This window comes from Mus caroli, unplaced genomic scaffold (genome assembly GCF_978045245.1).
Source record: "Mus caroli unplaced genomic scaffold, Mus_caroli_1 scaffold_11, whole genome shotgun sequence".
In the NCBI taxonomy this organism is placed as follows: Eukaryota; Metazoa; Chordata; class Mammalia; order Rodentia; family Muridae; genus Mus; species Mus caroli.
Window position 1 is genome coordinate 32,313,430 of NW_028227266.1, and position 142,899 is coordinate 32,456,328.

At 44.2% G+C, this 142,899-nt stretch overlaps 5 protein-coding genes across 11 annotated transcripts in view; 2 read left to right on the forward strand and 3 right to left on the reverse strand.

Annotated features, from left to right (window-relative positions):
• Positions 1-698, reverse strand: part of Tirap (TIR domain containing adaptor protein) — a 16,937-nt gene extending 16,239 nt beyond the window's left edge. For 2 of the 3 annotated variants that reach the window (XM_021172492.3, XM_021172491.3), the window contains exons 1-2: positions 624-698; positions 1-99 (exon numbers count right to left, since the gene is read on the reverse strand). The exon at positions 1-99 is cut by the window's left edge. The gene's annotated coding sequence lies outside the window, so the exon portion shown is untranslated. The remainder of the gene's footprint in view (positions 100-623) is intronic. The other variant, XM_085844515.1, reaches the window with a different exon arrangement.
• Positions 699-4,558: 3,860 nt separating this feature from the next.
• Positions 4,559-11,599, reverse strand: Foxred1 (FAD dependent oxidoreductase domain containing 1). 2 transcript variants are annotated; one of them, XM_021171971.2, is made up of 11 exons: positions 11,415-11,599; positions 10,554-10,774; positions 10,092-10,205; positions 9,713-9,831; positions 8,577-8,671; positions 7,996-8,097; positions 6,752-6,828; positions 6,389-6,549; positions 5,941-6,070; positions 5,645-5,749; positions 4,560-5,462 (listed from the first exon to the last, which is right to left on the reverse strand). In XM_021171971.2, the coding sequence occupies exons 1-11, from the start codon at positions 11,497-11,499 to the stop codon at positions 5,208-5,210; spliced, it is 1,464 nt and encodes a 487-aa protein (XP_021027630.1). In that variant the 5' UTR covers positions 11,500-11,599; the 3' UTR covers positions 4,560-5,207. The 2 variants fall into 2 exon arrangements, with proteins under 2 accessions (XP_085700643.1, XP_021027630.1); XM_085844517.1 differs by lacking the exons at positions 10,092-10,205; positions 10,554-10,774; positions 11,415-11,599 and having other exon boundaries at positions 4,559-5,462; positions 8,577-8,667.
• A 152-nt stretch (positions 11,600-11,751) lies between these two features.
• Positions 11,752-17,645, forward strand: Srpra (SRP receptor subunit alpha). Its single transcript, XM_021171372.3, has 14 exons — positions 11,752-12,010; positions 12,600-12,683; positions 12,957-13,120; positions 13,327-13,487; positions 13,738-13,894; positions 14,015-14,168; positions 14,379-14,467; positions 14,569-14,687; positions 14,815-14,901; positions 15,188-15,360; positions 15,446-15,659; positions 16,104-16,267; positions 16,352-16,450; positions 16,572-17,645. The coding sequence occupies exons 1-14, from the start codon at positions 11,894-11,896 to the stop codon at positions 16,698-16,700; spliced, it is 1,911 nt and encodes a 636-aa protein (XP_021027031.1). The 5' UTR covers positions 11,752-11,893; the 3' UTR covers positions 16,701-17,645.
• Positions 17,646-17,875: 230 nt separating this feature from the next.
• On the reverse strand, positions 17,876-71,216 carry Siral1 (SIR2 antiphage like 1). Of its 4 annotated transcripts, none has more exons than XM_021171374.3 (8): positions 71,150-71,216; positions 47,170-47,262; positions 41,804-42,056; positions 27,551-27,778; positions 23,965-24,093; positions 22,014-22,299; positions 18,552-18,608; positions 17,878-18,379 (listed from the first exon to the last, which is right to left on the reverse strand). In XM_021171374.3, exons 2-8 carry the CDS (start codon positions 47,253-47,255, stop codon positions 18,366-18,368), a joined length of 1,053 nt encoding a protein of 350 aa, XP_021027033.2. In that variant the 5' UTR covers positions 47,256-47,262; positions 71,150-71,216; the 3' UTR covers positions 17,878-18,365. The 4 variants fall into 4 exon arrangements, with proteins under 4 accessions (XP_029337449.2, XP_021027033.2, XP_021027032.2 ...); XM_021171373.2 differs by having other exon boundaries at positions 18,552-18,611; XM_085844518.1 differs by lacking the exon at positions 71,150-71,216 and adding an exon at positions 70,439-70,511 and having other exon boundaries at positions 18,552-18,611.
• Positions 71,217-71,305: 89 nt separating this feature from the next.
• Rpusd4 (RNA pseudouridine synthase D4) lies at positions 71,306-79,288 on the forward strand. Its single transcript, XM_021172396.3, has 7 exons — positions 71,306-71,505; positions 71,829-71,994; positions 73,395-73,596; positions 75,997-76,090; positions 76,165-76,309; positions 77,245-77,342; positions 78,389-79,288. Exons 1-7 carry the CDS (start codon positions 71,317-71,319, stop codon positions 78,626-78,628), a joined length of 1,134 nt encoding a protein of 377 aa, XP_021028055.1. The 5' UTR covers positions 71,306-71,316; the 3' UTR covers positions 78,629-79,288.
• The last annotated feature ends 63,611 nt before the right edge of the window (positions 79,289-142,899 follow it).

Consider the following 142,899-nt stretch of genomic DNA (forward strand, 5'->3'; position numbering starts at 1 on the left):
GTTCTGGATGCAGGTTACACAAGAAAGCCTGTGAGAAGTGACTTGGTGGGACTCGGGATCTGTGTTTCAGTATGTTGGTTGATTATTGTTTCTTAAAGTCTGAAAACAAAGCAAGGCTTCCTCTGAGTCATTCCTGGGTAGAACTCCCTACTTCCTTCTCTAGTTGCACTTCTCGGGTTTCTGGTTTACCTGCCAGCCAGGGTTGGACCTAAGGACCGAACTGTTCCTCCTCTCCTAGTCCCTCTGGTACTTGGCACTGTAGTAATCCCTGGTGCATGCCCATTAAATGACCGTGATAGCAACGCCCAGTGGGTTCTTAACTTTAAATAAAGTGACACTCATGCAGAACTTTACCACAAAGTCAAGCCCAGAGGGGCCAGGTTATGACAGGGCAGAGACTTCAGGGAGCCAGGGAGAGCCACTAGATGTGGCCGGGCTGCTTGAAGCCCAGCCGGCCTAACAGCTCCATGCTGGCATCGGTGGCACAGAAAGGTGGCGGCTTTCGGGGGGGAGTGCTGGACCCCAGATTGGAAGGGGCGGGGCAGGGGAGCGTTGTCCCGGGGAAAGGGCTGACTCGGCAGGACCCGTCCGCCCACCGCCCCGCGTCCCCGCCGCCCGCTCACCTACGCGGCTCCGCGCTGCGGGTTGCAGACTCGTCCGGGAAGTGCCCGCGCCCCGGCTTCCGGAAGCTCCTCGGTCACGGCCCTCCCGCCCGCACCAGCCACTCTCCTGCCCACACCCACCGGCCGGACCCTAGGGGGCGCTCGCCAGTCCGCGTCGTTCAGGATTCCCAGCTGCCTGGTCACGACCCGAGGCTGAACCCAGACACCCGAGCTCCCTGAGGCTACCGTGAAGCCCTGAGCCCCGGTTTGTCTTGTGTGAGGGCAAAGGAACGAGGAGAAAACTCCAGAAAGGGAGGTGCAGACCTTACCTTCTTTCGCACGGTTGGGGAAAATGAGGCTTTCATCCCCTAAGTAAGGTAGGTTAAATGGACAAAGAAGCCGGCTAGCCCCTGGGAGGTCCATACTTTTATTGGGAGATGGGTCCCATTAAGGTTGCAGCCCACAGGCTGGAATCAGTCTGGCCAAAAGTGCTTGCCTTCAGGGCAGGGATTTCCTAGTGGCATTTCAACTGCATTTCCAAGGGTACCAAAATAACCGCAAAAAAGGGTGGCTGGGCAAAGTGTTGGCAAGCCCTGATGAAATACTTAAGTCCTCTGCTTCCACTTCTTAGAGTTCTTGCTGTGAGCTTTGTGAAACGCCAAGGGAATATTGTTATTAAAATACCAACCTAAAACCAACTCACATGAAATACTGCAGGTGGCAGGAGTAGAATGGGCTGGTGTAAGGCCTTACTAGCCCACTCTTGATTTCTTTTTCTCTCCAACCTGTAACTTGTTCTGAGGGAGGCAGTTGGTGCCGTGGCGCTGTTCATGAATGATCTTTCTAGGTTTACTCATCAAAATTACATTCTCTGGATGCTGGTGTTGTGAGAGATGAATATTCATAAGAATTCCTGGAAAGCAACTGTGTCTGCAAAGGCTGACTTACTGATTAGAACTGCAGTGAGTTGGAGAGATAGGAATATTGCCTGTCCAGAGGCTCAGCTAGCTCTAAACCACACGGATCGGCCAGCCATGCCTTGAGCAGATCCCTAGCTGCCCAACCCGAAAGCTATCATCAGATAACACCTGAGTCCTACAGCAAAGGTCTCCCCCACCCCGGTCTTGCTGTACTGCCTCTGCGATGTGCCCACCAATGTATTTTAAACTTGGCTTGATTTATGACTTTGTTCTGTAACAATTTAAAACTTTGTGAAGCTCCTTCCACACTGGAACATGCAGTTTAGGGTAACCTAAATCTATATTCCTGGGATGTGGTCACTCAGGTATGGCTCAAGAAAAAAAAAAAAAAACATTTCTTATTTAGTTAGGGATAAAAGCTTTTGGGAAAGAGCTGTCTCACACCCACCCTCCACCCGGACCCCCAGCAGCTGGACACCCAGCAGTTGCTCACACTTGGTGGATGGCTCCGTGGCGAGGACATCTCTGCTTCTCCCTTTGGCCTCTGCCCAGCTGTGCTTGTGAAAACTGCCTCTCTTCCAGCCAGGCTCATTTCTGCATCCTGTAAGGAAGGATTTCCTCCCCAGTAGCCTAGGCTAGCTTCAAACTTGTAATTAAAATGACTGAATTTTTTTTTTTTTCATCTTCCTGCCTCTAAGTTCTGGGATTAAAGGCTTGGGCCACTCTACCTGGCGAAGAAACTGAGGCTGGAGTAGCTGCCCACCCGGAGGACCTGAGTTGATGCCCAGCACCCATATCCAGTGGCTCACAGTTGTATGTAACTCCAGCTTGAGGGAAAGACTCCCTTGTCATCTGCCCCCACCCCCAGCATACACGCACAAATGAAATAAAGATTTTAAACATTATTATTATTGCATGTGTGTAGGTCAGAGGGCAGCTTTTGGGAGTTGGTTCTCTTCTACCTTGTTGAGGAGGTAGGATATCTCTTGTCTCCACCATCCTATATACTCCAGGCTGGCTGGCTCTTGAGGTTCCAGGCAATTCCCCTGTCTCTACTTTCCTGACATATTGAACCCTGGGATCGCACACATATGCAACCATATCATGCATTTTAACTTGGGTTCTGGGGATTGAAACTAAGCTGTCAGGCCTAAATGGCATCTTGAGCCATCTGCCCTACCTCTCATTGCAGTATAAACCCCCTGGGGCCAGGAAGGATCTTTAGGGTCCAGCAGGAATGCTTCGATGGGCAGAGTATAGGACAAAGTGTGGGGTTGCTAGATTTGGGGACAAAGATGAGGGCTTGGCCCAGCCCCTCATATAGTTGAAAGGGCAAAGCAGATGCAATCACATGTCCATAAAGGCTTTCTCATGAGACAAGATTAAAACCCTGTGGTAGTAGAGGTTTCCTTAAGCGTTGATTGCAACATCTATTTCTTTGAACCCTTAGACTGATGCTGTGCTGAAATCACTATGGGGCACTCTGAATGTTGGTGGGTTACATGGACTGATCAATGGAAGAGAGCCACTACAGGACGAATTCAGGCTTCTTAGCAGTGGGGGGAGGGGGGCGGGGAGGAGCCTCTGTGGGACTGAAACCCACAGCTGCCTTGAAGCTCTTTTTACTGTTATATAAAAGGCACCTTTAGCAAGTCAATTTCTGCATACCAAAACTTCTTATCTGATTTAGGGGCTATCTTGCTATCTTGAAAGAACTAACACCTAAGCAATTCTCAGCCATGGGAAACATACTGATTTTCCAGACCTATCTCCTGACTAAGATATGCAAAATCTCTAAGAAACCTTCAAAGGAATAACCCCATATAAATCTCAGATAACAATCGCTGACAAAAGGGGGAGTTTTCTTTTGCTTACTGCCTAATTTCTGTCTCTCTTCAAGCCACACTCAGGCTTTATACTCCCAGCTGTCCCCTCCCCTATATGGTGTCTACCTCTTTTACTTTTTATTTACTCCAAAGGACTTCGGAAGGAGCCATTTTCCTAGGAAGCTCTACTCTGGTTCCCTCTCTTCTGTAACTTCTCTCTCTGTGCCTTAGATTGCATTCCCTGGTCACCACTGACCTGCTAGGTGCGAAGCCCAGCTGTCATGTGACATTTCATTCTAGTGCCTACTTCTTGTCTTCATGATTCCATTTAACTGCATTTTCTCCTGCCTCATGGGCAGGAGACTTTCTGCAGTCATCTGCTCTCTCTAAATGTCAGTGGGTACCCCAGCTTTCCTGTGTTGTCCTTAATGCTTTGCTTTCCTTTGTTGATGCTGTTGTCACCTGTCTACACTCAGACTGCCCACCCTATTAGTCCAATCACCCCTCACACCTCCCACAGGCACTTTTCTTTCAGTTTGTCCCACACCAGACCACTCATTTTGCTGTTCTTCCCTCTGTCATTTTGGTAAGAAGCATGGTACCTGTTTGACTGTTAAGCCAGAAACTTGGGAAACACTGACTCTATTTCATGTTCATTGTCACATTGCTCCACGGGTTTCCCACCATGACTGTTATCTGTTAAGTAGACTAAACAGCCTTTGTCTACAGCCTGCTTTCTGCTTTGCTATCTGACTCTGTTCTCTTCAAGGGGACCAGTGACTCATCCCAGCTCCTCTCTGTTGGTGCTGAGGATCACATCCAGGGCCATCTACTCGCTAAGCAAGCACTCTACCACTGGGCTACACCCTAGCCAGACAGATTTTTTTAAAAGGAAAATCCGATCATGTTGCTTCCATATTTAAAAATCTGCTGGGTTTCTGCCAAGATGAAATCCAAGCTTCTCAGTGTGGCTCTTCAGATCCTGGCTCCTTCTTTCTCCAAAGCTCCATGATCCACTCAGAAAGCCACTCTGAATCCTGCTATAGACTGAATGTGGTAGTCAGAAGCTGGAGGTTTATAGAACCTAACTAGAACCATTTCTTTCCCTAGAACCACTGTTCCTGTAACAGGATAGTAGCTTGCAAACAAGATGCCTCCCACAGAGGATCTAAGAAACACTCTCAAGAGGCTGCCTTTTATTTTTTTGAAAGATTTATTTATTTTATATATGTGAGTACATTGCCACTGTCTTCAGACAGAGTAGAAGAGGGCATCAGATCCCATTACAGATGGTTGGTTGTGAGCCACCATGTGGTTGCTAGGAACTCAACTCAGGACCTCTGGAAGAGCAGTCAGTGCTCTTAACCATCTCTCCAGCCCCCAAAGCTGCCTTTTTAATGGTACAATACTTCAAAAGCTTCTACCATGAGAAGAAAAGTAGGAAGAACATAAGGCCAGATTAAAGAACAGGTTAATAGACAAGTCAATAAATTTGGGCCAGGTTATCCTAGAATGCTCTGTGCCTTGGCTCTGGTCAGATTTCTCTGCATCAGCACCAGGAAGGAGGCCAGTCCTGGGCATCATGCCTGGGATGCCAGCTGAACTGTTTAGGTAGTGAATCAGCCTAGGCTACCATCAGTCCTAGGGACCGGTCCCACTTCATCACTTTCCACTGGTCTGGGTCTTTGTGCCTATGCTCATTCCATGTCCAGAGACACTGGGGAAGAGGCCTGGTTTAAAGGATGGTGAACAAAGGGATGGATCTCTGGCACAGTGCTGGGGAGACTCAGGCAGTGACCAAAGCCAGCGTGAGACAGAGTGATGCCTGGGCTGGTGAGGCCCAGAGAGAGTTTTCATGCTCAGAGGATATTGTACTCCTGTAACTTCTCTCCTAAGTAAAAGCGGGTAAAGAGGAAGGGGCTCATGTCGATGGTCTTAAAGTGACCCTCTAGCATGATTTCTGCCACAGCGCGACCGATGCCAGGTGCATGCTGAATCCCACGACCACTGAAGCCCGTAGCAAAGTACATGTTGACAACTAGTGGGTGGGGGCCCACCACGCCATTCTGGTCAAAAGTATTGTAGTCATAATAGCCAGCCCAGGCACTCTGTACCTGCAGGTGAAAAGATGCTGAGGTTCTTGGTAAAGCAACGGACGTGCTCAACCCACAACCTTGCTCAGGATCATCTGCTAAAGGGCCCATGTGATGGGATAGATCCAGTAGGTTTCTTAGCAATTGTTAGTTAGAGGGAACACAACAGGTCAAAACAGAAACAATTATTCCCCTTTAGTTACCTCCAGAGTCTTAAAAGATGGCACCCTCTGGACCAAATGAGGCCACACTTTGTTCTGGAAGAAGTCATGGTCCACTTTCAGATTTGTTGGGTCTGGTTCTTCCTCCTAAGTAAGAGGTAGAGACAAGGTTTCTATATTGCTTGGAGTATGAGGGCAAGCCAAGAGCTGATTCCTATAATCAATCCCTTCAGTGGATTCCAATTCTAACATGAAGGAGAGCAAAGCCTCCCCACCACTTCCCAATGGCTTGCCTCTTTAATGGCATCTTGTTTATGTCTCCTTGAAACTTCATTTACCTCAGTAGGACTACAGCCACCTAGGTAGTTGCTGCCCAATCCTTCCCGTCGGAAATAGACTCCACTAATGTCTGCAACCAACGGTGTCTCCAGACCTGGTCCCTGTGGGCAGTGCCATAAGTGCACATACCTGTCATGATCAGGTGAGTTATGACATTGCAGGAATAACACTCACCAACCCTTTGCCCAGACCACACTTGCACACACACAAATACATCCTAAACTTTTTTTTTTTTTTTTTTTTTTTTTGGTTTTTCGAGACAGGGTTTCTCTGTGTAGCCCTGGCTGTCCTGGAACTCACTTTGTAGACCAGGCTGGCCTCGAACTCAGAGATCCGCCTGCCTCTGCCTCCCGAGTGCTGGGATTAAAGGCGTGCGCCACCACGCCCGGCCATCCTAAACTTTTGTAACAGTTCTTTTTCATCCTTAGCTGTCCTGACGGTAGCTACCTTTTCCTTGGCTCCACAGGTAGCTTGGTGCCCTGGAGGGTGCCAGGAAGTCCCTTCCCAATACCAGCCAGCTCTGCAATTTTCCCAGACCAGGCTCCTGCAGCATTGATCACTACAGCACATTCCACTGGCTGATACTCCAGGCTCTTGTCCATTTTTACCTGTAGGAACCAGAGGGTAAGAGGAAGGAAGCTGGGCTGTGTGTGAGGGGAATAAGGGCACACAATGGATCCTGACAGGTTTATTTCCCTTTAAGCCCAACTTTTATCAGTGCTGGAAGCAGGTAGAAGACCGACATCTGAGTAGATTATCTCCCTTCTTGCCCTCCACTTTATAAAAAGCACAATACAACTTGGGATTTACATGGACATTGTTGATCCTTCTCAAGACTACGTGCTCCCCAGTTGGGGTCTTCATTGGGGTAGATGAAGTGATGAAACCTGCAGGGAAGAAATTAAAAATTAAGCCCTTCAGGAAGGGTTAGCTCAGGGATAGAGTATATACCTAGTATGCATGAGACCCTAGGTTCTAGCTCTCGTGTTCCAATCAACATATACGGATGGGCCATTTGGGGCAGAGCAGAAGGCTATGAGTGAGCTGGACTTCCTCCCATGTTTCCCCCCTCAGGAGACTCTCCCTGTGTCTGTCTGATGTCTCCCGAGCAGCTGCAGAACACGTTTTCCTGGATAAACATAGACACAAAGATAAACACAAAGACACAAAATGGTGCTTTGATTGAGAATGCCCCTGTAAGCTCATATTTGCATGCTTAGTCCCCAACTGATGAACTGTTTGGGAAGGATTTGGAGGTGTGTCCTTGTGGGAGGAGGTGTGTCACTGTGAATAGGTCTTGAGGTTTTAAAAGCCCATACTAGGCCCAGTGTCTGTCTATCTTTCTCTCTGCCTGCTGCCTGTGGATCAGGATGTAGTTCAGAGATACTTCTTTTGCATCATTTCTGCTGCCACCATGCTCCCCGCCATGATGATAATGATGGATTGATCTTCTGAAGCTCTGAGCATCCCCTAGCTAAAATCTTTCTTTTATAAGAGTTGCCTTGGTCATGGGATCTCTTCAAAGCAATAGAACAGTAATGAACACACACAGACACACACTGCCCTTGAGGGAAATAGGGGGTCATTCTGGTTTCTTTTGAGAAAGGGTCTCATGTAACACAGACTAGTCTCAGACCTCCTATGTAGTAGAGAGTAACCCTCAACTTATTATGTTCCTGCCTGTACCTGCAGAGTTCTGGGATTACAGGCATGCAGCACGGTGCCCAGTTTATGGGGCATAACCTAGGGGCATGGGTCTTAGGGTTTCATGCATGCTAGGCAAGCACTCTCCTGGCTCCGCAACCACCACTGCTCATTCAAGGAAAGAAAATGGGAAGGATGAGTGCTTTTCCATGGACACTCAAGAGACATCAAGAAACCCAAATAAACTTGGCTACCCAGGAGGCAGTGTAGTGAGAAGAAAGCTGAACTGCTTAGCAGAAGATGGCCTCTCACACTAACCCTAGGTGAGCCTGTGAGCAGAAAGGTAGAGCCTGGGCTAGGCCTTGTCCTAGGTGTAAGACATAGCAGAGGGAATGAGACTTTGGACTCACGTGTCACTTCTCCCTGGCAGAAAAAGACTCCCATTGACTGGACCTTTCGACGAAGACCCTGGAGCAAAGACCAGGCATCAAACCAACCTTCATCCTCCAATCCTGACATAAGGAAAAAAAAAACTCATGAAGCCCTGGTACCCTCCTTTTCCCACTGTATGCCCCCCCCCCCCCGCCACGGCCCCCACACTTCTTTTTTTTTTTGGTTTTTTGAGACAGGGTTTCTCTGTGTAGCCCTGGCTGTCCTGGCGCTCACTTTGTAGACCAGGCTGGCCTCGAACTCAGAAATCCACCTGCCTCTGCCTCCCGAGTGCTGGGATTAAAGGCGTGCGCCACCACGCCTGGCTTCCCCACACTTCTTTAGGGCTTTAGAAGCAGGGAAAGTCATCTTGACCAACTCTACTAGAGTGCAGTCATACTGAAGGTCAGAGAAGCAGCACGGTTTGGGGCAGACCCTGTTACTCAGGAGGAAAGTGGCCCTCCTTCAGTATGGAGATGGCACACTGAGACTTCCAACCCAAGGAGCCTTCAATCTCTATCTTCAGGGAGAGAAAGACATGTGCTTTGATGGTGAGCCTCACCATAAGACGCCAGAGCTACGCCCTCTACGTTTATCCAGGGAAACTTGGTCTGCAGCTGCTCAGGAGACATCAGACAGACTTTGGCTCCTTCCTGTCTAAGAGAAATGTGTGCATCTCAGTTAATGTGTTAGGGAGAATATTCTGAGGGGAGAAACATGGACCCTGGCTCCAGGAGAGGACGGCCAGTTCACTCAGTTCTGTCTGTCCCAAATGCCCCATTTCTCTTGACTGCTGGGTGTGAAGACCCATTTTTCCTTTTCTACATTCCTCTCTCCCTTCAGTACTCTCAACTCCTTGCCCTGACCTATTCTATCTCCTTTCATAAGATGGTGGGGAACCACGTACCACTGCCTCCTGTAAAACACTTTCTTCCCTGCTGCCTAGCACAACCTTGTCCCTCAGAATGAGTGTCTCCTCTAGAACACTAACTGGCCAGGGAATCAAAGTGCCAAGAAACACTCCTATGAGCCAGTGTCTAGTTTAAACTGAGGCACAATGCTTACTAGATCTTGTCCCAGTTTCCCCACATGTAAAATGGGATGTTCTGATTAATTAATGAGTTAGCATCCGCAGACATTTATCTGGTTTCACTAGTGAGATTCACAGCATATCAGAAGAGAGCCTGTGCATACCATATCACAAAGATGCCCAACCCTTAACTGAAGCTCAATGTGCTAAGGCCAACCTGCTGCCTACTTTTATTTGTGGACCACACTCAATTATGTCTATGTTTTGTCTGTGGCTACTTTTGTGCTATAATGGCAAAGCAGAAAAGTTGAAATAGAGACAAAATGACAAGCAAAACCTAAAATATTTACTGTCTGGCCCTTTATATAATTTGCTGATCCCTAAATTAGGATTCTTGTTATAAGCACAGTACCCTTGCCACTCCCTAGAGATTCTGGTTTGCTAGGTTTGGGAGTATCTTACATGGGTGCTAAGTGTCCACGACTGGGCGATAGCCCTCGTCATGGGGTCTTGAAGGTTTAAATAGGCCCATTTTTCCTGATAATAAGAGCTACTAATGAGGAGATTCTTATGACATGACCTTCAGCTTCCCCATTTCTAACTTGGTATAGGAGCTCAGTGAAGTATGTGAAGCCAAGAAGCAGCTCAGGGCAGTGCTGGGCACCCACCTTTGCATTTTCACATTGTTTTCCAAGGTGGCAGCATCCTTTTCTGAAGCTAGCAAGAGACAGCCTGAAGGGTTGAACTGAAGTTCCACAGGAGGAGCATCCACCACAGCCAGGTACTCCTGTGTGCAAAGAAAAAGAGCTGCTCTCCAAGGAGGCTGACAAAAGGGAGCCTCCCTGGCCTCACCACAGCTCCAGGAGCAGTGGCCCAGATCAAGACAAACCCTTCTCTAGGCACCAACACTGGAAGACAGTCAAGGATCCCAATACCTTGTTGCCTCAAACACACTACTTCTCCTTGGTTCCCCTTACCAGCTAGGCTACTGATCTCTGGGCTAAAGAAAGGGCTCCCACCCCAGCCTTCAAATCTTACTGTACATACATTTATGTTCCGGAGAAAGTTGATTGAAAAGAGTGAGAGTTGGACATTCTCAGGCACAGAAAACTGCTGCCAAATCCCGCCCACAGAAGGCCCTGTGGAGGAAGCCCGTGAATACTGTGAAAAGAAAAACCGAGGTAGACGGTCATGATGTAATATATAGTGGAATCCTGCAATGGAAGCTGTCAGTTATACATTTAAATGCAAAGGGGAATCATTTTTCAAGGAGCAAGTATGGGTAAATGTTCTGGAGCACGTGTAATCCGAGCACTTGGTAGGCACAGAATGGAAGATGCTGAGTTCAGGGCCAGCTTCAGCCATATATTGAAACCCCATCTCCAAAGAGATTAAACAACAGTAACAACGTCCCTTCCCCTTCCCCAACAAAACAATGTTATTGCTGCGGGTCTTTTTTGAGGGAGGAAGAACCTCAATAAGATGACTGCCCTTACTCCCTGACCTCACCGTGTGGTCTTGCTCCACCACCAGCACCCGAATGGCACCTTTTCTACTCTCCAGCTTCTTCAGCCAAAAGGCCACAGACAGACCAAGAATCCCACCTCCAATGATGACCACATCCGCCTGTTCTGGGGGCAGGTGGCTGGTGTCATACAGCACTTCATATTTCTTTCCAGGCAGGATGGAATCAATCTTCTTCTTAAAGTCAGACACCTTTGCATCCCAGTCTGCAGGACAATTACAGTTAGATGACTTATGTTCTTTTCTGCGTGGTTGGGGGTTGGAGGATGGGTACAGGAAAAGGCGGGCTGAAATCGGCATTTGGGTTGGCACACCTCCAATGTCATCCTTTCTCATAAGCTCACCTCATATGCAGCAGTATTGTTACCACTTTGTTGTTTGGTCTTTGTCCCACCAGGCCCCAATTATCATGGATCTTCTCTAACACTGGAAGATTCAACTTCCTAAAATTCTGTTTCCCCATCAAGCGAGGTGTGACTCACATTATTTAGCTCTTGCAGATCTCTCTCCCTCCTGAACCCCAGTCTCAGATATCACAGGCCCAGGGAACACGAGTCCCTAGTATACTTCATACTGCACAGCCTTCTAAAGCCGGGCACCTCTGTAATGGTTTCTTATCCTTATCCATTATCGCCAGCAAGCTTCCATTTATATGGCATTGTCCACTGGGAAGTGCCTCCTTGAGAGCCATACACTTGCCTCGGCTCTTTGACCTTTAGCAGGCAAGCCTACCCCTTCCCCTAGCTAACTCTCTGTCCCGCCAGCACGAGGCAGGGGGTCGAACCTTGAAGGTCATATCTATGGAGGGTTTGGGCTCCCCAGAACCACTGCTGCCCTCAGCTTTACCCGGAATAAAGCCTCCTTTGCGTGTTCGTAGCCCCCGGTATGGGAGGCCCGGGCCTAAGCCAAGACGCAGCGCTCTGCGAAACATGGCATTAGTGCCCGGCTCTTTTCAGCTTGAGGTGCCTGCCCCTCAAGCCGACTCTGTCCTTCCAGTCATCGGTCCGCGCCACGGGGAATAGATACGAACGCGCCGATTAGCCGGTAGTGCTCTTCAGGCTCCACCCCTCCACGCTATAGGGGAGCTAGTGCCTCGGGAGTCCCGCCCCTGTGTGCTATTGGTCAGTCTGGCGTCTACGTCATCACGTGCGCCCTGAGCGGGGAAGGGGCGGGACCACGGAGGCTCGTAGCGGAAGTGCGGCTGAACCGGTTTCCGGAGGCTGCTGGTGTGACGTGTCCCGCGCTTGGCGCAGCAGGAAGCGGCGGCGGACGCGGCCCGAGTTCCCGGCGCCGGTCTCGGCCTCAAGTCGTATCCCGCTTCCGTCATGCTTGACTTCTTCACCATCTTCTCGAAGGGCGGGCTTGTGCTCTGGTGTTTCCAGGGCGTGAGCGACTCGTGCACCGGGCCCGTGAATGCGTTGATTCGTTCCGTACTGCTGCAGGTACCACCCCCGCGGGGCAGAACTCCGGGCTGTCGTCCCTCAGACCCAGACTGTGGTCCCCCTTCCAGTAGTAACTCCATGCTTTCCGTTCTGATCTCCTCAAACTGGTCGCTTACCGGCCACCCAGGATCGACTTCCTTGCCTGGATCACAGCATCCCGAAACTTTGCGACGCCCCCCACACCTCCCGTTTCCGGGGCTCTAGCCATGTTCTGGCGTCCTAATGGACTTGAGCTCCCTCTCCACTCATCCGAGCAGCGTGCTTTTCTGCTGTTTTGACGTTGGGTGAAACTGTGAATGCGAGAACACCTTTCAGGAACACTAAATGGTTCACAGCTGCTAGAAGATCTGATTGTTTATATATGACTGTTTACTTCCTGGCTCTCAAGTGTCCTGTCTCCTGTCCCAGCTTTACCCCTTGTCCTTACTTGGTGTCTGTCTATCTGTCTCTCTTTTTCTGAGGGGATGCTAGAAATGTCACAGTACTCCCTTGTTGAGGGCAGGATTATATCTGGTTATTTCCCAAACATAGTCCAAAGTCTGGTTTTGCTGTGGATATAGCCTGACTGCTGAAACGCTCTTTTTTCCAGGAACGGGGCGGCAACAACTCTTTCACTCATGAGGCTCTCACACTCAAGTATAAACTGGACAACCAGTTTGAGCTGGTGTTTGTGGTAAGTGGGGGTATGTTAGAATGACAAGTTATGTTTTCAACAGCATCCCCACTGATGAACCTAATTAATTGTGGGTATTGTGTATGTAATAAAGTAATAGAAAAAATTAGGAATGTGGAGGGGAGAAAGCAAGGGACTTCTGGGTAAGATGGAAAGCTTGGCTGTCTCTTGGGGCAGGAAACCTATCTCTGGAGGCTTGGGTTGAGTTGGCTTCCTTCCATTCTGGGCTGGCATGTAAGGAGATCTATTGGCTCTGTCTCCTTCCATAAACAGGTTGGCTTTCAGAAGATCCTCACGCTGACCTATGTAGACAAGTTGATAGATGATGTGCACCGACTGTTCCGGGATAAGTATCGCACAGAGATCCAACAACAGAGTGCTTTAAGTCTATTGAATGGCACGTTTGATTTCCAAAATGACTTCCTGCGGCTCCTTCGGTGAGAGGCTTTCCCGTTCAAAGGGAAAATTTTCATGATTTAAGAGTGCCTGCCTGTCGGTGGCACATCAATATTAACCTGGGTTCAAAACAGTCACATTTTGTAGCTTGTTTCTTATAGTCCTTTTGATATGTGGGATCTTTTTCTTAAGTCAGAGTTGTCCTCTTATATGGGTAGAAAGACCAACTAGGCTCTTTTCTCTTTAGTGAAGCAGAGGAGAGCAGTAAGATCCGTGCTCCCACTACCATGAAGAAATTTGAAGATTCTGAAAAAGCTAAGAAACCTGTGAGGTCCATGATTGAAACACGGGGGGAAAAGACCAAGGAAAAAGCAAAAAACAACAAAAAAAAGGGGGCCAAAAAGGAAGGTGTGTTTGAGTTTCCTGACCCTACTAGGGCATACAAGATGTTAGCATAGAATTATCAAGCTCTGTGGTACTCTTTGACATTGCTAGCCTCCTTTAACTTAATGCTCAGCACCCTATCATCCCCTTGAGGCATTGTAGTCTCCAAGGTGTTTGGTCCAAGTTTGCTCTTTCGGGTTTGGAAGAACTTTGGTTATTACCTGGGTGGTTGGGATTTATGTTTCTTTTCCTCCAGTGAGGTTTCTTTTAACAGGTTCTGATGGCACTTTGGCTACCAGCAAAACAGCCCCTGCAGAAAAGTCAGGCCTCTCAGTGGGACCTGAGAACGGAGAACTTTCCAAAGAGGAGCTGATCCGTAGGAAGAGGGAGGAGTTCATTCAGAAGCATGGGAAGGGTCTGGACAAATCCAGGTCAGCATTGTTCCCCAGTCTCTGGGGACTGTTACCCAGCTGTGCTGGGGGCAGGGGACTCTCCTCTCATCTTCTTTCCTACTTTTCTCCTATAAGTTTTTCTTATGTGATCCTTTGCAGTAAATCTTCAAAGTCAGATACTCCAAAGGAGAAGGGCAAAAAAGCACCCCGGGTGTGGGAACTAGGTGGCTGTGCTAACAAGGAAGTCTTGGATTACAGTACTCCCACCACCAATGGAACTCCAGAGGCAGCCCTTTCTGAAGATATCAACTTGGTAAGATGCATAAAGGTCAGAGTGAAGATCACCATTGGCCAGAAATTGAGAAGGAAACAGTTGGAGGGTATATCTGGATTTGAGAGAGGAATGAACTATATGTGGGTTTTTCTAAGGTTTCAAATACTGTTGCCAGGGTATATCCTGGGCTCTTCCCCTCAGCTGTTAGTGTTCTTGATCACACCTCTTTTCTTTGCCTGTGTTCTCTAGATTCGAGGAACTGGGCCTGGGGGACAGCTTCAAGATCTGGATTGCAGCAGCTCAGATGATGAAGGGGCCACTCAAAATACCAAGCCTAGGTAGAAGGATTTCAGGTGGGAGGTGGTGTGGATGCAGAATTGATGATCCATACCTCCTGCCTGCTGGCCTTATGCATACTTGTGACCTTCTGTAATTGTAGTGCTACCAAGGGAACTCTGGGTGGCATGTTTGGGATGCTGAAGGGTCTGGTGGGTTCCAAGAGCTTGAGTCGAGAAGACATGGAATCTGTGCTAGACAAGATGCGTGATCATCTCATTGGTGAGTCTGGAGGACTGGCTTGACTGACAATGACATAGTTCATTAGGAATAGAACCATTTTCTAAGCTGTGCTCTTGAGACCTGATCATTGTTAACACGGAACTCACAGCTGTCCATCTCTTCTCAGCTAAGAATGTGGCTGCTGATATTGCTGTCCAGCTCTGTGAATCTGTTGCCAACAAGTTAGAAGGGAAAGTGATGGGGACATTTAGCAGTAAGTATCTCCACATGTCACAAAGTGCTCATGCATTTCAGAGGTGATACAGTCAGACAGCTTTGGTATGTGCCTTTTAGCAAACATCTTTAAATTTCCAAACCTCTATGATAGAACAGCCTTTAGGACTTAACAGGACAGTTAATTGAGATAATAAAGTAATAGAGCAGTGTGACTTGAATTCTGGGGGAAAACCTAGTATGGTCTGAATTCCATTAGTTCAGAAAGATGTTGGGTATCAAGTATATTTGATTTTATGATTGAATCCATCCACCTCCCTTTTAAGCTGTGACTTCAACAGTCAAGCAAGCTCTACAAGAATCTCTAGTACAGATCCTACAGCCACAGCGTCGTGTAGACATGCTCCGGGATATCATGGATGCCCAACGTCGCCAGCGCCCTTATGTTGTTACCTTCTGTGGTGTTAATGGAGTAGGGAAGTCTACCAATCTTGCCAAGGTCAGCTCAGTTCCACAGCCTGCTTTTCCACCCTGTGCTTTAGAATCCTGGGTCTAGGTGACAGTTTTCTTTAACTTTTTTGCAGATTTCCTTTTGGCTTTTAGAGAATGGCTTTAGTGTCCTCATTGCTGCCTGTGATACATTTCGGGCTGGGGCTGTTGAGCAGCTTCGTACACACACCCGGCGCCTGACTGCCCTCCATCCCCCCGAGAAGCATGGTGGCCGTACGATGGTGCAGTTGTTTGAAAAAGGCTATGGCAAGGACGCTGCTGGCATTGCCATGGAAGCCATTGCCTATGGTACAGTGTGGGGACCAAGGGGCTTGTTGTGTCCTTGTCCGGGGAATTTGCACAGACTAAGGCTATTACTAGAGAAGTCAGGGTAAATTACTTGTATGGGTGGTTTTGGGTAGTAATGTGTGTAGTTAAAGGAAAGCTGGTGTATCCTAACTGTAAACCTGAATGTGGTCTTTTTCCTACTTCTCTCCTTTCCCTGAATGGTTTTGGTGGTGGCCAAGAATAGGACAGGTTTTTCCTTATGTTACCTTGTAACCAAATCCAGAGTCTGGGCAAGTAAACAGGATAGGCTTTTCAAATAACCCACACTTGGACATCTTAGGAAGCTGGCAGTGAGCATGAGTGACAGTTGGGTGACTTTTCACATAGCCAGTATAGGAAATCTTGAGAAGTTGGTAGTGTGAGTGAGAGTTCCATGCTTGGAGTTGACTGTTTTTCTCTTTCTAGCACGTAACCAAGGCTTTGATGTGGTGCTGGTAGACACTGCTGGCCGCATGCAAGACAATGCCCCTCTGATGACTGCCCTGGCCAAACTCATTACTGTCAATACACCTGACTTGGTGCTGTTTGTAGGGGAGGCCTTAGTAGGCAACGAAGCTGTGGATCAACTGGTGAGAGGGTTTGGGCCCAGTTCCCTTTACAACTTAAACCTTGGCAAATTAGGTGGGTTCTTATGTTACCTTTTCACTTTCTAGGTCAAGTTCAACAGAGCCTTGGCTGACCATTCTATGGCTCAGACACCTCGGCTCATTGATGGCATTGTTCTTACCAAATTTGACACCATTGATGACAAGGTAAAAATGGATGACTGAATGAGACTGGGAAGGAGGAATGGCTGTCTTTAAAGGAAATGGAGGCGTTGAGTGAAAACAGGGCTTGAGTTGATTGATTGGCCATCCATTTTCTCTTCTTCAGGTGGGAGCTGCTATCTCTATGACATACATCACAAGCAAACCCATCGTCTTTGTGGGTACTGGCCAGACCTACTGTGACCTACGCAGTCTCAATGCCAAGGCTGTGGTGGCTGCCCTCATGAAGGCTTAATGTGGCTCTTGCCTAATACCAAATCGCCGCTTGCCCCAAGTCCCTATTCCTATATCAAGAATGTGCTTTAGAGTATGTGAGCAACTTGTCTTCAGTGTAGTACAAAGGCAGAGTGAGGGGAGCTTTGGAGACTTGCAGCTCCTTCTAACCCAATCCTTTGTTCAGCCCTACCTCCTTCTGCAAGGAGGGCCTAATCATGTTATAATCACTGCCCAATGACCCTCCCTCTTCCTACTCAGGCATCCCCTTCACTCTGCCTACAGACTCCATATCATAGCTTTGACCAATGGTTGGAAAACCCAACACCTGGAGTGTTGCTAGTGTGATCACAGAGCCATGGTGAGATAAGGAGCAGTTTGAGGTCCCAGCTCTAATGGCTTACTTCCAGAGCCAGCTCTGGATCTTAATGGCATCTATCTAGAAGAATACAACAGCTTCTGGGTCCCTAGTGTCAGGATGACAGCCACCTCACTGTGGCAGTGATGGTGGCCCATTCTTAATTGCTGCTAATTATAAATCTGGTGATGAACTCCACACCTGATTTTTGCCCCAAAGCATCAGTTAGGCCTTGTTACAAATGAGTGAAAGGCGAGTGCCCACTTCTCAGAAACAAGGGAGCAGGGTTGCCTTCCAACCTGTCCCTGCTCCCAGAATCTAGATGGAAGCTTTGCATGTTTACCTTCCTGGGAGAGAACCAGTTGTTAGAGGGATTATTGTTGTCCCATACCCCACCCAACCCTCAGCCTCCTGAGCAGGTCCTGGCTTTTCCTCATTCTCTTCTACAGTGCCTGGTAGACAAGTGCTACGTTGAAGAACACAAACCTCTTGTTAAGACTTGTCCTGTAGTTTGGTATTACAGATGTGCTACTAGTGCAATAAGGTGAAGGCTGTCTGCCCAGAGAAATACATAATTTATATAAGAAAATAAATTTCATAAAGAAATTGCCTCTTAGGTTCCTATTATTTTATACAGGATATAAAATTAGGATGGTAACTCATACTAGCTATATAGTTCTTGGGCTTCTTTTTGGCAAGGGCATGATAGGAACTAGTAGTGCTCTAAGGAATTGGGTAAGTGCCTGTGCTGAGAAGGATCACCACCCTATGATGAAAATAGAAGAATGCCAGTTTTTAACAGTAACTCTTCAAAGTAGAGCCAGAGCCCTGGCAAGTAAATGAACAAGCTTTTAATACAGCTCAGTTATGTAAAATACTGTACACTGTAAAAGATCTAGAAAACTAGAGCTTCAAGTCATGTTTTAAAAAAGCCATAAGCTCAATTGAAAAACCAAGTGGAGTACAAAACTGCAACAAGAGCCCACTGACTCCATGACTTCTTGCTCCTCAAGTCCTGCAGAGCTGCAGCCATAGCCAGGAGTCATCACATTGGTCTGCTGTGTAGACAAGCCTGTCCAGTCTTGGGGTAGGTAGGAGCTGCACTGGGTCCTGATGTCATTGGGTGTTAAAATGGACCAGGCAGCAGAGTGTCGAGAAACAGCCAGCATGAAGGGAAGGTGCAACACTGCCACCCCTATCCTACCCCAAGCTTCAACTTCTGGGTATTGGTACTTCCTGGGAGCTGTGTTGAGTTCTTGCAAGTTTGCTTGTTAACATATCCACAGGAAGGCCCCACAGCATGGTCTAATGGTGATTGCTCCAGCTTGCTCAAGTACTACAGCCTATGGAGAAACAAAAGACAATAAAGTTCCATAGAGCAAGTCTAGACATCTGAAGCTGCAGGTGTTTAAATCACTCAGTCCTAACTTTTCAGAAAGAGCAGATTCAAAGAATCTCAAGACAGGAGAGGCAAATTATAATTCCCTATAACTGACAGAATAGGAAATAATATACCTCTTATTTCACCATGTGCCGCAGATGAACCATTTAGCTGACCTTCTCTTGCCATCCCTGCTAAAAACAGAATATTGGTATAGACATTAGATGAAGCTGCAACTTTTTCAAAAAACGTCAATGCACAGGTCAACTTTTGGGTGTTTGTTTTCTCCACTATGTGGATTGCAGAAATAGAATTCAGGTCGTCAAACTTGGCAGCAAATGCCTTTACCCATAACTATCTTGGCAGTCCCTGGGAAAGCTAAAACTATTAATGGCAGAAATGAAAACTAAGGGGAGCTCAGGGCACAGCTAAAGAGACATTTAGGAATGATACAAGATGAGGTTAAGAATAACCAGACAGTCATATAAAACAGGGACATTAGATTCCTTATTGCACTAAAGTTGGTTTTTGTTTGAATGGATCTCACTATGTTGCCATGTTAGGTTACAGTTCCAGACCCTCTAAAGCTCTAGCCTTCCTGGAAGTTGGATGTCTAGCAAGACTGCTTGTTAAAACAACAACAACAACAAAATCCTTGTTTCAACTTTTTAGAGTAATTTTTTTATGTATATGACTATGTTTGCATATGTTTCTGTACAATGTACATGGCTGGTGCCCGAGGGAGGCCAGAAGAAGGTGTCAGAATTCCTGGAACTGGAGTTATAGACAGTTGTGAACCACCATATGGATGTTGGAATTTGAACATAGGTCCTCCGGAACATTCAGTGCTTTTACCAAATTAGCTGTCTCTCGAGCCCCTAAAACATTTTACATACAAAACATGGCTGCTTACTCTATTCCCAACAGGTTCACACATACAGCTAATTTGAACTAAAAATTACATCTCCATTTCACTAGCTGTATTTCATGTAGTCAATATGTATGTACTTAATAAATGCAAAGCAGGGCGTGGTGCTGCATGTCTATAAACTTAGGTCTTAGAGGAGTAAGGATTATGAAAGATGAGTTCAAGTCCAGTCTGGATTACAGAGCTATTTTCAGGAAAATATAGAGTACAGAGTAAAACCCCGTGTTTTTGTTTTCTAAAAAGGTACACAAGACTAACCTTTGTTTATTACCCAAAAAAAGTACTGGTTAAATCAGTTATTACTTCCTGGTATAGTAATACCATATGGAAAACCCTTGATTTAAAAGTAGAATGGCTTGACTGGCAACTGTGGACAGCCACTCTAGAGAGCCTGTTAGCTATAGCTATCTGTACCATTCCACAACCTTCAAGATGTTAACCTAAAGTTGAGTACAGCAGAAGATACTGTTGTCCAGATTTTGTTTTATTATAGCATCTTTCTGGTAGAGGATCTCAGTGTGGATTGATTGTGTAGCCCTTGAGTGTGTGTCCCTAGTTTAAAAAATAATCAGAGCTCATGCAACAGAAAAATCCAACCTAGTCAATGTTGCAAACATCAGCCTAGGTATATTATGCTGAGGGACACCAGAAAAATTGTCCTCAAGAAAAAGATGGCAGATGATCTCATGAAAGAGACAAGCTTGAAGTGTGGCTTTTTTAAGTTTTGAAGAGAAGTGGGAAACCTTCAATGTTTGGTTACAGTGACAGCATAATAAACTACATCTCCTACTTGTAGCCCAGAATTCTCAACAAACCTGCTTTAGCCTCCAAAATCCTGGGATTGCAGGGGATGAGCCACCACAGTGATAATGATGGCTTTAAAAAAATCTTATTCCAGCCGGGCATGGTGGTACACGCCTTTAATCCCAGCACTCAGGAGGCAGAGGCAGGCGGATTTCTGAGTTCAAGGCCAGCCTGGTCTATAAAGTGAGTTCCAGGACAGCCAGAACTACACAGAGAAACCCTGTCTCGAAAAACAACAACAACAACAACAAAAAATCTTATTCCATCGAAGCATTGCTCTGACAGAACTTTAAAGAAATTTTTACTACGTTAGGATTCTACTTGGAGTCATCTGATTCAGAAAAGAAATCTGAGACTAGATTTAAGGACATTACATACTAGATTACCTGTATTTTGTGTTGTCTAAGAAACATTCAAATTGATAATAAAAATATTAAATGTTTGAAGGAGGGCTAGAGAGATGGCTCAGTAGTTAAGAGCACTGGTTCTTCAGAGGACCTGTGCTTAATCCCTAGTCCACATAGAAGCTCACACCTGCCTGAAGAGTCCAGTTCCAGGACTTTTGATACCTTCACACACCAATGACTATAAAATAATAAATTATATATAAAAAAGCTTGAAGCAGGTGAGGCATAGTGGGAATATGTTTGTAGTTGCTAGAATTGTACAGTTGAGACAGGAGGATTCAAAGTGTGAGGCCAACCTGGACTACATAGTAACTCAAAGCCTGCACTCAGGAGGCAGAGGCAGGTAGATCTCTGAGGACAACCTGGTCTACACAGCAAGTTCTAGGCCAACAAAGCTACCTAGTGAATCTCTGTATCAAACAAAACAAGCAAAAAAAACCCCCATCTTCCTACCCCCCCCCCAACCCAACAAAACTATGGTTCTTTAACAAGAGTATATAGCAAGAATATGTCTATAGAATTGGATTGGAGAGTCAGAATGACTAAATCCCAGGCTCCCCCACCTCCACCAAGCTGGGATCTTGCTATGGTGTCCAGCCTGGCCTTGACCTTTTGATCCTTTAGCCCCAAAGACTGCTAAGGGCTGAGATTATACCATGAGGTATGTACCACCATGGTTGGTTACACTTGATATCTTAAACAGCATGTGCAAAACACATTACTTTAGGAAAAGTTTCTGGTTGGGGATTTAGCTCAGTGGTAGAGCACTTGCATAGCAAGTGGAAGGCCCTGGGTTTGGTCCTCAGCTCTGAAAAAAAAGGGAAAAGTTTCTTATGGGATAAATTATAGCAGTAGAATTTCTGAAACAAGGTTTTAAAATTTTTTGATATATTCTTGAATATTTCATGATAAACTTAGCCAAGGCTGAATGGTCATCTATCTACATTTTGAAATCTAAATTTTAATTGCATCTCACTTGAACTAAGCATCTTCAAAAATGTGTGTCTGTGAAGATGTGAGCCTCCTGATGTGGTTGCTGGAACTGAACTTGGGTCCCCTGGAAGAACAGCAAGTGCTTTTAACAACAAACCATCTCTCTACAGCCCTTCAGTGACTTTTTTTAAATTGTGTGTGTGATGCATGTCTGATTGTGTGTGTGATGTGTGTGTGAGTGTGGGGCATGCATGTGCCACAGCACATGTATGGCAGTCAAAGGACCACTTTAGGACTACTTTCCAATGTAGGTTAAGAGACTGAATTCAGGTAGCCAGGCTTAATTTTAAGATGCAAGTGCTGAGGAAAGTTGACCTGAAGAATCCTTCCATGTTTTTCTTTCCCCATTATTAAAATGGCACTCTCATCCCTTCCCAAACTGGTCATACACTATACATTCCCCATCTTGGTAGTGTTTTTATTTATCACAAACAAAGGGTCATTGCTCTTTGGCCTTCCCTTACCTGATCTGCCTCTTGTGGAGATCTCACATGTCAGTCGCTTGAAATATTCTGGAAGATCAGCATAGTCATTTCCATAGGAGATGACCTTTATCCCCTTGTCCAGCATGTTTTCTCGAAGCTTCTTGAATTCATCTACATCTCCTCTCCGAACCAACATGAAATGTTCTAGGTCAGATTTATGCTTGACAGCCTCTAGGAACAGGGCCTGGAAAGTGGTGTCGTCCACTGTCCAGCCACAACCCAAGAAAAGAAATGACTTGTTTTCATAGAGTTTCTGAATCTCTCTCTTCAAGAAAAAGAGAACAACATGTTAATGACTCAGAAGACAGACACATGATATGGCTTAAGCAAAAGTCAACAGTTTGTCATTTAGCATACTGCAGAAACCCACCGATCAAGATTTAAGAGGGAAATCATTACAAGGTTTTATTTCCTAGTTATGACAATATGATGTCTGGTCTAAGATTGTACTTTTTAGCTGATATTCTTCTGATATGTATGGTGTACGTATATAAGTGTCCATACCATAACATAGAATGCATGTGGAAATCAAAGGACAACTATAAAGTCATTCCTCTCCTTCCCACCTTTACATGGATTCCAGGGACAGACTGCAAGGCTTGCACAAGTGCTTACCCACTGAGCCATCTGTCTGGTCCTTCTGTAGGTCTTCTAAACAGTTTCACCCCTTTGGCACTGGTATTTCAGGTTTAATTTTTTGTAAGATTTATGTTCTTGGGTAATTCGTCTTTGATGTATCTTACCTCTTTTCCACTTCCTGAACAAAATTTGCTAATTTTAAATCTTTTTTTTGAGTATGTATGTGTATATACATGTTACATATGTGGAGGCGAGAATTTGATGTTGGAATTTTTTTTTTTTCTATTGCTCTCCACTTTATATACGGAGGCAGATCTCTTACTTGGACCCTGACTTGTAGATTCATCTAGCCTGACTAGACAGCTGATCTGGAGGATCTCCTCCCGCCTCCACCTTCCAAGTGTTGGGATTACACTGTCCTTGGTATTCATATCACTGCTAGGGCTACAACTATCTCCTCAACATTGTGTGGCAAGTGCTGCACCCACTGAGCAATCTTGCCAGTCCTCGAACTTGTTCTTGATTGGCCTTAAAACAGAACCACTGAGCATCAGGAAAACAATTCTGTCATTAGCTATGGTTAAAGGAATTCTGATGACTAAAGTACCACTGTGCATACATTTGTATCTGTGCATAGAGTGTACACACACACACATGCGCGCACGTGCGCTGAAACATAAATGATTTTCCTCAGTATCAATGATGATCATAGTTAAAAAAGGATAAAGCCCTTATATTTCAGAAAGCATCACACTTCCTGGTCTTTCTCTGGCCCTGGCTTGTAAATACTCCATGTGACCCTGTCCTGAAAACCTCTAGCACCGAGCTGGAACAAAGAAGTGTTTCTGGTTTAAACATGTACATGTATGTGAACAAGTCCAAAACTTGAAACCCAAAGATCAGCAAACCCAAAGAAGAAAATCTCCATTTTGTCATCCTAATCAAATTGTTTTCCAAATTTTCCAAGTATACTCAGGTGTGAGTAGGTAAAGGGTCTTTTTTATAATCTATGATTTAACATTTTAAAAAAGCTGCCTAAATTATTTTGGGCATAGACTTATTAAGAAGCCCAATGATGAAGGAGACTAATGCATTCTTGATATGTGAAGGTAATGACAAAGAGGGAGTGCCATCTGCTGCTGGTTTACTAAGTACAGATAAGTAAATACCAATCCTATGATCTGACACCTAAAGGTTCTTCATTCCCCAGGATGGTATGAACATCCAAGAGACCAGGAAGTAAGGTCTGACTCTCTAGTTGTTTTGAAAAGTAAATATCCTGTTAATACCTAGAATTGACTTTAAAATGTCTTCAGGAGCAACTTCCAGAGCCAAGCCCAGTACTACTTACCATAACTTCAGTGTTCCTGAGCACATTCTGATATCCAGCTGGGTGGAGGACAATGCCACTAGGATTGGTGTAGACCCCATGGATGTGTAGCACACTTAGCTTCCGCTTCTCCTGAGCCCACTCCAGGACCTGCACAATTCATACACAGCTTGACCAGGGTGGCAATTGCTTCAAAGTCACAGTGTGTAAGAGGCTGCCTGAGGACTGGAATTTTTTATTTTTAAAGATCTATTTATTATTATATGTAAGTACACTGTAGCTGTCTTCAGACATTCCAGAAGAGGGCGTCAGATCTCATTTCGGATGGTTGTGAGCCACCATGTGGTTGCTGGTATTTGAACTCAGGACTTTCGGAAGAGCAGTCAGTGATCTTAACCGCTGGGCCATCTCACCAGCCCTAGACTTTTGACATAACTTCAGCCATGGGATAAGAATTTGAAAACCTGGTGTGTCCAATTTCTATGTTATGACTGTCAGGAATGATGGCAGCAAATCTAGTGACTTCTCTTTGAAAGTTATTATCAGAAACTAGAATCTTACATTATTTGAAGAACGATAGTTTCCACTGGTAATGGTCCAAGCCCTGGTACAACCCTCCTCCCTCTTCCTTTTTCTCTTCTCCAACCCCCAGAGGATCTTTCTATCGAAGTCCCAGCTGTCCTGGAACTCTTATGTAGACCAGGCTGGTCTCAAATGCAGAGATCCACCTGCCTCTGCCTCCTGAGTGCTGGGATTAAAACTGTGTACCACTATGCACAGCTGTTTACATTCTGTTTTTGCTCATTATTTAATCCAGGCTGGCCTTCAACTTTAAATCTTCTCACCTGAGATTACAGCAATGCACCACCACAACTGGCTCAATCCCCAATCTGTAGTTGTACTGGCTGGTTTTGTGTGTCAACTTGATAAAAGCTGGAGTTATCACAGAGAAAGGAGCCTTCAAGTTGGGGAAGTGCCTCCATGAGAGATCCAGCTGTGGGGCATTTTCTCAATTAGTGATCAAGGAGGGAGGGCCATCCCTGGGCTGGTAGCCTTGGTTCTATAAGAGAGCAAGCTGAGCAAGCCAGTAAGTAACATCTCTCCATGGCCTCTGCATCAGCTCTTGCTTCCTGACCTGCTTGAGTTCCAGTCCTGACTTTCTTTGGTGATGAACAGCAGTGTGGAAGTGTAAGCTGAATAAAGTCTTTCTTCCCCAACTTGCTTCTTGGTCATGATGTTTTGTGCAGGAATAAAAACCCTAAGACAAATTGGTACCAGTATAGCGAGGTATTCCTGTGACAACCTGACCATGTTTGGGGGAGGACTATGGAAGGACTTTAGAACTTTGAGCTACAAGAGTCATTAGGATGTTAAGAGCTCTGTGGGATGTTCTGTAGGAGCTTGGAAGATAATATTGAAAACAGTGCAGAAGATGGAGGCCTGGCTTGTGCAATTTCAGAGGGAAGATTAAAGACTCCTGGCTATTATTTGATTGTGAAGATTCTGTGGTTTTGGTTAGCTGAGGCTGAAAAATCAGCTATGATTAACAAGATACCAGAAATACTAAAGTGAAACCTTTGCATTACTGGGACTATTGATGCTGGTTAGCTGGAGCTAAGAAATTAGGGGTGGAAACCCTGTCTCCACCAAAAACAAACAAACAAACAAACAAAAACAAAACAAAAAACAAAAAACCAACAACCCAAAAAACCAAAAAAAAAGAAAAAAAAATTAGTGGTGATTAAGAAGAGACCTGAATCATTGAGGTGAAATCTTCTAGGAAATATTTTCTGAGAGCACAGAGGCTGTGTTCAAGAGATAGCCAAGGTCGTACCTCGTGCTACATCAGGACTTGGTAATGTGTAAGAGTCACCCAGGTGGTACTGGTTTTGAAGGCATTAAAGCAGTCATGAAGAGCAGCTGAGGCTTGGCACTGTGAGAGGCCAGGGAAGGCCATTGGTGAAGGTGCAGCCTCAGTTGCAATGGCTGGCCCAGGACTAACGGGGTCATGCAAAGGAGTTGAGGCTTGGCACCATGATGAGAGCCATTGGTGAAGCCTAGTTGCAGCGGAAGACAGCAGTGTTTAAGATGCCAGCCAGTACCATGAGATGACCACCAAGAACAACAGCAGCAGTGGAGTACAGGCAGCTGGAGCCTAGAAGACAAAGTGTGTGCTACAAAAGGGCAGATCTGGAGAAGCCCTTCGAGGAGCACAGAAGATTGACTGTGGTTCCCAGACATTAGAGTTTGATTTTCCTTTCAATTGTGACTATGCCCTGATATTTTTCCCTCTTGAAGAAAGTATTTTAGTGGAGCCTACAGTTAAGAGACTTTGAATTTATAAAGACTTTGAGTTTTAAAAGATACTGGATATTTTAAAGGGACTGAAACTTTAATATGTAAGAATTTGTAAAGACTGTAGATTTTTAAAGTTATTTAGATCTTGGGGATGAATAAAAAGGTAAGGGTTGAGGCTTACTAGTGATGTATTTGTGTGTCAAGTTGACAAGGGCTCAATTGTACTGGCTGGTTTTGTGTGTCAACTTGACACAAGTTGGATTATCACAGAGAAAGACGCCTCCCTGAGGCAATGCCTCCATGAGATCCAGCTGTAAGGCATTTTCTCAGTGATCAAGAATGGGAGGATTTCTCTGTTCTTAGTCTCACTGGCTTGGAACTCCCAAAGATTGCTTAGATAACTGACTTGCAAGCCCAGGAACCTTGTGCTTGTAAGGCACACAACTTTACCAACTATCTTAGGGTTTCACTGCTGTGAACAGACACCATGACCAAGGCAACTCTTAGAAGATTTAATTGGGGCTGGCTTACAGGTTCAGAGATTCAGTCAGTTATTATTGAGGTAGGAACATGGCAATGTCCAGGTAGGCATAGTGCAGGAGGATTTGAGAGTTCATCTTTTGCCAGGAGAAAACTGGCTCTCCTGTGGTTAGGAAGAGGATCTATTGCCCACCCCCACAGTGTCACACTTCCTCCAACAAGGCCATACTTCATAATAGTGCCACTCCCTGTGTCAAGCATATACTAACTGAACCACTGCTCTAGTCTTTTAATTAACTAATCCCACCCTATGATCAGAAAAAACTGTCAATATTCATAACTAAAAATCTTTGTATTTTATTGTATACCGATTTTACCTCAAAACACAACTAACCCCAAAAGTACAAGCAGGGAAGAGCAGTTTCTTTCTTACTATTCTAACTAGAAATATCTGCCATAGGCTTATGGTTTAAATGTGGCCCTCAACTCATGATGCACTTTTGTGGGGTGGGGCCTTGCCAGTAAAAATAGACCACTAGGGGAGAGATTTATGATGTTATAACCTGGTCTTGATTATGGTCTACTTTGTAGCTCCCATCACAAAAGGGAGCCTCTTCACTGTGCTTTTACTGTCAGGCCCAAAATTCCATGAAATAGCTCAAATAAGCCTTTCCTCCTTTAGGTTGTTTCTGTTGGGTATTTTGGTCATAGCAATGTGAAGAGTAACTAAAAGCACCCCTGCTACATAAATACTAACATAACGACCAGGAGGCAGCTTTTCTGAGGAAGATGCAGTCCACTACCCTGAAGTTACTGATTAACATTTTACCTTTTTCTCATCAGTAAGGTCAAGGGATTCAAGCTGTTTTCCCTGGTCAGCTGCATAGAGTTCTAGGAGATTATCAAAATTTGTAGTTAATACTAGGGCTCCATTTTCCATCAGATGGAGAACAGACTGAAGGAGCTGTTTTCCAGAATCTTCCATCTTTGATTCCAGGTCATCAAATACTTCATATAAACAGTCTTTGAAAAATGTGGATCGAACATTACTGGTACGCTGTAGGTGTGGAAGATTTGAAAGACAAACAAACCCAATTCAAATTGCTTTGTTAACTTGTTTCGGTTGCAGAATTACACATTTTGAATACTTTATACTTAAAACATCATCACTCTCACTGTAATAAAGTAGGATGGCACATGCCAAATGCAATGCTTAGCAAACAGTAAGTGATCAATGCTACACATCAGATGCACATCAGCACAAGCCCATTAAACAGGCAGTTTAGAACTGGAGAAAGGGTCTTGTTGTGGATTCCTGGCTGGCCTAGAATTCACTTTGTAGGCCAAGCTGGCCTCACTCTCTCAGCCATCTTCCTGTCTATGCCTCCCAAGTGCTAAGATTACATGTGCTGTCGTGCCTGCTTCTAATTTGTCATTTTATAAAAAGAAGCAAGTGGACAACAGATCATGACTAAAGGATGAAGACAGAAAGCAAAGTAACAATTACCCTCAAATTAGGTAAGTCTGTAGGGCATTTTCTTGATTAATGACTGATGTGGGAGGGCCCAGGGCCCACCCCATATTGGGGGTTAGAGGCAGTGATACTCAAGGCAAGCCTGGTCTTCTACAGCCAAGACTACACAGAGAGACTGTCTCAAAACAAAACAACAAAAAACCCGAAAACAAAACAAAAAACTAAATAAACGGAGGAAAGAAAGAAAGAAGGAAGTAAAATCAGGCTGATAAAGCCATGAGAAGCTAACCAGAAAGCAGCACTTCTCCATGCCTCTGCCTCAGTTCCTGCCCCAACTCACAGGGACAATGGATTGTAAGCTAAAATAAACCCCTTTCCTCCCCAAGTTACTTTTGCATGTGGTGTTTTAATCACAACAACAGAAAACCTAACAAAGACAGAGGGAAAATAGGGAATGTAGGGGAACAATATGCAGTCCATGCTAGCTTGAACTCATTATATAGTTGCCTGACACTGGTCTCAAACTCATGATCCTCTGGCTTTAGCCCCAAGTGCTAGGTTACAGGCACTTGAACTGCCTGTATATCCACTAGCATCTCTTTTTCTAGTTCTAGATATTTGGCTGCTTATGGCTGCTTAATTAAAAAAAAAAAACAAACATTTAATACTTCCTTGTATTGTTCTGTCCTGACCTAATACAGCAATCTGTTTACAGGCTTGCTATAAAAAATACCTATTACACGGCAAAATTATGAATAGATTTAAAATAACTTCATAATTAAAAACTTGCATTTTTGCAACTATTTGTTTTTACAGTGCTGGGGATGGGACCCAGAGCTTTGGGTATGTACTGATGGATTATATCCATGGCTATCAGTTATTAAAAGTACTAAACTCAGGGACTGGAGAGATGGCTCCAAGGTTAAGCTTGTGTACTGCTCTTGCAGAGGACCTAAGTTTGGTTTCCAGTATCCAGGCCAGGTGGCTCACAACTGCCTGTAGCTCCAGTTCCAAAGAATTCAGCACCTTCTTCTGAACTCCACTGGCACTCACACCCACATATACACAGTTATAAATAAATATTAACTGGACTAGAGAGATAGCTAAGTGGTTAAGAACATTTGATGCGCCACATCAGGTGGCTTGGAACTACCTGTAACTCTAGCTCTAGGGGAGCTAGTGCCCTCTGTCGAAACCAGGCATACATGAGGTACACATACATACAAGCAGGCAAAACACTCAAGCATATAAAATTAAAAAAAAAATTTTTTAAAGGGCAAAGGAAAGATAAAAAGAACTAGGTGTAGTGGTACACACTTTCATTCCCAGCATTTAAGAGGCATATTTTTGTGAGCTTGAAGCCAGATTGGTCTATATAGTGAGTTCTAGGATAGCCAGCAAAAAAAGAAAAATCTAAAATAATAATAAATACTAACCACTAATCAATTTGAAATAATCCATTTAACATATGTTTAATTACCTTTCTAGCTTCATTTAGGGTGTATGTAAATAAAATTTCTGCTGCATAACAACAGGCAACTTATCATCTAAGTGATATCATAGTTATCTTGATTTGCATAAGTATACTCTACAAGTGTGCATAGCAGCAACAAGGCCTATAACGTGTTTCTCAGAATGTATACAATGAATGAGTCAATATCCCTAAGGACTGAGGAAATACATAACCAACTTCAAGTGAGAAGTTGGTTTTATAACCAAGGACACAGTGACCCTGGGACAAAAGAAATTTGACATGAGAAAGTTAACTAGGTGAAATATTTTAACAAACATCTGATTCCTACTCTATTCTTGATATATCATTAGATAAGCTCAGAGAAAGAATTGCTACATTACTCAAGCTATCCTTGAATTCCTAGACTCAAATGATCATCTTCTCTCAGCATCCAGAGAAGCTAGGGCTACTGGTGCAAGCCAGCATGCATGGTTCCTATTGAAGCTGTAAGTTACTGCATCTAGCTGCCAGGGAGTAACATTTAAAACTCCTTGGAATAGACAGCTCCTTCTAGGTTCGCTTGAAGTAGTCTCCTATACTTTCCAGGTTTCCTTGTCTATCAATATTGAAATGTTTCAGTTTCCATGGAATCACTTAAGCAGATACATAAACACATGTCAATGTTCCTTTTTAATGTAACACAGCATTTTATGAAATAACCATTTTTTTTTGTCATTACTTACCAAATTAAGTGCTATTTCCTCAGTGAAAAGATTAGAACACAGTTAAAATTATGCCTTGCCCTACTAGAAACAAGCCATAGTTTAATGGGCTCTGTCCAATATGGTTCTATACTGTCTACTACACAGCACAGGCTTTTTACTGGCCCCTGCTGTCATCAGCTAGAGGGATTCTTTCCTAGTGTGTAAATAGATGGAGGGATCTATAACTTATTTGGCTAAGAATGTAGGTCACAGTCTCCAAAGCTTATCTAGTTTCATTACACAATAACAATTATATCACACTATGGCACACAGGCAGTCAATAGGGAACTCTAATAGTACTTAATTAACAACCTGACCAAAAACAGTGAAGAGAGGGCTGGAGAGAGAGCTCAGTTATAAGAACACTTGTTGCTCTTCCAGAGGATTCAGGTTAGATTTCCATCATCCAAATGGTAGTTCATAATCATCTGTAACTCCAGTTCCAAGGAATCTGATACCCTCTTCTGACTTCCATAGGACCCAGGCACACACACAGTGTGCATACATACATCTAAGTACAACTCATATTAAATTTAAAAAATCTACTCCTTACCAAAACAGTGATGAGTATTAACTCTAGTTACTTAGTCACTACACAAGAGTCAACTACTATCAAATGCTAGTTCCAGATTATTATTAAGGAAGCATAATGCTCTCTTACTTTATCAGTCCAGCAGATAGAACTGAAATTAGATAAAATGATGTATATATACAAGTCTCCCACTGCTTTGTTATCTCCAATAGCAACAGACTACCAATCCACAGTGGAAGACTGGTATTGCCCAGAACCATAACCTATCACTTGGACCTTTAATGTATCCCCAAAGCCCAAAGTATCAAAGATGTGAAAACAAAAGTTGTGCTGTTAAGAAATTGTGAGAAGTCCTATCTCACTATCTCACCACAAGCACAAAACAACAGGGATAACTAACCACAGAGTGGAACCTCCTTCTACCCATCCCCCTTCTTTTTAGAAGCCAACTAGGAATTTGGCCATCGTGACAACATCGCCTTACAGACTATATACAGGAGGATGGTACGGAAAGATCACAATATACTGTTAGGTAAAGCAAGCTAGAGGACAGTATGTGTTATTTGAGAGATGGCCACAGTGAGGGAGGGGTGCATACATTTCTGCTAACATTCACAAAGCTGTAAGGCTACATATAAAAACTGTGTGAGTGATGGATTAGGGCAGAGGGCAGATACATCAACAGAAACAAGGTATGTCAGTAGATATAAACAGCTACACCTCCTTTTGATTTTTGCAATGTATATATCAATACTTATTCAAAACAGCAGAATTCGGTTTTAAATTTAATAAATACAGCAACTGCTTACTAAGAAGTTCTTTGTGTTTTGTAACTCCATATTGTACTTGGCCCATGCATATATAAAATCATACACAATATATTCCCATAGCTTGGTTACTATGAGCACAAGAAGAAGGGCATAGGTAGACCCCAAGTTAGTCATGGGTGAAGAACATCAACTGTTTTGTTGCTGTTGTTGTTGTTCTGTTTCTATGAAAAGACTGAAACTTGAAAACTCCATGAATCACTTGCATTAGCTACATATCTTTTAGTCCACTTTTGTGAGTTATCAGACCTTGTACAGCAACATTAAAAAGAATGAGGATTTCTGCTTGTTTGTTCTCTCTTAAGATGTGACCTCACATTCTAGCCCAGGGTAGCATTGAACTTGTGATCCTCTAGCTTGCCAAATGCTGGGATTATAGATAGGTGTAAACCCAGGCTGGAAAGATGTGTTGAAGGATATTTTATCACACTGTGAACCCCAAGACTATGAACTGGAAAAAAATCTGTTTCTTGTTGTGGTGTGGCTCAGCCCTAGCACACACCTTTAACCTGAGAGCTTTCTGTAAACAAGAGCTAAATAAAGTCAATGATAGATCAAGAGGCAGAGCAAGCAACCAGTTAACAGGGAGTGAACATTAAAAACCCAGGGAAGAGAAGGGAGGGTCTAATTGAGTTGAAAGGTATTTAAGATAGCATAGAGAAGGAGAACTGTTTTTTTCTTCTGGGATGTTGGTTGAGGAGGAAGGTCAGCTGGGTGCTTTTTCTGTCTCTCTGAGCTAGCAGGCTTTCACCCCAGTGTCTGGCTCCTGAGCCTTCATTTGGTAAACTGAATGTTTGAGATGTTTTACAAATAACAAAGATGACTTTTGTACTGATTTCCTTAGATTCGAAATAAAGGTTTTTGTTTTAGAGCAGGTAACCATAGAACTAAATTTCCCACCTGTGGCCTCTCTTAAAAGGAATTTTCATTTAAAAGATCATAACAGCCCTTCCCGTCCGGCCAGCACCGGGGTAGCTAGGGCACAGAGTCGGCTGACACCCGCCAGCTACCCAGGACACCCGCCACAGAATCTTAAGACTTTCTGGTGAGTGGAACACAGCGTCTGCTCCAATCCAATTGCGTGGGACCTGAGACTGCATTAGTAAGGGAAGCAGAAAACCGGCCTGAGTAGGGGCACAAGCCTCTTCCGGTCCCACCAGCACAGGGGTAGCTAGGGCACAGAGTCGGCTGACACCCGCCAGCTACCCAGGACACCTGCCACGGGATCTTAAGACTTCTGGTGAGTGGAACACAGCCTCTGCTCCAATCTCTAAACAGAGACAACTATAACAACTAACTCCAGAGATTAACAGATGGCGAAAGGTAAACATAATAATCTTACTAACAGAAATCAAGACCACTCACCATCATCAGAACCCAGCACTCCCACTTCGCCCAGTCCAGGGCACCCCAACACACCAGAAAAGCTAGACCCGGATCTAAAAGCATATCTCATGATGATGGTAGAGGACATCAAGAAGGACTTTAATAACACACTTAAAGAAATACAGGCAAACACTGCTAAACAGGTAGAAGACATTAAAGAGGAAGCACAAAAATCCCTTAAAGAATTGCAGGAGAACACTGCTAAACATGTAGAAGACATTAAAGAGGAAGCACAAAAATCCCTTAAAGAATTGCAGGTAAACCAGACCAAACAGGTGATGATATTGAATAAAACCATCCAAGACCTAAAAAGGGAAGTAGACACAATAAAGAAAACCCAAATTGAGGCAACGCTGGAGATAGAAACCCTAGGAAAGAAATCTGGAACCATAGATGCGAGCATCAGCAACAGAATACAAGAGATGGAAGAGAGAATCTCAGATGCAGAAGACTCCATAGAGAACATCGGCACAACAATCGAAGAAAATACAAAATCCAAAAAGATCCTAACTCAAAACATCCAGGAAATCCAGGACACAATGAGAAGACCAAACCTATGGATAATAGGAGTAGATGAGAATGAAGATTTTCAACTCAAAGGACCGGCAAATATCTTCAACAAAATTATAGAAGAAACTTCCCAAACCTAAAGAAAGAGATGCCCATGAACATACAAGAAGCCTACAGAACTCCAAATAGACTGGACCAGAAAAGAAATTCCTCCCGACACATAATAATCAGAACAACAAATGCACTAAATAAAGTTAGAATATTAAAAGCAGTAAGGGAAAAAGTTCAAGAAACATACAAAGCAAGCCATTAAGAATTACACCAGATTTTTCACCAGAGACTATGAAAGCCAGAAGAGCCTGGACAGATGTTATACAGACACTAAGAGAACACAAATACCACCCCAGGCTACTATACCCAGCCAAACTCACAATTACCATAGATGGAGAAACCAAAGTATTCCACGACACAACCAAATTCACACATTATCTTTCCACGAATCCAGTCCTTCAAAGGATAATAACAGAAAAAAAAAAAAAAAACAATACAAGGACGGAAACCACGTCCTAGAAAAAGCAAGAAGGTAATCCCTCAACAAATCTAAAAGAAGACAGCCACAAGAACAGAACGCCAACTCTAACAACAAAAATAAAAGGAAGCAACAATTACTTCTCCCTAATATCTCTTAATATCAATGGACTCAACTCCCCAATAAAAAGACATAGACTAACAGACTGGCTACACAAACAGGACCCAACATTTTGCTGCTTACAGGAAACTCATCTCAGAGAAAAAGATAGACACTACCTCAGAATGAAAGGCTGGGATACAATTATCCAAGCAAATGGTAGGAAGAAACAAGCTGGAGTAGCCATCCTAATATCTAATAAAATCGACTTCCAACCCAAAGTCATCAAAAAAGACAAGGAAGGGCACTTCATACTCATCAAAGGTAAAATCCTCCAAGAGGAGCTATCAATTCTGAATATCTATGCTCCAAATACAAGGGAATCCACATTCATTAAAGACACTTTAGTAAAGCTCAAAGCACACATTGCACCTCACACAATAATAGTGGGAGACTTCAACACACCACTTTCACCAATGGACAGATCATGGAAGCAGAAACAAAACAGGGACACAGTGAAACTAACAGAGGTTATGAAACAAATGGATCTGACAGATATCTACAGAACATTTTATCCTAAAACAAAAGGATATACCTTCTTCTCAGCACCTCACAGTACCTTCTCCAAAACTGACCACATAATTGGTCACAAAACAAGCCTCAACATATACAAAAATATTGAAATTGTCCCATGCATCCTATCAGACCACCATGGACTAAGGCTGATATTCAATAACAAAATAAATAATAGAAAGCCAACACACACGTGGAAACTAAACAACACTCTTCTCAATGATACCTTGGTCAAAGAAGGAATAAAGAAAAAAATTAAGGACTTTTTGGAGTTTAATGAAAATGAAGCCACAACATACCCAAACTTATGGGATACAATGAAAGCATTTCTAAGGGGAAAACTCATAGCTCTGAATGCCTCCAAAAAGAAACTAGAGAGAGCACACATTAGCAGCTTGACAACACACCTAGAACCTCTAGAACGAAAGGAAGCAAATTCACCCAAGAGGAGTAGACAGCAAGAAATAATCAAACTCGGGGGTGAAATCAACCAAGTGGAAACAAGAAGAACTATTCAAAGAATCAACCAATCGAGGAGCTGGTTCTTTAAGAAAATCAACAAGATAGATAAACCCTTAGGCAGACTCACTAGAAGGCATAGGGAAAGTATTCTAATTAACAAAATCAGAAATGAAAAGGGAGACATAACAACAGATCCTGAAGAAATCCAAAACACCATCAGATCCTTCTACAAAAGGCTATACTCAACAAAACTGGAGAACCTGGATGAAATGGACAAGTTTCTAGACAGATACCAGGTACCAAAGTTAAATCAAGATCAGGTTAATGATCTAAACAGTCCCATATCCCTTAAAGAAATAGAAGCAGTCATTAATAGTCTCCCAACCAAAAAAAGCCCAGGACCAGATGGGTTTAGTGCAGAGTTCTATCAGACCTTCAAAGAAGAACTAATCCCAGTTCTGCACAAACTATTCCACAAAATAGAAACAGAAGTACTCTACCCAACTCATTCTATGAAGCCACAATTACTCTGATACCTAAACCACAAAAAGACCCAACAAAGATAGAGAACTTCAGACCAATTTCCCTTATGAATATCGATGCAAAAATCCTCAATAAAGTTCTCGCTAACTGAATCCAAGAACACATCAAAACAATCATCCATCCTGACCAAGTAGGTTTCATCCCAGGGATGCAAGGATGGTTCAATATACGGAAATCCATCAACGTAATCCAGTATATAAACAAACTCAAAGACAAAAACCACATGATCATCTCGTTAGATGCTGAGAAAGCCTTTGACAAAATCCAAAACCCCTTCATGATAAAAGTCTTGGAAAGATCAAGAATTCAAGGCCCATACCTAACCATGATAAAAGCAATCTACAGCAAACCAGTAGCCAACATCAAAGTAAATGGTGAGAAGCTGGAAGAAATCCCACTAAAATCAGGGACTAGACAAGGCTGTCCACTTTCTCCCTATCTATTCAACATTGTACTTGAAGTCCTAGCCAGAGCAATTAGACAACAAAAGGAGATCAAGGGGATACAAATTGGAAAAGAAAAAGTAAAAATATCACTTTTTGCAGATGATATGATAGTATATATAAGTGACCCTAAAAATTCCACCAGAGAACTCCTAAGCCTGATAAACAGCTTCAATGAAGTAGCTGGATATAAAATTAACTCAAACAAGTCAATGGCCTTTCTGTACACAAAGGATAAACAGGCTGAGAAGGAAATTAGGGAAACAACACCCTTCTCAATAGTCACAAACAATATAAAATACCTTGGCGTGACTCTAACTAAGGAAGTGAAAGATCTGTATGACAAGAACTTCAAGTCTCTGAAGAAAGAAATTAAAAAAGATCTCAGAAGATGGAAAGACCTCCCATGCTCATGGATTGGCAGGATCAACATTGTAAAAATGGCTATCTTACCAAAAGCAATCTACAGATTCAGTGCAATCCCCATCAAAATTCCAACTCAATTCTTCAAGGAATTCGAAAGGGCAATCTGCAAATTCATCTGGAACAACAAAAAACCTAGGATAGCAAAAACTCTTCTCAAGGATAAAAGAACCTCTGGTGGAATCACCATGCCTGACCTAAACCTGTACTACAGAGCAATTGTGATAAAAACTGCATGGTACTGGTATAACGACAGACAAGTAGACCAATGGAACAGAATTGAAGACCCTGAGATGAACCCACACACCTATGGTCACTTGATCTTTGACAAGGGAGCAAAAACCATCCAGTGGAAAAAAGACAGCATTTTCAACAAATGGTGCTGGCACAACTGGCGGTTATCATGTAGAAGAATGCGAATTGATCCATTCCTATCTCCTTGTACTAAGGTCAAATCTAAGTGGATTAAGGAACTCCACATAAAACCAGAGACACTGAAACTTATAGAAGATAAAGTAGGGAAAAGCCTCGAAGATATGGGTACAGGGGAAAAATTCCTGAATAGAACAACAAAGGCTTGTGCTGTATGATCAAGAATCGATAAATGGGACCTCATAAAGTTGCAAAGCTTCTGCAAGGCAAAAGACACCGTCAATAAGACAAAAAGACCACCAACAGATTGGGAAAGGATCTTTACCTACCCTAAATCAGATAGGGGACTAATATCCAATATATATAAAGAACTCAAGAAGGTGGACTCCAGAAAATCAAATAACCGCATTAAAAAATGGGGCTCAGAACTGAACAAAGAATTCTCACCTGAGGAATACCGAATGGCAGAGAAGTACCTGAAAAAATGTTCAACATCCTTAATCATCAGGGAAATGCAAATCAAAACAACCCTGAGATTCCATCTCACACCAGTCAGAATGGCTAAGATCAAAAATTCAGGTGACAGCAGATGCTGGCGAGGATGTGGAGAAAGAGGAACACTCTTCCATTGTTGGTGGGATTGCAAGCTTGTACAACCACTCTGGAAATCAGTTTGGCGGTTCCTCAGAAAATTGGACATAATACTACCAGAGGATCCAGCAATACCTCTCCTGGGCATATATCCTGAAGATGTCCCAACCGGTAAAAAGGACACATGCTCCACTATGTTCATAGCTGCCTTATTTATAATAGCCAGAAGCTGGAAAGAACCCAGATGCCCCTCAACAGAGGAATGGATACAGAAAATGTGGTACATTTACACAATGGAGCACTACTCAGCTATTAAAAGGAATGAACTTATGAAATTCCTAGGCAAATGGATGGAACTGGAGGGCATCATCCTGAGTGAGGTAACACAATCACAAAGGAACTCACACAGTATGTACTCACTGATAAGTGGATATTAGCCCAAAAACTTAGGTTACCCAAGATATAAGATACAATTTGCTAAACGCATGAAACTCAAGAAGTACGAAGACCAAAGTGTGGACACTGTGCCCCTTCTTAGAATTGGGAACAAAACACCCATGGAAAGAGTTACAGAGATAAAGTTTGGAGCTATGACGAAAGGATGGACCATCTAAAGACTGCCATATCCAGGGATCCATCCCATAATCAGCTTCCAAACGCTGACACCATTGCATACACTAGCAAGATTTTGCTGAAAGGACCCAGATATAGCTGTCTCTTGCGAGACAATGCCGGGGTCTAGCAAACACAGAAGTGGATGCTCACAGTCAGCTATTGAATGGATCACAGGGCCCCCAATGGAGGAGCTAGAGAAATTACCCAAGGAGCTAAAGGGAACTGCAACCCTATAGGTGGAACAACATTATGAACTAACCAGTACCCCAGAGCTCTTGACTCTAGCTGCATATGTATCAAAAGATGGCCTAGTAGGCCATCACTGGAAAGAGAGGCCCATTGGACATGCAAACTTTATATGCCCCAGTACAGAGGAATGCCAGGGCCAAATGTGGGAGTTGGTGGGTAGGGGAGTGGGGGGGGGTGTATTGGGGACTTTTTGGATAGCATTGGAAATGTAAATGAGGAAAATACCTAATAAAAAAATTAATTCAAAAAAAAAAGATCATAACAGGGAAGTCAGAAATGGAAAGAAAGTGTTAGGCTCCCACTCAGGCCCTAAGAATTTCCCCCCTTCACTCAAAGCAGCACAGTAAATACCATACTATTTCCTGTACTTTACCCCGTAATTCATCTTTCTAGTCCCACATGGAGTAAAAGCAAACCTAAGCACTCCGGACCCCATCTCCTTCAAGATCTACTAAGATTTCTACTGCGTTTACTTTGAGCACTAGTTCCATTCTTTCAAGTAAAACTGATGTTTGATGAAAAAGGGTGTTTAGGCTGCTCTGCCCCTCCAACTTCATTTAGATAGTCACGAAAGCATTGCTAATGCCACTTATTCTTCACAAAACCACATGAAAAAGTAAGGCCACGTTGTTTGTTTTTTTTCTTCTTTGGTGCTGAGGATCCAACCTGTCAATCGTGCTCTAGGCAGTGTGTGACCCCAGGAATCTTCCCCCGCCCACCCCAGCTACTGAACAAAAGCAAATGGTGAGAGGTCAGTTGATTTGCAGAGGATTCCAGGGCGTTTAGATGGCAAGATCTTGCTGTTTCTGACTGCTAAGCTCTCTGCCTTGACTTCATAATGTCACTTTTTCATTACATGAAGCTGGATCAATCAATCAATGGGGCCAATTAACGATGTTGCGTTACTATAAAGAAATCTAATATTCTTTTCTGATACTGACATTTTTCCCAAATACACAAAAGAAGCAGAGCACCTGCCTAAGATGTGAAAAGTTCAGTATACAGCACTGCAATAAAAAAGCAAATAAATAAATGAGCACCTCTCCCCACCATGTACCAATCACCCAATGTGAACAACCATGACATATGGCCAATCTAGTTTAACCATGATCATGACTTTTTTCCTATCTTCACTGAGCTGTTGGGAGTCAATATCAAAGGATTAAATAATCTCACCCACACTTCATTGTGTTTCCTAAAAGATACAGACTCCTGGGCGGGAAAGATGGCTCAGTGGCTGGGAGCACACATTACCTTTCTAGAGGATCCAGGTTTGATTCTCAGCACTCACATGATGGCTCACAACCATCTGTAACTTCGGTTCCAGTGAAACTAAGCCCCTCTGGCCTCCACAGGCACCAGACATAGACATGTTACACAAATATACATGCAGACAACATATTCATGTATAAAAAAATAAAAAGATAAGTCGTCTTTTAAAAAAAATTCCTTTGAGCGGGTAGTGGTGGCACACACCTTTAATCCCAGCACTTGGGAGGCAGAGGCAGGTGGATTTCTGAGTTCGAGGCTAGCCTGGTCTACAGAGTGAGTTTCAGGACAGCCAGAGCTACACAGAGAAACCCTGGCTCAACAACCAAAAAAAAAAAAAAAAAAAAAAAAAAAAATCCCTTTAATATACATACCTGAATTCTTACTTACTGTCTATAGACCTTCTTTGTACTTTATACTGACATTTATATGTTAAATCAACTTTGCATTCCTAGGAAAATTCACACTTGCTCATGATGTACAATTCTTTTTTTATATGTTATACTAAGTTAGGATCTATCCGTTTAAAGATCCTTGCATTGATATTCATAAGAGACAGTGCGAGGTACAATGTACACGATTGGTAAACTGTCACATGTTGCTGAAACTCACTGAGCAGCCCCGCTATTTCAGACCCAAGCACACTTGTTTCAACGTTTCCTCCAAGTCTGGGCTGGACAGGCTAGCCCCCATAATTCTGTGATAGGGAAGAGCAGTAAAATAGCCCAAGAATAAAACACCATGCTCTTGAGAATAGTAAGGCAGCAACTCCCAACAGAAGTTACTACTGTTGGTCCCATAAGAGAGCATCTACAGCGGCAAAGAGAGAGTGGCTGTAGTCCAATTATGGGAAGCTCAGCCACAGAAAGCAAGCTCAACCGCGAGTCTATGTGAACTCCCTCAGCTTCCCAGTCTGTTTCCTCTAGATGTCATGACATCAGTGACTGACCTGATAATGGCCTCTAGATCTGCTGCTATTTGTTCTTGTTTGGAAGCCTCACCTGTGGAGGCATTCTGCTTTGCCCAGGACTCCCTCCTGGAAACTCCATCTGGCTGCATTAAAAGATGTTTCCCTCAATCAATTTCTGCGGGGTGTTTTAAGAACTTGATTTGAAGTTTAGCCCTCAACTTCCCTAACCCTATGAGGGCTGGGATTAAGGTGCATGCTGCCATCGCCACCTGGTTCCTGGTAGCTAACTTTTAAAGAGTAAGTGCACCCCCCCCCGCCCCCTCTTTTCCCAAGGTGCAGTTTACAATATCTTTGGAAATAATATAGTAGCCAAAACATATTCTAAATTTTGAGTGGGATGGTGCTGAGGGTCAAACCTAGGGCCTTTGCATATATACATTCTAAGTAAGTATCTAACAATTGTTCACTGCTCACGGTGTGTGTGTGTGTGAGAGTATGTGTGTGTGTGTTCTGAGTGACATGGCATTGTTATGCATCACAGGCTGGCCTGGAAATCAATACCCTTTTGATTTCACTGATGTAATATTTCAAGCACATATAACTAGGACTAGCATAAGTGAGTACTAATTTTCGAATTATCTCCAGTTTAGCAAGGGCATATGCCTATCTATACTCCTAACACCCAGGAACCAACCAGATTTGTGACCAGTACTGATGCACAAGATGCTTTCTCAAAACACAAAATCTCAACCTAAATCTTTCTATTATTTCCTTAAAGTCATGGATGTCAGGACATTGTTTATAGTGAGAATAGAAAAAGTAAGTTGAAAACAGCAAAAGTGTGTCAGTACCCTTGTCTCCATACACATAAAGTTCTCAGCACATCACAGTGAAAAGGGGTCAGGATGATTACCCTGAACAGGCTCTAAAAATAGCTACTTTTCAGGAGAGCCAAATGTTATAAATACACAGCAATAAACAAATATTCCTGCTAAATAAGCATACTGATCACAGTTTCAGGAAATGTCACATGCCATGGCAGACAGCAGACTACTCACAGGGGAGAGTTTCTGAATGAGGTCATGGGCGACATGGACGAGGTTCTTGTCTTCATGGAGACACTTCTGAAACTTTTTGCTTTCCTCGTCTTCTAAAAGATCAAAATCAATAGCAGCATCCAGTAAGGCCTGGATTAAGCCTTTCCAGGATTTCAGGGCTGGGACCTGCGGTGCAACCGCAGCACTGATGCCTGTCCCAATCACCAGCACAAGTTCTCGAGGCTTTTTGGTTTTCAGACTTGGAAGCAGCTTCCTGAAAAAGGAAAAGTCGAAAGATTGGAACGTCCAGTAGACCCAAGCACATGCAAAGACATTTGAGAAAGATGCAGCTGGCTCTCACTATTCAATAGCTGTAATGCCCGCTGTTTGCTTTTTGAGTCAGGGTCTCACTGTGTAAGTCTCAGCTGGCCTGGAACTGTCTTTGTAGACCAAGCTGGCCTTCAACTCACAGAGATCTGTTTGGCTCTGCCTCCCCAGTGCTGGGATTAAAGGCATGCACTTTATAATTTTTAGCTGTAAACACGAGGATTCCAGTTTCTGAGACTTCTCAGCTTAGATTAAATGAAAGACTATAATATTACTCCAGTTTTTGTTGGAAGACAAAGTAATAAACTATTTCAGGAATCCTGAAAAAAACAATTTTAAAATCAACTTTCTCCTTCAAAGTCTTCTCCAACTAAGAAAACCACTAACATTACAGCAGATTCAAGTGTATTACAGCTTCTGTTATGCCAATAAATTATACTTTAAGTCAATAGTAATTTCAAAAGGACATGTTTGTTTTCAAAAAATATTTTCATACAAATCAAGTTGATTTTGTTTGTTGAGAAATGTAAGACAATGAAGACAATGAAACTTTGATGCCAAATTTTGTAAGCAAAGATTAAACAACATGAAAGCCAAATCTGGAGACCAATCTGAGTATGGTTTTGTTCTATGTATCACTTGGATCGGGTGCTCAGCAGGCTTCTGAGAAGATAGGAGCCTCATGTTTTCTGTCACAACAAACAGCCCTTTCTCACGGCACAGAGCAGAGTCCTGTTGTGAGACAGCATGAGGACAAGCATGTCTCAACTCCCTTTCCCTCTCATTCTGACTACATTAAAACCATCACTTGCCTTACTCCCTCTTCCAAATAGAACAAACAGAAACCTGATCAGTGTTGAAGCCGTGGGAAACAGCCCCCAGAACTGCCTGTCCCACTCTCAGCTCCTACACTCGCTCATTTAATAAGGAGAAAAACCTGTAAACACATACTAGGGATGGCCCATATATAAATAGTTCCTCTACTGGGAAAAACCCCGTTAAAAGCTATTAGGAGCACATAATGCAGTGTGTTTTAAAGTGAGGAATCAAGATGATGAATGAAAGTTGGATGTGATGACCAAAGTCTATAATCCCAGAATTTGGGAGGCAGAGACAGCAGGATCAGAAATTTATGACCAGCTAAAGGAAAGGCCATCTTAAAAAACAAAACCAAAAATGATAAATACATGCAAATATACATACCCATGAAATACTTTCACAAGAAACTTTCAAAAAAATATTGCAATTATGCCTTATGATCCCTAAACCACTAAATAAATAAATAATAATAATACCCAAACCATGCATTATTTACTTTGTGTGTGGGCACATGCCACAGTACATGTGTAGATATCAGAGGACAACTACGTTTGGCAGTTGTTTGCTCTTCTCGACATGCTGATCCCAGGACTGAACTCAGGTCATCAGGCTTTATGCTATCTGCAAAGCCATTACGATGGCCCTAACAGTCATTTTTAAAGAAGTATTAAGGCAAGACAGAGAGGGAAAATAAAGTGGACACAGGAAGGAAAAACAAACCTTTTACTTGAGAATCTAACCGGGTGTCAGAAGCTTTGTTACCATCAAGCCAAGATTCCCCATAGAGACCATGTTCTCTTTTCTAAGAGTTATGTTGAACAAGGATGTAAAAAACAACAAATGAACTAACTACATTCTTACTTAGGCTTTAATCTTGACTTTAGAGAGTAATATGCCTCTTCCATACCTAAATCTAGACAAACAACCTTATAAAACTACCTTGTGGGCTGGTGAGATGGCTCAGCCGTTAAGAGCTCTTCCAATGGTCCTGAGTTCAAATTCCAGCAACCACATGGTGGCTCACAACCATTCGTGATGAGATCTGACGTCCTCTACTGGTGTATCTACAGTGTACTTAGATATAGTAATAAATCTTTGGGCTGGCGTGAGCAGGCAGGGCCAACCGGAATGAGTGGGGCTGACCAGAGCAAGCAGGTCCTAAAATTCAATTCCCAGCAACCACATGATGGCTCACAACTATATGTACAGCTACAGTGTACTCATATACATAAAATAAATCTTAAAAAACAAAAAAACTACCTTGCAAGTTCATTTAAAAAGGGGAGTTCAGGGGCTGTAGAGATGGCTTAGTGGTTAAGAGCACTGGCTGATCTTCCAAAAGACCCAGGTTCAATTCCCAGCAACCACATGGCGGCTCATTACTGTCTGTAGCTCCATTTCAAGATATCTGGAACTCTCACAGACATACATGCAGGCAAAACATCAGTGCACATAAAAATAAACACATCTTTAAAAGGAATTTCAATAAGAGAAGAAAAATAAGTAAAGTCAGCTAATTTTTCTAAATCAAAATGTATGTGTGTGTGTGTGTCTGTGTGTCCTTTAAGATAGTACTCAGGTAGCCTGGAAGTTCCTCGAACTCCTGCTCCTCCTGCCTCCATCTCACAAGTGTGGGAATTGCAGGTATACACCACCTCACCAGCTTTACATAATCTTTAATCCCTGTAGTCAATTATACTCTGAGAAATATATCACGAAAAGCCATAGAATCATTAAGTATGGCGATTATAAAGACACCTCACTACAACTCTTGGGGAGCCTGCACTGAGTGAGTACTGTCCGTTCCTTCCCATAACTGCCCACACTAAATTAAAGCCAGGTAACACCCCTTGTCTAAATAAACATAGCAGCTTTGCTTGGCTTGAAATCCTTTCCTGCAGCTTTGCCTATACGGAGGTCTCTCAAGGGTAAGCCCTCAGCTACTGGTAGCAGTGCTGGGCTGAACTTCCTGCACACAGCATGTATAAAGAGTAGGTTAAGACAGGATGACAGCAGAGCAGACAACAGACACCAGAAGGTGACATAACTTTAGACATTCCATAAGAAAACCCAATTTCCTCTGAAGAAGCTCAGGAATGTTAGGTACACGTTCAAGTGGGTAGGCAGGTGACATTAAACTCAGCAGTAAGAATGTCTTCAGAAAGTCAGCCAGAGGACTGCATTGAGAACACTGTGCACAGTGCCAGGAGGGAGGGAGGAAGGAAGAATCTCTGCATGAAATCTAAGACGTCTCCAACCAGTCTCCCTTGGGGCAAGCTCCATCCAGACTCTAGGATTCTTCAACCTTTTCTTGGACCCAGTCTCCCTGCATTCAAGAGATGGAACAATTTCTCTTTGGGGACATGGTCATTAGTCAGAAAGAACCACAGCTTTAGACAAGTTAGAGGTCCTAATTGCTGAACTTGCTCCAGGCGTAATATGCAGAGGAAAGCTCATCATTATACTGTGATGGTGAATACTGGTTGCCAATGTGACAGCATGACAGAATCTGGAATCAACGAAGAGAAAAGCCCCTGGGCACACCTTGTAAGGCATCTTCTTGATCAGGTTATTCAAGGTGGAAAGACCCACCCAAAATATGGATGGCATGTTATGGTGGCAGCCTGATAGCCAAAAGGAGGTTGGCACTGCCTTGCCACCATGGTGACAAGTTCATCTACTCTGTCACTGCTGCAGTTCTTCACTGACATCAGAATCTACTTCATTCTGCCCTCTACTGGACTGAAGACCAGTGCTTTTTCAGGAATCCCCAGGCCTTCAATACCAGACTGAGACTGCTGAAAAACTATTGGGTTCTCAGCCTCTCCAATGGGACAATAACTACCACTGGAGTACCCAGATCATACATGCAAGCCAGTCTAATACATCCCCCTTATATACATACATACATATACATAGATATATATGTATATATAAATATATTCATTCTATCCACTCTGTTCCTCTAAAAAATCCTGACTAATAACCATAGTTACATGGACTGCTAACTGCTTCTCAGAAGCTTAAATATAAATAAACAAACTATGATCATTTGATTTGCACAAGGCCCACATGGTAAGAGGTACATAGGAACAAACTAGTAGGTAAAGAGGAATCACTCTGGAGGTTAAGGCAGGAAGGGGAGGAAGATTGCATTTGCAACAGCCTGTCTTCAAAAAACAAAAACAGTAACAACAAAACTGAAGAAAATTTAAAATGTAACAGAAAATTTTAAAAATCCTTAAGAAAATCAGAGAAAACACTTAAGAAAGTAAAACTAAAACAAACAAAACAGGACAAAACAAGCCATCCAGAGACAGGCAGAGAGAAGAATCCAGTAATCAAAGCACTCAGGAGGCCGATGCAGGAGAGAGCTGGGACATTCAGGACCCCCCACAGCAGTGAGAAAGGCGAGGAAGAGAGAAAACAGGAGCACATTAATGACAGAAGGGTCAACATTCGAACAAGAATTATACAAAGGCAGAGACACGCTTAATCCAAGTTTAATATCAGGTTAACACAAAATGAAGTTTGAAATGAAGTTAAGAAAAGAAGTAGCTTGAAGGTAGTACTATAATATTTAGTTCCACAACAAAATACCATTTTATAATTTTTATGTTAATGAGAATAATGTGATTTTTTATAAGATTCTAGTGAGCAAAGGCAAAAGAGATCACACAATACAAAAATTGGTGTTTTGGTTTGGGTCTAGAGCCCCCACTGTCAAGGTTCAAGCGCAGCTGAGTGGGCTAACGGTGCTTAAATGCCCAATTACACTTGCCAACACAACAAGCATACAACTTGCTCACTATTAGACATTCTCTGTTGTTAACAGCTGTCTTCTCTCACTAGAGAGAGCATATAGCAGCACACATAACATTTAAAATATGTGCTGTCCGGTGCATGTCTGCAATCTCAGCATCTGAGAGCCTGAGGCAAGAGTTCTAGACCAGCCTGGGCTATACAGCAAGACCCAGTCTTACAGTCAAAAACAAAGCAAAACAGATGTCAAGATTAGAAAAAATGGAAAATGATTATCACTAAGGAGTAGTAGTGTTATGAGCTTTAAAGCAACAAAATTTTAAAACTATGCAATCACCTTAATAAGTTAAATTCAAAGTAAAAGTAATGTAGTCTTTGAAATGAAGGCCTTATTAACTAGTGACACACCTATGATACTGGGTAAACACGTCCCACTAGCGGTAACTTTGTATTCCTCTGATTCCCTTTCTCTTGTTTACCTGGGCTTTTTGGTGGGGGGTTCGCCATCATTGAAGAATCCAAAAATCTTGTTTTTATCAGAGGCCTGGCTCCCTGTAGAAGCCATCCAGTTTCTAAAATAGATTAAACATCATGTACCATGATTAGATCTGTAAAGCACATAATTTACAACAGCACATACATTAAGCATTTTAATAAGCCATATACCCAATTAAGGTACTGTGGGATGCCCTCTGCTTAGCAGAAGTCTATTAGTTAACAAGCACACCATGATTAAGGAATGAAACTAGCCTAAGGGAAGTCATCTTGCAATTACAGTTCTGGCTGTGTCAGTGCTCCACACTGCCATACTGCTTCTGTTCCTGAGAAACCCTTCCTCCCATCTCCCACCAAAACCCTGCCTTGTCAACTCATGTGAAATTGTGTGATTTACACAAGGAGGTCTGGGAACCCCTGAGGACATAAAACAACCCACAGCTGAGTGGGCTAACGGTGCTTAAATGCCCAATTACACTTGCCAACACAACAAGCATACAACTTGCTCACTATTAGACATTCTCTGTTGTTAACAGCTGTCTTCTCAGACTGTAGACATGTCTCTCTAAACAAGGAAGAGATTTTAATCAAGCCACTGTGATAAACAGCAGCAATATAAGCAAAGATATGTTAAAGACCACAAACACCAATTGCAGGAAAACCAGCACTAGAGTTACAAGGATTAGAATAAGTACTACAGTGGAAGTTGTAATTGCTTCACCTTTAGTAAGCTGGTGACATTTAAAGTCTGATATAAGCTGTGTGTGTGTGTGTGTGTGTGTGTGTGTGTGTATGCATATGTTGGTGTTTCTCAGCATATGTGTAGAGGTCAGAGAATAACTTTCAAGGTCTGGACTCTTCTACCATGTGTGTCCCAAGCATCAAACTCAGGTTGGCAGGCTTGGCAATAAGTGCCTCTACCTGCTGAGCTGTCTCAGTGGCCCAGCAGTAATATTTCAACACTGGCAATGTAGAAGATAATTAAAGTAGAGTTCTGGATATGTTATTATGCCCTACTGTCACTAGCAGGACTTTACTATTAGAAAGCTTCATTATTTATTAAAGCTGTGTAATGAACTTTCTTTTGGAAACAGAAGGCTATAAGTTCCTTAACCCCATATTCCATTTCACATAATAACCTTTTCTTTGATATTAGAGTCTTTAGGGAACTAGAAGTCATAAAAATCACAAGAGTGAGGACACAGATCACCTTTCTGGTCAAATCTTTGATTCTGATCTCCAGAAAGCAAGGTCCTGGGAACCTAGGTCAATCACCAATGTTGGAAAATCTTGCCTTAACTTAATCATCTGGTGTGACTGTGAAAAGAATACTGTAAACCTGTAAAAATAAAGTCAATCTTAAATAAAAGGGGACAGCTAAATAAAATCAAACTTAACTTTTCTAGACTCCAGAATCATTGTGAATGTTGGGTACACAGAAGGTACACCACTGTCAGCCTTCCTACTCTTAAGGGTGTTTCATTTCTTTGTGTCTCAAAGCTTTCTATTTGCTCACAGTCTGGGTTTGACCATCTCTGAAATATTTTCACTAAGTTCTAATTTATATAATAGAAGTCACTTTCTTTTCTTTTTGTTTTTTTTTTTTGTTTGTTTGTTTGTTTTTTCCTCGACAGGGTTTCTCTGTATAGCCCTGACTGTCCTCGAACTCACTTTGTAGACCAGGCTAGCCTCGAACGCAGAAATCCGCCTGCCTCTGCCTGCTGGGATTAAAGGTGTGCGCCACCATGCCCGGCAGAAGTCTTTTTCTGCATAACATCTATGTTTACGGAGAACCAACCAACCTAAAATAATAACAACAAAAACGGTAACTTCTTTCACACAAACCACAATCTCTGGGGATGTGATTTAAAGTAACACTAAGGAAGGCAAACATATTTATGTGCCCTTCCCCCACAAACATGGTTCCAAAAACCGATTACTTAGACAAATTAAAACCAAGTAAAGCCATTGAGCACTGAGAAAGTATAGTAAATGAAACTTAATATAAGTTTTGAATACTGGAATATTCATGATTTAGTGTTCAATTCAAATACTAAGTCAGTTTTGTTTAAAAATTCAAAAATTGCTGGGCAGTGGTAATACAACACACGGGAGGCAGAGGCGGGTGGATCTCTGAGTTTGAGGCATCACAGTCTACAGACAGAGCTCCTGGACAGTCAAGGCTGCACAAAGAAATCTTGCCTCAAACAAACAAACAAACAAACAAACAAACAAACAGACCAAGACAAAACATAGTACTTATTACAAGACATGTACAATCTGTAACTATTAGTTAATTTAATCCCTAAAACCTTAATTGTGTATTATAGATTGACTCTTACCTGAAAATCTAAAATTCAAAATGTTCTAAAATTGAAAACATTTGGACCCCTGATAAGATGCCAACAAGTACAAAACTCTATTCCTGACAACAAATTACAGTAAAAATGCAGGTTCACTAAAAATATTCTTTACAATACCATCAGGCTATGGCTATGTGTACATAAAAAATAAATAAAAACCATGTTTCAGACTTATGCCTCATTTCCAAGATACTGCATTGTGTGAACCTAAATATTAAAAAAAACAAGAACAACAACAAAAACAAAACCCAAACCTGAAATACTTGTGGTCTCAAACATTTAAGAAAAGGAAGGGGGTCTCAAACTGCACTATTAACTTACTTTACAGATGAGAAAGCTACAGCACAAAAACCTTTGGTACTTCATTTCAGAAAGCAAACCACAGCAACGCAGCTTGTAATGCCATGTTCTCAGTAACACCACTGCTAGTTTTTTAGCTTTAAAATATTTCAAGTCCAAAACTAATTTTTTAAGTGCTAAAACTCTAGCAAGGAGATGTACTTTATGGCCGGTTCACAATCAGTCATAGTGGCAGTATGCAATATGCAGCCCGCTCAGTGTGGAAGCTGGAAGAACTGTGTGTTACATACTTCTTCTTCTTCTTTTTTTTTTTTTTTTTAGCATTTGTGGCTCTTGTAGAAGACCCAGATTCAGTTTTTTTTTTAATTTTTATTTTTTAAGATTTGTTTTATTTATATAAGTATACTGTAGCTGTCTTCAGACACATCAGAAGAGGGCATCAGATCTCATTATAGATGGCTGTGAGCCACCATGTGGTTGCTGGGATTTGAACTCAGGACCTCTGAAAGAGCAGTCAGTGCTCTTAACCGCTGAGCCATCTCTCCAGCCCCGTGTTACACACTTCTAGCTGCCGTGGGCCACCAACACAGCTCTGGGAATCAGAGAAATGCATCATTTGCTTTGTTGGATTTTCAACCTGACTACTGGTTAATTTCTGCTGCTTTTCTCTACAGGACCTTGCTGAAGGCTCATTTCAGGGGTTGAAGTTTAAGGAAACTAAAACACTCAACAGGTTCTGACTGGAATGTTTAGGTCCGCACTGAGAAGCTGAATGAAAAGTAATTCTGTATGTCTTTATCCCAGCTGTTCAGCCATTCATCTTGATTTTGAGCAGACTAATGCGGGGTCCTCAATAAAGGGATGTGTCACATGAGAAATGTGCCTATCCCAGTGCGTACATTGTAAAACTGTATCTTATTCATTGAGTATTGTTTGGGGGCAGCACTTATCCTGAACACTATGTAGTGCTGCTAAAGAGCTTCAGAGGTTAAAAAAAAAAAAGAGCTTCAGAGGTAAGTATGGGAGTCTGACACAGAATTCCTAACATGTATCAACTAGTTAGTTCACACATGAATTATGCTGTGACTACTATTTGAGCTTTCATTTAGGTGGAATTTGCTATGTATAAGGAGTGAGTGGAGTTTTCAGGGACCCCAATGAGAGAAGAAAAGCCTTCCCCAGATGAGGCTCAATGGCAAAGCCTTCCTGGGGTCTAAGTGCAGACAATGTCCACTGTAGCTGTCTACCATCAGATAATTTAAGACCTGAAGACTTCTCTCTGACACAGACTGTTCCTACTGAGATTAACTAAGCTTGCCTCCTTGTTCAGCTGTACAGGATAACTCTTCCTCCAATGCAGCTCTATAATAATAAACATACTGAGCATGGGGGTGTATAATAATAAACATACTGAGCTGGCTTTAGCTTCTCCATTAGCGAGCCTAGACCATCCAATCCCATCCTTTCTTTCTGTCTCTTCTTATTTTTGTTTTCCTTTCTGCCCTAGTCGGGTCAATCTCTGAAGCCTGGGACAACACAGTGGTAGTAAGTGGAAACAGTTTTCTGTCACATGTAAACAGAGGCATTCCTGTGGTGGTGGGTGTCCTTGTTACTCCAATGACTCTGAAACCACTGAGAAGTCCTTCAAGGCTAACAGAATATATGAAAATCAAAGGCAGATGCTTAGTGAACACTAACAAAAGTGATAGTGGTGTCTTTAACACAATTTCCAGGACAAATTTTCTGAACGAGAGAGAATACTTGGCAGGATGGTAGTCCCAAATCATGAGTGGTAGAGACAGAAGGATCATGAGTTCAAGGCCAGCTTCAGTTACATAGTGAATTCAAGGCCAACCTGGGTCTGCATGAGAACCTCTATAAAAATTCAAAACAGACAGCATTTACACTTTGAAACCTGTCATCTTCAGGAAACAGTTGGAGGGGCAAGGTAACTTTCTAAGAAAAATCCTGGAAAAAGGGGGTGGGGTGTAAAGAGAGGGGAGAGAAAGGGAGTAGTTATCTGGATGATAGATAGGCTGTCACTTAATGGACCTGGGATCTGAAACCATCAGAATCCCAGGAGCCCTCTTTCGCATCTTGGAGGCAGGGAAAGGGCAAACTCTGGCTCTTCTCTGCACTCAGCATTCAGGGGAGTCTCCTAACTGCTCCCTCATTCTCACAGGCTTCCAGGACACACTCAGCACTCAACCCAGGCAAGCTGCATGCTACAAAGAACTTGGAATAACACCATGTGAGAGGTGGGCAGATGGAATAAGGCTACTGGCAGGAAAGTCCAACATGTGTTGGTTTTTGGCCAGGAAACAAAGGATTTACAAATAACTAGTGTAAAAGATCGGCACATTTCTTGCAGCAAGCATCTCTATTTTTTGTTTATGAGAAATGATAGAGAACACTTTTTCTTCTGCAGCAACAAACAAACCCCCCAAAACCCAGAAAAGAGTTCATTCGTGTTCTCTCTCTCTCTCTCTCTCTCTCTCTCTCTCTCGGAAAATGGCAGTCATCCCATGTCTTGAAAAAAACCCAAGCCCCTCAAATCATGGCTTTTGGACCAATTCCAACACATCTGTGTTAGCAGCTGTGGTGGGTGGGGGAGGGGGGATGCTCAGTATAAGTAAGGTACTTCAAAGGAGCATTCCACAATCTTGTTGAAGCAAACACATACAGTAAAATATTTTCCCTGGAGAGTTGATAAATCCAGTCCACAATGTGGGCTGTAGCTTTTCCTACTAGTGCTCAAGGCAAGCTTGCTATGTCTTCCTGAGACTCATGGGAACAATGTAACAATGTCTAGCTGAGCAGGGATTTGACTACTTTCTAAACCAAGGCTTAAAATGTTAACCTTAGCTCCTGTCGTTATTCTTAAGCATCCTCCCAGAATCCTTTGACTTTTGTCAGATAATAGCTTCATCAAACTCATTTCTTGAAAACTTGACGCAGGAATCATGCAAACTTGATGTTGTTCTTTTACCAACACTCACTCCCATCCGATTTGTGGCAAGGGTTATCAGAGACCTTCAGAACTACCAGGCAAACCCAAGATTTCAGTAAGTCATTTCACTCAAGCTCCAAAGAAATCATATTAAAATTTCAGGCTCATGATCTTGGATTTCTTATTATCAGTTATATTATATATATATGGTGCATACATGTCTGAGCATCATGTCTGTGTTGTGTGTTTCAGAAGCCAGAGGGTGCCAGATCTCCGAGGACTAGAATTACAGACATTGTGAGATGCCATGAGAATGCTGGGAATTGAACTAAGGTCCTCTATGACAGCAGCCAGTGCTCTCATCTATTTCTCCAGCCCTTTTATCAATTATTTTTAATTATAAAGCCAAACTGATAGCTCAGTTTGCTTCCCTTGCAAGCATAAGGACCTTACTTCAATCCTTTAGAACCTTTTTTTTTTTTTTTTAAAGCAGGGTATAGTGATATACACTTTGAATCCCAGAGATGGAGAGACAGAAAGCAACAAACCACTGTGGTTTGCTGGCCAGCTAACCTAGACTACTTGGCAAGTACCAGGCCAAAGACAGACCTTGCTCAAAGCAAAACAAAGATCAAGGTAGACAGGACCTGAAGAATAACAGTCAAGGTTGTCCTCTGACTTCCACAAGCATACATATATATTTGCACCTTAACACATGCACACACACAGACACAGACACAGACACAGACACAGACACAGAAACACACACACACCCCACATCATGCATAGGGAATAAAACTATTTAAGGAGGAACAATGGAACACTGAAATTAAAATATGATTTGAATGAAAAGTTGGTGACTTTACTATGTAAGAAGTATCCATTCTTTCACTGACATCAGAACCTACTTCTTCAGGACCCCATTGTGTTTTGAAGACCAGCTGAGACACCCAACCTCACAGACAGAACAACTACTGGATTTTGGGACCTTCAGTTAGTAGAAAGCCATTGTGGATTACTTGGGCCACAGGCTATAAGGCATTCTAATAAATCAGTTTTGTTCCTCTATCTCTAGAGTGCCATGACAACTACACCTAGGATACACAAAACCCAAAATTCTATCCCCAGCATCAGGAAAGAAGGAGGGGAAGGGAAGGGAAGGGAAGGGGAAGGGAAAGGGGAAGAGGGAAGGAGGAAGGGGGAAAGGGAAAGGGGGAAGGAAGGGGGAAGAAGGGGGAAGAAAGGGGGGAGAAGGGGGAAAGGAAAGAAGGGGGAAAGGAGGGGAAAAAGGGGGAAAAGGGGAGGAAAAGGGTGAAAAGGGGGAGAAAAAGGGGGAAAAGGAAGGGGGAAAGAAAGGGGAAAGAAAGGAGAAAGAAAGGGGAGAAAAAGGGGAGAAAGGGGGAGAAAAGGGGGAGAAAAAGGGGGAAAGGGGAAAAAGGGAAAGGGAAGGGAAGGGAGGAAGGAAGGAAGAAAGAAAGCAGGCAAGAGAGAAAAAAAAACTTTAAGCCCAAATATGTATGTTTTAGCAAATGCTTAAAACTTAAATTGCTGCTTTTAAAATAGTGAGTTATGTATATTGCTAACTTCAATGACTTACATTTCATGCCAACTGTGTACACACAAAATGTACACAAATGAGTAGATGTCTGGGGATACCAGAAGATGCCATCATTAATTAGGCACTATCTTCTTGAGCTGAAAATTAACAAGTCTTCATTTCATCACAAGAAAAAAAAAATCAAAATGACTACATATATCCCAATAATTCTCAACCCAGTTCATTTTCTTGGTTATTTCTGACCTAACTAGTAATGAAAATTACAAAAATAAATTTTTGATAATTAAAAACTTCATATTTGCTGGGCAGTGGTGGCGCATGCCTTTAATCTCAGCACTTGGGAGGCAGAGGCAGAGAGGCAGGCGGATTTCTGAGTTCGAGGCCAGCCTGGTCTGCAGAGTGAGTTCCAGGACAGCCAGGGCTACACAGAGGAAACCCTGTCTCAAAAAACCAAAAGCCAACCCCCCCCCCAAAAAAAAACCCCAAAACTTCATATTTTGACATGAAATTTGGCAAATTTTTATCATTAAAAACTACACTATAATTAGTGGGTAGCACATACGTATAATCCTGGAATTTAGGAGACTGAGGCATGAGAGTCACCAGTTTTAGACTCTTGTCTCCAACACCAAAGCTGACACTCCTAAACATAACTGGCTATAGGAATAAATAAATTCATTGGCAGCATTAACTAAAATATCTTAGAGGTCTTTGCATATCAGTATGGAATCCAAACCTCATTAATAATCAAGCAAGGACAGAAGGAGAGTGGACATATGAAGTGATCTGTTCCACTATTGTTCTTAGAACTAACAAAGAAAATATTGTATAGTATTAACTGGCATGCACACACTTGGGAGCTCCACCACACTGGGAGCAGCTTAGTTAGTAATGTGCTTGCCACATAAGCAAGAAGACATGAATCTGACCAAGAATCCACATAAAAAGGCCAGAAACGGTGGTACACACTTGTAACCTTAGAACCAGGAAGGCAGAAACAGGCAATCTGTAAGTGGAAATGATCAAATCCACTCTTCTCCCTCTGAATTATGAGAGATGGAAAACAGAGCCTACAGCACACTAAGTATGTACTCTACCACCAAACGACATCCCAATTTTTGAATGGTACGATCTTTAGTTTTGGAGGTTTTGTTTGTTGTTTAACTGCTGGGTTTATAAGCATGGAATCCAATTCCACCTGTTTACTTACAGTGTATCAACCCGGTTGTTCAGTTACCAACTGAACCCAAGATAATGCATTACCTGGAACTGCCTGATTTCAAGTCAAGACACGAAGGTAGGTATTTAAAGATTACGTCTGCAGATATTTATGGAATGGAAGTTCCATGCCTAACTACTGATTTACTTTGGCTTACGAACAGTTTAAAACTAACTCAGGAGAAACTCATTTCTAGAAGTCTGACACATTCAATTCCTTCCTGCAGCCTCTATAGAATTCCTCAAATAAGCTTGTGCTTTTGAGGCTTGAGGTCTGTCTTTGCTAAGAATGCTCTTCCCTGGCCATATGCATAGGTCACCAAACTTTTATTCAAATTATACCCGATGATCTGAGCTACCCTAGCTATCCTGGTTAGAACTGATGGTGGACAGTCTCGTCTTCCGACATTCAGTCTTCTGACTTTTGATTTCATGGCAAACATCAAACCTTATCCTACCTACTTATTAGTGAAATATATCTATACTTGTGTTTATTACGTGACTCCTACATTGGAAGGTAAGTTCCTCAAAAACAGAGATCTTCTGTCTGTTTAGTTCATATACACATTGTGGGACAGTGCCTGTGCACAAAAGTTAGTCACATGTTTATCAAAAGAACTAACCAGATGACATTCCATGATTGGAATGACAGGGGATGAATCAAGAGATATTTCCTTGGCTAAACAGGCACACCAACAGCTGTCTATAGTCACAGGTACTTGGGAGGGCCACTTAAGCCCAGGAGTTTAATATCAACCTGGAAAAGAGAGAGATCTTCCCCTATCTCAAAAGGGGGATGGACAAAAAAAGAATCTATTACTAATTTTAATGCAGTAAAAACATCACAAAAGGCTATTTTTTAAGAGGAACAAACAGAATAATTATGTACACAAGCAAATCAATACCCACACAATCATTTTCAGATACCCTAAATGGTCATAAGAGTTAAGGTAATCTGATTTAGCAGGCAAAAATAGCAGATTTAAGGTTTGACGAACACCATCTGGTATTAAATAAACACTGTACATCTAAGTCACCTTACTTGTTATTTATGTGCAGGCGAATGTGTGTGTGTGTGTGTGTGTGTGTGTGTTTGCTTGGAGGTCAGAAGTCAACCCTCAGGTGTTGTTCCTCAATCTATCCATCTATCCACCTTGTTGTTTCAGATAAAGTCTCCACTAGGACCTGGGACTCAGTAATTAGAATGGGCTGACTGGCTCAATAATCCATCTCTGCCTTCTTAGTTCTGGGATTTTAAATGATGCTTTTTATGTGGTTAATGGGAATTGAACTCAGGTCTTTATGCTTTCATGGCAATCATTTTACAAATTGAGTTCTCACCCTATACCCAAATTACCTTATTTTTGCAAGTGGAATATCCAAAATGTAAACTGATTTTTAAGGGTAGATTCTTATTTATTTATTTATTTATTATATGTAAGTACACTGTAGCCGTCTTCAGATGTACCAGAAGAGGACATCAGATCTCATTACAGATGGTTGTGAGCCACCATGTGGTTGCTGGGATTTTGAGCAGTCAGTGCTTTTATTTTAACCGTGGGTGTGGAATATGGGACTGCTTTGGACTGTCCACAGCGGCTGACTATGATTTGCCTCATGCCCTAGCAGAGGCATGGTTTTGCCAGCTGCACAGTTTCTGTGATGGTGAACATTTGGAACTCTGGGAGCTTTTCAGAGTGTTTATAAATGTTACAGCCCCAAGAGCCAAGGTTGGTGGTTCTTGGTCATTCAGGGGGTTTGGCTATGGTGTGTTAGTAGAAACAAAAGGAAAGATATTAGATTCAGGGATTACATCTCCCTCGCCCTCACTCTTGCCCTCCCTCTCCCTCTCTCTCCTCTCTCCTTTCTTTCCTATCTAGTGATAAGGGGGTAAAACGAGAACAAAGGATGAGAAAAAAGAAACCACAAACCAGCCACATCTATCAGTGTGTTTTATGAACCAGAGCTACATGCACTCAACTCAGCCCATTTCTAGTTTGATTATATTCTGCATATGCCTATATAGAATTTAACACAATAATTTTATTAGTCACAAGCTGTTGAATTCTCATGTTCAAATATATATTAAATGTCAGGCACAGCATCAAGACTGCATCCATTATTATGGATGCATCCATATTACTTCCCCCAAAACACTACACAGCATTTATATTTTACTGGATACCACTCTACTCTGAGGAAGATTCTGTTATGACTCTGTATCACAAAAACCCTAGATAGTGCAACTGATTAAGCAACTTGCTTAAGTCACCTATTACGCAGTAGTTAGGAGACACTAACTGCAGAGTCAACTTTAAGACACAAAGCCAGAATAGCACAGCAGACACAGAGTACTGACTTCAAAGTCAACCTTATTATGACACAGTGACATGTGGTATCACGGAACCCTTTATGGGACATGAAATCCTGGAGACAAAATTCATTGAAACCGTGTTGCTGTTTATCTTCCTTTACTTCCCGATGCACCTAACAATTTAATCTAACATTTAATTCCATTCTTAACTTTTCCTAGTTTTCCTTCTATCCCCCTAGTGAAAAGATCAATCACCCTCTCTTTAGTCTACAAAATAGAAGGTCTGAAGGCCCCCTCCAAGTCCACACAGTTCTTTCCCTCCCCACCACAGCAGTCATACGGTCGAAAATACCAAGTAACCCACAGAGTCCTGGCTCACATCTCTGCATGCTTCAGGCCCATGAGATACAACTTTCAAGTTCAGTGAGGCTGCAACTGAGCACATGTGGTTCTTTGAGACAGACAGTATTTCAAACTAAAGGTCAAAAGAGTTTAAAAATTACAGTGTACCACAGACCTCTGAATGACAGGGATGATATTTGCATGTTAAAATTATGGGCAATTACCAAATTAATGTACTGACTTTATAGAAACCATTTCAACAATTCTTTAAGAACAAAAGAACCAAAAGTCACCTAAGATGTGACTAAAGAGGCAATCTTTAACTATCATGATAATCTCTGCAGGATTTGTTGTTCTAATAAAATGGGCAGGAAGCAGCCACTGAGGGTAGCAGGCACCTCTCCTCTTCCTTGGAGAATAGATCCCGTGTACATTGCAGGGGGAAAAAGTTATATAGAAATAGTTATATAAGCCGGGCGGTGGTGGCACACACCTTTAATCCCAGCACTCGGGAGGCAGAGGCTGGCGGATTTCTGAGTTCGAGGCCAGCCTGGTCTACAGAGTGAGTTCCAGGACAGCCAGGCTACACAGAGAAACCCTGTCTCGAAAAACAAACAAACAAAAAAAGCAATAGTTATATAAAAAAGCAATAGTTATAAAAAAAAGCCAGAGGGCTGGTAAGAGTACTTGTTGCTCTTGTAGAAGACCCAGGTTTGGTTCCCAGCACTCCCATCTTACTTCATAACTCCAGTTCCAGGAGATCTGGTGTTTTCTTTTGATTTCTAGAGGCATCCAGCATGAACATGGTGCATAAACACACAGGCAAACTACCCACACTCTAAAATAAATTTTTTAAAAGGGGGACCAAAATGGAAACACCCTTTCACCCCAGTGGAGAAAACTACTGCAGACCCTATTTATTGGGCAAAAGCTCTTAGAGGATGCTTAGAGCATCTATAATCATGGCCCCATCTTCATATCAATGTAAACACTTCCTTCCTTAGAGTGCCTCTGCTTTGTCCTAGTCTTACAACCCCCTTTGTAGTATTTTTCTGCCAGTTCCTCTCCCCACCCCCCAACATCGATATCTTAGCAAATTAACTTTTTAAAACAGTAAGTTCTGGGCATGGTTGCAGAACATCAAAAAGTGGAGGAGGATATGGCTAGAAAGATGATCAAGAGTTAAGCAGCAGTTAAGAACATCAGCTGCTCTTCCAGAGGACACAAGACTGACTCCTGGCACCCACATGGCAGCTTACAACTGTCTGTAACCCTAGTACCAGGGGTTCTGACATCCTCTTCAGGCCTCCTTTGGCACTGCATGCATGTGGTGGACAGACGTCCACAGGTGCAGGCAAAACATTCAAATACATAAACGTAACTGATGTTTTTAAAGGTGGAGGCCAGTTTGCTTTACGCAGCAACCCTGTCTTAAGTGAACACTTATGACATAAACAGAGCAAGATGTGGTGGTACCTACTTATGATCCCAGCTATAGAGGTAGAAGCAAGGAACTTCAAGGCCAACCTAGGCAACTTAGCAAGAATCTTGCTTCTATAAGATAAAGGGGCAAAGATCTGTACGGTTCAGCAGTAGAGAACTTACCTAGAATAATCTCCATAACTACAAGAACAAAGTCAAGCAGTGGCAGGACAGGGCAGAAGTACATTTCTACAACTGGCTGGGGCTGTGAGGCACCAGGATGAGAGGGAACCCAGGGAGAAGGCAGCAGAGGACCAGGTGCTCTCCAGCTCCATCCCACGGGTGAGATGCCTATAACAAAGTACTAACTTGTGACTTCTAATATCAAGCTTTTCAGTCAAGAGTTTAAAAGGCTGACTGACCTCAAAAAACCTGAAGATAACTAAGATAAGAAGCATAAACATCTGAAAAAGCCAAGGAAATTTATAGGTAATTTGGTTTCTCCTTGCTATGTACAGATATCACTGTGCCCACTTCCATAACACTTCATAAAATTTGTTGACTTTGGGCCTTATGTAAATAAGACTCTCTTTCTAAGTACTCCCAATAAAATAATAAGAGAATAATTTTGTAAACTATAAAAAGCTGAGGATGTTCAATGAGTTCTTTGAGATGGAAAACAGAACTTTAGTTGCAGACCTAAAGATATATATGGATGAAGTCTATTCACTACACAATTCTCTGCTAACCCAGAAAACAATCTCATTTTCTCTACCTCCCAATTCAAAGGTTTAGAGAAAACCAAAATGAAATCTGAAATTATTTGAGTCAATGACAGCCAGGATCATTAGACCTCCAAAGAAATCATAAAAGAGTTCATTTGTTTCTCAAATTACTAAGTATCTACTAAGTGCAAGGCCCTTCTCTATGATAGTGAATAGAACAGAACAGAACAAACCAAACCAAACCCCCAAGTCCTGGTGGAGTCCACAGTAGTGAAGGTAGACCAGGTAAGAACTACTCCTGGAAACTGAGAAAGGACAGGGAGATGGGGGCACCTGACTTTTACAGAGAGAGCACATTAGCCAGGTGCTCTGAAGCCAACCTGGAGAAGGAACATGCTATTATTGCACATCAGAGGCAAGGTACATTCAGGTAGAGTTTCCAGTAAAAGCCCTCCAGTCACTTGTGGGAAGTAGAGCACAGATCTGAGAAAAATCTAAAAGACTGCAACACTTCCACCTGCAGCCTATTGCACCCATATACCAAGAGCATATATTATAAAAAGAAGCAAACTCGGGGGCTGGAGATGGCTCAGTGGTTGAGAGCACTGACTGCTCTTCCGCAGGTCCTGAGTTCAATGCCCAGCAACCACAGGGTGGCTCACAACCATCTGTAGTGCCCTCTTCTGGTGTGTCTGACCTCACATACAGAGACAAATCTGAGAGAAAAGAAGAATCAAACTCTGGCCTGGCAGCACAGGCTCTAACTTCCAGCACTTGGGAGGTAAAAGTAGGAGGATCAAAAAATTCAAGGACTTCTCAGCTAGTTAGTGAGTTCAAGGCCAGCTTACTATATAGAGAAAGGAGGGAGGGTGAGAGGGTTAAGGGGTGAAGAGAAAGGGAGGATAGAGAACAGGAGTGGCGACTAGTAAGAGAAAGGGTGAGAGGAAGAACAGAAGAGGGGAGAGAAGGGGGGAGAGGAAAGGACAAGGAAGGAGAGAACAGCAACAAAGAATAGAAAGATCAGACAAAAGTTGACAGAGACCTTAAAACTGAAGAACATGAATGGGCCCACTGTAACATGGCAAGAACATAGAGGAAAGCCCATCTCATTGGATACTATCATGAAACTACATGTGTCAGGATAGAGAGCATCCTCAAAGCCTCCAAGGAGGGAGAAAAAGAAACAAGGTCATGTAAAAAGAATGTGAAATGGTGTCTCTAGAGCAGTAACCTTCTCCAGAAGACAGCATAGCAACGTCTCAACGTTCTCTGTGAGAATTACTTCAAATCTTCATTTCTTAAAGATTTTTTTTTTTTTTTTTTTTTTTTTTTTGGTTTTTCGAGACAGGGGCAGAGGCAGGCGGATTTCTGAGTTTGACGCCAGCCTGGCCTACAGAGTGAGTTCCAGGACAGCCAGGGCTATACAGAGAAACCCCGTCTCGAAAATCCAAAAAAAAAAAAAGAATACTTTGATCTTTACATTATACCTTAAAATATATTTTTTTACAGTTTTAAAAATGCAAATAATGGGCTAGGGATGTAGCTCCAAAGTGGGACATTTGACCAGCACATGCTAGGTCACAGGTGAGAAGTGATGCATGATGGTTAGCTCTGAGTATCAACTTAACTGGCTTAAGAAAGCCCCCCACATAGTACACTTCTGAGTATGTCTGTGTGGGGATTTACAGAGACAACTGGATCATACGGTTCGACCTAATCACTGTGCCTATCCTTTGATAGAATCCCAGTACAACAGAATTAATGGGATGCAAGTGGAGAAAGGAAAGAAGTGGAAGCTACTTGGAGGAGGTCATCACTGGCGGCATGCCCTGGGGAGCTAGTGTAAGCTATGAGGATACAAAAGCCTCTTAAAAAAAAAAAAAAAAAAAAAAAAAAAAAAACCTGCTTGAGGGTCTAGGAAGGTAGGTGTTCTGAGGTTGGCAATGCATGTGATGAAGGTTGGAGGATGTGAAAAACTTAAATGATGACAGGAAGGTAAGTTAAGGCATATGGGAACAATGAAAAATGCTTCAGATTTTCTCTTCTCGCTGTGCTACTGTTGTATACAGACTTCAAAGTTCAGAGCTTTAAATTAAACTAAATTATGTTAATACTAACATATCTAAAATTTATCTCTTTTGTAAACCTAAAAACATTCTTATAAGCTTCAGAGAATCTACTTGAATCCACCTCTGACAGATCAAATGGATTAGTCAGGGCTCTCTAGAGTCACAGAACTTATGAGTAGTCTCTATATAATAAGGGAATTTGTTAATGACTATAGTCTATAGTCCAGCTCCCCAATGATGGTAGGCAGCAGCTGTGAATGGAAGTCCAAGAAACTAGGAGTTGCTCAGCCCCACAAGGCAAGCAGGCAGAAGAGAGCAAATCTTCCTTCTTCCAATGTCCTTATGTAGAGCTCCAGCAGAAGGTGTGGCCCAGATTAAAGGTATGTGCCACTGCTCCAGGATCTGGGACTTGCTTTGTCCCAGATGACCTTGAACTCAGAGATCTCTCTGTCTTAATCTTTTGGAATTCATAGCCACTATGCCTCAAGATCTCCATGACAAGATTCAGGTCAGAAACTTGTATCTCCCAGCCTCCAGATTAGGATCATAGGTGAACCTTCCAATTCTGGAGTGTAAATAGTCAAGTTGACAACCAGGAATAGCAACTACAATCCACCTCTTGTCAACTAGACACAAATATATCATGTTCACATGGAACAATAACAAGAACATGAATATGCTTAACATGATATAACTATTCCTTGTACAATTGCAAACACATTTGTAAATTTACAATGGGGCAATGTCCCTTGGGAATATTCTTTTAGTATCTCAACTTAAATACCAATTGATGTTAAAGAAATTGGAAGATAAATATGTTCTTAACAAAATAAAATAGAAGCATTCATATTACTTTATAATCCTCATTTCTGCAACTGGTTGCATGGCTTTAGCTGGTATTTATAACTACATTCCTCTACTACCCATTCTCTATTTCCTCTATCCTCTGCAAGCACCTCAGCAGGTCTTGGCTCTTTTCCTGGAGGAGTGACCCATATCTTCGTTCCTGATGGATCTGTGTCCCTTGTCTTAGTCAGGGACAAAACATCATGACCAAGAAGCAAGATGGGGAAGAAAGGGTTTATTCAGCTTACACTTCCACACTGCTGTTCATCACCAAAGAAAGTCAGGACTGGAACTCAAGCAGGTCAGGAAGCAGGAGCTGATACAGAGGCCATGGAGGGATGTTACTTACTGGCTTACTTCACCTGTCTTGCTCAGATTGCTCTCTTATAGAACCCAAAACTACCAGCCCAGGGATGGCACCACCCAAAATGGGCCTTTCCTCCTTGATCACTAATTGAGAAAATGCCCCATGGAGGCACTCCCCCAACTTGAAGGCTCTTTTCTCCATGTTAACTCCAGCCCGTGTCATGTTAACACACAAAACCAGCCAGTACAGGTATATATTTTACATACCAAAGCAGACCTCCAGGTTCTCCCATCATCCCTCAGTCCCTGTTACAGGTGATACCCTGCCCTCTGTCCTGAACTTTCCAGCCTAGGGGTTGCACTTCCCCTCCCCAAGAAGCCATTCCTTATTAAATGCAGACATTTTGGTCTCTCCACTTCCTCTGCACCTTCTCTCTGGACTTACACTTTCTCTCTTGTCTCCTCCCCTCTGTTTCCCTCCCCATGGCAGAAGCAACTTCACTGACCCCCTCCTTGTGACCAGTGGACTCCAAAGACCTGAGAGCTGCTTCCCAATAAACAATTATGCTTGAATTGACTCTGGACTCTTCCTTCTTATTTCCTGGTCAACATAACTGCTCTACCAGGCTCCCTCTACCATGATGGACTTACCTCTGGACCCATGAGACAAAGAAAATCTTTCCTCCTTGATACTTGGTCACAGTGTCACAAAAGTCTAATACAATTTGAGACTAATAATTGGAGTACCTTATGCACACTAGACACTACATAAATTTATCTTGCTGCTTATTACAGCAATCTTATTAGGTAGGTATTTTTAATTCATTTTACAAATGAAGACTGAGGGTGTGAAACTTAAATGTTCATCAACAACAAAGTCTCCAGCCAAAATCTATTGTGTGTGTGTGTGTATGAGTGTTTTTGACAGAATATATGTACGTGTACCACCTGAGTGCCTGGTGCGTGGCACAGATATAAGAAGGTGCTGGGATCCCTGGATCTGGGGTTATGGATGCACCCACTAGGTGGGTGCTGTTGAACCCAAGTCTCCTGCAAGAGCAACAAGTTCTCTAAATCACCAGCCCTCCTAACCTATTTTCAAAGCTCCTTATTTTTCCAAATATCAATCTGTTTACTTGAAGCACAGGAATTTCAGTATCATATAGTTGTTTATACTATCCTCTTTTCTGGATGAAAAATTCAAGGCACAAAAGTTTTAAGTAAATCACCTAAGAGACAAAATTCTACATTCTCTATTTCTTGATTCCTAGCTCACTTACAAACAATCTAACAAGTATTTATGCACCCAGTCCTATTCTATAGGCTGAGGCTAGCTGATATTCTCTATGTACTGACAGTGTGATAGGCTTTACAAAAATGCTTTAATATGTATTAAGTTAAGCCCCAGGTGGCCCAAAAGCGGCTAACAGTTATAGTTTCAGACACACTAAAGTAAGTTACAGATGTAGCTTAGTGGACAGATGCATGTTTAGCTTATATAAAGGCCAAGTGATATAAAATACTCATTTGGCCATGATAGTGTACACCTGTACTGCTGGCACTGAGGAGGCTAAGCCAGGAAGATCTTGCTTTTGAGAACAGCCTGGGCTATATGCAATGAGACCTTGTCTAAAACAACAATGGTGAAAACAGCTGGGCAAGAGAACCAACTCAAGTTTGAGGATAGCCCAATGCAAGTGACTATGAGACCAAGCAATGGCTAACAGCAAGATCCTTATCTCAAAACACCAATAAATTACCCCAAAACAACAAAAATAGTGGAAATTAAACTATATAAAAACACATACACTGAAACCAGTTTGTCTGTCTTCAAATGCTTCTTGGCCACCTTGTACTCTGTCATCTCCAAGACTTACAGGCCACAAGTCTCTTCGGGATCACCATTCTGTATTATTTTTCTAATGAAAAGTATACTGTTTCCCTAATTAAAGCATATGAGCATAAGGCAATGGCTAACATGCATAAATCTCTGAGCGTGATTCATATCATCAACAAAACAAGTGTATACAAGATATGCAGCTCCGACTTGGAAGCATCTAGTCTACTCACCTGCTAAAAGGAACACTTCCTGCTTGGCAACAGTAACTTGTTTTTTTCTTTTAAAATATGGTAATGGTATTGTGGTTGTGTTAAAAACAAGGTCTTACTTTTTACATATAGATAACAAAGTTTCAAATAAACTATCTGGGATTTGAGCCAGAACTATCTGGGGTGGGGTGGGGTGGGGCAGGGGGTGCAGGAGACATTTCGAGTAGGTTTAGATAAGATTGGTCCTGTGTTGGTTAATTGTTGAAACTGGTTGATTCATAGATGGGAGTTTAGCATCTGCTCCCCTCCACACCAGAGGGGTTTAGTTTTAGTTTGTTTTGCTTGCTTTTTGAGAGTATCTTATGTAGCTTACTTAGGCTGGTCTTGTTTTCACTGTGTAGCCAAAGATGACCTTTGACCTCTTACATCCTGCTGCCTCTGGTGATCTGAGATAAAAATAATGGCAAGCCCTATATCATACCAACTTTATTTCTATTTGCTCATTTAAATTTTTACAGTTAAAGAAAATGAGAGTCCATAAAAAAATTGGAGAAAAGCCATGATAATAATATGGTTTGATGAGAACTATGAATGCTCCCCGTTTTGATTGTTGTACTATCCATTCTATGGCTATTATTTTTAGAATAGAAAGCATAAAATAAAATTATCTAAAGAAACACTCATTCCTAGTGCATCACCTTTGATTTTAGTTTTTACTTTTTCTAAATAGGCAGGCCAAGACTGTGCACAGTCTCACACAACAGAAAAAAACTTTTTTCTCATCTTTTTAATCTTGCAGGTTACCTGCTATGCTCACACTTTTAGAAAACCATTGTACTAGAACACATAGGACCTGTAAGTAGAAACAGCCAAGAGTAATTAGTAGGGGCATACGAATAGCAAACAAGAGACCAAGCTGAGAAAAACATCTTCTTCATCGTCGGTTTTCAGTAAGGACCTTGAATGTGCAATGTGGTCATACTGTCTTAGGGTAGTAGGGTAGGGATGTACCTCCTCAGTCTTTGGTGTTACTGGGCTGGAGACTGGACAGACTGAACTCCTAAGCTAGTAGACTCGTGTGGACCATCTCTAGCACTCTCTAGTGACATAGCTACTTCTTCCACACTTCATGAAATGACAAAGTCCAGGAAGCACTAGTTCTAGCTGCACCTTCGGGATCATTGGTCAAAAGCTAGATAAAAGTATGAGGCAACTGAAGAACAGGGGAATTTCTTAGAAGTGCTGGTCTGTGGCTGGGTGTGGCTGGGTGTGCCAGCAGGCCTGCAATCCTAGCACTCAGAAGACTGATTCACAAAGACTTCAAGGCTAGTCTGGTAAGTTCTAGGATAGCATGGACTTCATAGTCTTAAAAAAAAACAAATAAATACAAAGAAAGAAAAAGATGCTTTAAAAAATAATTACTAGCCGGCGGTGGTGGCGCACACCTTTAATCCCAGCACTTGGGAGGCAGAGGCAGGCGGATTTCTGAGTTCGAGGCCAGCCTGGTCTACAAAGTGAGCTCCAGGACAGTCAGGGCTATACAGAGAAACCCTGTCTTGAAAAACCAAAATAATAATAATTACTATTCACATCCACAACCTACCTTATAAAGTTATAGGATTCTCTTCTTTTATAGAAACAGGGTCTCACTATGCTGGCCTGGAGTTCACTATGTAAACCATGTGGGCCTCAAACTCACAGAGATGTACCTGCCTCTGCCTTCCAAGTTCTGGAATTAAAGGTGTGTGCCCCTAACACCTGGCCTAGGAAGTCTTTTTTTAAATTATTTGTGTGTGTGTGTGTGTGTGTGTGTGTGTGTCTTGTGTGACACAGGAAGCACATGGACATCAGAAGGCAACTTTATGGAGTAGGTTTTCTCCTTGCACCTTTATGGAGTTTGGGAGACCAAACACCTTCACAGGCTGAGCCACCTCAACAACGCCCACTTGGGAAACACAAATATCAACTCAGTAGAGTGGAATGGGGGTGAGATGCTAGGGAGGGAAAAAAATCTAGATTCATTGTGTTGGTGCTAAATACATTCAAGGTCAGTCTGAAACAAACTTCATTTGTTAAGGTCAAAAGAGAGGCTGTGAAGTGCTCTTTGATAACCTTTAAAGGTATACTTAGAGTTGTATAAAAAAGATCAACTGTTAAATGATTAAAAAAAAAAAAAAAAAAAACCAAAGCAAAACTACCTGTCAAGTTCACAGCAACTTACTGGGGACTAGCTCAGTATCACCAAGCTCCCAGAACTACACTTTCCAGGAAATCACCCCGAGTTCTTGCTAATCACTTCTCTTAATCTCCCTAAAATCATAAAACACTGTCCAAGTACTTCCTGCTCTCAGGCAAATGGAATCTCTAGTTAATCTAAAACTGGCAAATCGTTGTTTCAGGAGCACAACTTAGCATTCTGCAACTAGCCAGTCTTCCACGGTGCTTAAAGTTCCTCATTAATCAGTCATTGTCTATATTTATGAAATACTAAGGCAGCTTTTGTGCTTTTCTATAGGATAGCAAACATCTTTTAAAAGTTCTTTTTAAAAGTTCTTTTTAAAATTTTTTATTACATTTATTTATTGTTTGTGTTTGTGCCTCCATGTGCTCAGTGCATACAAACACATGGGGTGAGAGAACAAGTAGAGAGCCGTCAGTTCTCCTTCGTGTGACTCAAGCTGTAGGCTTGGTGGCAAGTACCTTTACAAGTTGAGCCAACAATCAGGTTCTTTATGTAGTTATGTAAATAAGCTGTGTTTGACCAGATCTGTAAAAGTGATGACCCAGTAACAATGTTTCCTTCCTTGGGATGGAAAAAAAAAAAAAGTTTGGACAAGAGGTGTTTCTAATCAAAAAGATAAGATGAAATTGGTGAGGAAGTAGACAATGCCCCAAATAGCTCTGGTTGGAATTTCTCAAATGAGGAAGAGGAAGAGAATACGGGTTTGAAGGAAAGAAGGATGTGGGTGCATAAACTGTTTTGTTTTGACACAGTCTCTCTATGTAGTCCTGGCTATCCTGGAATTTGCTATGTAGACCAGGCTTAACTCATGAAGATCCCTCTGCCTCTGTCCCTGAGGGCTGGGACTAAAGGCATGCCCTGCCACACTAGGCCCTAACTCTACTTTAAACTGTGAAATGCCATGATTCATGGGAGAAGCACTAAGGAAACCGTAACTTTTGTAATCACACGGAGAGATAAACAGCAAACCTGAAATCTTTAAATTCTTCCTAGAAAATCATTTGTTAAGGTCAAAAGAGAGGCTGTGAAGTGCTCTTTGATAACCTTTAAAGGTATACTTAGTGTTGTATAAAAAGATCAACTGTTAAATGATAAAAAAAACAAAACAAAACAAAACTACCTGTCAAGTTCACAGCAACTTAATGGGGACTAGCTCAGTATCACCAAGGACTAAGTCTTTTCCTCCCAGTGACGGTTATCTTTATTTTCAGGCATTATAGTGTGCCTAAAACTAAGAACACAGCTTTGTGTTGCTAACAATGGCATCTGAGTTGTTTTGTTTCGTTTTTTTCTTTCTTTCCTGCCAAAGAAGGCCAATTCTGTAAAAACAAATGTTAATTCTTGAACAGTGAAGAAAAGGTAAAAGTATAAACATTTTTCTCGAAATTCTTCCAAACCATAAAAGTCCCATACCCAATATAGGAATGTAATTAATGTAATGATGTGATTTTAAATCCTGATGTCCATGTCTTGGGAAAGGGGGCTTTTATGTGACTAACACGTGATCCTCAACAGTTTAGAGACATTAGAACATGGAACTGGAGCTTATCAGAAAGGATAATTCTTTTAGAGTGGAATTTCTCAACTTTTATATACGTGTTCTACTTGTGAATTTATTGGTGAGAGGGGACAAAGCCATTAATAGAAGAAACAGTCAGTGTTTCCCAAACTGTTCCCATGGAACTACATCCAGATCACTTATCTTATTACAGAAATACAGACAAGTCTTCCCACCATTCTCTACTTTCGTTCTTCACGTCAAAAAAAAAAAAAAAAAAAAAACTGACAGAAATATAACTGTTCAAAATGCCCATAAACAGACTGGGTATGGGGGTGTAGTCTTTTATTCTAGCACTAGGGAAGCAGAGAAAAAGGTCCGTGAATTCGAGGCTAGCCTGGTCTACAATGTGAGACCTTTAAGACAGACAGACAGAAAGCAAACAACAATCCAACCTAACTCAGAATCACTGCAGCCACATAAACTATTTGTGAGCTTACTATATTAACAGGTTTGGGGATGAAAGAAGTCCTCCAGTAATTTACATCAACAGCAGCTGCCAATGGCACACATTGACTGTATAGCTGGTAATTCACATTTCAAGGACAGTACTTAGCAGGGGGGAAAAGACTGAGGAATGGGATGTGGCTTCTTTAATGATCATCTACATTACAGCAGTCTAGTTGGTTTCCCGGATATACTTTCCTTTCTGATCTGTCCTGCTTTGTATTGCCACATTCCTCTCTACAATACCACTTGCAAGGGATTTCTCAAGAAGTTTCAAAGATCCAACTATCACATGAAGTTTAAATTCTTCAACTTCTAGTCTTCTGAGGCTATTCGCCTGTTCAACTGTTTCACATGTAATGTGGCTTCCTTTTGCTAATTCATTTTGGAGGGAGAAACACCTAAGCCTAATTCAACTACTCATTCTGTAACCGAAATGCAATCTGGCTATCTTGAAGGAAGAGTCACTAGTTCTCACGACATCCCTTTAGCATCAGCTTCCCCAGCAAACGGCATGCACATCCCAAGGTGTTTTCGAGATTACCATTCCAAAACAGCTGTTCATATTCCCAGCTGCCCTTTGGCGATAGGAGAGTCGTCGTTTGCAGTTCGGGAGTCTCTTGTAGGAAAGGGGGAGAGAGAGAGAGAGAGAGAGAGAGAGAGATAGGGTTCGACAGTTTCAAGCTATGGAAGGAAAGACTAAAGGAGGCAAAGGGGGGAAAGGTCTGTGCTCTTTACTTTCCTTGGGAAGAGTAGAGACGGGAAGAAAGAGGAGACCCCAAGAAACGAACTCTAGAGAAAGGTCAGTATAAACCCGTAGCGCTCTCGAGGTAGGACGTATGGGGAGGGGGTCCTGGATGAAGGAAAAGAACCGTCATCTGGAGAAGGACTGGTTACAAACAACGCGAAACAAAGGGGTTGGCAGTCGCAACGCGGGAGGTTGGAATATGAGAGATCAGGGGATCTCCGGAGGGCGAGCGGCAAGAAAACGAGAAAGACCACCACACGTCCCTCTGAGGACCCGCCGAGGACCTGGTTGCTAAGAGGGACGAGACAGGTGCCGGTAAAGACTGAGGAGCAGCCAGCTTCACTTCTAAGGACGCGGGGGCGGGGAGGTGTTTCTTCGTGGAGTCGTGCCCCGAAGCGAGACACGCTTGCCAGGGCAGTGCTCTCCAAGAATGGAGATCCGGGCCATGCGAAAACCGTTGGGGCACCGGCATTTCCCAGCCCTCGCCTGGCTTCCCCACACACTCACCGCGTCTGCTCCAAACGCCACCGCTCCAGCTGCAGCTACCGGCCGGCGCAGCCGCACTGAGCGCGCACCGCCCCACGTGACCCGTAGGCTACCTGCCCACGTGATCAGCAGGACCCACCCCCCCACCCTTCCTTCTCTCCGCGCTGTCCGGCCCCGCCCTCGCCAAGATGGCCGCGCCCTGCTTGGGTACGCCTGGTGTCCAGCTTTTGAGTATGAGTTCGCGTCCCGGGAGATTGTTCACTCCCGGCTCCTGGTCGTTTTGTTCCAGCGCTACTTCCTCTAGGCCCCTGAATGCTCAGAGATTGGCAGAGAAGCTCCGAGCCCAGAAACAAGAGCAAAAGGCAAAGGAAGTGCGGGTGAGTCTGGGGAGACTCAACTTCCGAGAAGCGATGCTCTCACGGCTTTCTCAGGTGTGGGGTATGGTAGGCAGGTCCTGTAACAGCAAGTAAATCAGTGTTGAGAATATTCTGTGTGATAGTCGGAATACCGCACTTTTGCTACTGCCAGACCCACCGCGTGGGTATGCAGATAAGACAGATGGCTATGTATGGTCCCAAAGGAAACATGAGTCAAATTCTGCAGTACAGTCATTCCACGAATTTCCACCTAAATCTCACTTAAGGCCATTCCCAGCGCTTCACTCCTTCATTAAGCTTTTTCCACTCTTCTCTTTCCTTAGGTGCCTACAAACCCCGTTCAGCGGAGGGTGCAGGAACTAGTGCGATTCACACAGCAGCTGCAGCGAGTTCACCCCAATGTACTTGCTAAGGAACTGAGCCGAAGGATTCTCCACCAGGACAACAACCTCGTGGTCATTAATAAACCCTATGGTCTCCCTGTCCATGGTAAGAGCCATGTGGGCTAAGGAGAGGAACCTGTTGCTACTTCCTCTTCCATCTAGGGTCACCTCTGAAGCTTTAATCATGAGACACTCTTGAATTCAAGTTAATTAAACCTTATTATCCCATGTATGTGACTACTGGTAACAAACCAGTGTCTAGTCCCCACTTGCAGATACCTGACAGTGAGCTGTATGCAGCCTCCCACAGGAATTACTGCAGAGAACTACAGAAGCTGAGTTCTGCACTGTGGGCTGTGTACAGCCACCCACAAGAATCGTTGCAGAGAAATACAAAAAGTTATTTGTTAACTGTTATTTTCCATCAAAGTGGTTAAAACAAAACAACAACGAAAAAGGAGTTGGAAGCCAGTGTGCAACTGCCGTCCCAGGTCTAGGGGAGGATCCGGTGTTCAGATCCGTCTCGGCAGCAGCAAAACTTCATTTCAAAATGAGAGAGGTAGAGAGACAAGACTGGGAAGAGGAAATAATACACAAGGTTGCGGTACAGAGTAACCCCAGAGGGACTGGAACTTAATAGATGTCCTGATGCTGCTGAGTGTTCTGATGGGGGAAAGCTGAAGTGAGTCAGAATTGAAAGGGAAAAAAAAAAAAAAAAACAACAACAACAACAAAAAAACACTTTTGTCAAAGGTCTCCAGGAGGAAAGTAAATATTTTAGCAAAAAAATATTTTCGTTGGAATAAATCACTCCTTTGGTGGCAGTTCCTCCAGGTTTCCTAACAAGTTCTTGCCTTACTCTTTATTCTCTGCTTAGGTTTTTAGTTGTTGAGGATAATTTGTTTCGGGTATTTATATTTTATAGATAACAAAGCTGGAAAGGTCAGATGGTGAATACAAATAGTAAAATCCAGGGATGTCTGATCTTAGCTCATCATCTTTTGTTTGTTTGTTTTGTTTTGAGAAGGGTCTTTTTATAGCCCTGGCTGTCCTGTAACTAGCTCAGTAGGCTTTGAGCTCATAAAGATCTCACTGCCTCTGCCTTAGGAGTGCTAGGATCAAAGGCATGCACCGCCATCACTCAGCTAGAGCTCATCTTCTTAGCCTCCCTTCTAGGGAATGCTTCAGTGAAGCCTCTCAGGCCCACAGACTCTGAAGAGAAAGTCACAGTGTTTCCCGGACTTATTACTTGAGAGCCCTTGGGGTGCTTGTTAAAATACAAGTTCTGAGTTTGTAGTCTGGAAATGGTTGGCCTGCATTTCATTTTATAGCTAAGATCTCTGGGCCTATTAATATTAGTAATCCTCACCATATTGTTCATAGCACAACTGTAGAAAATGGAGACAATTGTTTGTTCTGTCAAGATTGAAAGGTGATTATTATCTCAAGATTGAGAGATTGTTCTCTCAAGAAGAGTTCTTCAGCCTCTGGCTCTTTCCTTCGTAGGTGGCCCTGGAGTCCAGCTCTGCATCAGTGATGTACTGCCTATCTTGGCAAAGATGCTTCATGGCCACAAGGCAGAACCTTTGCATCTGTGCCACCGTCTGGACAAAGAAACCACAGGTGTAATGGTTTTGGCTTGGGAGAAGGACATGGCACATCAAGTCCAGGAGCTATTTAGAACCCGCCAGGTGGAAAAGAAGTACTGGTATGAGGCCCGTTATTGTCACTAGGGGTGGAATGAAGAAACGCATCCCTTTCATCTGTCCACTGCACTACAGAACTGTTAATAGAAGTCACTGTACTAGAACTCATGATGATAACAAAGAGTATATGAACTAGCTTAGTACTTAGAATGTCGGGTGATAAAATAGTGGTTATGTGCACACTTGTGTGTGTACTTGCAGAAGTCAGGGTTCTTTTTCTGTCACTCCCTATTTTATTTTATTGACACAGGGTGTCTCACAGAACCTGAAACTCACTGATTAACTAGCTAGCCTCCAGAATCTGCTAGTCTCCATCCCCTTGAACACCGGCGTTGCAGGCGTGAACTGCTATACCCTGGCTTTACATGGATGCTAGGATTCTAAGCTCATCAGCATGCATGTGCACCAAGCACTTTACCCACTGAGCCATCTCCTCAACCCCTTTTGTTTGATTGGTTGGTTGGTTGGTTGGTTGGTGGTTGGTTGTTTTTGATAAAAAGCCATACTTTGTAACTTTGGTTGGCCTGGAGCTTGCTACATAGACCAGGATGGACTTGAACTCCCAGAGTTCTGCCTCCCAAATGCTGGGTAGAAGGGCTTGTACCACTGTACCCAGTGCTGGTTTTTAAACATTTATTTTTGTTTCTCTGTCTATCTGTCTGCCTGTCTGTAGTACTTGGGCATGTGCTTGTCACTACACATGTAGTCTGTTCTCTCCTTCCATTTTGTAGGTTCCAGGGAATCAAACTGAGATTGTCAGGTTTAGAAGCAAGCATCTTTACCTGTTGAGCCATCTCGATAGCTACTGACTTGTTTTTTGAGACAGGTTTCATGTAGCTCAGTCTGGCCTTGAACTTTGAGCTTCCTGCCTTTATCTTCTGAGTGCTGGGATCACCATACCTTGTTCTGCAGCAGTGTTTTTAGAGCATATCCCTTTAAAAACAGACTTGCAGACTTGAGTAGTATGCATGTTAAAATTTTTTTTTTAGTATTCCTTTGAAATGTATTTTTATTTCATGTGTATGTGTGGGTTTTGGTTCATGTACCTACCACGTGCTTGTCAGAAGAGGGCATTGGCCCCGGAACTGGAATTACAGATGGCTGTTAGCTGCCATATCAGTGCTGGGAGTGCATTCTATGCTCTCATCCTCTGAGCTATCTCTCTCCAGTTCATGTTTGAGATTTTAATAGTATCTAAAGTGCTCTCCAAAAGTGTTGTGTCAGTTTTACCTCTCACCAGCAGTAGTGAATACACACTCACCCTATGCCAGTCAAAGCATTTTTAAAAAGCCATTTAGATAGGGTTTTTTCGTGTTTATTTTCTGTTTGAATTTCCCTTTTTGAAAAGAGACTATTTCTCCTTGGCTATTTTCCTATTGGGTTATGATTTTATATTTGATTTATATTTATATTATATATTTATATTATTCACATTTTGAATATCATCCTTTTTGTTTCAGAGATTGTACATAAACTTTGTAATCAAGGGAGCCCTTTAAAATTCAATATGGGGTCTTGAGAGATGGCTCAGGGGTTAAGACCACTTGCTGCCCTTTCAGATATTCTGATTTTGGATCCAAACACCTATAACTGACAGCTCACAAGCACTCAGAACCCCAGCTTCAGGAGATCCATACCCACCTCTGGCCTCTGTGGGCACCTGCAGTCCTATGATAGGTACAGACATACTTACACAGAAATAAAAATAATACATTTTGGGGGAGAAACTATATATCTATTGACTCATCACAATGATTCTCATTCATATCTGATATCTGTGAGTTTTGCACTATGCCTTTTAAAGTTTTCAAGGCTTAATGATAGAGCTCAGGCACCTAACATGCATGAGGCCGTGAGTTTGATCCTCATATGAAACTATAACCAGTTCCATAAATAACTGGGATACACAATCAAATTTAAGAGCTACTGGAATAATGGCAGTGATGGGGGGCTCCCCACATGGTTTTCATGATAATATAGTGCTTAGCCTGACGGCTAGAAACTTCTATGCTGAAATCATGCATACTGATTGTAGAGTGCTTTGGGGGAAAATTAAATTCATGGATATGCACAATAAAGAGAAAATTAAGATACTAGGATTTAATATTCTGTTCCCCTTTTGATTGTAAGTGGTAGTGGGTTATAATCACATACTAGGTGAACGAACATGTGATTGACCGACAGAATGATATAGTAAGAACTCACAGGACTGTCTCTACCTATGTGTTAGTCAGAGAAACTGTTGCCATAATTCAGTGACCTGTCCTAAATCTCTTTCACATAGACAAGTCGCTGTAAAAGTGTAGTAAAGACGGTCCATTGAGAAAGGTTCTAAGCCTGCAGCTCCTAGCAGCCCTTCCTGGCTTTTGTGGCTCAAACAGCAGTCTGTGTGTCACCCTCAGGGCCATCACAGTGCGTGTTCCCTTGCCCTCGGCAGGAGTCGTGGATATCCCCATCAAGGAGAAAGAAGTGCAGGGGCATCAGCAACACCACAAGGTGGGTTCGCTGCCTCCTGAGGCATGGCTTTCTGTCTTTTGTTGGGAATCATATCTTGATCTCTTTGGCTTCAGATGACGCTGTCCCCAAGTTACCATCTGGACAATGGGAAAATGGTAAAGGTACGGGCCAGCCGCGATGCGCACGTTGCCGTAACGCAGTACCAGGTGCTTAGCAGCACTTCCTCCTCTGCCCTTGTGGAGCTCCAGCCTGTTACTGGTAAGGACCGCCATGGTTTGTCCCGGGCCTTGTTCTAGATCCTTCCCTATTCTGAGCCACAGATAATGTGTATAGGTTGTGTGTGGGTATAGTTGACTTGTGTGACCCTCTGCTTCTGGTGCAGATCTGAAACTAGGGTTTCTGTGGGGATGATTGTGGGAAATAGGAGAATAGATGGAATATATTTTATATCTTATACTGGCCTGAAACTGTGATCCTCCTGCCTCAGCCTCACAAGTCCTGGAATTATAGGAAGCTGTGCCCAGCTTCCAGAGAATACAATTTGAATAGCTTTATTTAAAAACATGAAGCATTTCTTAAATTAAAAAAAAAAAAAAAGCCATTTGATCCAGTAATTCTATCCCTGTGTATAAAAGGTATATTTGGGTATATTTGTATCCCTGTGTTCATAGTAGTAGCCCAGGATGGATCAGTGGAGAAATAACATAGACTTAGAAGAATGATGGAATTCTGACATGAGCTTCACGGATGGACCTTGAAAACATTGTGCTAAGTGAATTATGCTACACATAGAGGTCAGATTCCGTATGATTTCTCTCACACGATGTACTTAGAGTAGCAGATTTACAGAGAAAATAGAATGACGGGGAGCCAGAGGGAGAAATACAAGACCTCTGTTGAATCCTGACCACTATAAAAAAAAGAAAGAAATGTGCAAGATAACAGCTTAGACTATAGTAGGATTATTAGGAAGTGGAGGCAATAGAGGACAGTGAGGTCATGATAATATCTGTCCAGAGTACCTGTGTTTCTTTCCTAAACTTGCTGGTACTCCACAGCATAGTATCCTCCGTAATTCCTTACTGTAATTGGTGCTGCTAGTTTACTGTGCTTGATGTAATATGACTTGAAGCAGGCGTCAGTAGCAGCATCTCTATTGGTCCTCATAAGTGTTCTTTCCTTTTTCTCCTAAGGAGTAAAGCATCAGCTCCGAGTTCACCTGTCCTTTGGGCTGGATTGCCCAATCCTTGGTGATCACAAGTACTCAGACTGGAATAGGTTGGCCCCTCAGGTAATACTGCTTGGATTAGCATTCTGATACTGTGGTAAAACACCATGACCAAGGCAGTTTATATATGAAAGAGTTTATTTTGGTGACTGTCCCAGAGAGATAAGAGCCCATCATGGTAGGGAAGTATGGCATCAAGCAGCCAGCATGGTGGATGGAGCTCATGTCTCAAATGCAAGCATGAAGCAGAAAGAGAGCAAACTGGGAGTAAGGCAAAGCCCTAAGCTCCCAGAGCCTGCCCCAGTAACACACTTTCTCTAGCACAGAGGCTCTCAACTTGCCGATCATCTCAACCATCAGGAAAAAAACCCTCATATTTCCCGATGGTCTTAGGAACTGAGATAGTGCTCAGTAGGAATTACAGTATGAAGCAGTAACAAAACCAATTTTATGGTTGGGGTCACCACAACATGGGGAGCTGTATTAAAGGGTCCCAGCATTAAGAAGGTTTAGAACCACTGTCCTAGCCACACCTAAATCTCTCCAAACAGCACCACCAGTTATGGACCAAGTGTTCAAAAGCCCAAGACTGTGGGCAGACAAACTATTTATTGAGGTAATAAGCAAATAAATGGAGCCCCCTTGGTCTCATTCAGGCAGGGTCTCATTGTGTAGGCCTGGTTGGCCTTGACTTACTAGAGACCCATCTGCCTTCACCTCCCAAGTGCTGGGATTAAAGGAGTGGGCCACCACATGCGCAAGAGCTTCTTTCTTTCCTCTGTTTTGAAGCAACATTGGAATTTATTATAGATATAAACAGGGTCATCAGGAGAGAGGGAGAGATGTACACATTTAGGAGGAGGACAGCTCCTAGTGTAATTGAGGGTTCTCAAGAAGAAATTGACATTTAAGTGTGTTAACAATAGCAATAACTCTAATTTTCAGTGCTTCTGAAATGATTATTCAAAGCCTAGGTTCTAAGCCCTTTCTAGACATACCCCTGTAGCAGGGTAGCCATTAATGAGTCTTCCAGGGGTTAGTGCTTTGCTATAGTTAAAGACAGGCAGTCACTGGATATGCTCATAAGGCTTTGACTTTGTTCTATGTAGAAACTTTCGGCTGGCACACTGAAGAAGCTGGGGCTACAGCAGTCAAAGGCCCGCTACATCCCGCTTCACCTGCACGCCAGGCAGCTCATCCTGCCTGCTCTGGGCTCCAGGACAGAGGAACTCCTCCTGACCTGCAAGCTTCCTCACTTCTTTGCACGTTCCCTGCTCCGGCTGGGTTTAGATATGCCAAATCAGGATCAAAGCCGAGGCAATGAGGCCAGGCATGTGGAAGCACAGTGAAGATGGTGGGCAGTTTGGCGCCAGAGCTCTGCTGTATTTACTTCATGGATCCTGCTAACTTCTCACTTGGAACAGATGACAAGAACCAGGTGGGATAAATTGAAAAAACATGGCCACTTCAGGAATTTAATAGAGAATGAAGTCTCATTTGTGGCAGTTGGGCTGTAATGTGGGAAAGCCTGCTGGAAGACTCCTCCAAAGGTCACTTTGCCAAGGTGGAGGAGAGGCTAGGAGGCAGCAGACTGAACCAGCAAAGGAGAACCAAAGGATGAAATTTGTGTTCAGGAACTGTCTTCATCCAACAGGAAGGAAAGCTGAGCTATCAGGATGCTCCCTTGGAAAGATGGCTTGGATGAACATGTATCAAGGAGCCAGGGATTTTGTCAATAGAGTATGGGTGCTGTACTGCCCTAGCAGTGAACCTGTGAAAGGGTTGTTTGGGTGAGGTGAATGACAGGCGCCTAACATAAGTGAGTGGCAGGGTGGAAGGCAGCGGATGGGACAACAGACCAAACACAAACTGTCTAAGGGTTATTAGCTCCAGTTGATTGTTGCCCTGTGGGCAAATTTACTATTTTCTTTTAGAAAACCAAGAAATCCAGATATTTCTGTGAAATCTCCCAATCTATTGCTATCTAAATAAAAGCATTTTAAAATATATGTTTTTAATTTTATGAGATTATAATTACATCATTCCCTCCAGACCCTCCCATGTGCCCTGCCCTTCCTCCCAGTCTTTAACATTCATGACCGCTTTTTCTTTAATTGGTGTGTCTGTGTGTCTGTGTCTCTGTGTGCATTCCTAAATACCTACTATAGCTGCTAAGTCTGTATACTGCTACTTGTGCATATGTTTTCAGGGCTGACCATTTGGTACTGGATAACCAGTTGGTATGCTCTTTTCTCTCTCTCTCCCCCTCCAGCATTGTTTAGTCTCCTGTTGTTCACTGGGCAGGGTTAAGGCCTCACGCTTTCTCCCTTCCACACTAGCATGTCCGCTGGCGTCATCCTTAATCAGGTCATACTCAGCAGCCATGGTGATACGACTTCGCGGATGTAGCTTCTGGCATTTCTAAGAGACGTGGTCTCACAGCAACCTCTCGGACCCTCTTGCATTTACAGTCTTTCCTCCCCATGTTCTGCAGTGATTCCTGAACCTTAAGAATAGGGGTTGTATTGTAAGATGTATCAGCTGGGACTGGGTTCTACAGCTCTACTTTTGATCGGTTGTGGTTTTCGGTAATGATGTTCATCTGTTGGAAAGAGATGTTTCCTTGATGAGGGGTAAGAACACTTATCTGTGGATGTAACAACAAATATTTAGAGTGTAGCAGGACATAATGCTGGTTTAGTAAAGTGGCCAAACAAATTTAAAACACTCAGGCTGGTAGTGCTCACATATATTTTAAAATGCTTTTATTTAGATAGCAATAGATTGGGAGATTTCACAGAAATATCTGGCACAAGTGCTCGCTGTGCAAATCTGAGGCCCTGAGTTCCATCCTCAGTGCCCATTTAAATGCCAGGCACAGTAACTTGCAGTGCCAAGGCTGCAGAGACAAGGATCCCTGAGGCAGTTTAAAAATTTAGAGCTTGATTGAGAAAGACCATGCCATCCTCTGGCCTTCACACACACACACCCACAGGTACACACACATAGGCACATGCACTTGCACACACATACACACACACACACACACTTAGGTAGCAGCTAAGCACATATTTGTAGGTTGAATTTGGTCTTTAGATTACTAGTTTGGATCTGTTTAAATGGGTGATTTAGACATTTAGGGAGAGACTTCCTTGAAATTTGTGTTTGACGTTCCTGCTGTATGCAATGCTTGTCTTGTCTAGGATGGCTTTGGGTAACTCATGACTGATGAGACTGGTGCTGCCATTTAATAAGGCCTCCTGCCTTTGTTTCTCATGAAGGAGATGGCCGTGCTGAGCACCCATGCAGTGGAATCGGCCTCCCTGTCGATGGATACATCTAGTTCTTATCCTGGTCTTTGTAAACCTTCTTTTACACAGATACAACTCATAGTTGGGCTGAATTGAAGAAAGTTGGAGTTCACTGGAAAGTGTGGAAAGAAGAGAGTGAAATAGTCAGGGCATGTGAGAAAAGCGACTGGATGTGTGTCCTCATCCACCCCGCTGGCTGTCTTCTTGATGGAAACATCATTCTTTAGTGGTAAACTTAGTTTAGTAGGCTGAGAGAACCCAGGAATGCTCACAGTTCTCATGAACTTTCTCAAGAAACAGAAAAGTGTGACTAGCTCCCTGATGTTCAGAGGAAGATCACTTCCTTGGTTGGCGCAACCTCAGAACTTGCCGCATCGGCTACCCTGCTGAGTGTCATCGTGAAGTGTCGTCATGAAGGTCGCACTGCTGTTGTCCGTTAGCTTTCAAATTTTCATTTTTAATTTCTTATACAGGGTCTCACGGCACTCGATTGAGAAAACGCCTCCATAAGATCCAGCTGTAAGGTATTTTCTCAGCCCATTGTGGGTGAGGCCACCCCTGGGTTCTAGAAGAGAGCAGGCTGGGAAACCATGGGGAGCAAGCCAGTAAGGTAGCATTCCTCCATGGCCTCTGCATCAACTCTGACTCCAGGATCCTGCTGTTTCAGTTCCTATGCTGACTTCCTTCAAACAGTGCGTGAAAGTGTAAGCTGAATAAGCCCTTTCCTCCTCAGCTTGCAGGCAGCATTGCAGCAGGCAACTAGAGCAGGAAGCTGAGAAATCCCATCTTTAACCATAAGCATGAAGCAGAGAAAGGAACCGAACATGGGTTGAGACTATGAACACTGAAAACCTGCTCATGGGGTGTGCTTTGCTACAGCAAGGCTACACCATCACTCCAAACAGTGCCGTCAACTGGGAGACAAGTGTTCAGACACCCAAACCTATCCAATCCGGGACATTTCTCATTCAGAACACCACAGGACTTTAATACATGAATTTGCAGGCAGAGAGCATGATTCTCTTGTACAACATTAATTTTTATTTTTAAAAATCTAAAAAATAGTCTTTTACTCAGAGTATGCCTTAGTTTGCTTTTTTGTTTTTATGATAAGCACCATGACCAAAAACAACAACTTGGAGATAAAGGGTTTATTTAATTTCATAGCTTACAGTATATCATTGAGGAAAACTAAGGCAGGAACCTGGAGGCAGAAACTGAAGCAGAGAAATAATTCGTACAGGGTTCTTCTCCATGGCTTTGCTCAGTGTGCTTGCTTGTGCAATCCAGGGCCACTTGCCCAGGGGTGACACAGCTTGCTTGCAGAGGGCATTTAATCAAGAAAATGCTCCTCAGACTTGGTTTTAATGGGTTGTAAAAATCACTAAATGTTGTGGCCAGGTAACTGAGCAATATATTGTTAGTCAGGCACTAGTCTTGACATAGGTGTCACCTTGATGTGGGTTATGGCAGTGGTTGCCTATGTTATCTTTCAGAGAGGTGAAGGCTTTCCTGCTGACAGCAATGACCATTTAGACACAAGTCAGTGGATGGCTTGGATGATTAAAGGCTTGGCATCTCTTTCTTCATAATGAATCTGCTTGCTTTTGGGGCCAGATCTCTGCTCAGCTCAGCATGCAGACGTGCCCATCACTTAAGAAAATGTTTGTCCAGGACTGGGAGTCCTAAACTTTTCTCTTTCCTATCTTGAATGACTGGCAGGAAAGTTTTGGCTTCTAAGGCCAATGGATTGCTTCTATCCAAAATAAGAGTCGCTATGGTGTTTTTAGTATTTATGGAGGCAGTACATATTTGTGGCTACATGCATAGCAACTGTCAGGATAGACCCATTGGAGATCACTGAAGTGGCAGCTAAAAGTTTCTCAACATAAGCTCCAGTTCTTGCCCCTTGCTTAGGGATGAAAGGGCTCAAACCATAATAAGCTAAGATGATCTTTATTGGAGACAGCCTGGCATCATCTCCTTTGGCTGGCAATCTGAATAAATCTTTCTTGCTCTTGTCTTCAGCTCATTAGACACGTTTTCTATCGGCAAAGAGAAAACGGTTTAGCAACACTTGATCATCTAAAATCATGGTGTCTGAGTTTGGCAGCAGGCTACACACGTTGTTTGTTGCCATTATCTGTGCTTCTCAAGATACAGGGACCAGCTTTGCACAGTGGCAGTATGGTAGCCAATGAGGGTTATCCGAGGCGCGATTGATTCAAATTGAAAGACACAGGGACAAGTATTTGACACCTAGAAAATACCACTGATTGGCTTTGATTCAGAAACCCGAATGGCCAATGGGGTGAGTAGTCTGGTAGGTGCTTGGAGAACTCTCAGGCACTGCTACCTCCCAGGACCCAGGCAGCAGCCCAAAGGCCAATCTGGATGTAAGGCATACCAAGGCTGTGCCTATCTTCTAGAGAGAATTGGACTTCCCTGTTGGAGCTTCTCTTCACAGCAGTGTTTGAGGCAGGGAAAACAACGAAGTCCTTTTTCTGTGTTCTCTTATACCTTAGAAAGGGTTTAAATATTTATCTGATCCTTGCTGGGTTGGCCTGCTTAAGCAGTGGGTCTTGCTGTATAAGGTGACATCTGTAAGAGGATCTGTTAGCATGGTTTGAGAAACTGGAGGAACCTGTGCCATGCCTAACATGAACTTCACCTGCTTAGAATGTTGATCAACAGCAGTTAAATCATGTAACTAGTGTGTGAAGATGGTGTTCCCTCTTTTTTTCCCCCTTAAAGTCATGCATGCACACAATTTAAAAATGAGAAATTGTGATGAGAAATGCCAAAAAGCTGCCCAAGTACAGCTTTGTTATTAGCCTTCTATGAGATATGTATCTGTGCCTCTGAGAAGTACTCCAGAGTCTGGAGGGGCAGGTGGCTCACCCGAAGCCCACTCAGAGCAGTGCCTTGCCTCTTGGGTATGTGGGATTTTTTCAGCCTGGGAATGTTCTACCTAAGCCCACAAATCTATTTTCAGCCTTCAAACTACATGTGTCTTTACAACTGATAACTGGTTCTCCTGCTCAGGGCTTCAAGAGCTCATTCTGTGCCTTCTCATTTGATTGACATCCAGGCTTTTAGAAGGGTTCTGGGCAGACACCCTGCTGAGCTCCACTTTGACCTGCAGATCCAGGTGAGCTTGGCACCCTCCTCCTGTGCGCTGATGAGCCGGTCTTTTTCCTTGGTCTCTCTGAGCTCTAGTTCCCCATGTGTTTCTGCCATGGGCATGATGCTCTTGAAGCTCCGCTATAGCTCTCTCACATCACGTGTTATGCCAGGAAACATTCGTGAACCCAAAAAAGATCACCAAGGAGCTGAGTCCAATGCAGTCGCATTAGTGCCTCCTTATTCAAGCTGGAGCTTGGGCTCCCCGCCATCCCTTGCACAGTAGGAAGGTGGAGCCCTGAGCCTAGTTTTAGGCAAGCATGATAGAAGCAAGAAGGGGCTATCTGACTGGGGAGCCATTATAGCCTTTAACATAATTGGCTGGTACTGGGAACCAAACCATAAAGTTAACTTCTGTTCTCTTCCTGGTTGGTGGTTGCTAAGAAGTGAGGTGTTAGGGGCAGGCTTTTAATCTGGAGATGCAGATTTGTTGGGGAATAACCTGGAAACTGGTGCTAGGCACAGGTCTTGTGGCGGCGGCGGCAGCGGCGGCGGTGTGTGTGTGTGTGTGTGTGTGTGTGTTGGAATCTGGTAACCTGGAAACTGGTGCTAGGTGCCAGTTTGTTAATTAACTCTCGTTCAACCTTAGGTTAGGTTCTCTAAGATGGAGTCTGAACTCAAAAGATTTGGTCTCTCACATGCAGACTGGAACTGAACCTAGGTCATGTAGAAGGACAGCTAATGCTCTTAACCCTTGGCTATCTTTCCAGCACCCTATTTTTTTTTTTTTTTTGAGGAACATCCATGTTGATTTGATTTCCACTCTGAATGCACTAATATATATTCTCACCAGCAATGATTATAGATGGTTGTGAGCCACCCTATGGTTTCTGGGAATTGAACTCAGGACCTCTGGAACAACAATCAGTACTCCTAATCACCGAGCCATCTCTTCAGCCCTGCTTTCCCCCTTTTCATCCTTTCTTTTATTTTACAATATTTTAAATTTATTCATTTCATTCATGAATGTAAGATATTTTGATCATGTTCTCCCAGCATCCCCTTCTTTTATTTACTTCTCACTCCCAACAGTTCTGTCTTTCCACTCTCATGTCCCTTTTTCTTATTTACTCTTCTCTCATATATAACATCCCAGCCATAGTTTCCCCTTCCTCTTCTCCTCCCAGGCCCTCCATCCCACCTCCCTTCTCCTTCAGATTCACCACTCCTAGAAAGCAGCAGACTGTCTTCCAAGCAGCAAGGAGGAGGGTCTCAAAGCCCACCCCACACACTTCCTCCAACAAGGCCATGCCTAATAGTGGCTGCCACTCCCTGGGCCAAGCATCTTCAAGCCACCACACCTTGTAATATGAAGGTGTCCCTGTGTGGATGCGTTTATTTTGTCTTTTGTCAGCTCTTCTTTTCCTCAGCAACCACTAGCTAACACAAACCACAGATACTTGCTCTTAAAGCTCCGAGACTGTCTACCTTCAGCACTTCTAAGTCTCCCAGCCCTTTTGAGCTCATTTCCATGTATGGGGTAAAGAGGGAGTCTAGCCAGGCAGCTGATCGTCCTAAAGCCGCTTGTGGGAAGAATCTTATTACCTCGTGGTGGTGTTGTGACAACATTTTCTTTAGTTTTGTTTGAAGGTTACAATGGATTGAATTATAAACAACGTCATAGGGCAAGATTTCATTTTATTATGACAGTGTAAGTGAAGTGAATTGTCTGATATTACCACCAGATGGCAGTAGTGCCCCATATTTTGCCTATTTCTTGGTTCCACTTCCCCAAAAGTGGGAATAGGTTTTAACCAAATACCAAATATCCTCCACAAATCATTCTTTGTCTTTCTTGCCCTCTTGATGAACTTGACTTTGGCCACTCCAGTGCTGTGACTCTTGTTCCTCTATTATTGTTTTCTTGGCTAGCTTGAGCCTGATTTTTCTGTTCCACGGTGAAGGGGTGAAATTCGTAGGGAGAGGCCATGCTTTGGGTTGCTGGGGAGGATGTGAAATAGAATTTGATTCAGACTCAGTGATAAGAGGTTCATGATATGAAAATATGGAGAGTTTGATCCAGCTGGTCTCAACTAACAACAGGCCTAGCAGGAATGTGTGCTCACCGCAGGGCTACAACAGCTTAGCCAGAGATTCCGGTTTGGTCTCTAGCTCTTGGCTAGTTAACTAGGGCTCAGGGTCTAACAACTTGCCTTGTCCCTCGGTCACATGTACTAGTTGGTAGATAAGTATGATTTTGACTCATTAATATTATACAGACAAATTATTAGTTTATCATCTAGTAAACAGCTGAGAGAAAATAAAGGTGACGAGTTTGGAAGGTCCTGATCTAAGGATGGGTTTTGGGTGAGGAAGTGAATAGGAAAAGAGGCCCTCTCCCTCCTTTTGCATTGCTTGCTGGGTGAGGAAGGCCCTCCAGGCAGGCCTGCCTTGCTGTGCTTCTCTCCACAGGATCTTTGTTGCTCCAAATGCCAGTCTGACAGGAACTTACGGATCCTCGGATCCTCAGCTCTTCAGGTCTTTGCACCTTCCAACTTCTGCCTCTGCAGACCTTTGATCCCTGGGTTCAGGGCTACCAGTGCTTTCTCTTCTGCAGCTGGTCAGATGGCCCCAGGGCACCTGGAGAATGCACCGGAAACCCGGGAGTTGGACAGCAGCTTCCCCCAGCACAGAGCCAAGCAGAGGCCGACTCTGGCCTGAAGTCTGTGCCCCTTTCAGCACTCTGGGAGCTATTACCACCTGTCCATCAGCAGCATCAAGGAGCCAGGAGTGATGACCTGGACAGTTCAGACTGTGGGAAGAGGTCCCCCGCTTTGATGTGAGCCACAAGGTCAGGGAGGGAGCAGGAGGTGAGGGGGGGCTTCTGTGGAAGACGCCAGTCTGTCTTCATCACCCCTTTCATCTCTTGATTCTCTGTGACCAGATTCCTCCACCCCCGCCTCAGGATTGCACTAGGCAGCACTGTGGGATTCCTGGTTCTGACACCAGTGCGTGGTCGTGCATGGCAGCCAGACCCACCTGCCTGTTACAGTGGGCATAAGTGGTTCACAGTGAGCATTTTATGCAGGAAATACCCAAGTCTTAGAACCAGAGAAGACAGTTTCCCCCTGGGAAGTAGAGCATCGCCGTGTATGGAGGGGGTGCTGTCTTGGACACTGCAGTCCTTTACCTCTGTTTCTAACAGGCACCTACTAGGCCTGATCGCACACCAGCAGTTGCAAGGAAATCACCAACTAGAGAGGACCTCCACCCTCACTGGTAGAGAGAGAGGTAGGGAAGGAGATAGGACAGATATGGGGTAGGGGGTGGGGGTTACCACTAGGAGTCAACCCTTTCTCTGTCTTAATTTTAGTGTGTGTGTGTGTGTGTGTGTTCAAATATATGTCTCATGAGTATGGGTGCTCGTAGAAGCCAGGTTTAAGATCTCCTGGAGTTAGTTAACAGTTACAAGCTGCCTGACCAGGGTGCTAGGAACCTAACTTGCGTCTTCTAGAAGAGCAGAAAATGCTTTTAACTGCTGAGCCAACTCTCCAGTATCTCCCTGGCCCTCTTTGAGTTTAAGCCAGATTTCCCTTGTCTCCTCCTTCTATGAATTAGGAAGAAAATCCAAGAAGAGAAGAAAGCTTATAGGGCATGTGATCTGAGTGGAGTCTGGCTTTCCTCACTCACCAAGACCTGAAAATGAGCAGAAATTGGATTTCAGTATTTGGCATCCCTTACCTGTTCAGAACGCTCTAAATGTACTAGCTTGCCTAAGGCTCTCAATAACAGCTGTGCAAGGAATATACTATTTCATTGAGGGGAAAACACAAAGCCCAAGAGGGGCCAAATGGTGTCTTTTTTTAAATTTTTAATATTTTTTATTACGTATTTTCCTCAATTACATTTCCAATGCTATCCCAAAAGTCCCCCATACCCCCTCCCACTTCCCTACCCACCCATTCCCATTCTTTTGGCCCTGGCATTCCCCTGTACTGGGGCATATAAAGTTTGCAAGTCCAATGGGCCTCTCTTTCCAGTGATGGCCGACTAGGCCATCTTTCAATACATATGCAGCTAGAGACAAGAGCTCCGGGGTACTGGTTAGTTCATCATGTTGTTCCCCCTATAGGGTTGCAGATCCCTTTAACTCCTTGGGTACTTTCTCTAGCTTCTCCATTGGGAGCCCTGTGATCCATCCAATAGCTGACTGTGAGCATCCACTTCTGTGTTTGCTAGGTCCCGGCATAGTCTCACAAGAGACAGCTATATCTGGGTCCTTTCAGCAAAATCTTGCTAGTGTATGCAATGGTGTCAGCGTTTGGAAGCTGATTATGGGATGGATCCCTGGATATGGCAGTCTCTAGATGGTCCATCCTTTCATCACAGCTCCAAACTTTGTCTCTGTAACTCCTTCCATGGGTGTTTTGTTCCCAATTCTAAGAAGGGGCATAGTGTCCACACTTTGGTCTTCATTCTTCTTGAGTTTCATGCGTTTAGCAAATTGTATGTTATATCTTGTGTATCCTAAGTTTTGGGCTAATATCCACTTATCAGTGAATACATATTGTGTGAGTTCCTTTGTGATTGTGTTACCTCACTCAAGATGATGCCCTCCAGGTCCATCCATTTGGCTAGGAATTTCATAAATTCATTCTTTTTAATAGCTGAGTAATACTCCATTGTGTAAATGTACCATAATTTCTGTATCCATTCCTCTGTTGAGGGGCATCTGGGTTCTTTCCAGCTTCTGGCTATTATAAATAAGGCTGCTATGAACATAGTGGAGCATGTGTTCTTTCTTACCAGTTGTCACATCTTCTGGATATCAAGTGGTGTCTTAAAGCCACGTCTGTATGCAGCAGAACTAGGTTTGTACTCCCTTTGGAATCCTTGTTCTCAGCCTGTGTTGTCCTGATGATCCAAGTGTTGTAGGAGCTAACACAAGTTTCTTGTCATTTCTCCCCCATCTTTTCAGATCCCAGCTTGTCACTGGCTATGCAGAGCCCTGAGCAAAGATGGAGGTGTGTGGCCAGAGCAGGAAAGAGCATCATATCTATCATGGCGACAAGCCAGTCATGTCTCTATGTCCATACTGCTGCTAGCTGGCTGTGCCACAGTCTCTCTTGGCCTCAAGGTCCTTGTCCATCAAACAGGAAGATGAGACAGAGGCTATGATTTGTGTCTCTAGAAAATGAAATCCCTGAGGTCTCTTCTATTTCCAAGACCATAAGTTTGGTAGTTAAAATTATTTATTTAGGAGAAGGAATAATACCTTCAGCTACTTGCCTGGAGTTCATAATTCCAGCATCTCAGAGAACAGAACTGAACTTGATATTCAAACTTATTCAGCTTAGAATCCTGACTGCTTGTATGTTTGGTTTCTAAGGTGGGGCCCACATACAAGGTCCTGGCCATTCTGGGCCATGACTGGATGCCCCTCCATTCGCAGCACTGTGGATTCACACTGTGGATGACACTCAGGGTTGTTACAACAAAATGTCATAGCATGTGATGTGTGCCATAGCTGTGAGATCTCATTAAAGCTTCACCATAGTCCAAAAAGGAGAAATTTTGGGGGATGGGGAGATCGAGTTGGACAGATTGCCCTCTGGGTTGCATCTAGACAGTGAGGAGGATGCGGTGGGAGCTTGTGTTCCAAGGCACTATATTGTCAGGCATCTTGAAAGGTGCTCTATGATTTCCAGCAGCTTTTCTAGAAAGGATAAGGGTATCAAGGTTAGGTTCTTTAGGGTGGGAGGCCATTTTCTGTTTTTCTAGAGTCTTTGGGAGAATGCAGAGTAGCCCTAATGGTTTGCAGGAGGATCAGAAGAAGCACAAAAGAAAAGGAAGGGCCTCTGCACCCCATTCCTAGTGAGAGTGGAGCCTAGGTTCAACCGTGCATGTAATATCCTTTATATGGGACCAAATGTGACAAGTGCCCAAGTTTGCTTGGGAGGGAGCCCTGAGAATAAGGATCCCCTACCCAAGATGTAGCTGAGGATATGGAGGACCTGGGTAATATCTACTTGAGCCCCCCCCACACACACACACACACTCTGGAAGCAGGCGATATAATGAAACTCACAGTTTCCCCAGCTGTTTGTAAGTTCCTTGAGGTGTGTATTTGAGACCAAGGAGGTAGTTTGAAACTAGTACACAAAGCAGACACTATGGTTTTGCCTTCATATTCAGAGCCTAGTGTACTGGGGCTAAGGGAACCCCTACCCTGAGACTTGACATCAGTTTCTCCCCCTTTTCTCTGAATGATGGGATGGGGGAGGGTTGAGGTTGCTATGCCAAACATGTGAGATGCTAAGCACCTAGCATCACTCATCCCTGGACAATTTAGCTGTTATCGGTACCTATTTGGAAGAGGGAAAGAAAGGGTCACAGGAAGGAGAGCAGAGGGACACCGGGGCCTTTGTTCTCCTTGCCCAGTTCCTAGGTAGGGGAGGGACAAGGGTCACAATTGGCCTCACAATATCTGGCAGGCAGCCCTGTGTCTGAGCCATGGAATTAAGCTGTCCTCCCTTCTTCAATATGAGTAAAGCAGGGGTGGGCTCTGACAAGAACTGTCAGTGCTGCTATCTTGTCCCAGTAATCACTGAAAATGCCATACACATAGCTCAGCATGCCGGGGAAGGACCACTGGAGGGAGGGGGGCAGAGGAACAAGCAACCTTTGTGCACCTCTTCAGCAAGTGACTCCATCCCTGTGCTGCCTGCCCTGTGTGATGCTGTGAAACTCTAGGCCCTGGACCACACTTGAGTACACATTGAGTGTTACCCCCACCCAGTGGTCACTGGAGCCAGACTCTAAGCTTCTATGGAAGCTCACCCTGGAGATTTTGGGGGTCTTCCTTCTTCCACTGAGGTAAGATGACAAATAGATATGACAAAAGCAAGCTTCAAGGTTAAGCAGGTGACAGCAAATGTTTGAGACTTGTAGCCAGTGAGATGGCTCATTGGTAAAGACACTTGGCATTAAGCCAGGTGGCCTGTACCAACACACACACACACACACACACACACACACACACACACACACACACACACACTGCAATAAATGCCTGAGCATTGGGCACGATATTTGTGGCAACCCATTCCCAACCAGAAAGGATCACGGGTCCTGCTTCCATGTCCTTCTATGCCATATACCTAATAGCCTTGATCAAGCATTACCCACCTGGAATTTCCTTTCCCTTCTGCCTGCCCAGAAAGTTCTGGGTACTGGGAGCTTCAAGTTCCATGTCTTAGTCCAGTTCTTTTCTAAACCATCTGGCCAGGTAGCCACCGGAGGATGGTGCCAAGGTGAAGGCCAGGCAGCTGCAGGCAGCCCTCTCCCCAGAGTATGAAGTTAACAGCTGCATGATGCACCGCCTCACTCTGCAAAGAACCCCACGCCTGCAGAGGCTCCTGCTCAAGCCTCCTCTGATGGCCTTATTATTTTCAGAAAAGTTCACCATCATCTCTCCAGTTTTATCTGTTTTCCTCTGCCTGTTCTGAAATACCAGTGGGCTCCAGGCCAGGCTCTTGGGTACTAGAAAAGGGTTGGGGGCATGTCTCCAGCTTTGCAGTCCCTTGAACAGGCTGAAGCTCCAACAGACCTGGCACTGACTTCACTGGTGCCTGAAGGATCTTGGGAGTATCTGAAGAATTCAGACAGTTACCTCGAGTGCTGCACAACCTTGACCCCTCTGCAGTAATTATCTGATTAGAGTGAGATGGAGTGGGCAGCGTAGCTCCTGTATCCAGGGACTTGCAGGCCATTTGAAAAGACAGAAATCAAAGTAGAGAACTAACCAGTGAGTTGTGGTTTATTGACTAAACTCTCCATCAAAGTCACCCAGGGTCCAACTCCCTGTTGGCTATGTTGGGTATCCTGGGAGCACCTGCAAGTGAGTCTGCTTCAAGTACATCCCAGGAGATACGCACAGGACACAGAGACATCTAAGAACAAGCAGTTCCATGTGGGATGGGGAGAATTCAAAGTTTTCTAGGTAGAAGGGGCAGGGTGGGGGCCCAGAGGAAGGAGCAGCACAGTTGGTCTGCATGTGGTTTGATGTTACTGCAGTGTGGAGTCTGGGCAGGAGTGGACTGCTGGAGAGAAAGCCCAGTGACCTTTTTGGCAATAATCCTCACAACTGGGTCCCCTGTAGTCGTGGAAAGAGTTTGCCTGTCAGCACTTAGGGCCCTTCTTATAATTTCCAGGGAGTCTCATTGTCCTGCTGACAACCCTTTGTCCTACCAGGCTGGCTCTTTGTGGGCTCCTCCAAGACCTGTGATCCAGACAGCCTATGTCAAGGGTATTGGCCCCTATTCAGAACCTCAGAAAAAGTGGGGGAAGGCTTGGAGCTGATCTAGAGCTCCAGTTGGGAAGGTGAGAAAGGAGTCACGCTCCTCTATTCTGATTCCAGGGCCCATAGATGTTAAGTCTGATCACAGCAGGATGAGCTCCGAAGCCTTCTTGTGACAACCCTCTTTATGTTCACTGGCCCCTTGTAATCTCTTCTTTCATTTCCTCTTCCCCTTACCTGCTCTTCCCTCCCTCTTTCCCTCTATTCCTCCCTTCTCCCTTCCCCCTCTCCAAGCCCCCTGCCTCCACTTCTGTCTGGAGATGTAGCAGTTTCCCTCCTTCCCCTTCTGCCTTTCTAGTACCTTCTTCTTAAATCAATGCCCTTTCCTTCCTCTTTACAGCTCTCTCCTCTTCATCCTTAGGTGAACACATCCAGATGTGGCTGTGTTCTTAATTTTGGTTCCCTTCCTTACTCTGTATGGCAGTTCTAGCCCCATCCCCTCTCTAGCCTCCCCTTCACCAGGGAGAGCCCATCTTAGAAGAAGCCCCACTATAGCCTACATGGCATAAGGCTAGTGAAGAGGTGTGTATACAGAACCTGTGAGGGTGATGGGGTATGGCTGAGCTTTGGTCAGGGACTCTAGGGGAATCATTTGCTTCACTGGACATAGCCCAAAGAATATCCTTTGCAGAAACTCCAGAATGCTGCAGGTACAGTCTGGGGCTTGGGTGTGCTTTAGCTCCTGATCTAGCTCACCCTCCCCCAACAAACTCTAAGGACAGACTGAACCTGGTCTTCCCCTCAGCAGCCCCTCAGCTGGGGCCTCCTGCATGCAAGTTCTCACTGGCCCTCTCAAGTTTGACATCAGCCCTATACTGAGCCCAAGAAGGCAGAACTGAGATGGTGTTCTCCTGCTGCTGGTGTATGAGGCTTGAGGGGAGAAGGCATTTCTTTACCCAGGGATCAGATGAGTGATTCTACAAGTAGGGCTAATACTACTGTGGTTGGCTCATGAATTGGTGTGGAGACTAAATGGAGCGGTGGGGAGAGAACACATTTGTCTTCCCCCCACCTCATGCACCTCTGCAGCTTCCTCTCCTCCCTAACTGCAACCTGGAGTTCTTCCTTAGGTCCTGGAGGGCTATGTACATCCAGCTGACCTTCTTGGATTTTCTCTGGTTCAGGTCCAGACACCATGTGTGCCTTCCCTGAGACGGCATTGGGCACTCCAACCAATATCCTGCCTGAGGCCTCACTAATGGCTTCTTTGCAACAACCCTGCCATTGCCTGATCTGGCTAACATCCCTCCTTCTGGTCTCAGTTTAGGTTTCTTTGGTTTTTCTGTTATCGTTCACCAGCCACAGGGACCTTCATGCAGTCCCAGAACTGAAGCCCATTCTGTTTGATGCTCTGTGCCCATCAGATGCTGGGAACTCAGGGGAACAACATTTGTCTACTAGCTACAGTGTGCCATGCTAAGCTGGGTTCTTTCTTGTGAGCTATTTATTTTAATCATCATAGTACCTTGCCTTCATAGACCAAAAGGGTCAAAGAGATGAAAAGTTGACACAAGCATATAGCAGATCACCAGCGTCTATCCCCGTCCAGGTGTGTGTGCCTTTCTTGCTCTAAAGGACTCTACTTGAAGGAATCTTTGTTTATTCTCAAGTTCAGGTTATGCCATGGCCACCACCATGTAGCTTATATGCACTCATAAATACTTGAGTTTAACAAACATCTGTTGAGTTTATGCCAGATGTTGGTTGGGAGCATTTGGAGGTAGGGGCAAGCTTGCCAAAGAAAATGTGGGCAGATGTCTCCGTGAGTTCTTCTATCTGCTTCTGGGCCCCAGAATATCTAGTCCAGTTCTGTATTGCTGCCCAAACCAAGCTGAGTAAGGAGGGGCCTGGGTGTAGGATGTGAGGGCTGGGCTATGGGGTGGAGGGTGGGTGGGGTGAAGGGAGACCGGGTTTAATGAGGTGACTGCCACTTGTAAATGAAACAGAAGGCGGTGCCACTTGTGTGAACTTCGACCTCTTCTGTCAGCCTAGCCTTTCATTAAGAGCGGTGGCTCCCTCAGAAGAGACCCACCACAGTCTGGGCTAGAATGCCAGTGCTGGAGTGGAGAGAAAGAGTGTGGGGAGAGGGTATAGGCTAGCAGTTAGTGGATCTCTTGACCCTCTGTTGTCCCTCACAGGATCTTTGATAGAAAAATGGCTACTTTGTATTTGAGAGCAGGTATGACCACAAACCTGAAGGCTTCCAAAAACCTAAATTCCCAGGCCTCTTGTCAATAGATTGGGGTTGAATCTTGGAAATTTAATTTTTTGATTTGCACGAGCATGTAATAATATGTGTGTATGTGTGTGTGTGAGGTATGGATAAGTGTTCGTGGATGTGCCTGCGGAGATCAGATGTCAGTGTCTGGTGTCTTCCTCTATTGCTCTCCACCTTGTTTGACACAGGATCTCTTGTTGGACTTTGAGCTTACCAGTTAGATATACCTCTTCTCAAATCCAAACATAGTTAAGTATCCTAGCTATACTGAGCTGGCGAAAGCCTAGGATCATTGTCTCACCCACCTCTCCAAGTACAGAGATTAAGAGATTCTCAATGTCAGGCCAAACTTTTCATGTGGGTGCTGGGGATCTGAACTTAGGTCCCTGTGCATATGCACCAAGTGCCCTTTACCCACTAAGCCAAAGTGGAGAAAAAGTTTCCAAAAATCCCATGAAAATTCTTCAACCAACTGTGCTTAGGTCCTAAGGTGAGACCAGTTGGCCTCAGGCTAACTGATAAACAGGGGGTGTAAATACCCAGACCTTGCCTCCTGAGCATTCTGGTGCCTGACTCTACACTACATGTCCCTATAACCAATGCCAAATAACCCTGAGTGATAACAGCTCTATCAGAATTACAAAATGAGATGGGGGAAAAAACAGTTTCCCAAGAGGAAACAGAACTGAGATCTGGAAACGGTTCCACATGACTCTGGAAGCTCTCCTGCCAAACAGTGTCATAGTTTTCCACCACCACCCTGACACACACACACACACACACACACACACACACACACACACACACACTGTGTAGTAGGAGCCATTAGCATCCAGGGATCCAGTGTTTGTGAACCAAGAAATCCTTGTCTCATTCTATTCTAATTGTGGTCCTGGGGCCAGCCATGGATGCTAGGTTTAAAAACAACACTCCATGACTGGAGATGTCCGTGATGTTCACAATGGTGTGTTAAAATAAAAAGAACCCTAGACATGAGATCAGGCAGCCCCGCCTTTGCTGTATACCTCTGCAGAAAAGAGCTCTTTGTTTCCGGTAGTAACTGAGGAAACAGGCTTTGGGAAGGGTTCTTTCTGTACATGGGACAGACAAGACGCTCTGAGAATACAAAGTGATGTCTCTTCCCCTCTGCCTCGAAAGTTCTTGCTTGACCCTCGATGGAGATTTCAGTGAGGTCTGCCTTCTTAGTCCTGCTTTTGTGGAGAAGGGTGGCTTCAGGCCACCCACACCCAGAGGTCCAAGCTCTTCAGATTCATCATCTTGTACAATAAGTGGTACCTTTAGCTTAATTGTGCCAGAGCCTCTTAGCTGAACATGGTGGTTCACCTTTAACCTACAACTTGGGAGGCAGAGGCAAGAGGAGCATCGAAAATTCAAGGATAATCTGGTCTGCATATCAAGTTCCAGGCCATCCAAGGCTACGTACGTAGCAAGACCCTGTTTTGAAAACATAAGAAACAAACAAACAAACAAACAAACAAACAAACATCCAAGTCAAAGCAAGGCCACCCACACTTTACCAGGCAGTAAAAATATAAAGTAGGGTTTTTCCTTTTCCTTTTGGGGGATTGTATGTTTAAGAGATAAGGTTTTACTCTGTAGCCCAAACTGGTAAACTTGCTTTGACTCTCTTGCCTTCCTGAGTGTTGGTATTACAGGTGTGTATTACTATGCCTGGCTTACATTATAAAATGTTAAAGATGTGGTTTGTGATCTTTAAGGGGAGAGAGGCCTTATGTGGGGTGGAGGAAAAAGTGTTGAAGATTTAGGCAGGACTTTTCAGCCTCAGGGAGAGACGGGTAGGGTTTGCCCAGACTATTGAGCAATGTAACCTTAGTCTTTAAATAGAATCACATTGCTTGGTGGAAGCCAGAGGACCCTACTCTCTGAGGATCGTTGATGAGGTGGGAAGTGAGGCCTGGAGAGACGCACAATCCTTCAGTGCTTACAAAAGAATGAAGCCTGTCCCTGAGAAAGGTGAGTCTAGGGACAGCTGAGCGCTTGCTCCTAGGCAGCCTTGGTCATTCCCCTTTTGTTGAGGAGACAATGAAATGAGCCATAGACCATGGTACTTTTTGTGAGAGTGAGGGTTGGATTCCTAGGTAATGCCTTAAAAGCAAGACTGTCTGCAGCTAACCAGAACTGTGACCCTACTTTTGGGTCACTCCAACATTGGAGACCAGGGCCCAAGAGCCAGCTGCTTACACTCCCTTTTAATGCTGGAAAGAAAACAGCTATCCACTTCTGGGGTATCCAGCAGTCAGGTTTATGCAGATGTCTTTGGGAGAAGGCTGAGTGGCCTAAGGTCGCAGAGGGGAAGGGGCGGGGACCAGGGAGAGCCTGGGGGCTCTAGGTTGTGGTTGAAGCAGCTGTTGGCTAACCCAACTCCACACAGCTGAGACAGGAAATGAATTCTGACCTTGAAGAGGAGGTGAGAGGAAGTCTGCCATCTCACAGTCAACCAGGAGGGCAGTTCAAAGGGGCTTCCTCAGGGATATCCCCCAATCTTTCGAGTTCTTCCAGGCCAGCTTGAAGGCAGTGATTTTCTATTTGTGGTTTGACTCTCTAGAAAATGTGAGGAAAGCCACAGGGCTAAAAAAACAAACAAACAAACAAACAAAACCCTACACAAATTCTCTCATATGGTGCTTTTACTGGGTTCAGGGCCCCAAGTTAATTATTGCTATCCTAGGAAGGTAAGCCTGCCCCACTTTCTTCTTCCTTTGAAAAAAGCTTGTGGATGTTAGTATATCCACAGATTTCTGCAACTATCACCTTGAACCCTTCCATTTTCTTCAGGTATTTTTTTAGCCTATTTTAGACGCTTCATACAAACAGAATTGACTGCTCTCATGTCTTAGCTGTTGCATGATGTTTTCCAAGCCCGTCCATGTTGTAACACCTGTAAGAATTTACTTCATGTCTTTTGAATAGTCCCCATCGAATGGTTATGTCTGACTTTTAGTCATTCATTTGAGAAAGACAAATGAGCAGATGTTGGAAAGGTTCTACTTTGGGGCCTTTGTGAATAATACTGCTTTGAACACTGGTGGACAACTTTTTTTCTGTGGAGCGAGGCTCTCATGTCTTGGGTATAAGCCACATGATAAGTTGGTTTTGCCTTTGGAAAACTGCCTGGTTGTTCCAGAGAAGCTGCACCATTTTATATACTTGCCAGCAAGTTTATGCCAGCTCTATTTTTTGCACACATTTGTACAAACACCACACCTAGTCCTTTTCCTCTCCGCCCTCTTTTTAGACACTCGTGCAGAATGAAGTGCTATTTTGTTGTAGATTTAATTTGAATTTGCATGGTTGCCAGTGATGCTGAAAATATTTGGGTGTGCTTACTGGCCATGTGCTCATCCTCTGGAGAAATGTACATGTGATCCTTAACTCATATCTGAATTGCATCATTTATCTTTTTCTTATTGAGTTATAAGAATTCTTTATGTGGAAGTTCCACGGATACACGAATTGCAACATTTTCCCCATTATGTTGCTTATATTTTCCAGAACTTTTTTGCTAGTATCCCTTGATGCATTAAAATATAATAATATTATTTTATAATTGCATATTATATAATTATATGTTATGCATTTAATATATAATTTTAATACATTACATATAATTATATATACTGTGTAAAATTATGGTATATAAAATATACGGTATAAATATATAATGCATATAATATATAATGCATGATATATAATATATTATGTAACATATAACACTATTAGTATTATTTCTTGTTGTTATTTTGTGTTTTTCAGGAGGGGTATTGCTATGATACCCTGGCCTCAAACTTAAAATCTTCCTGCTCCAGGCTTCTAAGTATTGGGATTACAAGTTTGGTTGCTGCCATAGGCAACCAAAGGTTTAAATGTTTGTGATGTTCAATTTATCTGCATGCACTTTAGTTGCTGGTGCTTTCAGTGCTTAAGAAAATACTTAGTTCAAAATCACAAAGGGAATGAGGGTATAGTCAGAGGTACAATGCTTACCTAGCATGTGTGAGGCCCTGGCTTCCATCTTATCCATGAGTAAAGCCCCAGAAACATTTCTGCTTACCTCTAAGAACTGTTCCATTGAAGAGTCATACAGGACTTTGATCAGGTGGTGCTGATTTTTGTATATGGTATGAAATAGTGAGTAGTGCTATATATTTGCCAGTGGGAATCCGATTGTCCCAGCACCATTTGTTGGAAAACATCTTTTGTCTTAACACCTTCTCTCTTTCTTCCTGTCCATATCCCCACTCAGAGCATTGACTAAGCTATGTAACTTTGGTCAAGTTAACTATGCTTCACACTCTTCAGGTTTTTTTTTTTAGATTTATTTATTATTATATGTAAGTACACTGTAGCTGACTTCAGACACACCAGAAGAGGGCATCAGATCTCATTACAGGTGGTTGTGAGCCCCCATGTGGTTGCTGGGATTTGAACTCAGGACCTTCAGAAGAGCAGTCAGTGCTCTTACCCACTGAGCCATCTCACCAGCCCTTCAGTTTTGTAAATATAAAACAGATATGTCTTCAGCTGCTCTCTGATATGACATTCTGTGAGGGGCACTCCAGATCATGGACGAGACCATGGATAAACATGTAAGTATTCCTTGTTCTCATATCCTTTGCCTGGTACTTTCTCTGTAATTCTTCTAAGCATTTGCTGTGCACACCTTGGAGGTATAAGCTCTTTCATTGGATCTCTTTTGGGTCCTTCCTTTACAAACCATCTCCTTTTTATATTTTGAGTAGTGTGAGTTGTTTGCTTGTGTTGCAATGTGTTGGGAGCATTCAGGCTCAAGAGCTCCTTTGGTGGACTAAGACATAATTTGTGTAAATGAGAGGTTTGACATTGACAGTGAGGTTTCTTTTCCCAGATAATACCAGCTTGTGCCAAGTTGAAAAGAAAGAAAAGAAGGAAGGAGGGGAGGGAGGGAGGAAGGAAGGAAGGAAGGAAGGAAGGAAGGAAGGAAGGAAGGAAGGAAGGAAGGAAGAAAGGAAGGAAGGAAGAAAGGAAGGAAGGAAAGCAGATATTTACTCTGCATCTTAACTCTACCACACACACACACACACACACACACACACACACGCCCAACTCAGGTCACAGTGTCTCTTCATAGCAAGAGAGACCCTAACTGTGGCTGGAGAGATGGCTCAGTGGTTAAAAGCACTGATTGCTCTTCTGAAGGTCCTGAGTTCAAATCTCAGCAACCACAACTATAACGAGATCTGACACTCTCTTCTGGAGTGTCTGAAGATAGCTACAGTGTACTTACATATAATAAATAAATAAATCTTTAAAACAAACAAACAAAAAAAGAAACCCTAACTAAAATACAAGTTGGTACCAGGAGTGGGGTATTGGTGTGATAAGCCAGACCATGTTTTTATTGGGAGGAATGCAAACTTTGATACTTTATGTTAGGAACGCAGAATGCTTAATGAGCAATACTAGTAGGAGCTTGGAAGACTGAGGGTGCTGAGGGTGATTTGAACTCAAGAGGTTTCAGAAGAGAAGAATATTAGTATGTGGTCTAGAGATATTCTGATATTTTGGCAAAATGTAGCTGCTTTCTGATCTTGTCCAAAAAAATCTGCCTAAGGCTAAACTGAAGACTTAGGGATTAATAGTTTTAGCAGAAGATATTTCAAAACAAACTAGAGTTGACTATGGTGTGTGCCTACTAGTGGCCAGTCTTAAGCAGATCTACAATAAAAAAAGGAGAAAGCTGGGCAAGGAAAAAAGACAAAATGTACACTTCAAAAAGAAAAGAGGCACCAGGAAGTATAAACAGATTAAAGAAAAACCTGGTGCTACATGGAATAAAGGGAATGATGACCTCAGAGCCAGACCCCACCTAGCTAAACTTCCAACTTGTGAAAAGGAATTAAAGAAAAGCTTAGGGCCAGCCATGGTGGTATATGTCTTTAATTCCAGTACTGGGAAGGCAGAGGCTAGAGGATCTCTGAGTTCAAGGTCAGCCTGGTCTGTAGAGTGAGTTTCAGAATAGCCAGTCTTAGGCAGTGAAGGAAACCATCAAAAACAGAAAGCTAATGAAAATGTTTTTGAATGAGGGAAAACACCAAAGCAGTAGAACTTGGCAGCTTTGGCTATGTGGTTTTGGCTTTAGAGTCAAAGATACAAGAAAGGGGTTATGGAACCTCCCTTTGTGACTAAGGAAAGCCGCTGAGGCCAGGCATGTATCAGGAGTATCCCCACATAAAGGCCTAGAGAGGTCATTGTGAAAAGCTATGAAGGCAAAGCCTGGATTGTCTTGGAGACCCCAAAATATTGAAGATGACAGAGCCATGGGATACCTGCCAAGGAAAGTTGCTAATAGAGAGTGGAACCAGCCCAAGAGAAAGCAGTGTACTGCAGTCAACAAAGATGAAAGGAGTTGGAGATATGAAGAGCACTTTGATATCAGACATGGAGAGGCAGAATTTGGAGTTTGTCCTGCTGGTTTTGGTCCAGAATTTTTTCACTATGATCCTTTTCCTGCCTTTTGGAATAGTAATGTATATTCTGTGTCATTGTATGCTGGAAATTCATGGTCTGGTTTTCCATTTTGATTTTACAGCAGATTACAGTTAAAAGATTGCTAGAGTCTCAAAGGAGACTTTGAACTTTGGCCTTTTAAACAGGGCTCAGACTGATAGACTATGGGGACTTTTGAAGTTAGACTGAATGCATTTCTGCATTATGATATGGCCATAAGCCTATGAAGGCTAAGGAGTGGCTTGAATGAAAATGGCCCCCATAGGCTCATAGGGAGTGGCACTATTAAGAGGTATGGCCTTGTTGGAATAGGTGTGGTCCTGTGGGAGAAAGTGTGTCACTGAGGGTGGGCTTTGAGGTCTTGGATGCTCACGCTAGGCTCAGTGTTTCTTCCTGCTGCCTGTGGATCCAGATATAGAACTCTCAGCTACCTCTCTAGCACTATGTTTGTCTGCATGCCACCATACTTCCCACCATGAGGATAATGGACTAAACCTCTGAACTGTAAGACAGCCCCAATGAAATGTTTTTCTTTCTGAATGTTATAACGGTCATGGTGTCTCTTCACAGCAATAGAAACCCTAAAACACATGAGATTGTAGCTTACCTCTTGCTGGCTGACTTTCTACTGCCCTCTTGGTTTTTACACTTTGATGAAACAAGTGGGCATTTTTGAGGAATTTGAAATTTTGACAAGACCTAATGAGGTCTCAGACTGGCAGTCCTCAGGGATTAAATCCTGCAAACAGTCCTTTCTCACTTGAGCCTCAAATGAGATCCTAACCCTGGCCAAAATTTTAATTGTATCCTTATAAGAAGCTCGATTCAAAGGACCCAGCTATGTTGTGCCTAACTTCCTGACCAAGATAGGATGGGACATGATAAAAACATGTTGCTTTGAACCACATGTACAACACTAGGTAGCCAGTTCTTATATCAGTCCACATGTTTTGAGCATGTTCCTGAATAACTTGTGTTCTGAAAGCTTGGTTGCCAACAAAGCAATATTCTGATGTTGTAGGGTATTTAAAAGGTAGGGTCTGATGGGGGATTGTTAGCTATTTAAGAGGGTGTGCTGGCTAGATTTCAGATCAACTTAACGCAATCTAGAAGCATTTTGGAAGAGGAAATCTCAATTGAGAAAATGCCCCCACCAGATATGATTTTATTGATGAGGGAGGTCCCAGTCCATTGTGGGTGGTGCCATTCCTGAGTTGGTGGTTCTAGGGTAATAAGAAAGTAGACTGAGCAAGTCATGTTGGGCAAGCCACTAAGCAGCACTCCTCCATGATCTCTGCATCTGCTCCTGCCTCTTGCTTCCTGTCTTGTTTGAGTTCCTGCCCTGACCTCCCTGGATGATGAACTGTGGTGTGTACAGTTAAGTGAAATAAATCTTTTCCTTCCCAAGGTGTTTTTGATCATGTTGCTATCACAGCAATAGAAATTCTAAATAAGACAATGGGAATCCATGTTTTTCATTTCCTTCTCTCTCTGTGTCTCTGTCTATCTGTCTCTGTCTCTATCTTTGTCCTCTCCCTCCAGGGACTGAGTTGTTATACAATAAATTGGTATGCCTCTGAATCTCTTTGCCTCCTATATATCTGTCAATCCCATCCTGACTTCCCTGCCTGTAATGGTGGGACTGCTGGAGGTCACAGCTGGTAGAGCCTGAGAGTAGGGAGCAAGGAGGGAAATGGCTAGGGGGACAGGCTTCAGTGAGACAGCCCATTTAATTGGGGGGGGGGAGGGAACAAAAGTTATTTAAGCCTTTAGGGGGTGAGTAGGAGCCATTGGGATGAATGAACATCATTGGCCGGGGCCAGGGTGCTGCTGGTGCCTCATTTGCACAAGGAGGAATTCCAGGTCATGATCTTACAAGGTGAAAAGAGGTTTAACTTGGCTACCCATTATGTGACCTTCTTTGGTGAGATAAAGGTGTAGGGCACAGGGCTACATGTGTCAGGGCATGAAGGCCTAGGGCAGCAGGGGCTGGGGGATCCGACTTCTGCTGATCTTAGGATAAGATGTCTGGGGTTTAGATACCCCTCAACCCCACTCTTGTTCCAAGCCTGCTCCCACATTCCGGTCACATGGCTCCCTGGCCCCACATAGCTCCATGTGACTTTCTTCTTCCTTGTCCTTTACCCTCACTTTCCTGACCCCCACTTTATGTGTATTCTCAGTATGTCAGAGTGGACTAGATACCACCACCATGCTCTTACTATGAAGAAAATGGACTTCTTTCTTTTACTCAGTCTCTGATGTTTTTTTCAAGGACAGAAAAAAGACTAAGACAGTCTTTCCTAATGCCATTATCATTTTATCAAAAGGGATGCCCTTTATGGAAAATGGAGTGTTTCTAGATATTGTGGCTGTAATGGTAGTAAGTTGTTATCTGCAGAAGTGTACATCCTTGGGAAACAAGGAAAGCAGTAGAAACAAGTATTTATTAAAAGATGTATTTATTTTATCTATGTTTTGTTTGCAGGTACATCTGTCCCTCAGAAGAGGGCATCAGATCCCACAGTCAATTGTGAGCTGATATTTGGGTGCTGAGAATTGAACTCAGGACCTCAGGAAGATTAGCCAGTGTTTTTAACTTATGAGCCATCTCTCCAGCCCTCGTGTTCTTAACTGTTATGGACTAATGACCTTGGAGGAATTTTAACCATCTTTGTTCTGTCCAGAACATGTCTGTAGAGGGATGGCGAAGGCCCTATGAAAAGAGCTTCCGGTGATCATGTTTAGCCAGTGGTACCTCCGTTTCACATGTTGATTACTAGGATGGGGAGTACATGACATCATCGTGCGTCCATAAGCAAGGCAGTTTTACCATGCAGACCTCCAGTCCAGACTCCTGTAAGACCCAAGTTGTGTTGATATGTTCATTTAAAGCAAAGAATCAAGTTGTCTTGTTTGTGTTATGTATTAACCCCTCTGTTAACACTTGTGTAATTGTAATCATACCCTACGTGGGGTGTTCTGTTGCAACACAATAAAAACAGGTCATGGAGTGCCTCAAAAAAGAGAGAACAGGAGCTAGAGAGATGGCTCAATGGTTAAGAGCACTATCTGCTCTTCCAGAGGTCCTGAGTTCAATTCCCAGCAGCCACTTGGTGGCTCACAACCAACTGTAATGAGGTCTGATGCCCTCTTCTGGCATGATGGTGTACATGCAGATAGAGCTCTAATATATATAAAATAAATAAATCTTTAAAAAGAAAGAACAAAAACGTGTATATCCTGCCTAAGGGGCACCTGTGTGAGAAAGTCCTGTCATAGTTGATCTACTGAACAGGAATGTGACCACATGAGAAGTCCTAGCATAGGAAGACTGGAACTGCCAGTCTGGTATAGCTTATGATAAGAGGCAAGAGAAATAATTAGAGCTGGTGAGATGGCTCAGTGGGTAAAGACACTTGCTATACCAACCTGATGATCTGAGTTTGATTCCCCACATCAAGGTGGAAAGAACCTATCCCCTCAAAATACTGTTTTCTGACCTCCAAATATTCATTATGGCATGTCATGCACACAAACGAAATAATAATAATTAAAAGTTTTATAGTAGAGAAAATATTTTATATTTTAAATATTTTACATTTCCCTGTATCCTTCTGCACAGTAGAAACCATTTCACATTCTTTGGCACGTAAGTTAGTAATCACTCACTCAATGTTTGCTGAGTAAGTGGATATAGTCACCCCTAAATTAAGATTGGTGCTAATGAAGCACAGCAGACTCCATCAAAGGTGATGATCACCTACATTTTAAGGTGGCTTGGCAGACAGAATGGATGCAATGTTGTCCAATGGGGAAAATTCCTGCTGAGAACATAGAAGGAGGAGTTGAGACAAGAGACTCCAGGTATGACATGCCTCAACTTGATATCAAACCAGCAGGGGGACTGAGCTCACCTTGATTGGATCCAGAGGCAAACATGAGAATGGATCTGAAGTGACATTTTGCTGCCTTCCCTGGGTGGCCTTAGGTAAAGGAAGCCCTGTTGGGTTAGAGAACCCAGTTATCACATGAGAGTCTGCTCATAGATAAACTTCTCTTATTTCCTTCCAAAACAATAAGATAAAATAAAATAAAAAATCAAAAACGTATCCAGTCTAGATCATAAACCCAATGATCTCATTGCATGAATGAAATAGCAAACCGAACTATTTAAACAAACACATGAAAATCTCAAGACCCATGGCTGACGGAATAACACAAGAGCTAGGTTATGTGTGAGGCCCCAGGAAAAAATAAAAATAAAAATAAAAATAAAGGACATCCACAGAGTAGCAACAAGTTTCAAAAATCTGAGTAGACTCACCCACAGTCACAGTTGGTTGCAAGCTAGACTAGAACATAGTACCCATTCGGTGCCACCCCCATGTTTGTCTCTTGACAGAGACCATCACAATTGTAATCACAGGACCCAGGACAGTTTATAGCTGTGGATGCCAGAGCAGCCAGGAACTTCCCACATTCTGGAGGTAAAGCCCAGCTGAGAACAAACATGGGAGTGCCTGGGATACTGGCCCATCTTCCTGCCTTCCCTTGAGGCTCTAAGAGTTGGGAGTTCATCAACAGCATGAGGCATCTTGTTCCGATTTTCTCAACTGGGCGGTCCTGGCAGAACTCTTGATTTCCTGTAAAGAAATAAGTTTTTAATCTCTGAGCTCAAATTCACTTTAGATGGGATGTAAGAAAACTGAATCCCTCCAAAGTAGACTACTTCTTCTGATGTACCTCTAATGTGTCCAGCAATGGAAAACTAGGGATTCTGTCTCTGAGGCCTTGAGCAGCCTTGAATAGAGATCCAAGGGGCTGCAAGAGGCCAGGCAGAGCCAGACTCCTTCCCTGAGGTCCTGTCAGCACAGCCTTGGCCTCTCAATGAAGACGATTGTGTTCTTAGTGCGGTTTGACCTCAGTCTTAAAAATAAGCTTTGCCCACTCCCTGCTCCCTATATTGAGTCTCATATCAATTCACCTATTCTAAGATGCCCCCTTGTTTTGAATGTGCTGTGTTTTGAATGTGCCTTCCCAAGCTCATGTATCAGGAACAATAATTCCCAAATTCATATGTTTGTGTATGTAGAATCAGGGCCTTTGGAAAATAATTAGATTAGGCTGCAAGGATACCCAACAGTATTAGAGATTCTCAAGCCAAACCAATAAATGAGAGTGAGAGAGAGCAAGAGAGAGCGAGAGAGCGCTCACAAGAGACCTAAGGTAGCATTCTAGCCTTGTGTTTCATGTACAAGAAAGTCCTAACTAGAAGTGCTGAAGCTGACCCTATGTTTTTCAATTCCCACTTCCAAAAGCATCACACACAGACACACACACACTCACAGAGAGAGAGAGAGAGAGAGAGAGAGAGAGAGAGAGAGAGAGAGACACAGACAGACAGACAGACAGACAGACAGACAGAGACAGACAGAGACAGACAGAGACAGACAGACAGACAGACACAATGTGTGTGGTTGGGTTTTTTTTTTTTCATATATGTCTGTATACCATATGCTTGCCTGGTGTCCACTAAGGCCAGAGAGAGTATGGGATCCCCTGGGACTGCAGTTATAGGAAATCGTGAGCCACTGTATTGGTGTTGAGTGTTGAACCTGGGTTCTCTGGAAGAATAGCCAGTGTTAGACCATCTCTCCAGGTGCCCTAGCTAAGGTTTTTTTTTTTTTTTTTGGAACAAATTCGTAAATCTTTATGTTATCCAATTTCAGACATTGTGTTATAGCATCAGGAAGTTGATTAGACATTCCTTTGGCTCTGGATTCGGAGTCTTTCCTGGGTGCATCTATATCACCCTGTGCTCCCCATTCCTAACCCTACCATCTGGCTGAGGTTGCTTGGAGGTGTCACACCTCTAGACTGACTGATGAATGAGATACCCTTATGTACTGGCTATTTTTGTGTCAACTTGACACAGCTGGAGTTATCACAGAGAGAGGAGCCTCCCTTGAGGAAATGCCTCCATGAGATCCAACTTTAAGGCATTTTCTCAATTAGTGATCAAGGGGGGAAAGGCCCCTTGTGGGTGGGACCATCCCTGGGCTGGTAGTCTTGGGTTCTATAAGAGTAGGCTGAGCAAGCCAGGGGAGGCAAGCCAGTAAAGAACATCCCACCATGGCCTCTGTATCAGCTCCTGCTCCCTGACCTGTCTGAGTTTCAGTCCTGACTTCCTTTGGTGATGAACAGCAGCATGGAAGTGTAAGCTGAATAAACCCTTTCCTCCCCAACTTGCTTCTTGGTCATGATGTTTGTGCAGGAATAGAAACCCTGACTAAGACAAATTGGTACCAGGAGTGGGGTATTCCTGTGACAACCTGACCATGTTTTGGGGAGGACTGTGGAAGGACTTTGGAACTTTGGGCTTGAAGATCCATTCGTTGTTAAGAGCTCTGTCAGATGTTGTGTAGGAGCTTGGAAGATAATGTTGAGAACAGTGCAGAAGATGGAGGCCTGGTTTGTGAAATTTCAGGGGGGAAAATTAAAGACTCTCTTCAGGGCCATTGCTGTTTTTATTGTGAAGATTTTGTAGTTCTGGTTAGCTGGGGCTGAAGAATCAGCTGTGATTAACAAGATACCAGAACTACTAAAGCAAAAACTTTGCATTACTGGGACTATTGATGCTGGTTAGCTGGAGCTAAGAAATTAGCGGTGATTAAGAAGAGACCAGCATCATTGAGGTGACATCTTCTGGGAAGTGTTTTCTGAAAGCACAAAGAGGCTGTGTTCCAGAGATAGGCAAGGTTGTACTCCTTCTGCAGTGGGACTTGGTAATGTGTAAGGGTCACCCAGGTGGTACTGGTTTTGAAGGCATGAAGGGGTCACACAGAGCAGCTGAGGCTCGGCACTGTGAGAGGCCATGGAAGGCCATTGGTGAAGGTGCAGCCCCAGTTGTAATTGAAGGCCCAGGAGTGAAGGGGTCACGCAGTGTTTTGGAGATGCCAGTACCACGAGATGACCACCAAGAGCAGCAGCAGCAGTGGAGTACAGGCATCTGGAGCCCAGAGGATGACGTGTGTGCTACAAAGGGCATGGCTGGAGAAGTGACCCAAGCCCTTGGAGGAGTCCAGAAGATCATGAGTTGGATCCCAGACATTGGACGGTTGGAGATTGATTTTTGCTTTGATTGTGACTGTGCCCTGATATTTTCCCTCTTGAAGGAAGAAACTGTTTTAGTGGAGCCCACAGTTAAGAGACTTTTAATTGTAAAAAGACTTTGGATTTTAAAAGAGATGGATATTTTAAAGAGATTGAAATTTTAAGAATATGTAAAGACTGTGGGACTTTTAAAGTTGTTTAGATCTTGGGGATGAATAAGAAATTAAGGGTTGAGGCTTACTAGTGATGTGTTTGTGTGTCAAGTTGACAAGGGGTCAATTGTACTGGCTATTTTTGTGTCAACTTGACACAGCTGGCGTTATCACAGAGAGAGGAGCCTCCCTTGAGGAAATGCCTCCATGAGATCCAACTTTAAGGCATTTTCTCAATTAGTGATCAAGGGGGGAAAGGCCCCTTGTGGGTGGGACCATTCCTGGGCTGGTAGTCTTGGGTTCTATAAGAGTAGGCTGAGCAAGCCAGGGGAGGCAAGCCAGTAAAGAACATCCCACCATGGCCTCTGTATCAGCTCCTGCTCCCTGACCTGTCTGAGTTTCAGTCCTGACTTCCTTTGGTGATGAACAGCAGCATGGAAGTGTAAGCCGAATAAACCCTTTCCTCCCCAACTTGCTTCTTGGTCATGATGTTTGTGCAGGAATAGAAACCCTGACTAAGACACCTTACTTAAAAAAAAAAAAAAAGAAAAAGAAGAAGAAAAGGAAAAAGAAAAAGAAAGAAAGGACTAGTGGAATTTGGCAGAGGAGAAATTATATTCCAGCATGGTTGTAAATATGGTCCCCAAGGCATCCTGAGCTGAGCTTCAGTTTGTGTTGAGGAGCTCGGGCCTCTCTTCTTTCACATAGCTGGCAGCACTGCTTTAGGAAAGGGCATTCCTGACAAGGCCCAGTATGAGCCACCAACTGAACTTGCCAGTCACTGGAAAATGGGACTGTCTCGGGACAGGCGGATAACCTCAGCACCCACCAACACCTTGAAGACAGTTTCTTCTTTTAAAAACCAATTCTTTCTTTTCTCAGTGCTGGAGAATTGAACCCAGGGCCTGTGAACATTAAACAAGCACTCTACCTTAGAGCTATAACCTGACTCAGAGGGTTTCTGGTTGTTGTGGCAACACATCAAACATGACCTGACACTGACTTGCCGTTTCATTTGTAACGAAAGGCAGCATTTGGGGGCCCCCTGTTCAGGGCTGCAAATACCAGGTCCTCCAGGCATTCCTTGTGCAACCTAGTTTTTCTTTGCTGGCGTCCTCCTGCCGTAGCTGCTCCCAGTTCCTTCCTCTTAAAATGTGACACCAGAACATAATGCAATTTTCCCGAGTGGTTTGAGTCATGGCTCATAGAATCCCCTTTCCCACACATACAGGAACCTGAGGGTTCAGCAGATAAGGGAAACTAGTAAGCTCTAGTGCTTGTAATTTAATAAAAATCCAGAAACTCCCTTTTGTCTTCCCTCACTCTCGCTGAAAACTCTGTGTGTCCACATATATGTATGTGTGTGTATATATGCATGCGTGCATATATATGTATATGTATGCATGTATGTGTGTACATCTGTGTGCGTACACATGTTCATGTGCATGAGATGATGAGAGAAAGAGGTAATCTAAGTACAGGGCCTAGCACATTACATTTTATTTAATTTCATCTTAACTAACTTGGCCATGGATCCAGCCCACTGAGATCAGCAAACCATACGTTTGTAGTTACCCTCATCACCAGCCTGTGTTCTATACTCAACATCCACCAGTGCTGACCTCACCTCTTCACATTCATCTGTCTCCCTTTGATCCTTACCATTCAAGGCAGGCGTTTATATGAATTTCATTACAGGTTGAGGAACAGGATGAGGGATGAATTTTCCCAAGATTAGAAATGATCTGAACCCAAACCTAGTTCCAATGCATGCCCTTAACTGCTAGAATATATAGCCTTGTGTCCTCATCCATATTAGTGAAGAATGGGAAGGAGAGCTTCAGAGACTATACTGATAAAGAAATAGAAAATAAAATAAAAGTAAAATAAAATAAATAAATAAAATAAAATAAATAAAAGAAAAAGAAAAGAAAAGAAAAGTGCAGATGTCAGTCAGACTCTCACTGTGTCACTAACAATACTGTTTTTCTAAATATATCTTGTCACACACTATAATTTTGAGGAAGTCCAGAAACCTAAGAGACTCTGTGTGTATGTGTGTTTGTGTGTGTGTGTGTGTGTGTGTGTGTATGTATAAACCTGTTAATACAGCAAGGTCGAAAGAAGCATCTAAAATATTTTTCTCCAAGCAAATATATTGTTATGGTTTGCATATTCTTGACCCAGGGAGTGGCACTATTAGAAGGTGTGACTCTGTTGGAGTAGGTGTGGCCTTGTTGGAGGAGGTGTGTCATTGTGAGTGTGGGCTTTAAGACCCTCATCCTAGCTACCCGGAAGCCAGTATTCTGCTAGCAGCCTTCAGATGAACATGTAGAACTCTCAGCTCCAACTGCATCATACCTGCTTGAATGCTACCATGCTCCCTCCTTGATGATAATGGATTGAACCTCTGAACCTGTAAGGCATCCCCAATTAAATGTTGTCCTTATAAGAGGTGCCTTGGTCATTGTGTCTGTTCACAGTAGTAAAACCCTGACTAAGACATATATCAACCAAGGCCATCGCATGAGCAGTTTCCTGTATCTGACTGTTCTTAACAGCTCCCCAGACTTTAAGATTCCTTTTCCTAGGGTACCCTGTTGGTGCTCAGTCTCAGTTTATATCCCACTTTCTCCTGGGAGTCCCCTTTGAGTACCAAGGTCTCTGAGACCAGGTGTTCCTGGAGTAATCACTCATCTCCTTCCAAATGCTTGTCACATTTGTAGACCTGCATCATATACCCCGTGAAGGAAGTCCTTGTCTGTTCTATTTTCTACTCACAGGGTTCCATCCAGCTGAGGTCAGGTTCCGAATAGTCTATGCACAGACTTTGAAAGCTCCGGGTGGAGCAGTAACTCTCATTCCTTCCTTACAGTGCCAGTGAGCAAGCTTTCTGTATCATACAAAAGCTACTAATCTATTTGTGCTGGCTCTCCACACCCCAACCCTCATGCTCTTGCTCAGTGTTCAGTCATCATAAATTATATATTACATTAATAGAAAATGTATATTAAATATATAATTATATCTTCTCAAGGCCATCCCTCATTTTCAAAGCTTTAGTGGATGGCTGAGAGTTTGGGTGACATCTTTAAATTTTTTATTACATTTATTTATTTATTATTTATTTATTTATTTATTATTTATCATGTGTGTGTGTCCACGTGTGCCACAGAATGTATGTGGAAATCAGAGGACAACACACATGGTTCTCTTCTTCTATCATGTGGGTTCTAGAGATTGAACACAGGTTGTTAAGCCTGGCAGCAGTTTGCTTTGTCTGGTGAGCATCTCGCTGGCCCCATTCATCATAATGAAATATTTGTGGTGAATCTGGATGCACAGTGGTCAGCTGTGTGTCCACCAGGCCTGCTTCTGCCACAGAATCCCAGACAGACTTCACTTACTGCTTGCCTGGGGTTTGGGGGGGGGGAGGTGCTTCCTGTAACAGGCCTTGCCTTCATGGTCCTGCTGGGACTCTGAGGCATCTTTCTCTGTCAAAGCAAGTGGGTGTTGGAAACATTTTAAAGATGTCATCCTGGGCCTGCAAGGTGGCTAGGCAGGTAGAGTCCTTGCTGCTAAGCCTGATGACCTCAGTTTGAACCCTAAAATTGACATGGCAGAAGAAGAGAGCAAACTCCTTCAAGTATTCTCTACCTACTACACAGGCACTGTGACACTTGTGTCCCATGGAACACCTATATTTATACATATGCATGTGTGTGCACATGCATAAACACACACACACACGTAATAAACAATTATAAAGTTGCCATCCAACCCTTAATGACTTTGAAAGTAAGGGCTGACCTTGCAAAAATGGGGACTTCCACTGCATTGAGAATAAATGTGTCCTGGGCTCAACAGTCAAGCTTTGTTCCTATGGCGGGGGCTCCTCCCCAAAGTACAAAAATCAAGAACCAAGCATCCTGGATTCTCCTGCCATTGGACTAAAACAGTCTAAACTGCCCCGACCAGGAGGGACAGAAGCCAGCTATTGCTTTGTCCCTCACAGAATGAGGAGTGTGCCTGTGTCCTATTTCTGTCCCTTTCAGAGCTGAAAATTATTGGCTGTGTCTGGAGCTGGATACTGTATGGTGTCCATCTCATTTACTCTCACATTTTTAGCAGACACAGAGCAAGGTCACCTTGCCAGTAAGGAAACTAAGCTTATGTGGCTATGTCAGTGGGAAAGTTTGGACTAGATCCTGGACTAGGATCTCTGCGGGCTCCCATGATCCTTTTGCTTACCCACTGCCAGCCCTAGAAAGACAGGTCCTACCTTCTCAGGCTTGATGGGCTTGGAATTTCCGCTTGACCCCGGATGGGATATGCAAAGGAGATCACCACCAGGCATGAGACTGCTTGGAGGAGCTGGCAGTTTTCTTCCTGTGCCACGTGAAATTTTTCCAAATATGGAGAGCCATCTGTTGCTGATGTGAGAATTGGGCAACTTCCACTCCCATCATTAGCTTGGCAGCGATGGAAAGTGAGCCCAGAAAGAGCCCTTGTGTATCGTAGAGGAAATTCAAGCCGTATGTTTCTCATTCATATACTCTTAAGTCATCAAAATGTTGGTTTTAAAGAGGCTTTTGATGTTCAACTTGCTTTCTGCTCTTTTATGGGAGCAGGGAGGGGGAAGTCACGATTCTTTGGCTGTAAATTACCCAGTTTTGGAAAAACCAGGGTTAGTTCCAGTACCTCAGATACCAGAAGTCTAGAGGGAATTCCAGGTGGGGGTCTGCTAAAAGACATTTGTTCTCTTTCAACAGAATGTGCACTGAGCACCTCATAGTGCTGAACACACACAGGTACCAGGGACCCACAGTCACCTCTGAAGCTGAACCCTAAGCAGCAACCTTACCCAACAAAACTTCACCTTAGAGGAGTTAATAGGCTCAGAGTCACCTATGCAACAGGTACCAGCCATTTTGTTAAAATCAGAATATGGGCTCTTTACTCCCCTGCTTTCTTAACCTCCCCTGACTGGATGAGGAGGAGGCACAGAAGGAGAAGTTGCCTAGGCAGGGAGAAAGGGAGAAAATCTGCACAGAGAAAAGGACAGGTGCCTGAGAAGGTTCAAAGAAGAGGAGAAGTCATAGTGCACGTTGTATTTCATTTTCGATTGCTATAATAGGATACCTGATGCTGAACACTTTACAAAGAAAAGAGATTTATTTAGCTCAAGGTTTTGGAGGCTATGATGGTTTGAGTGAGAGTGATCAGCAAAAGCTCATATATTTGAATGTTCGATTCTCAGTTGGTGAAGCTGTTTCAGAAGGACTAGGAGCTGTGGCCTTGTTGGAAGAGCTGTGGCCTTGTTGGAAGAGGTCTGTCACTAGGATGGGTTTTGAGTTTCAAAAACCCAGGCCATTTCCTGTTAGCACTCTCCCCTCTCTTTGCCTTGTAGTTGTATCACCATGAAAGTTCTTAGCTGCTGCTCCAGTGCCATGCCTGCTGCCATGCTTCCCCTCATCAAGGTAATGGATTAACCCTCTGAAACTCTGAGCAAAATTCTAATAAACTCTTTATATAAGTTGCACTGGTCATGGTGTTTCTTTAAGGCAATAGAAAAGTAACTAAGACAGAAGCTCGGTCCAAGGCTAGCCCTATGTGCTTGGCCTCTAGTGAGTATTGGCCAAGCATCTTTTGGCTGCATTACAACATGATAGATGACATCATGATGAGAACAATGCTCTCTCTCTCTCTCTCACACACACACACACATACACACACACACCTCATTGTATGTCTAAAGATATCACAGGACTCAGTATTCTTAAACTTTAGCCTCTAAAATGCTGGATTGCATATGTTCACCAACACTCCCAGCAATGGCTTTTTCTCTTAAAGATTCTGTCTACAACATCCAAATATCATTACCCTAATAGATGAGTTTTCAGAGCATGAACTCTTAGAGGACAGATTCAAGCCACATCCAAATTATGGCAGGAACACAGTATGGTGGAGGATAGAAAAAGAAGTCAGAGGTGAGGTTGGTGAGGCTGGTGAGGCTGGTGAGGCTGGTGAGGCTGGTGAGGTTGGTGAGGCTGGTGAGGCTGGTGAGGCCCAGACTATCAGGGCCTTGGTCCCATGGTAGAGGTGTGGTCTTAATTCAAGAGGAGAAGGAGACATGGTTTAGCAACTCTCCAGGTGAATAGAGCTGAGAACTACTGACTAAGGTGGTAGAAGGCAAAGCAGGGGGAAGACCATAGGTTTTAGTTTATCCCAGTGGTTCTCAACCTGTGGGTCATGACCCTTTTGGGGGTTGCATATCAGATATCCTTAATATCAGATATTTCCATTACAATTCCTAACAGTAGCATAATTATAGTTATGAAGAAGCTTAGGGGAGGCATCCAGCAACCGGCTGTCAAGAGGGACTGGTATGTAGGTGTTTCTATTGTCCTTCCATCTGATATGTGAGTTCAGCCAGGCCCTGAAGATTTTCCAGGATATTAAAATCCCGGTGACTTTTCTTCTTATTGCTCAAACAGCTTAATTAGTATGTTTGCAACACACCTTTACTAGTGTCACCACACCGATAGAAATGAAACCCAGAGTTGCCAAGGGGACTGAGTGCCTGGATCTATTGGGAAATGTTGAGATACTTTCCTGAAGTGAATTGGGACTTAAAGGATGGGCAGAAGATCTCAGATGAAGGAAGATGGGTATCTAAAACACACACGTGGAGATCCTGTTGAGTCTAGGTAACGGTGGAAAGTTCTGAATGGTAGCAACTGAGATATACCAGTGTGGTGGGGATATGGCTGGAGGGAGTTGGGAACAGGGGACTGGCTGAGAAAAGCTGTGAAAACCAAGCCAAGGACCCGGGTCTTAGGGTACCACTCCTTAAGTCCATGGCTCCCTCTCACAGCATCTGGACACTGCCTTCTTACACCAAGGCTCTTGGAAGTTTTCTCTAATCTCTTGTTCTTATGAACAACCATATCTAAATTGTTATGGACATAGGAAAGACTTTGTTAATGTTTAAAGCTTTTATTTATTTATTTATTCTTTTTTTTTTTTTTAAGATTTATTTATTATATATAAGTACACTGTAGCTGTCTTCAGACACTCCAGAAGAGGGCGCCAGATCTCGTTGTGGATGGTTGTGAGCCACCATGTGGTTGCTGGGATTTGAACTCTGAACCTTCGGAAGAGCAGTCGGGTGCTCTTACCCACTGAGCCATCTCACCAGCCCCTATTTATTCTTTTATTCTTTTTGAGATAGGGTCTCATGTAGCCATGACTAGTTTTGACTTTTTAGGTAGTCAATGATAACTTTTTTCTATTTTCTTTGTTATTTATTTATTTGTTTATTTTTGAGACCAGGCTGGCCTTAAATTCACTATGTATCCCAGGATGATCTTGAATTTCTGATTATTCTTCCTTTACCTCCCAGTATTGGCTTATGTGGCTTATTGCTGGGTATTGAACCCAGAGCTTTGTGCATTTTGTATAAGCACACTCTAGCAACCTAGCTCTGTTCCCCAGCCTTGCTTGAAGCATTTTAAAGGAAACCTAGTTGGTTCAGAAGGTTCAGATAGTTCAGAAGGCATTACTCTAATTCCTTTACTCTTCAACCCATTTTTAATATCCAATCTGTTTTTGTGGATTCTTCAAGGAATGAAAGAATTCATCATTTTCCGTAATACAAGATCCTCATATTCTTATGCATTCACCAATGAAAACATGTACTGGACTTCCAGGATGTGAAGTCTGCAGCCGAGAAGAACTAAAAGACACATTCTTTGACCACAGCTTGCTCATCTATGAATGTAGGAAAGTACGAAGGAAAGGCAGTGATGGATCTGTGGACACGTGTATTATCCAGCACAGGGGGTTCAGAGGCAGGTGGATCCCAAGTTCAAGGATGGCCTTCTCTTTGGTCTGGGAAATACATTGCCTCTCAGAGAGCACTTATTCCATGACTTTGCACTTGTTGGTGTCCATGTTTGTCTCTCTGACAATAGATTGAGCGCCTTAAATAAAACCACAAGAGAAGGGTCCTTTTTCTCTTTGTGAATCCCTGAGCCCAGCCTCATGATCTAACTCACAACTACGTTCAGTTAACGTAGTGAGATTGATACATGGATAGTAAGATAATGAGTTTCCCTTAGACATTCAAAACACATAGGGATTCCTATGGACCAGAAGGGCCATGTTTGAAGCATTTAAGAGGACTTGTAAGCATCACTTACGAGATGCTTAGTTTCTTGGGGGGTGGGAAATAAGAACCAAAATAATGAGGTTGGAAAGTGGTAAGTTGGGGAGGAGAAAGGACTCTCATAATCAACCCTGGTTAATGGTTTGCAGGTGGCAGCCGACAGCCTCTGCTCTCCAACATGAAGCACAATGGATTCTCTTGGGCAAATAGACCATGAAAATTTAAAATTTGAGACCAGGTGCTGGGCCTAGGGACCCTGGCTCATCCTGGGTGTTCTCTTGGGCACTGGAGAACCAGATGATTCTCTGGTTTTTCTGGAGGTTCCCAGGGCCCTGCTCTCCACTGGAGCCTCTGCCCCGTTCTGAGTCAGTCCTTTCCCTCTCAAATTAAAACAGCTAATTTTAGACACTTCCTGATTACTCCTAGCTGGGTCTCATTAGCAGATTGAAAACGGGTTGGAGCCTCAGCTGGAGAAGAAACAACTTTCATTGGTCCTGGTCTGTTTTCCATCTCCACATTGCTGTTGATGTTGGCTGCCTTGGAACAAAGCAAAATGAACTCCTTCCAAAGAGAGTGGACCACAGGCTTCTGGCTGAGAGCCTGGGGCCGTAGTAAGGGGTGAAGGAACACATGTCCGATCGAACATGACCACTGCTGGTGGCAGGCACATGTTTTCTTCATACTACATCTCAACAGTGCATAGGGATTCATTTTTCATGTATATATTCATTCAACTTTTCAACTTAGCATATGCCAGGCTCTGAACTACCCCTGTACTCCACTGCTTACCATACCCCATGCTATAAGTATACAAACGTGTTCAATGAATACTTTGCTAACCAAGATCTCACAGTCAGGTGAGTGTAATAGACTAGCACATGCCTGCCAACAGATGTAATTCATGTCGAGGTTCAAAAGTGGCAGGATAGAACAGCAACAGCAGTATGGTATAACAGCAATGGACATTCACTGCATCCTTATGTCCCAGGTTCCATTTAAGGATCTCACATTTGCTAACTCACTCAAGAACCCAATGAACATAGACGAGGACCACCCAACTCAGTAGGAAGTGAGAATCAGGTAACAGATAGATCAAGAGTAGGGAAAGTCTTCCAGGCAGATGGAATGTGTGTGTATTAGTCTTTACTGTCAGCTCGACATACCCAAGGGTCACCTGGGAAGAAAGAGCTTCAACCAAGGAGCTACTCAGATCAGAATGGCCTGCAGACAAGTCTGTGTGGAACTGCCTTGATTGATGTGGGAAATGGTGGATGGCACCATTTCTGGAGAGTGGGTTCTGGGCTGTATAAGAAAGCTGGCTGAGCAGAAGCTAAAGGCAAGCCAGCTAGCAAGCAGCATTCCTTCACGATCTTTGCTTCAAGTTCCTCCTTCAAGTTTCTACCTTGGCTTGCCTCAATGATGGATTTGGATCTGGAAGTGAAAGCCAAGTAAGCCTGTTCCTCTCCAAGGTGCTTTTGGTAAGCATTTGTCACAGCAACAGGACACAAACAAGAGCAATGTGCAAAGATGTGACTGTCAAGCAGAGGGTGGGGAACCATACACTTCTTCCTACAATTTGTTTTTCTCTTGCCATAGGAAAAAAGAGTCATGTAAATACTTTGTAGTTGGTTGGACGTTTTGATTAGAAGGTACATTTCCATCATCTCCAAGGCATTTTAATTGCATTGAGAATGGGCTCCAACAATCTTGCCCTAGTGGAATTGCATCTTATTTAATAGAACCACAGTGAGGGACCTGTTAAGACCTCTCCTCTAACTGCTCTCTCTCTCTCTCTCTCTCTCTCTCTCTCTCTCTCTCTCTCTCTCTCCTTTTCCTGTTTCCACAAATGGTCTCAGCAATGTTTGTTCCATTTTTAGGCTACTCTTGATTCTCCTTTGGCATCGTTCTTCTCCCTCCACTAACAGCTTGTTTCCTGGTGGAGTGGATCATTTACATTTTTCTCTCTTCTTTTGCAGTCCCAGTTATCATGTGCCTGTTCCCAAGCAGGATGTGTAGTGAAGGACACCTCTAACAAATACAAGAAAAACCACTACCATCCTCAACAGCATCCATCATCGCTGTCACTATCCCCCTACTCAGCATCAGGAGCAGTGGCATCACCATCATCACCCTCATCAGCCATAGCACCAGTCTGAACAGGACTGGATACCACATAGAGCTCAGCACTCCCTTATCCCCTTCTGCCTGACAATCTGGTGCCAGGAATTGAGATTAGTGTAATATGTCAATGGAAGACCTAAATGATAGTATAGGGCATACAGAAGAGACAATGCTAGCCTAATTTGGGTTATGATGGGCTGGAACAAAAGAGATAATCAAGTCTCTGAAAGGACATTAAGGTCCTACCTAGTGACTTTATCAATCCCTAGTCAGATAGCACAAGAACCATGGCACTCCTGGTTTTGACTACCACTCTTCAATGACATGAGGTTACTTCTTGGCTGCAATCTCAAGGCAATGTGGCCCTTTCTCTTTTATACATCTTTCTTCTTTTCTGTGCATCCTTTCTCCTAAATCAGGAGCATAGGAGTTGGCTAGCATGCATCCAGCCAGAGGGGAAAGGACAGTGCCTCTCAAGGAAGCCTCCCTATGCACCGTGTTTTGCTATACAATGATCCTCTCCAGAACACTTGAAGCCTAAAGCCCTTCCTTTTTAATGGGAACAAGAGACTCGTAAATACCAATGCCAGACTCCCTTGGAAGCTCCTGGCTCAGCTCTTGCATCTGGGCTCCCAGCCATAGGAGTGTCTCCCAAACTGCTCTCCCCCCCTAGCAGCCTCCACAGGATGACCTCTGGTTGTGCTGAGCACCCTAGGCTCTGGCCTGCCTGAGACTCCCTCCTGCTTGCGATGCTATGGATTAGCATCCCTGAGCTGACTATAGCACACAAGTCCTTCTGAAACCTGGGTTCAGAGTTGCTTGTCCAGCATTTGAGGGAAGGTCTAACAGCTAAGATTTTGGAACACTCCCAGGGAGCCATGGTTTTGAGCTGTGAGGTTATGTGGAGAGGAAAACCAGGAGATGTTCAGTTGTCATCTTCCTGTGTCATCTTTCTGGAAGTGTATGCTCTTACATCCAGGTTCCTCTATTCCTTATGGGGCCCCTCAGGATGCCAACCCCATGAGTTCAAACCAGCTGTCCAGGAACCTCTCCTCTCTCTCTCTCTCGCTCTCTCTCTCTCTCTCTTGCTCGCTCTAAATGAGGGGGCTCCTGGCCCCTCTTTTCATATCTTCCTCTTTCTAGTCAACCTTGTCCTCTGTCTAGAGGTCATGACAGAGACCTCCAGTTGAGGACTATACTGGGCTGAAGGAATCTATCCCATACTACCACAAAGATCTATCAAGAGAGCTTTTGGGATTTTAATTACGAGAGCCAGATGGCTTCATGTTTTAGACTCCTACCTACCCCCAAACCTGGTTACAAGCTGACGTTAAAGGGGAGAAGGCAAGGAAGAAGAAACTGCTAACCTCTAACCTTCCCTTTGCCCTGCATCTTCTTTCTCTTTTGGGGTTTGTAGGAGAAGGCTTCTGAGACTGCAGTGTGTCTGACCCCTGGGAGCTGGCGGAGGAGCAGTTTCTTCCCCATGTGTTCAGCAGGTTAGTCTTGGAGCTGAGCCCAGAGGCTCCACCTTTGATTTAAAACAATGGAATGGGAATAATTGAGAGGCTATGGAGAGCCCTCGGGACTGATCATGCTCAGGTTGTCTCTTGCAGGTGACCTGGGCAAAATTTCCCTCTTCCCAGCCTTCCCACAGGGACAAGGCAATACTGCCTTTGGCTGCTCTGAGAAGCAGCTGCAGAAAGGGGGAGCACGATGCTCATCAGCACTTCACACTTACATTGGAGGGGTCCTAGCAGGGTTTGGTGGCCCAGTGTTTTGACTCAAGTGCCTGGGAGGGGTGCTGCCCTCAGTGAACCCAGGCTGATGTAACAGAACCACAGACTGGAGGAAGTTGCTGTGACAATGACAAGCAGGTCCCAGCAGCTTCCACAGTCTGACTTTAAAGATTTCTCTCCTGGGATAGTTCAGAGGAAGCCAGAGTTGGTGGGTACACGAATATTGGGGAGTGTTACCACATTCTTGTGACTGCTCTGAAGACCCTCTAGGGGTGCCCTTCTCTGTTCTCTCCCTGTTTGCCTGATGCTGTCTCCAGATGTATCTGTACCTCTTGGGTCTCACTGTCTTGAAGATCCAATTATTGGGCCCTCCAAAAATTGTTAATTGAATATCTAACAGTAGGAACCAGACCTCTGATTAGGGGCTAGTGTGTGTGTGTGTGTGTGTGTGTGTGTGTGTGTTGACAAGAGAGAACTCCTGTTTGCTTTTCAGTCAGGATTAGAAGCCTTTAATTGTGCAGGAATCCTTGGAAGGTGGGGGCAGATAATGAATCCTTGGTTTGTTTTCCCACCAGGCTGCCCTTGCAGGGAAAGGGTTAGGACAAAGGGGCTTAGAGACCTGGCCCAGCCACACATAGCTCACTGAGCCTCTGTCTAGATTTCAGCAGTTGGAGGCAGTTTGTAGCCACACTCAGAGGTAGACATGGTTGTTCTCTCTCTCTCTCTCTCTCTCTCTCTCTCTCTGTGTGTGTGTGTGTGTGTGTGTGTGTGTGCAGGTGTGCAGATCAAGCCATGAGAGCCAGATCATAAGGACCTCTATGGAAGGCCCTTGGCCAGCTGTGCACCCCATGGGAGAATGTGGTCCTCTGGAGATCTAGTGATTGCTGAGCCCCCCTGCAGCCAGGTAGCTAAGCTAATCATATGGCTGCGAAGTTGAATGCCATCAGTCTTTCTCCATGAAAGGCATCGCCTGTACCACCCCACTCTGAGGCCTGGCCATCTCTAAGGAGAGTGAACAGGCATCTCTGGATTCCAGATTCACCCAGAATAAAAGATGAAGTACCCTTGTTATCACCCTGAGGCCTCGTGGATATTATTGCTTTTCTTTTTATCCCTTCCTATTTGGGGGTGGGGTGGGGTGGGGTGGGGCAGATGTTGAAACAGGATCTTGCTGGATAGCCCAGGTTCTTGCTACATAGCCCAGGTTGGCATCCTGTTACCTAAGTGTCTGCTGGCTGTCAGGTGCATTCATGTCCATGGTCCTACCAGGAAAGAGAGGTGCTTTAGCCAGAGATTTTAAAGATCAGGACAATTAAAGCATGAGACATTTTAGGGTCACACAGTCAGCTACTTCAGTACAACTTGTTTTGAACCCAGGTTTGTTTGCCTCCAAAGCTGAAGCTTGGTTTTCCTGTGAGCAGGATGACGGGAGTGTGAGGGTTTCCTGTGAGCAGGGTGACGGGAGTGTGAGGGTTTCCTGTGAGCAGGATGACGGGAGTGTGAGGGTTTCCTGTGAGCAGGATGACGGGAGTGTGAGGGTTTCCTGTGAGCAGGATGACGGGAGTGTGAGGGTTTCCTGTGAGCAGGATGACGGGAGTGTGAGGGTTTCCTGTGAGCAGGATGACGGGAGTGTGAGGGTTTCCTGTGAGCAGGATGACGGGAGTGTGAGGGTTTCCTGTGAGCAGGATGACGGGAGTGTGAGGGTTTTCCTGTGAGCAGGGTGACGGGAGTGTGAGGGTTTCCTGTGAGCAGGGTGACGGGAGTGTGAGGGTTTCCTGTGAGCAGGATGATGGGAGTGTGAGGGTTTCCTGTGAGCAGGATGACGGGAGTGTGAGGGTTTCCTGTGAGCAGGGTGACGGGAGTGTGAGGGTTTCCTGTGAGCAGGATGACGGGAGTGTGAGGGTTTCCTGTGAGCAGGATGACGGGAGTGTGAGGGTTTCCTGTGAGCAGGATAACGGGAGTGTGAGGGTTTTCCTGTGAGCAGGATGACGGGAGTGTGAGGGTTTTCCTGTGAGCAGGGTGATGGGAGTGTGAGGGTTTCCTGTGAGCAGGGTGATGGGAGTGTGAGGGTTTCCTGTGAGCAGGATGACGGGAGTGTGAGGGTTTCCTGTGAGCAGGATGACGGGAGTGTGAGGGTTTCCTGTGAGCAGGATGACGGGAGTGTGAGGGTCAGGGCTGAAGGGTGGCCAGTGTTGAGAAATGGATTTGTGTGGATTTTTTTTTCTGAAGACAGTCTGAAGAGGGCTGTGAGGTCACCCTGGTGACTCACGCAGTATGCATATTGTATCTACCTGCAGACTCTGCTCCATGCTTTGTGGAGATCTCAAAAGCTGGGCACCTCATGTGTGTCAGACTCATTCAAACTTTTTCACACGGTTTAAAAAACTTAAAGGAATCCAGTTCTTCTAAAATTTCAATTTTTCAAATCCATGGCCTTTTAAAAATTTATCGTTATTATATACATATATGTATATATATATATATATATATATATATACACACATATATGTTACTAAATGTAACCTGCTCAGTCTGTATAATGTTACAAAGTATGTATAATGCTGTATGGGAGTGTTTGGAGACAGGAAAGGAAGAAAGAAATGACGTAGTTATATTATACCTTAAAACTAAACCTTAAAAATAAATAAAAATATTTTAACATAAAATAAAATTATATTTTCTTAGTGTGTGTCAGCTTATGGGGTTCTGGGGTGAACTCCAGTTTATAGGCCATCCCAATACCCCAAAAACGAGTTCTTTATCCAAACAGTGCGAGGAGACACTAACACACAGGGGTATTAATTGACTTGTTCACACAAAGAGTCAGATACTGGGCTCCAGTTTTCAGCAATTTCTTCTGGCCAGTGTCCCTCTGAGGGGACAGCTACCAGCTACCTTCCTGCCTCTATTTCCCAAGGACCTAATAAGGACTGGAGACTTGGGAGGGATAATTAAGGAGTATGATCACTTCCTCTGGCCCCACAGATCACAAGAGATGTACTTAGTACTTAATACTTAGTACTTAGCGCTACTGTGTTTGGGAGTCACCTTTCTCTTCCAGGTCACCTTGAGACCCAACAGTAGCAAGGGAGCTGGGCCAGGCCTTAGCACATCACAGCAGGGCCTTAGTCTGGCCTGTCCTACATGAGCAGGGTTGGGATTTTGCCTTTTGGGCCTGGGCTAAGTCATACCCTTGTGGTCTCTTGAGGTCCCTGTCACAATTGTCTGGGTCAATCTCCTGTTCTCTATCCCACTATTGTGTTTGTTTATTTAATTTTCTGTTTGTTTATTTTTGAGATAGGGTTTCTCTGTGTAACCTTGGCTGTCCTGGAACTCACTCTGTATACCAGACTGGCCTCAAAGTCACAGAGATCTGCCTGCCTCTGCCTCCCAAGTGCTGGGATTAAAGATGTGTCATCACTACCCCCACCCCCCACCCCACTCTTCTCGTATACCTTCCCCAAGAAGGAGCCCTGCTTCAGTCCATCTGCCTTAGGAGAGGCTCCCTGAGGAGGCAGCCTAGACGGGACACAGGAAGGGCACGAATGTGCCTAGTTTCAGTGTATCACTCTTGGTCACTGAGACCCTAGAGAGCCTTAGCTGCAAGTGACTTATCTCTGGCCTGGCTGTTCTCAAACTCTGGCTTTCTCTGTGTTGGTAATTGGGTATGATGAGAGATCGTAGAAAGAGGTGTCTCTTTAGTTTAAAGGAATGGGGTCACCCAGTAGAGTACTGAGTGACAGATTCAGGAAGTCAGGGCCTGCCTGTTCTGTGCAATCTGTATAGACACACACACTCTCTCTCCAGCTCTCACAGGAACCAGCTTGAACCCGCTGCTGAGGCCATGTAGGCAGGGAGGATGCTGGGCGGGCTCCTTTTGTGCAAACAGTAGTAGGAAAATGCAGCTGCCTGTGTATAAAACAAAGCTTGTTACCATTCTGGAAGCTTCTGACTCAAGGGCCACAAGCTGGGCGTAGAGAAGGCTGTAGGAAGAAGAGTCATATGTAAGCTGTTACCTCTAGGCCCCAAGCCTTCTGCCCTCTGGCCATCCTCCCCCTGCTCTCCAGACCTACCCTGCTGACCTCCCTTCACCCTTGCTGGAGCCCAGACACAGCCAGCTGCAGCCACATGGGCCTCTCATTATGTCCTCTGGGGTTCAGCACAAACACAGCAGGTTGTGGGGGTAGGAAGGGGGAGGCAGAAGGCTAGGGTTTGGCTTTTTTCAGGGTGCTGTGAAAACATGAAAGAGACCAGGGTCCACTGGCAGATGTGCCCCTGGGCTGTTCTCCTCAGACAGTGTCTGGGCAGGAATAGACCTGTGCCACCTTAGGCCTGAAGCAGCTCCGTGCTCAGCAGAGCCTGGAGTAGCTGGGACAGCCCTGGGGGAAGCAGGCATCAGGGCCACTGCCATGGGATATGGTGCTCATCCCATCTCAGTATTGAGTAGCTATATAAACAACATGCAGATTGGCCCATTATTGTGTCTTAGTCAATAGCCTAGCATTTTTCATCTTTGACCTGATGCTTTGGTCTCCCTGGATCCCAGCAGGCCACCAGGTGGGGGGTAGGGAGGCTGTTAGGCTTAGACAGAGGGTGGGGAGGGGAGCCATCACTTTCCTCACTCAGGAGCTGTCACAAAGAAGGGGCAGCCAAGGGGGAGTGGCGGCAGATAGACCACGGGAGTCCCTTCCAGTGGACCCAGACATTTACTAGTTCTGTGGTGGGGGCAGAGAGGAGGGAGGCTGAGCGGGGCCTGATGGATAGGCCCTGGCAGTAGCTTCAGTTGCTCTGCTGGAGTCCTGGGCCTCGCTCTGCACTGTGAGGTCAGGCAAGGGCCAGAGAGCTCCTGGGAGCTTGGGAAGGGCTGGGGATGTGCAGAGGGTGTCAGCGCCTTTCCTAAGGAGCTGGGGGAGGAGAGAGTAAGAACAGGCTCCAGGTAGGAGGGGGACACAGCCAGAAGCCATCTTGGTCATGTTTCCCTCTTTCTAAAGTGCCCAGTTCTTGTGGTATGAGGTGCAAGTGGGTGGTGGGGACAGGATGTGATGGGGTGTGAAGGCAAAGGACATCTTGTCACCACCCCGTGCCCTATCCTAAACACAGTCATGTACACTTATCCACACATGCCTCAGTTACATAGGCACATGCACACCCACCACAAGCATACACCTCATGGACACACACTAGTTCGCACCACACCTGGTCATGTTCATACACACCCATGGATTCACACTCAAATATAGGCAGGCACATAAACCTTCCTTTCACATGTACAAAAAAAAAAGTAACCTGAATCCACAGAAACACTACCACTTGTATCCCAGGGTGGGGATGTGTGTCTGAATTTACATTCCTGAATGTAATATGTCTTCTTCCACCTGTTTCTTCACTGTTTTAAAAATGCAGTGCTTGAATGCCTTCCTATTTGGAGTCCTGGAAAGTTCACTCCGTGCTCTATAAGCTCCGTATCCCTCCCTTTATGAACAAGAACTTTAAGGAGGAAATAGCATATGGGAGATACCCTCCTTGTCTGTGCTCTTCTGGTCACAGCACTGGACCTAGTCTTCTGTCTTTGGAGGCCACTCCCTCATCTCAGGGAGGGTCCAGTCCTGGGCAAGACTGACCGTGAGTGGAAAGTGGCTTGGACTGCTGGGAAAGGCTGTCACTGTCCTCTCCCTTTCAGTGTGGTTGTGTGCAGCATTTCCCAGCAGCCCTTTGGAAAATCCTGCTCCACCAAGGTAAACTTAAACTAGGGAAGAGGGAGGCTAAGGCACAAGCTTTGGGGCGGGGCCAGCTGACAGCCTGTCAAATGGGCTGCCTCCTCACTTCATAAATTCCCCTGCCCTTCCCTGGATACCTGGAGTTTGACCTCAGTGCCGGGAGCAGAATTCTTTCTTTGTCTCCTAATAAACAGCCTGGGCCATTGCTAGCTTCCAGCTGATCTGTCGCCGCTGTTTCCCCACCCCCAACTCTCCCAAGAGACATTTTCTTTTGGGGAAGTCTCATTAACCCTAGGCTTGGGGCCAAGGCAGGGCTCTGCCAGTCACCCCTGCCCTTATTAGAGCAATCATCTCTGTCGGGCATGATGGCCAAGCTTCTCCCTGGAAACCTGTCTGCACACAGGCCCTCCCTTCTCTCACACAGGCTGTGGGTACGGGGCGTTTTTCAGGTCTTTATAAGATGGCATGATGGCAGCTACTGATCAGTCAGATCCAGGATGGTGAGGCTCTCCATCTTGTCTCCTGAAAGGAAGCTCCAGTCCTCTGTGCACAGTGGAGATACCTCAGACCATCTGCTGATGGAAGATGTGGAAACCAAGGTGGTTTCTGGTATACAGAATTCTCTTCCCTGCTGTGGTACTTTCCCGCTCTCAAACTCAGTGCAAAGTCTGAGTGGGAAAATCTCTGAAGAAAGTTGGAATGTTCTTTACTGGCAGATTTCTCTGTGTCATGAATAGGAGATTGGGTGTTTGTTTGGTTTGGTTTTGTTTTTGTTTTCTGAGACTGAGTTCCCTTCCCCGTGTTGATCTGGCTGTCCTGGACCTTGATCTTTAGATCAGGCTGACCTCAAACTAAGAGGTTTGCCTACCCCTGCCTCCCAAGTCACTGGGATTAAAGGCATGCACCATCATTGCCTGATTGGGAGGCTTTTCTTTGTGCAGACTCCCTGTAGACTTTAATCTGTGAAGCTCAGCATGGTTTATATTTCTTTCTAGAAACAGTTGTATGGTGGTTAACAGTCAGTGCTGTGCAGCCAGATAGGCATAGAGGTTCAAATCCAAGTATGCCTTCTACTAGCTGAGTGGTGGGGAAAGTGTCTGAACCTCCGAAGGGCATGTGGACCACTTCACCAGAGGAATGGGCATGGGACTGGTGAAGTGGAGCATGCTTAAACCTGGAAGTCTCAGAATTTGAGACCAACAGAAAGAGAACTAATTCCCTCCTGTTTCCATGCCTGCCCTGGGACATGTGTAACCATGGCCAATCAATCAAGTACAAGAACCTCTCCATGCTAATTAGGCATCTTAGTAGCCTTAGCTTCAGTCAATGACCTTCCCTTCCTGGATATTCTCACACCCTTCCCCCAAATTATATAATCTTTGCTTCATCCTGAATAAAGCACATGCATTCAAATGCACTCACAATAAAGAAATATGAAAAGGCTAAGATCATCTCAGACAGCTGCTTCATTAGAGATCATTGGGGAAGGCCTTTACCTAAAAGCTGTAACACTAAGATTCCTGAAGAAAGCTTTCTCTCTTCTCTCTTCTCTCTTCTCTCTTCTCTCTTCTCTCTTCTCTCTTCTCTCTTCTCTCTTCCTCCTGCCCCCCTCCCCCATCATACTGGGATTCCACTCTTTCTAAATTCTGCTCCCCCTTTCCAGTCTGTTGAGCAACAGCATCTGACACCCTGAAGGGAGAGTTGGACTACGGACGCCCATTCCAGACTTCGCCTTGTCCTCCCCAAGCTGGTGTATCTGTGGTGTCCAGACATTGCCAGAGGAGAGGCAGAGCTCGTGACCACAAACCTTTGAGCCTCTGTGTATCTGGAAAATGGGGATCATGGTAGTGGTACCGGCTATAAAGTTAGTGAGAACAGTCCAAGTCGGTGAGTTGGAACACACAACACAGAGTGGGCTGTTACTAACCCAAGGCTAAGCATTGCACATCTGTGTGTAGAGTTTGAAGACAGATTTTGCTTTTCTGTATGGGTCAAGAACTACGTACCTTTGCTCTCATGCAGGGAAGTTGCAAAACAGAAAAAAAAAAAGTTGGTTTCAGTGGAGGAAAGGTATTTATTTAAGAAGACATGCAGGAGACTTGGGATATAGCTCAGTTCACAGCATTCTTACAGGAATCCCTGATTTTGATTCTTTCTGCACCACTTAAATGGGTTGTGGTGGCATATACTTATAATTTGGGTAGTCAGGAGGTAGAAGCAGGAAGATCAGACGTTCAGAGTTATCCTTGAATGAACATGAGGACATGACTGCTCCGACGTGTGGTTGGGGAGAAGATTTTTATTGTAGATATGAGGGAGTGTATAGCCAGAGGCATCTGGAAGAGTCCAGACTGAACTGGGCCATGAGATGTGGGGAGAGAAGCAAGAAGGGAGGAAGAGAAGAGACAGGAAAGAGGACCAAGAAAGAGCCCAAAACAAAACTAAACAAAACAACCCACAAAACAAAACAAAATAAACCCAACAAAACAAAACAAACAAACAAACAAAAAACAAGAGAATGAGGACAAAGAGAGCATGTGGTCAAAGCAGCAGGTTTTATAGGAATCAGAAGTGGGGGGAAAAGAAACAAAGCCCCTGGACTGGAGAGGTTTAGGGTAGGGGTGTGGTGAGAAGAGCTGAGCGGTGCCCCTGGACTGGAGAGGTTTAGGGTAGGGGTGTGGTGAGAAGAGCTGAGCGGTACCCCTGGACTGGAGAGGTTTAGGGTAGGGGTGTGGCGAGAAGAGCTGAGCGGTACCACAGATACTGAGAGAGCCTGGTAGCCAGTTTGTGCTTTGGTATGTTACTAGGCACCACAGTTAGTCATTTGTCCTGAGTTTCTTTGGGACCTGACAATCCTCAGTTACTCGGCAAATGTAATGCCAGCCTGGGTTACAGGCTGAGTCCTTGTCTCAAAAGACAACAACAAAGCAAGTAGCAAGTCTTAGAAAAGACATGCAAGACCCTGATAATAATGGGGACATGGAGAACAAAAAGAGGGACTAAGTGGCCAGTTGCAGGAGTGGGTACAGAGATGAGAACGGTGCTCTTCATACACCCTTTTGACATCATACCAAAACAATTTTAAGCCAGGTATAGTAGTCCAGGCCTATAACCCTAGCACCCAGGAGCCCAAGGAAAGAGGCTAAGATGGATTGCACAGTGAGATCTTGCTTCAAAAATAAAATTACAGGGCTGTAAAGTGCTTAAGATCACTGGCTGGTCTTCCAGAGAACTGGAGTTCTATTCCCAGCACCACATGGCTGCTCAACAACAGATGTAACTCTTAACCCAGGGCATCTGGTGTCCTCTTCTAGCCTCTGTGGGAGATGATCGAATGCACTACAGATACATACAATCAAGGCAAAACACATAAAATGAAGATAAAGTAAAACGATTATGATTGTGATTTTAGTTAATCAGTTCTCTTTGGACTTCTGGCTGGAAGGGAGTCAATATATGTCATTGTCAGCCATCCTGAGTTGGGGGTCATCAGACAGCCACCACATCGATAATGCTGCCCAAGTCTAATACCTGTAAGAGTGAGGGCATGTGAACACCTGAGCTGCCCCAGTGGTGAGGTTGGTGCTGTATCTTCCCTGACCTCAAGAGTAGTTCTTGGCCTGTCTCCAAAAACAGGTTTGCAGTGATACTGTCACACCATGCTCAGAGAGAACAGGTCTCCAAAACTTCTGCCTCTCCCCTCATCATGAAAGGCAAAAGGAGACAGAAAACCATCACACACAGTGACAATATCGCTTGGTGAAGTGGTCAACATTGCTTTATGGCTACAACTATGGTCAAATTTTGACCAGAGAACTTTCTGGAACCATTAAGGAGATACTGGGCAGATTGACATGATGGTGACCTGACTCTTGTGACATCACTGATGACCTAAGCAGTGGCTCAGTGGGACACCCAGGTGTCTGTGTACAGAGGGAAATGTCCTAAAATAGTGTTCTCAGTTCAGAAACAAAAGTAATAAAAGCATTTAAAGCTAGGAAAGTAACAGAGTCCTCCAAGCTTAACAGTAACCCTCACAAGACTGACTGGGAGGGTCCCCAGAGGAGGAAAGATTAGCCATCTGGGACTTTGGGATACCCAAAGTCAGAGGAAGTCCTGTGTTTCTCCTTGAAGTAATTTCTGCAGATGACTACTTTCTGTCTGTGTCTTATCTCACCAACTATCCTGTCTAGACATGAGCCGCCAACAACTGTGTGCTCTAAACATGGCAGGCACGTGTGGTCTCTGCTCTGCAGTCACCTAGGCAAGGGAGCCTTCAGGCTGCTATTGCTTTTGCAGTGGGCATTTCTCGATTGTCTTTTTGCTGGACATAGTAATCCCAGTACCCAGAAGACAGGAGGATTGTGAGTCAACCTTAAACTTAAACACAGATGCCTTTCCCCCACCCCACCCCCAAAATAAACAACAGAGAAAAATGTGTCTTTTTCCCTCAGGCGGGCTCAGCTCCCACCCTCTTGTGAATCTCTCAGGTCCTAGCAGGCCAGAACTCACCCTGTCACTCAGCTGTCTGCTCACATCACTGTTGCCCATCTTTCTGCGCCACCTCTTTTCAAGAGCATGCTCTATAATCCCTATTTCCTTAGATGCTATTTTCTCCAAGACAGCTGTTCATGAACATCTGCATAAACTGGAGCTCTAGCATGTCTACCACTACTGGTACTGGATAAATCCGGCACCCAGCACATCACACATTCTTCATCACTTGCAAGTGAGGAAGATGTTTTTAGACCTTAAAACCTCCTAAAAAGGAACTGACATTCCCTGCTTCTTTGGCCCTCGGTTTTCCATCTGTAAAATGGGGATTGAGATAATGGAACCCACCGGTGAGAGATCAGCTAGGCTGCATTCGATGTTCTTGGCTATGCTGTAAACCCATTCTGGATGTATGTCTCACTTCTCTGCGGTGTGCCCCAAGGCAAAGATCCCATGTGCTGGGCATACCTAGGAACATGCAGAAAGATGTCCCTGGAGACAGTCCCAGAGAGATAAAGGAATCCTCTGGAGAGCACCCATGTCTATGCAGTGCTGACCCTTTGCTTGGGTTTGTATGTGAAGTGTTCCCCACAGGGTGTCATGTCTGAGCGAGTCCCCAGGTGGCGGTGGTGTTTTGGAAGGTCCTGAAACTTTTAGGAGGCTGAGCCTTGCAAGGGAGGTTTAAGGGTAACCCCTAAGGTTTTTATAGCTCAACCCTAGTTCCTATTCTGTCTGCCTACATATTCACTCATGCAGTGTGACAATGTGACCAGTCACTTCCTTTCCCACCCCATTTCTTTCCCTTTATTGATGGGCTGTATGGCAAGAAACTCCTCCTCCCTTGAGTGGCTTCTTGTCTGTCTTCTGATCCTTGTGATGGAAAAGCAGAGTCACTGGCCTCCTGGTCCACTTCTCTTCTATTTTGATTTACCCCCTCCCCACTTTCTCCTTCTCAATTTGTCTTAGTGGGAAACTGCAGATGGAGCAGGGGTAGGCAGCAAGATCACCTGGATTCAAGGAACATCTGTTTTCTGCATTGATTCCCTGCCCCTGCCCCACCCCACCCCCCAAGCTGACCCATTTTCGGGTCCTGTTCTTAGTAGGAGCTCATGGCTTAAACTGAGTGAGAGGGGACTTCTTTTAATACAGTTTGTTTTTCCTCCTCAGCCCCTCAAAGTCTCACTGAGACCCACTAGAGGAAGAACTTTCTGTGCAACGTTTACACTTATTGTCTAGCCAATCCATTAATTCTACTCCAACATGATCCAGAGTTGTGCTTTTTCCAAGGAGTGGGTGGGTCACTTCTCTCATAGGATGCCATGGGGCTGGTAGTAGCATTATGGTGTCACTAAGGATGCAACTAGAGGCATTAAATTGTTCTGCCTTTCTTCTACAGACACGAGACAGACACTCTATCTCCATGGGATAGTGAAGACACAGGATAGAGGTGGCAGCCACTGATAGGGTATGGCATTTGACATACGGTCATGCCCATGGATTCCCCTCTTCCCTGTGTCCTGCTCTTATCTGATCCACAATCCTTGGATCTAGTGGATAGCACCTTCAGATTTATATGGTGCTATTTACTGGCCCTCTGCCAATTAGTGACACTTTGAAATTCCCTTATATGACACACTGCTGCTCTGACCATAAACAAGTCATTAGCTGGGTCAGAGGGCAGCTTCCAGCTGGTTTTGATTCATCGTTTCTGAATCTGGCTCAAGAGGCTCCTTATGATGCAAGGTCTCCAGTCCAGCCCCCAAAGCTTAAGGCAGATGGGGGAGGGGGGTCTCTGCACCTAGACTGGCTCATAAGACCTGAGATCAGACTAGAGTAGAGGCAGGTATAGCTCTCATACATTTCCTATGACCTGCAACAATCTCCATGAATCTTAAGAAAGCATGATATGGAAAAAAGCAAGGAGGCTACTCCTTGGTCAGGAGCTTACTTCTCCCATTCCTCCTCTTCCTTCTACCTACAGCCTCGCATGATGCCTCCATTGCAGGATTCTGCAGATACTCAAGAGTTACTGTGGGTGTCTGTGGATGCTTTGTGTTTGAGCAGATGGATAAAGTGGCCGATGACACAGGACTCTGCGAAGCAGTGTGAGAGAAGTGAAAATGATTTAGACAGGCCTTTTGATCTGTGTTTACAAGCACATGAACTAGAATTTAAAGCACAATGAAGTGCCAGTAGACAGGCATAAAACTAAAGACTGAATGGTTAGCTCCACAGTTGAAGCCACTGTGGCTGTACCCTGGGGATGTCAGATTGACTCTAGTCCAGATCCAAGGGACTATGGGGAGGGTACATAATCTTCAGTCCATCCAAAGCATGGCTGGTGTTAAGATATTTGCAAAAGCTGAGACTCCTGAGAGGGGTATGCCGCCAGAGAAACCAGGACTGGTGACTAACTAACACTCATAGATGTAGGGTAGGACTGTGAATAGAAAACAGTGTCTTTTGTGAGAGATAGAGACTCTAGGCTTGAAACATATGTGACTATTCCAAACATAGAGTCTGTTCCAAGCTGAGAAATCAATGTATAAATAGATTTCAGACCAATAAAACTCAGAGAGCATCAAAAGGGGGAGGTTAGAGAACTCTTCAGAAGAAATGTACCCTCGAACAACAGCATTTTCACAGCAAAAAATAAGCCCCTTTGAAGTTGCTCTAATAACAAAGAAATGACAAACCACAGGGCGATGGCAAGCTGCTAAGTACAGTCAGCAAGCGCATCAGACTAGTTTAATATTACAGTGACATAGAATAACAACCACAAGGAAAATGGCTGTTGAAAAGACTTTAAAAGATCAGGAAAGATCAGACCAAGGAAAGGGGAATTTGAAAGATAGCAAGTAAATTTGCAAAAGTAAATAAACAAAAGCCAAATCGGACTTTCTAGAAATGAGAATGATAATCACTGAAATAAAAGTTTGCTCTGTGGATGTTTCAGAGAGCCAAATTTAACTTGTTGGGAAAAAAAAAGGCTAACAACCATAAAAACTCATTGGATTTATCAGACAGAGATAAGATAAAGTTAAGCAGAGAATTAGTGAACTGAAAGACAAAGCAGAAGAAATTACATCAAGTACAGCACAGAAAGATAGAAAGAATATGTGAAGGAGAAGCTAAGAGGATTTTAGATAGACCAAGAGGGTCCAAGTTACATTTGCAAATAACCACAGAAGAAAAATATTATAGAGAATAGCAGAATAGTCATTTAATCTTCCAAAATGGATGGAAAACATTTATCCTCAGGTTAAAAACAAACAAACAAACACATTAGAAGTTTACATTAGAAGTAAAACATTAGAAGTGGATGCATAAGAATACATCTGGAATAAAATAAGGATTTAAAGAGACACAACCAGCTATTTCAAGGGATCAAAGCAAAAGGAGAGATTAATTTTGTCTAGGAACATCCTGGAAAATTCATAAGAAACAGACTTGAAAGTCAAGTAAAAATTTAATAGAGAGTATGGTAAAGCAGATGGAAGGCCTAAGAAATGTAGGGTTCCAGTCTGAGCTGGTTTTAACACAATTGGTTCTGAATTCAGTTACCTCAACTCCAGATGCCTGTGTGTTCATAAATGTTTGGGGGACCCTCTTCTGACCCACATCTTTACTTCACGCTGAGTCCTTTTGCTCCTCATACTTGGAGCCTCTGCCCTGCTCATTACGGCAAGGTACAGGCCAGCTAGCGATCCAAGACCACTCATAAATCCATCCATAAGCACTCCTTGGGGCCACACTCTCCCAGAAGCCAAACTAAACCGGGACTACCCAACCTTGCTTTTTGCCCTACGGCCCTTTAGGGCAAAGAAACCCCTGCTCTGCAATGAATATCAAGGGCCCGCCTTACAGCATTTGTGTCTTGTTAGCAGTGTCAGTGACTCTAGAAGGACAGAGAAACCTGGGCATGATAATTGGCCCATGAAAGCTGCAAGTTTGCTGGAGGGGGCAGGAGGGTCTAGGGAGCAGAAGGCTTAATGGGAAGCAAATGCCTTAGAAGGATCTCTGTGTACCCTCCCCCAGCTCATACCATTAGCATTCGTCAGACACCTGTAGGCACTTGGCTGGCCATGGGACATACTGGCTCCTCCCTGCTGGAGAAAAGAAAGCCAAAGTTTGGTTCTAATTAAGGGGGCAGGGAGCAGGGGTGGGTGTGAGACAGGAACAGTTTCTTGAATCTTCTAAGAGCACATAATTCTTGGGGGGCGGGGGGGGACTGAAGTTGTCAAAAGCGGCTTCACCTTATGGTTGTGGTATTGGGAAAACAGCTCTGGGCTTAGAATCTGATGGACTTGGGGTTGAATGCTAGAGTATTTTCTGCCTAGCTTTGCAACTATGAAAAACACACCAGGGAGCTGAGGAGATGGCTCAGATGGGTGAGAGAGTACCGTGTGAGCACTAGGACCTGAGTTCAGGTCTCCCACGTCCACATAGAAAGCTGGGCACTGTCTCTGCGCATGTAATCCCAGTGCAGGATGCAGGGGTACAGATAGGAAGATCACTGGGGCTTGCTGACCACTAATGTGCCTGTAAACAGCAAGCTCCAGATTTAGTGAGAGATCTTGTCTCAAAGTAATAAGGTAGACATTAAATGTCCTCTGCCCTTCAAACACACACACAGACACAGAAACAGAGAGACAGAGAGACAGAGAAAGAGGACACACACACATGCTCACACATACATGCACACACCACTCTGAAACAAAGAAAAGGCACTAAATTTCCTCTTCTTTCCAATCTGTAAGAGCAAGGAGGACATTCCTTACTGACCAGGGTTCCTGTGTACTCAAGCTCTGTAAAGCACACAGCTTGAAGACACTGCAGAGTAGAGCTTTAAGTTTTTATTATGTGGGGTAAGAAAGTTATCTTGCTCATCTTTGAAACCCCAAAGTAGTATATCGCAGTATCTGACACACAAACTATCTGAAGATGAGACCCTAGGCACTGAGCTTTCCTGCCTCTCATGCTGGTAGAGAACATGATCAGACCGGAAACTGTCATGTCAAGAAAGAGGACTGAGTCCCTGGAGAATCATTGAAATGGACACAGTCAAGAACTATTAACCAACCAGCGAAGAGACAGTGATGAGTTATGAAGAACTTCATCCAGCTCTGGACTGCTCCGGGTCCCTCTTGTAAGTGTCAGTCTGCACAAACACAGAGTCCCAGCTTTATGCAGGGAGAGTACCTCCTCTCTTTCCATGACTCCATTTGTACAGGTGTCCCCCACAGCAGTTAAGTCCTGCTTGCGTGAGGCTGTAATGGTCTTTGCGGCTGGCTTCCTTCGATGAGGAAGGGCTTTCTGGCTGAGGTCCTTGTCCACCTGCTCTCCAGCTGCTGCTGGTGGCGTCTTGGCCGACTCTGGCATCTTCCACACATCTTTACTCTGTCTTCACTCTGTAAAACATCTGTACAGCGATCTACTGGCCGTTTGTTTTCTGTTTGTCTTGGGGATGACACAATCTCCATTCTTCACTTTAATGGCTCTTTCTCTTTATTATTATCGCCTTAGCCACTCTGTTTATTTGCTTTTTCCAAACCCCGACCACTTTCCCCTCTGCTTTTCTTGGGCCAGCCATGGCCTGTGCTAGTACCCTCTGCTTCCCTCCCCCAGCAACGGGGCCAGACCCTGTACTCCTGCTGGGAGCCTCACTCAGACCAGATGTGGTTTCTTCCTTCTCTTCCTCCTCTTTCCCCCTGAGTTGCCCAGGCCTGCAGGGGGTGAGGAAGAGGAGAGGCCCTCCACTCACATCCTGTTCTTTCCCTCTGCTTCCCTGACCAGCCCTTCACTCCTTGGTGAGGAAGGCAGTGAATGGTGGAGCATCTATTTAGTGCCAGCAGTGGGGTGTTTCTGGATGGAAAACAAATCCCCCAAAAGCCTGAGAGGGAGGCAGGGGTGCTGTCCCTGTTCAGCAGCAGCTCTTCCTTGGAAGGTCTTGATGTGGTCCGTGGATGACCTGTGTGTGACATTAGGCAGCTCAAACTCTGACCATACCTGTGTCAAGTCACCTCTGCCTCCATATTGTCAAGCCAGCAACATCTTAAACTGTGCCTTGACTCTCACTTTCGCCACTGCCCAGGAAAACTACATTGTTTCTTTGTGGTGGGGGAGTCAGAGGCTTCAAGTAAGGAACTGAGCACAAGCCTGGTTTGATGTACAGAATAATTAGCTTTAAATCGGGTCCTGACCTTTTTCCCAACCTAGTCTGACACCTGGGAACTAACCTCTTCCCAATGGAGACTGGGTTTTGTCAACATCTGGGACACACTGTGGTTCTATAACTAGCTATACTGCTGGTCACAGCAGGTCATTGAAATTTGGTGGCAGGGATGATCAGTTATTGTGAGAGCTAATGTCACTGTTGATACTATGCAAATATCTGACTGCAAGAGATGGAGGATGTGGGAGAAACGGAGGAGAAGCCCGGCCTTACAGGTGTTCATGGGTGACAAAGGGCTTCAACTCTGTGACATATCACCTCTCCACCTGGCCAGGCTTTGGGGCTTGAGCTCTTAGAGTATGTCGGTGGTAGTGAGAAGTGATTAGCAGAACAGATTAGATAAAAGAATTCACTGTGTGAACCTGAAGTTGGCAGGGCCGATCTCAGGTACTTGCTAGGAGCCTGAACAAGTTCCAGTAGCTTCCTGGGTGAGCTGCCTCAAAAGGAGCAGAATCAGTTTTGAACTGAGTACACAGGCAGATGGCCAGTTAGTGCTGTACCCTTGGAGTGACTGGGACACCCACCCTCAGCCATCAGGCTGTGCGCTACACCAGACACCCTGCTTTAGCTTACGGTCTGGTGGGGTGGGGTGGGCAGGAGAATTTGAGTTGGAATGCTTAAGAGGTCCAAGAGAGGGTAGCCTGGCCTCTGAAGGGTGAAAAACCCATGGCCCTGGAGTGAGATCTTGGTGGCTGGCCAAGGCACCTTTAATTACTGACAGGTGCCTTGGGAGGGGGCTAGGACCCCTCGATGGAATGCCCATGGAATGGCAGCTCAAAGCTCCCTGGATCACAAGTCACTGTCAAAAGATGGAAATGTTCAAGATGGACTCTCAGTGCACACAAGCACTGGCCCTATCTCAGTATGAACCTTGTTTGCTTTTGGCCATTGTTGTAGACTACACACAGGAATAACTGCCACATACTGGGTAATTAGCCTCTTTGCTCTGGCATCTCTTCTGAGGACCTGTGAGAGTGGCTCAGGTGAGAAAACCAGAGGTAGGATGGAGAATAGACACCGTCTCCTTGATACCCTGCTGGGGAGAGCAGACGGAGGAGAACAAGCAGTCAGGATGTGGAAAACAGAGAGACCTTAACCGAAGAAGCAAAAAGTTATTGCCTTTGTCAGGAGGTCAATGCTCCAGGCCAGCTTCCCTCTTCTTCACCCATCTGACCAGGCTTGGAGAGCCCTCTGTGGAGGAAGCCAGAGCCCTACTCTGGCTAAGAGAGGGAGGAACTGCTCAGAATTCAGGAGAGCTGACAGATTTAGTAGGTTCAAGTGCCAGGCTTAGCTGCTCTTGACTGGTACTACACTGCACATCTCAGGAGCATCATGCACACTGGGTTACAGTGTTGTGCAAAAGTAGTCACCAGCTCTGGAGAGCCCAGACCCTCATTCTGTACATTCATAGGAAGAAAGAGCACAGTGGGGAAGAAGAGAAGGAGGAAAGGGAAAGTGGGAAGAAGGGAGGGAGGGAGGAAGGAGAGTGGGAGGGAGAAAGAAAGGAGGGAAGAAAAGAGGAAGAAGGAGAGAGGGAGAATGGAAGGACAGGAAGAAGAGAGGTTAAAAAAAAAAAAAAAAAAAAAAAAAAAAAAAAAACGAAGGAAGGGAGATAAGCGGGAGCCTTTCTGGAGGCCAGGCCTTGGCTCTGGACTATCAGGTGGGCCAGCAAGCTGGTGGAAGGAGGCTGGGGCTAGGAGGGAAGCTGCCAGAGGAGGGCCCAGCCCCTTGAAAGCTGCTATTGTTTGAGGTCTCTGCTCAGAGAAGCCCTGAGTAAAAAGAGCTTGTTAGTGAGGCCCAGGCTGGAGACAAGCTGCTCTCAGAGAGCCAGTGAACCGTGCGAAATGACTTAAACTAACATCCCTGACTGCACTGGGCTGGGACCCAGGAGTCAGGGCCTTGTGCTCATCAGAAATTCATAGAAGGTGCCCCGCAGCTCAGCTTTCTCTGCCTCCTTGTTCATTGAGCGTTTTTTTCTTTCCAGTCCTGCGGCTCTGAAAGGGAGACAGGAGCTGCCTGATGGGGAAGATCAAGTGGCCTTTGAAAACCCCTCTCAGAGTTTATTAAACCCTGGGGCTAGGGCAGGCCAACCTGGAGGCCCAGCCAGGCCCGTCTCCACCCCCCTGGGCTTCCCAGAGGGGACCTAGCCTGTTCTCTTGTCCTAAACTTGGCAGGTCTGTGCTGGGGGAGATGAGATGTAGGATCCCAAGGACCTAGGGTAGACACCATCATCTTTTTCAAGGATTGTGAGGCAGACACTGGCCACTTCCACAATTGACAAGAGTCCTCTCTCCCTGGGTCACTCAAGACATCTCCATTTCCTGCAGGGACTCTCTTTATAAACTAGGTGTCTCTCTCTCTCTCTCTCTCTCTCTCTCTCTCTCTCTCTCTCTCTCTCTCTCTTTCTCGGGTGTTTGCACAGAGGTGAGAGGGAGGGAAGACACCAAGGGTCTCTAGGTTAGATTGCAGCTCAGTAGGAGGAGCCTTGGGTTTCTGCGCTCTGGAAGGCTTTGGGAGATGGAAGGCACAAGATGCCTCCCACCCCCCAACTCTTGATAGCACCTTCCCTATCCTCTGAGGGTAGGTCTGTGCTGATACCATGTTCCCACCAACACTGGGCTAAACATGGCCATTCAGCACAGGAGCGTGCTTGCAAATCCTGAGGCTAGAGTTGATGTAGTTATATGCCCTGTCTTCCACAAATATTTCCTAGGGCATTTATTAAACCCTGGGGCTAGGGCAGGCCAACCTGGAGGCCCAGTCAGGCCTGGCTCCACCCCCCCTGGGCTTCCCAGAAGGGACCTAGCCTGTTCTCTTGTCCTAACCTTGGCAGGTCTGTGCTGGGGATGAGAAGTAGGAGGGTGTCAGGACACTGTGCTACACGCTGGACAGACATTGGTCAGCCAATCAGTTGAGTCACGTTGTTACTGACAGGATGCAGAGACCTGAAGTTATGACTACTCCATGGCTTTCCTGAGGAGCCACCTACTTGCCAGGTGACTGGGGCCTGGAGAAGCAGCAGAGCCCAGCCAGCTGCTTCCCTTTGAGATTCTGAGGACAATTTCTTTTCAAAAAGTAATGCTGTTTGTTTAAAAAGTAAAAAAAAAAAAAAAGTGAGATGACTCGGTGAATAAAGGTGCTTGCATGCCTGACAACCTGAGTTTGGTCACTGGAGCTCAAGTAAAGGTAGAAACAGAAACTCAACTCTGCAAAGTTTTTCTTGGACCTTCACAATGGTGGCATGGCATGCGCTCTCTCTCTTTCTCTCTCTCTCTCTCTCTCTCTCTCTCTCTCTCTCTCTCTCTCTCTCTCACACACACACACACACACACCACAGAACCTTGTTTCACTTACCCTGTCACCTCCAGAACTACCCCAAGGTCACCTGCTCTTCTCTTTGGACACCTCCAGCAGAGGGTGTGTTCCCTCCCTGGCCAGCTCTGCATTTGGAACACAGATCAATCTCTGCCTCCACCCCCCTCCCCCCCCCCTTTTTTTTTTAAAATGCTTCCCCTTTAAACAAGTTCAAAGTCCTTTACAGCTTTCCTGAAAAATCTCTTTCTCCACAACTGTAGAGAATAAACAGATGGGAACTGTCTGAAGATATAAAGCTGGAGTTCAAAGCTCCGTGTGTCAACAGTCCCTGAACCTTGAATAGATTGCAAGGTGTGGGAAGTGGCCACGTGCTCTCTGGGCTACGTGTCTTTTTCTCCAGCTAAGGATGAAGCTGATGGTCTCATCTTTTGAAGGCCAGCTCTACTTGTCTGCTGAAAATAGGTCCGGCTCCCCCAGGACCCTGGAAGGATACCAGGGTGGGTGGCGAAGGTGGGGTTTTCTTTTTAGAGATAACTAACCGAATCTGGGTTAGCTGATGCGATTTTAGCTCATGTATCAATGCTCCCCTATGTGGGTAGCTGTGTGCTGTTTCGAAAGATCTGGAGCCCGTGGCTGGTGTTTGTTATTTATTATTCCACGTATTATTACTGACTCATGGTGCCAGCTGTGGGCCTAGCCCCAGGCAAAGTGGTCTACACTGTGCAGTTTTCCCCATTTCTGAACCACAAGAACAGCAAATGCTTGTTGCGCGTGCTGTGTGTGTGTGTGTGTGTGTGTGTGTGTGTGTGTGCCAAACACAAGAGCCAATAATCTGACCACAGGCTGGAATGTTTGGCTTGGGACCCGGGCCCCAAACGTGTTGCATGTTTTCTCTGTGAGACCCCTTCTGAGGAGGGTGGTTCTCCCAGCTGGTGGAGACTCCCAGGAGAAACCATACCTTTGTGGTTTTCCACCAATCCTTTTATAGGCATACAGTAGTCAAGTCTTTCCTTCAAGGAACTGCTGCACAGGTGCATACTCAAACACGACAGCCAACAGTACAACAGCTGTGGTTAAAGTGGGGGTGGGCACAAGGGCCCTGTCTGCAGTGAGCTTTCTCTCTCCCACCCTTCCCTCACCTCTCCCTGAACCCTGCTGGCATCTAGCAACCTCTGGTGCTCCGTGGAACTTATTAAAGCTACTAACCTATGTTGCTTCCATGGCTATTTTTATTATTATTTTCTTATTTAGAAGATCTTACTCTGTACCTCAGGCTGGTCCTTAAGTTTACAGCAATCCTCTTGCCTTAGCTCCCAAGTGCTGAGCTACCATGCCCTGATCCTGGTTATTTTTAAGTTGTCTAGTAGAGATGAAACCCAGGACAATATGCTTGAGTTAAATCAACAAAAATCTTAGCAGTCTGAGTCACCTTCCAGGCTTGTATGCCCCTCATCACTACCCTAGCATCTTTAAATTCTCTCCGGTCTCCATAATCCTGGGCAGTGAATAACTCCCATTTTTGTGTTTTTAATGTACATGTGAGTTTGCCTTTATGAGTTTATGTGTACCATGTGTGTGCAGAAGTCCATGGAGGACGGAAGAGAGCATTGGAGTCCCTGAAACTAGAGTAACAGGTCTCTGTGAGCCACCATGTGGGTTCTGTGAACCCAGGTCTCTGCAAGAGCAGTAAGCATTCTCAATGGCTGAGCCACCTCTTCAGTCCCAACACCTGCTTTTTAAGTTCTTTTTGGATAAACATATGCTTTTGACCTGGGCATGGTGGTACAGACTTGTGATCCCAGCATTTAAGAGACTGAGGCAGGAGGATAGCTGTGAGTTCCTGGCCAGTCTAGGCTACACAGCAAGGTCCTTTCCCTCAGTCTTATTGCTCCCAGGCCTTGAGAGGAACATCTTGATCTTATTATCATCCCACCCTGTTCTCTTCATGCCAATCATTTTGTAGGGATCCCACCTTCTGGTCATCGGCCTCACTGCTGCCTGGTGTCCTTGCCACTACCCCTTCTCTTCCTCACCCCAGGGTCACTTGTTCTTGTATTATAGCTCCAGAATATTCTCTGATTATTTTATACATGCAATGAAGATGGGCAACAGTTGCCCAGAGACATAGCCTCTGCCCTGCTCTCTCTCATCCTCATCCTCAACACCTCCTCTTTCTCTTCCCTCTCCTCATAAGCTGCTGTCTGCTGCTTTTCTCTATCCTTGCTGTCTGAGCATCACCTGCTCCTCCTGGGTCCTCCTCCTTTCTCCTCTGTGTTCACTGGATGACCTTTCCATTTCAGCTCCGGAGTCTATTTCATTAAAAAGCAACAGCCTTTTCCTGGGGGTCTTCCTGGAGAGAAGCAGAGAAGTTACCCTCCCTCCTATCTCATTTCATTCATCGCCACTTAGCACAGAACCCAGCAGTACATTGGACTGAGCAGCCCACCAGACAGAGTTTATTTTGTTAATTTCGTGCTGAGCTCTGGGGTCTTCCTGATTTGTTTTGTGGTCTGACTGTCCCATGCATCAATCCACAGAAACACACTCTATGGAGGCAGTGTTCAATGCAGAACACAAGGAGAAGGAAGGTTCTGTGTGCTGGGCTGTGCTACATGCAGGGTGTCCAGGCCCAGCCAGGACAGGTGGAGTGAAGGCATCAGGCTGCCTTTCAGGCTCTTCCTTTTTCACAAAGTTCTGGCCTACAAGAGCAGATCTTCCTAGCTTGTGTCCAAACGGGTCAGTGCTGCCTGCTTTCCTGGCAGCTCTCTACCTACTACTCTATCCCCTACTTTCCCAAAAGACAGGCAGGGGCCGGCTGCAGCTCAGGGCCTGTCAACCAATTCAGTGGTAAGGAAACATTAAACACTCCAAATGCTGCTTATTGGAACTGGGTAAACTCAGCACACCACAGTTTACTTTGCTGTCAGAAATCCCTGAGCTTGCCACAGAACAGAACCCTGGAGGATGAGGGCTCCCACCGTTTCTGCTCCGCATTGCCACCCACCAAAAGAGACCCTGTCTTCCA

Excerpts from the sequence above, each read along its gene's own strand:
- Foxred1 (XM_021171971.2), bottom strand. The coding sequence starts at position 11,499 with ATGTTTCGCAGAGCGCTGCGTCTTGGCTTAGGCCCGGGCCTCCCATAC. Across the intron at positions 8,098-8,576 it reads CGTAGCTCTGGCGTCTTATG|GATTGGAGGATGAAGGTTGG; the intron begins GTGAGGCTCACC and ends TCCTTATGTCAG. Across the intron at positions 6,071-6,388 it reads CCTGTGGAGCCAAGGAAAAG|GTATGTGCACTTATGGCACT; the intron begins GTAGCTACCGTC and ends TGATCATGACAG.
- Srpra (XM_021171372.3), top strand. The coding sequence starts at position 11,894 with ATGCTTGACTTCTTCACCATCTTCTCGAAGGGCGGGCTTGTGCTCTGG. Across the intron at positions 16,268-16,351 it reads ACGAAGCTGTGGATCAACTG|GTCAAGTTCAACAGAGCCTT; the intron begins GTGAGAGGGTTT and ends TTCACTTTCTAG. Across the intron at positions 16,451-16,571 it reads TTGACACCATTGATGACAAG|GTGGGAGCTGCTATCTCTAT; the intron begins GTAAAAATGGAT and ends TCTCTTCTTCAG.
- Siral1 (XM_021171373.2), bottom strand. The coding sequence starts at position 47,255 with ATGGCTTCTACAGGGAGCCAGGCCTCTGATAAAAACAAGATTTTTGGA. Across the intron at positions 42,057-47,169 it reads CCCCCCACCAAAAAGCCCAG|GAAGCTGCTTCCAAGTCTGA; the intron begins GTAAACAAGAGA and ends TTCCTTTTTCAG. Across the intron at positions 24,094-27,550 it reads ACCTTACTGATGAGAAAAAG|GTCCTGGAGTGGGCTCAGGA; the intron begins GTAAAATGTTAA and ends TGAATTGTGCAG.
- Rpusd4 (XM_021172396.3), top strand. The coding sequence starts at position 71,317 with ATGGCCGCGCCCTGCTTGGGTACGCCTGGTGTCCAGCTTTTGAGTATG. Across the intron at positions 71,506-71,828 it reads AAAAGGCAAAGGAAGTGCGG|GTGCCTACAAACCCCGTTCA; the intron begins GTGAGTCTGGGG and ends CTCTTTCCTTAG. Across the intron at positions 76,310-77,244 it reads GGAGCTCCAGCCTGTTACTG|GAGTAAAGCATCAGCTCCGA; the intron begins GTAAGGACCGCC and ends TTTTCTCCTAAG.